Genomic DNA, 120,810 nt, shown 5'->3' with positions numbered 1-120,810 from the left:
AGAATATTTCTAAAAGCCCTCCCCGCACATAAACACCCTGTAATAGCAGAAGGCCTGCTGCACACACCAGGACACACAAACCAGAACTTTGTTCGCAGCACTCCAAAGCGTGACACACTGAGTGCAAAGCCATAGATGCCAGAAAAGCACAACGCGAACCTGAGTGACAAACAGAAGCCACAGTAAGCTACCCTTCCTTCCTCTGCCTTACTGCCCATGCAGAGCCAGCTGTGTGGTCCCTGGTCCTAGTGTCACGTGTGTCCACAGTGAAGCTGGCACAGCCCACCATGTGTTCTGCCCGTGTACACTCGCCCTGTGTGGGAGAGCAGCCATTGGGTTCACGGCTGCTATGCCAACAGTCACAGGCAGGGACCATTCCCGGCTCTGGGCTCCTCACCAGCATGCTGCCTGGCACTGTGACTCCAGATGAGCAACCTGTCACTTCATGATCTGTGTTGCTCATTGCTGGCATCTCACAGCCAGGCTGCCCCACTTTCACAACAGCCCTGCTCCAGCTCCAACCACTCGGCTTCTGGCCCTCAGGTGGGTGACACCAGGGTCATCATCTTGTCACAATGGGAATGGTAAGGTACTGATGACTGACACCCATGGTTAAGGCATTCAAGTCCCCGTAAGTGACACATGGAATGAGTAACCAATACTACAGTAGCAGGTTGCATTTACTTAACATCAACTATGCACTACCCACTGTCTACAATTGCCCTTAAAACTCCCTCAAACTGTTCCCATTTCAGAGATGAAGAAACCAAGACTTCCAGAAGGGCCCAGTAACTTCCTGCAGTGCACATCTAGCAAACGCCAGGGTAAGGTGCAAACCAAGGATTGTCAGACCCTGAAGTCCAGGGTGGTTACACAGAACACTGAAGGCACAGCCAGACCTTGGTCAGCTGCACAGCCAGCAGAGATGCTGGGTGCTCAGTAAATGTCTGCTGAGTCAGTGAGTGAGCACCCTGCTGTGAATCCATATACCAGACTGGCTTTCAGTTACCTGGCAAGTATTCTGAGCAAGTGCAAGCCTGGGCAGGTGAGCTATGGCAAGAGAAGCGAGACGGAAGGCGTGACCCAAGCCTGAGGGCCCAACACAAGCCAGCCAGAGTGAGACATTATCCAGAGAATCCAGGGGAAGAAAATCAGAAAAACATCATCATGGTTGTCGCTCCCCATCTTCGTGGAGGAACGACACAGGACCCTGCGTTGTTCTTTCGTCTGCTCGGCCCTTCCCGGGTTTGCTGCTGGTTCTTCCCGGGTTGGCTACCGTCCCTCCACCTCCGTGGAGGGACGGGCCCCCTGCCACCTTCCCCACTTCCGCAGGGGAGCGGCACACCGCCGGCCGGCTCTCTCGGGGGCTGCTCAGATGTTCCTCAGGTGTTCCCCTTAGATGTTCCTGGTGCATGGTGTCTCTCTCCTCCTTTATAGTCCTTTTCCACCAATCCCAACTCTGCTACCCACACGCCGAGTACGCTGCTCTCCTCCAATCAAGAGCAGGTCCTACAGTTTATTGGTTGAACTGGAGGCAGCTGCGTAGAAGCTGTTTCTCCCTTCTCAGTGCCATATTGTGGGAGACCAGATGCATAGAATAAGTCTTAATTCCAGTAACTTAGTCTAGTCCGGGTTGCTCCCCACAATGGTGGGTGGGGGTGGTGGGGAAGAGACTAGGAAGAAACAATGCAGCAAAGAAGAGAAGTGGGTCACACAGCAGACTCATAGAATGACAAATGCCCTAAACAGCACTCTGACCTCAGAATCAGCCTTTAAGGAATTTGGATCTGGCTAAAAAGTCCATGAGAGCATTTCAGCCATGGAAAGCCAACATACTGTGGCAAAAAATGGCCTACATAAAAGATCTTTATGAGTGAGATCCCAGTGGAAAGAAGGGGCCATCAAAGAAGGAGGTACCTTTCTCTGAAGGGAGGAGAGAACTTCCACTTTGATTATGGCCTTGTCTAAATACTGATGGAGTTTGTGGACTCAAGAAGCTTCCATAGCCCTGCCAGCTCGTGACAAGAGCCTCGGGTGATCACTGACATCATAAATAAGAGTGTCAATTGTTAAATCAACAACAGGAGTCACTGTGCACTTGCTCCCCATGTAGGACCTCTGTCTTTAATGTGTTGTCCTATAAGAATTAATGGTAAAATGTGTCTTTAAACAGTACTTTGTACTTTATGTGTCTGTGTGGGTACAAACTGTTGAAATCCTTACTTAGTATAGAGTTGATATTCTGTATATAAAGATAATTAAAAATGAATCTCAATGAAGAATGGGATGGGAAAAGGAGTAGGAGGTGGGATGGTTGCAGGGTGGGAGGATGGGTATGGGGGAAGAATCGCTATAATCCAAAAGTTGTACTTATGAAATTTATATTTATTAAATAAATGCTTTCTATTAAAAAAAATAAGCCTCCAAGCAATCCCAGACCAACACTGCTGCTGGGGCCCCTTCTCCCCTCCTGACTCTCATCTCATGCTGCTCACCTAGGCAGTGTTGGGAGGGAACATGACCCCCTAGGAAACACTGACTCCTGCTGCACACTCAAACTTTAAATTCTAAAGAGCAATTTCAACTCACCCAGAGCTGTAATTTTCTCATGAATATTACCCATTATTTCAAATGTATTTCTGTTCTAGCCCTGTGCCATAAAACAGAAGGATACAGATCCTTCTGAACACTTTGTTCCATTCCCATCACAAAGATCTGAGCTGTGCTGTAACAAAAAACATACCTGAGAATCCACTGGGGCTCTCTCTCCCCTATTCCACTTAACTGGTAAGGAGCCAGGGAACTGATGAAAAGTTGTGGAATAAAAAGAGAAGCAGGCCGGCGCCGCGGCTCACTAGGCTAATCCTCCACCTAGCAGCACTGGCACACCGGGTTCTAGTCCCGGTCGGGGCGCCGGATTCTGTCCCGGTTGCCCCTCTTCCAAGCCAGCCCTCTGCTGTGGCCAGGGAGTGCAGTGGAGGATGGCCCAGGTGCTTGGGCCCTGCACCCCATGGGAGACCAGGAAAAGCACCTGGCTCCTGGCTCCTGCCATCGGATCAGCGTGGTGCGCCGGCCGCAGCGCGCCGGCCGTGGCGGCCATTGGAGGGTGAACCAACGGCAAAGGAAGACCTTTCTCTCTGTCTCTCTCTCTCTCACTGTCCACTCTAGCTGTCAAAAAAAAAAAAAAAAAAAAGGGCAGAGAAGAGGGGGAAGAAAAACAGTCTTTAAAAACAAAAACTCAGAATAGAGAACTTGAAGTTATCTGGATAGAGGCAGGGAAAGCAAACTCTGAGTTAAGTGAACCCGTGGTATTTATTCTGTGAGAAAAACAATAGCTAATGAGGAAGGGCCTTAAAGGGCTTCTTGGAGTAATGTAAGGACCCCTGACAAGACAGATGGACTGACAAGAGTCAGCTGTGCTGGCCAGGCCAAAGGGCCAGACTATGAAGAAATAAACTAGAATTGATCTCAGAGAAGGGTGGTGGGCACAGAGAGAGGATGCCCAGTGTCCCGGGAAGGCGGGGCACAGAGGTACCATGACAGCAACTGGGAGAGAGACCAGGTCAGAGAGTCTGTGGCTGAATCCTGTCGTTCCACTGTAACACCCAGCAGAGAAGTGGACTTGGGAGGCAGAGTTGCTGTCTCAGATGCTTCTGACCTTTATTCATTTGAGAGGGAGAGAGTGTGCAAGAGAGAGTGCCCATTTGACATTTGCTGATCACGCCTTAAATGCTTGCAGGAGTGGAGGGTGGGGGCAGGTTTCAAAACCAGAATCAGGGGACCAGGAATTCAGTCTAGGTCTCCCTCCTGGGTGACTCAGACCAACTAATGGAGTCATTGCTACTGCTTCCCAGAATCCACATTAGCAGGAAACTGGAGTCAGGAGCTGGGAGGCAAATACAGGCCCTGGGACGCGGTATTTGGTCATTGTAACTGCTAGGCTGAAGACCTGCCCCTTAGCTTTTTAATGAGAAAGTTCAGCCTACCCCTAAGAGTAAATGCAATTGTCTGAACAGGAGTGGACAGAATTGCCAAGTGAAAGAGCCACCAATGGATGAGGCGGCAGAACAAACAAGAAGTACCTGGGAGAATCTGGTTGACTTGTAAAATTTTGCTAACCTGATAACTGAATAGCACAAAAGAAGTTGACATTTCTCTCCATATGAATACAGTCTTCACTTTGCTCTCAGTGTAGAGTAAGCAAGGCATACTACTTCTCGATAGTGAGTGAAAAGAAGCAAGGGTGGGGCGTGCTCCAAGTTTCTGTGATGTCTCTGATCTCATCAGACTCAAGCCTCTCACAGGCTGGCTGCCCAGGACAACACGTCTGAAGCTAAAAGGAACCACCAGGGAGTATGGGTTCCCAGGGGCTTTGTCTCCCGGGAGCAGTCCCTGAGACTCCTGTAAGAGGGAGCAGATAATAGCACACACCCAGGCGGTAGGTAAACAAGATCAGAGTGCACACCAGGGCTGTGAGAGCACACCAGGAAGTCACCTCTAGCTGTGCTCAGCTGCTCCACAAACCAGTATCTTAAACACTTTTTAAGACGGTGAAGACTTTGTGAATGTTTATGTATCCCTAATATTAACAAGTCAATATTCAAGAAAATATTCAGATTCAGAAAAAGATACATATTTTATGCTTTTAACTACTTTATAAATAATTTAATTAAAGTTGAAAACTGATTATTACACAGAAAACTATGTACATGTTTTGAAAGATCTATTTCTAAATCTGATAAATACATTTATCTACTTTTGAGAAAGGACTATGTTCAGGCTCAGGTTGATTTGCTTCTCTATTTGACTAAGCTATAGGAAACAGTTGCCATTTGTATAGAGTCCTTACACAGGAACAGTTCAGGTGACATAAAATTCCTCACTTACAAAACACACTAGACTTCTAGCGACAGCAACAGGAAATAGGACAGAATTTTGTTGTTGTTGTTGTGATTTTTTTGGGGGGTATAAAACAAGGCTGCAGGTGGTTGTGCGGGTCTCGAAAGAGGGAGCCACAGTCAACAAGCGCCAGGTTCCTTTCCATTTTTTCTCTCCTCCCATCTTAATGCGTGGTTCTTATCACTGAGCTTGTCTCAGGTAGAACACAGTAGCTAGAACTCCACCTTCACATATTCATTAGGAAATCGTAAGTCAGACAGGGAATAAAACAAACAGGTCCTCAGGTGCATCCGGCTCCACTTTAGGGAGCCCTTCAAAAAAAAAATAAGACTCAGCCAACTGTTGATTCCCATTAGTCTGAAGTTAATCACATGACCACATATAGTTGCAAGGAAGAAGAGACAAACTTTCAGCTAAGCACCTTGTGCACCAAAAAATAAAAAATAAAATCAGAGTTTTGTTGTTAAATAAGAGTATTGCATAGTTAACTGTCTATCCCACCAAAACCTATTACTGAAGCATTAAAAATACATGTGTTCCAATAGAAGTATTTTAATGACTTCGGCACAGTCCTTTTCTGAGATTCACTCTCCTACTGTTGCCATTAGTGGCATCAAAAGTCTTCACTCTGAAGCAGTAGTGAGTCAAAGGTTAATCCAGGCTGGATCCCGATCATGGGGTTGCAGTTTTCAGGCAGTTCCAAAGAGGTTAAGGAACTACAACTCTCATATCCTCACCGAGAATCTTGCTCCCCTACTCCACCAATTACTTCTTATGAATGGTTTTTTTCACTTTTTTTAAAAAAGGTTTATGTATTTATTTGAAAGGCAAAGTAGGAGGGAGAGGGAGAGACAGAGAGAGAGAGAGAGAGAGAGAGAGAGAGAATTATCTTTCTTCTCCTGGTTGACTCTCCAAGTGGCTGCAAGGGCAGGTTTGGGGCCAGGAGCTTCTTCCTGGTCTCCCACTTGGGTTCAGGGGCACAAGCACTTGGACCATCTTCCACTACTTTCCCAGGTGCATTAGCAGAGATTTGGACCAGAAGTGGAGCAGCCTGGACTTGAACTGGCACACATGAGATGCTGGCATTGCAGGCCGAGGCCTAACCTACCATGCTACAATGCCAGCCCCACATCATTTTAAAAGCAACAAAGCAAACCAAACCCTGTCAGACAAAGCGTGGCTTCCCAGTTCTGCTTGCACCGTCTTCCAACCAAACTGCAGAGTCCAGCCCTGTGTCCTACTACCAAGGAAAGCTGCAGCTGTCTCTGCTTTGAAGACAAAATACTTAGAGGGTATGGAAATTTGCTTCCCTTCTGGACTCAGTATTGGGGAGCATCTTTTGCACATGCCACTTAAACATCAATGAGGCTTTTTAGGTGTTGGTGAACATCAGTGAAAAGATAGATAAATAATGAGAGAAAGCACAAAGTGTTCAAGCGGTTTGTGAATATGCCTGTTAGCCATTTAAATAACCCTCCCCTACATGAGATGTTTGACTAGAGAGTAAGAGAGAGCAGCAAGCATGCGTGCCACAGCTGAGGCACTTTTCCAACCCAGACTGAAAATCCCACCATAAATAACACATTAAAATGCTGGTTGCTTTGTGCTGGTTTGTACTGTGATTTCAATATGCATCCTTATCAATTCTTTTGAGCCAAAATGTTCCCTGTTTCTTTCATTAGAAAGTACCTATCATTTATTAAGATGACTTCAGTCTGGGATCCACCAGCGAGAATAATAAAGAGATATTATTTGATGGAATTGATCTTTAACCCAAACTCTTTGTTCTGTTCCTTTGGTGACTCACTCCTTCAAGCACCACAGTCTAATGAAAATGAATCAATCTTGTTATATATTTCATTTTGTTAAATTGTTAAAGCAGTCTTGCCAGTGTTTTATTGTGGATTGTTAGGAGTTGTAATTACCTGCATATAATAAAAGTTAATTCTAGTCATCTATGTTTCTTAATTGCTTGGTCTTTTTTATGATTTGGAGTTACTTTTGTCATTTGATACTTGATAAATCTAAGGACAGTACTTCAAAATACTCATGGGGAAATGGAAACGAAAATCTTTTGGGTAAAAAAAAAATCCATGTATATGAAGAGCCTTCAAAAAGTTTGTATAAAATGCTTATTATGAAAAACTACACCTGGATAAAAAAAAAACAAAACTATGCCTGTAGATCAAATTTGAAGTGTATGTACAGTTCTTTCTTGTTTTGACAAAACACCTTGACAGCAGGTACTCCATTTTAGAGCATCTGAGCCTCCATCTTGAGAAAGCCCTCCCACCGTAAGACTCTGGTCTGAAACTATGATCTAAAAACAAGAGCAGTTCACTACATCCCACTAAGAAGAGCATACCGACCCCCTAGCATGATTGTTCAAGCTTAAAAACAGATAGGTGGCACCTGGGTTAATGATAAGATTGTGATTTGTCTATTTCCCACATGTGATTTAGGCCAATACCTGGATTAATGTCAAGATTATCAATGGAACTGTTAAGACTGTAACTGGAATCATCATGACTGTAATTGATATTAATTTTGCATAGGCCTTAAATGGTTAGTTTGATCCCAGTAACCATTTCCCCCCTTCCTGTTTTTGCCTTTATAATTCCTATCACTTTGGGGTAGAGAGTTCTTTGGGGCATGAGCCTACTCTTGGCCACCAGCAATAAAGGACTCAAAAATGTATCAGTGCGTGGCGCTCCTCTGTCAGCACTCGCTAAGGAACAAGTTTAACACAATTTAGAGACTTCACATGAAATATCAATTTCTGATGGCACTTTAAAATCAGCAGATGAGTTACCGTGGGCTTGAGCCTGCATACTTGGTCAGCTGCAACTGACCTGCAGTGGAAATGAGTCTCTATCTGGGTACCGGTATCATTTCCTTCTATTATTTAACAGCCCTCGCATGAGTTTAAGTTTGTGACCCCCAACACAGGTTAGGGTTAGGGTTAGCTCCACCAAACTGTAGAGTGGGAATTCTAAGCCTGTTTTTCCAAACTCATGATCCACTTTCTTTCCTCTGTTAATTACTGCTGTTCTTTCACGGGCAGTAAGTATTGAAAAAACCAGCCAGCTTGGCCAAAGATGATTCGACAGTCAAGACAAGTAGTATAAACGGTTTTCTGCCAGTAATTTTGAATTCAGATTTAGAAAATCTATGTAACCTTTGCATATAGCTAGAACTTTGATTGCCCTTTTGGGAGGTGTAGGGTGGGCTTCTTTTGACCTCACAAGTAGATCTCGTTTGAGAAAGAGTGGGAGAGAAGCAGAGATAAAGCCAGGACCCAATACTGGGATCCGTAAGATTGTCCTGAGTCCTTACAATAAAGACACCTTAAAACAGTTTCTGTGCCTTTAACAATCGTCTGAGCCTTCAAAATCCACTGACTCCTCTTCTCTATGCCTCAGTTTCCAAATCTTTCTGAGTTAAAGAAAAAAAAAACCTGATATACTTCAGCTCGTCAGTCAGAACTGTTTATGCTCAAGTCTATGTATTTTTTGAAAGCTGTAAACCATTCAAATCTAAGGCATATGTCCAACGCCTGAGAACCCAACAGATGAGAGAGTGGGGACAAAATTGTGGCAAAAGGAGAGCAATGCGCCCCAGGCTCCTGCAGCTCTGAGGCCCGGGGGTGAGGAGCGCCTTGCAGGGGATGCCACCGTGGTTCCAGCTGAAGTGGACGTCGTTCTCCTCTGGGACGGATGGACGTAGGAGGGTCGTTTCCTCAGGGCCAGGGCTTTTGCCAGCTTTCTGAAACTTCACGTCAGTCGGGTAAAAAGCCGCAGGAGAGCTCCGCGAGGGGCTCCGCGCTCGGCGACGCCCCCTGCCCCGCGTCTCTGAGGCGCTGTGCGGGCAACAGCTCGCAGCGCTCCGGCCCCAGCGGCCAGGCCGCTGCGTGGTCACCAGCGAGTTCTGTTGCTCACCGCACCTGACGCTGCGGGCCCGAGCCAAGCGCTTCCTCCTCGCCGGGCTGTCTTCTCTGCCCGTCAGTCCCCGGCCCCAACGCGGGGCTTGCTGAGGAGAAACGGCAGAAAGCAACTCCCGGGGGCCGCTCCTGAGCGAACGCAGCTCCGGCACGGCGAAGCACCGTCCCTAAGCCTTGCCAATTCGCTCGGCCGCGCTGACTGAAAACAAAAGCCCGCAGCCCGCCTGACCCGAGCTGCCGGCCTCCGGGACACGGTGGGCAGCGGCCCCGCTCTCCAGGTGCACCCGCACGGACGGCAGCGGAGGAAGCCAGGGCGGAGGCCACGCGCGCCCCTCTCTGAGCCGCCATCGTGTGTTCGACGGATTGTCTTGCGGGCGTCTCATTCGCCACAGGCCGTGCGTGAGGCATGGCTGGCGCGCAGGCCCGAGGCCCACCGCGTGTCTGTGAGGCAGGGCGGGGCGGGGCGGCGTCGCCGGCGGATGACGCGTAGGGCCGCCGGGCTTCGCCGGGCAGGACGGCTGCCGGTCGCAGGCGGTGACGCGTAGGGCGGGGAGGCGGTGCGTCGTGGAGAGATGACGAACGGGGCAGGAACGCCGCGGGGCGCAGGAGGATGACGAGCAGGGCGAGGCGGGGCGGACGCCGCGGCCGCCACTTCCTGGGGCCGCCGGCCGGGGCGCTCGCCGCACTCGACGCCGGAGCTGGCAGTCCGCGGCCGTCGCCATGTCCCACCAGACCGGCATCCAAGGTAACGGCCTCCGGCTCCGCCGGCGGGGAAGGGGCTCCCGGGGGACGCTAGCGGGGCGGGCTGGCGGAGCCGGTGCCCGGGCGGGCCGGGCTTCGGCGGGCGGCGCTCGCGGCTCCCCGGCGCCCCCGGGGTGCGACCCGCGTCCCGGGCGCCGCCACGTAGCGGAGGGACCCGCGCCGGCAGGCGGAGCGGGCAAGCAGGTCCTGCGCGCGGGCCTCGCCCAGTGTCCGGCCGGCCGAAGTCGTGTCCGGATCGCGGGTCGCGCTGGACACCGCCCGGGGCGGCCCCCACACCCGCCCGGGGGCGGCGGCATCTGGCGGCGTCGGTGCCGGCCGCCGAGCAGTGGACGCGGCTCCCGAGGGCCGGCGACCCCCGCGCCGCGGCTCCGCACCTGACAGGGGTCCCGAGCGCGGGTCCTGAGGGCCGGCGACCCCCGCGCCGCGGCTCTTCACCTGACTGGGTTCCTGAGCGCGGCTCTGCACCTGACAGGGGTCTCGAGCGCGGGTCCGCACCGGACAGGGGTCCCGGGGGTCGGCGACCCCCGCGCCGGGGCTCCGCACCTGACAGGGGTCCCGAGCGCGGGTCCTGAGGGCCGGCGACCCCCGCGCCGCGGCTCCGCACCTGACAGGGGTCCCGAGCGCGGGTCCTGAGGGCCGGCGACCCCCGCGCCCCGGCTCCGCACCTGACAGGGGTCCCGAGCGCGGGTCCGCACCTGTCAGGTGTCCTGAGGCCGGGCGCGGCCGGGCCAGTGGCTCGCTGGGGGTGCGCGTGTGACGCCAGGGGAGCTTTCTGGCTGTGTCAGCCCAGTGCTGGCACTGTAGGTTTTTTGAGATAGAAAACTGTAACCAGGAGCATAAGACGGCTTGCATTTTATTGGCTTTGTCTTTGGAATTTACTGTTGTTTTTCATGGAAAAATACAGTCAGCTGTCGAGGGAAGTGTCTCTGTCCTAAGCTTGAACCTGAACCTGAAGAGAATCGAAGGAAGTTTGCAACATTGCAAACGAGCGTCCAGGGCGTTCTTCAGAGTTGTGATCCGGCCGATGCTGGGTGGGAGTCAGTGCAGTCCATCCACTCCGCTGTTACTTCTGCCGCAGAATTATCTAGCTCAAGCGGATTAGAATGAATATATTTTTAGAGTATACTGCTGCCTATGTGGTGACCACTGTCCTTTGTCTTTGTCATACCCCTAAGAGGATGCTACATAATCTAAATTTTTCTTTGTATTCAGTTTTCTCCCTTATATGTGTAGCAAAAGAAAGTATTCCCAGCTAAGTGTAAAACAATAGGGTTACTTTTCTTTATCTTTTCCCACAGCAAGTGAAGATGTTAAAGATATCTTTGCCAGAGCCAGAAATGGAAAGTACAGACTTCTGAAGATATCTATTGAAAATGGTTAGTTAAACATCCTAAAGTCCTGTTTGTCTCTGGGTTCTTGGGTGTTGTTTTCAAACTTTACGTGTCAGTGATTTGCAGTAGTAATTAGTGTGAAGCAAATTCAGAGTTTGTGAGAGGTAACTTGAATTCCTCATGTCTCCTGTGTTCTCAATTCTGAAGCTGACTGCCAGGAAACACAGATGTTTTTGGTGTGACACATGTCTTCCTCCTTGATTTTTTGTGTCTTGGTTTCTACACTACAATCCTTTTGTAATGTCCATGCCTACAGGACTGAAAAAAAGTAAATAGGTGATTACCAAAAGCAGCAAAACACACACATAAACTAATAGTTATTTGTGAATTATTTTTCAGTTAAAAAATTGTTTTGATGTAGAAATATAAAATTTCAGACTCTCCCATTTTGATCACCTGATTGTAGCTGTGCTCCAGAAATGATTACCTTGTTTGGGGAAGTGTTGAGAGCTTAAGGAGCTGTAATTTGATTCTTTGAGAACCAGTCTGTAAGCTGGGAAACCGGTTAAGTAGAAGAATGTTTTAAGTCAGGTAGATTTGAAGTTGAACAATTACATTATTACTACTTGATCACAAATGAATATGTGAAAATATTCCATTGGCCTCATTTCTTAAATACTGTGAAATATTTGCTTTGAGAAAGTGATTTGTTCTTTCAAAATCTAGAAGTAAATCTGTTTTCCTTTTTTTATTAAAAAAAATGCCAAAATAGTTTGTAAAACATGCAATTGTCCTTCTATACAATGTTTACTAAAAAGCAGCATATTTTAGAAATACTGAGCTAATATGTTGAATGCCATACTCCCCAAGTAACTAGTTAAGTAACTCAGGTGGAAAAGTTGAAGTTGCTATTGTACCTCTGAAGAAGGAAAATGCCACTTTTACTAAATATTTTCTGGCTTTACTTTTTGTTTTAAGGGAAAATTTTAAAATAAGGAAATTCTGAAGAACAGAATAATTTGGTCAATGCTTATACCTCCCCTTAATATCATTTTGTAACAGCTGCTTCCGACCTTTTCTTAAATTTAATGTTTTTCTGATACAGTTCCATTTCCTGACCTGTTCCCCCTGAGACAGCGGTGGGAGTTTTATATTTGTGCCATCTCCTTTTTACATAAATCCCTAACTAGCTGTTGTGCTGTTCGTGTTTCTAAGTTCACATAAACCACATTATCCTCTATCACTCTGAATTTTCCTTTTCCTGTAAATTTTGTAATTGGCTTTTATGGAGCACTCATTAGTTGCTGTGCACGTATTACATGTCCATGGTTTTCCTGATGAACAGTCATTCCCAGTTTTCACTGTTGTGGCATACTGCCGCAGTGAACACCTTTGTGCAAAAGTCCGACAGGTTTTCTGTGCAGGTTCAGTTACACTTTTACCTCATTCTGCCAAATATCACCACACAGTGATTGTACCAACTCAGGCTTCTGGGTAGATTTTAAAATCTATAGCATTGTGCTCAAACAGGAGCTAAACCGACTTTATGTAATACACCTTCGTATATGTAGTTAAGTGTTAATTTCAGAAATGGTGTTTTTGGGTGACAGTACAGTTTTGTTTATTAAATTTATTTGACAGGTAGAGTTATAAACAGAGAGAGACAGGTCTTCCTTCCATTGGTTCACCTCCCAAATGGCTGCTGTGGCCGCCACTGTGCCATTCCGAAGCCAGGAGCCAGGTGCTTCCTCCTGGACTCGCATGGGGTGCAGGGCCCAACACTTTGGCCATCCTCCACTGCACTCCCGGGCCCCAGCAGAGAGCTGGACTGGAAGAGGAGCAACCCGGACTAGAACCCGGCACCCACATGGGATGCCGGTGCCACAGGCGGAGGGCTAACCAAGTGTGCCATGGCGCTGGCCTCGGCAGTACAGTTATTTAAATATATCTTGTTGATAATTTATAGCCCAGACATTTTGGAAAGTAGAACTGTATTCACCCATTATTTAACCATTCAGCTTAACTGTTAGGATCGTTTTTATGTGTTCCTTTCTTGTGCTGTATATTAAACACTTCAATCATGCTGTTCGTAAAATCTTAATATCTGTTTTAATAGTACTTTATATTGTAATTATATTCTGTTACCACCTTTTTTTTTCAACTTTTGGTGTAACAGTAATTTGGAAATAACTACATATTAATTTATTCTCCTAGTGTTTATCAGACTACCACTTGGTATTTCAAACCATTTATATATCTTTAAATACTGCTTTTCACAGAGCAACTTGTGATTGGCTCCTCTCGTCAGCCTTTAGACTCTTGGGATAAGGATTATGATCCTTTTATTTTACCCCTGTTGGAGGACAAACAGCCATGCTACATATTATTCAGGTTAGATTCTCAGAATGCCCAGGGATATGAATGGATATTCATTGCCTGGTCTCCAGATCATTCTCATGTAAGTAATTTTTAAATTTGTTTATTAAATCATAGAAGGACATTTTTCTGAATGTTTCTAGGCCAAGTCAAGGTTAAGAAGCAGTAGTCATTTCCCATAGAAGGAAATGCGCATAGAGAAAATATTTGAATTGCTTATGTAAAATCAGGATAATGCACTTAGATTCGGAAGTCTTGCCCTTGAAATCAAAATAATTAGCATTTACCTAAAATTTTTAATTTTACTGTCTGGTATATTAAATGATATGGGCCTCTGAAGAATGAAGCTATTTTGTCCTGAGAGATAATTGTATTAAATCTGAGGACTAATTGAGTATTACATTTTGTTATTATTCCCCATACATTGTTAATGGACATGTGCACAGCAAGTATTTCTTTTAGGATTGTAGACTTGGTAAATAGAACAGAAGATAAGATGAGGATATGATCCCAGCACACAGAAGTGATACATGTCTTAGTGACAGCTCCACTCCTTACTGTGACCAGATCATTGCACATGTATCCCTGGGTTAAAATGCTGCCTGGTGGCTGGTGCCGCGGCTCAATAGGCTAATCCTCCACCTGCGCTACCGGCACCCTGGGTTCTACTCCCGGTCGAGCGCCGGATTCTGTCCCGGTTGCTCCTCTTCCAGGCCAGCTCTCTGCTGTGGCCCGGGAGTGCAGTGGAGGATGGCCCAAGTCCTTGAGTCCTGCACCGCATGGGAGCACCTGGCTCCTGGCTTTGGGTCGGCGTCTCAGCTGAAGCACACCAGCCGTAGCGGCTATTTGGGGGGTGAGCTAACGGAAGGAAGACCTTTCTCTCTTTAACTTTGCCTGCCCCCCCCCCCCAAAAAAAAAAAAAACCAAAAAACGCTGCCTGGTGGTACCCTCTGAATGGACAAGTATTCTGTGTCAGTTAAAGAAATACAAACACTACCCAGAAAGAAATACTGCATTTGACCCTGCAGGATTATGAAATTATTTCTATTAATTGGTAGCTTTTGTTAGCAACTTGCCATAGATCTCTCCAGACTCTGTTTTATTGGTGTGTAGTGTATTTCCCTTTATCCCACATCCCTGATAGAATGGTATATGCCATAAGTGAGCCCTGGATAGTTGATGCTTGACAGCCTGATTAGTAATATCTGATCTAGCTTTGAGTAAAATGTTGCCAGCAAGGTTACTTCATTTCAGTGTTTTCTCTTTAAGACGCTATTTTAAGTAGGTTGTTACTCTTGAGCTCATTTTATGCTTTGACAAATGAGGAGTTTTTAAGAATTTATATTTTTTCCATTTTAACAAAGTTACATAGATTGAAATCTACCTTAATAGTCATCGATAATGTGGAGGCTCATGTTTTTATGGTTGTTTGTACACGTTTAGCATGTTATGGTCAGTGGGCTTCAGTTTTAGCACAGTTTATTTTCAGTGTACTTGTAGATTTTTTTTTACATTCAGAATATTCCTTTTTTAATGATGTCTTTTCATGTCTAATTGTGAATTTTCTCAACTGAATAGGTTCGTCAAAAAATGTTGTATGCAGCAACAAGAGCAACTCTGAAAAAAGAGTTTGGAGGTGGCCACATTAAAGATGAAGTATTTGGAACAGTGAAGGTACAAACCTAGGTTTTCAATGATACAATTAGAATGACTGATGAAGAACTCCTAGGTAATGCATAATTGATATGAAGCTGCATGGATGAATCTATAAACCTAAGACTAAAAGAAAATGGTGGTTTTTTTATATATCAGACAAGTTAATGCTAATATATCACTAATTTTGAATTCATTCATTTGTACCTTTGACATTGAGGATAAAAGGTATTGAAATACACTTATCCTAAAATACTTACATGGTAATGACATGTGTTTAGGTATACATACAAAAATTAAGAAAATTGAAATATTTTTGAACAGTTTGTGTGTGTTTAGAGCTTTTCTGATTCAGAATATAATGTAATCTAGTGGGTAGGACACAATTCAAAATGGGAATGTGTTTACGATTGATTGTAAGGTGGTCTTAATTTAATTTTATAAGCCTCAGTCTCAAACTGTGAAGGTTTTTTTTTTTTTTTTTTTTTTTTTTTTTAATAGGCAGAGTGGACAGTGAGAGAGACAGAGAGAAAGGTCTTTCTTTTGCCGTTGGTTCACCCTCCAGTGGCCGCCGTGGCCGGCGCGCTGCGACCAGCGCACCACGCTGATCCGAAGGCAGGAGCCAGGTGCTTCTCCTGGTCTCCCATGGGGTGCAGGGCCCAAGCACTTGGGCCATCCTCCACTGCACTCCCGGGCCACAGCAGAGAGCTGGCCTGGAAGGGGGGCAACCAGGACAGAATCCGGTGCCCCGACCGGGACTAGAACCTGGTGTGCCGGCGCCGCTAGTTGGAGGATTAGCCTATTGAGCCGCGGCGCCAGCCAACTGTGAAGTTTTGATAGGTAGACCACTTTTGAGTTTTTTTCTCTTTATATAAAAAGTGTGGTAATTTCCTCTGAATAATTACAGAAAAATTACTTAAATAATCATATAACTCAGAATATAAAGGTTGATTATTGATAATTATAGGGCCATTCCCCCTAAAGGCTAATTATAGTTGTTTTGTAGACTTGAGCATGACCAGGTTCATTGGCTAGCATCACCACCAACAAACTTCATACAAAAGATTTTCTGATAAAAACTTCAGCAAATGAAGAGTAGGTACTCTTCTCCCTTAAAAAGTTTTTTTTTTTTTTTTAAAGATTTTATTTATTTATTTGAGAGGTAGAGTTACAGACAGTGAGAGGGAGAGACAGAGAGAGAGAAAGGTCTTCTTTTAGTTGTTACCCCCCCCAAATGGCCGCTATGGCCGGAGCTACGCCAATCCAAAGCCAGGAGCCAGGAGCTTCTTCCCTGTCTCCCATGTGGGTGCAGGGGCCCAAGGACTTGGGCCATCTTCTATTGCTTTCCCAGGCTATAGCAGAGAGCTGGATTGGAAATGGAGCAGCTGGGACTAGAACCGGCGCCCATATGGGATGCTGGCACGGCAGGTGGAGGTTAACCTGCGCCATGGCCCCGGCTCCCTTAAAAAATTTTGAAACTTTTAAGATAAATGATTAAAGAAAAGTAAGAAGAGATGGTAAATGATTTGTTTTATTTCTAGATAATAACTTATCCAATTCTGTGCTCACAGGAAGATGTATGCTTACATGGGTATAAAAAATACTTGCTGTCACAGTCTTCGCCTGCCCCACTGACTGCAGCTGAGGAGGAGTTACGGCAGATAAAAATCAATGAGGTAAATTAGAACTTTGAAGCTCTTGTAATATTTAAATGTTTGAAGATACCATATTTATATACATATGGGGTTAATAACTACAGGAATGAAATTATATAGCTTAGCTTTATTCAGTTTAGTTTAGAGACTGTTTAATATTTTCCAGAGAAAGCTGAAAAATGAACAACAAACTACGTACCAATTTCCAGAGTTCTAGTAATGTCTTATCAGGATAGTAAATCTTCCTACTGGAAGTATAACTGTTAACTTTATATTTTGAATAGTTTGTGAATGGGAAAAGTGTGTGTTACATATTTAGTGCAAAGAGTATATTAAATAAGTTTACCTGAAGCAGGTTGTTTTGTTATTTCAGAAGCAGTGATGATTTAAACACAATGAAATACAAATTATATAGAGTGTTCACGTTTTCTTGAAGCTCTGTGAACACTGCTTTGATGGAGACATGTATGGAAGATAATTATTTGAGTCCAGCGTATTAGAATCAGTAACTTTCAGCCATATTATTATTACCGTATCTGTAATGTGCTTTTGGTAGCCATTCTAATTGTGCATTGGAATAACTACTATTTTTTTACTGAAATTTTGTAGAAAAGTCGCCAAAACTAACCAGGCTAATAGGAGTCAGTCTGGGAAATGGTTGACTATCATCTAATAATAAATTGGTAGCAAAGATCTGTCATTATATTATTGTAGCTCAAGTCATTTGAGTAGAGCTTTATGTGATTTTTTTTACACATTTGATAGTTTGTTTTATTCCTTGCAATCAGAGCCCAGAGGATCGTATTGGGGTATGCATTTGCATATGTTCTATGATGTTCTCATTATCCAGTATCATTTATGCTGTAGAATTTCCATTCATTTTTTTTAAAGTAAAATTTCAATTTGACTTTCTGTTGCAACACTGCAAATGACACCCTATGCCGACTATCATTTATCAAATATAAAACCTCAGACATGTGCCTTGAAAGCTTTCTTAAAGTCTCCCTCTCCTAAACCTGCACAACTATGTTCTTAGTAAAGAAAGCTCTAAGTCTGGACCTTCTGCAGTAGTATACCTTGTTAAGTTGTGTTGTGTCTTTGTATACTGTTTGTACTCCTTGCAATTCAGTGCATGTTGTTTGTGTTGCATTTTATGTCCTACAGAACAAAGTAAAAATCTATACATACTGTTTGTATATCGTAAAACTAAAGGTATAATCTAATGACACCTTGAAGAGCTTATGTAGCTCATTGAAATGTGCCAGATCAAACACACAAACCCTCAGAGCCCCACTAACCCTGCACACTAATTCAGACATTTACTCCCACATTTTCCTAAAGATGTTATCATGCACTCTGCATGCTTACACATTGCTAGCAGGACCATGAACAAATGTGAAAAATGATTTGCTTTTTAAGTTCGTAGTGTTGTAGTATTCATTTTAACGGTAGGCTGGGCAAGGGTTGAAGGATGCTCTTTTGCAGAGATCGAGTTTTCATATTTTTGCAGTTTGATGCTGCCAAATGCTAAAACTTTGCCAGTCAATTAAATCTGTTATACCCAGGTGCAGACTGATGTGAGTGTGGACACTAAGCATCAAACACTACAAGGAGTGGCATTTCCTATTTCTCGAGAAGCTTTACAGGCTCTGGAAAAGTTGAATAACAGACAGCTGAACTATGTGCAGTTGGTAAGCAGTGTGCATGACTGTTAACTTACCTTGCATAAGGTTTATTTGTAATGGGATGTAAAAAATTAAATTTGCTTCCTGATTTAATTACAAAAGCAACAAGTGTTCATTATGGAAAAGTCATACATCCCGTGTCTGTTTTTTTTTATTGTGAAATTTTAACTTAATTTCTACCTGTGTCTTAATGTATTTTGTTTCTTATTGTCAGGAAATAGATATAAAAAATGAAATAATAATTTTGGCCAATACAACAAATACAGAATTAAAAGATTTGCCAAAGAGGATTCCTAAGGATTCAGCACGCTACCATTTCTTTCTGTATAAACATTCCCATGAAGGAGACTATTTAGAGTCCATAGGTAAAAGATACATGTTTAACAAGTTGTCCTCGGTTTACTTGTTGATATTTCTGCAGTATATTTGTATTTTGTTCCCAGAAGGCTTAATTGTACTTTTATGAGATTTATGAACTTGCTTTAGTTGATATGCTAATCATATGTTGGTATTTTAACTTGCAGTTTTTATTTACTCGATGCCTGGATACACATGCAGTATAAGAGAACGGATGCTGTATTCCAGCTGCAAGAGCCCTCTGCTGGAAATTGTAGAAAGACAACTACAAATGGATGTGATAAGAAAGGTAGACTTGCCTGTTTTAAATTTGTCAGTTTTTGCTAGATTTTTCTTGCCACTTACATGTAGTAGATGATGTATAATTGTGATTCATAAAAATGACAGCAAACCCTTCAGCACTCCTCGCCATGACTAAGGCTGACCTGGGAGGCTGCCACCTCTGTAGCTCTGGCCTCACTGATTCAGTAGCTACAAGCTTCTTATACTGTTTAAATTTAAATGTAAATTCACATCAAGTGTGGACTTCAGTTTCTCAGTTCTGCTAGCCACATTTCAGTGCTCCTTTAGATACGTGGCTTGTGATTGCTGTGTTGGGTCGTGCAGAGTCCTGTCCATTGCTGCTGGACCTGTTAGTAACAAGGAAGTGCAGTCTCCATTTGTAAACCTGAGTCACGGGTGGTAAGGGATCTTTCCAGTTGTTAGGGAGGAAGGGAACAAGCATAAGAACTTGAATTTGGGGAACTAAGAAACCAGTTTCCTTAAATTTAGTTTCTTAAATTCAAATAACACATGGGAGAGATGGTTTATTCTCGATCCCCTAACTCTGAAGAACTACCATGATTTTAGGTAATGAATCCTGCAAGCCTTTGATCTTAAGAATCACTGTAGCATGGATAGAAACTTCTACAGTGGGGCACCTGACCTTTTTCTATAAAGAACAAAAGATAAATACTCTAGGCTCTGCCTAGCCACAAATGGTTGGTCATGTGTTCTTTTAGGGTCTTTTTTCTCCCCCAATCTTTAAAAACATGAAGCACTCTTAACTTGCACTTCAGTTAACCTGTAGGCCATAGTTTGCCGACTTCTGGAGTTTTTTCAGGGACACAAGTGATGAAGTGGACCATGAATAATGCTTCTGGGATACTCACATGTAGTATATCAGAATAACTGGAGAGTGAAGTGGTGCCTTCTCTTTTTAAACACTGCTTAAATTGGAACAGGAAGAAGGAGCCAAGTTGGAAGTGATAATAGCTGGGCATGTATGAAAGCAACTCAGCCTTCTCCCTCAACCCCTAGAAAAGATGCAGTATGTAAGATCATTGACCTCAGTTGTTGGAATGAGAGTTGTGTCTTGGTCAACATTCATACCTGAGAACTGGCTTATTATGTGTGATGGGTTTAGAGTACCATGCTTGTTTATATTGTATCTCACTGCTAATCTCATCCTTACAGATGGAGATAGACAATGGGGATGAGCTGACTGCAGACTTCCTTTATGAAGAAGTGCACCCCAAGCAGCACGCACACAAGCAGAGTTTCGCAAAACCAAAAGGTCCTGCAGGAAAAAGAGGAATCCGAAGACTAATTAGGGGTCCAGCTGAAACAGAAGCCACTGCTGATTAAAATTGTTGCATTAAACATTGCAATACTAGTTTTTTAAAAGTCCAGCATTTAGTACAGGAGAACTGAAATCATTCCATGTTGCTATAGAGGAGGGAAAAATTGTACTTTTTGAAAAACGGCACTTTTCACTTCAGTGTGTTTTTAAAATTAATGTTATAGAAGACTCATGATTTCTATTTTTGAGTTCAAATTAGAAAAGCGTTCAACATAGTAATATTTAATTTTGTCACATTGTTTTCATAGAGTGTTGATTCCACACTTTCACATAATTCTTAAAGTTTGTATAGTTGAGCCAATTCCAGAAAAGTCTAATGTCTTAAAATAGAGTATACTTCTTGTTACTCTTCAGTGAGTCAGTGAGTCACTTTTTAATGGAGGAAAGACCTTAAATTGTTCACACTGCGTGATGAATGTGTTAGGGGCCAGGTTCGATGACTTTGTAACCTGGAATGTTGGTGTGCCTGTGAAGGCGGGAAGTTGCTCCCTTGAGGAGTGGTGTGGACAGGCTGGGATCACGGCTGCAGCTGTGGGGAGAGTGCTTGGTTGCAGCAGTCTTTTTCTACTTGACTTTTTTTTTTTTTTTAATGGCATTAACACTTCAGATCAGCTCACTCTGAAATTTGAAGGGTACCAGGTTTTTTCTATGCTGCAGGATTTCTGATGACAGTGAAAGACTTTGAACACAGCCTTAGGAAATTCTAGTGCTTTAAAAAAATGTCCATTTTCTAAGTCATTTTAAGTACTGTGAGGCCAAATATGTACGTTCAGATTGAAGTGTAAATTAATAGCTTTCAAAAGGAAGCAAAGAGTCTTGGACATCAAGATTGATGGTTTTCTTCATGGAAAATACATTTTTTGAAAAGCTTCCTGAAGCCCCCTTGTATTTAGAGGCAGTAGTGCTCTGTTTTGAGAAAATACTGAGATTTTAAAATGTTTTAAAGTCCCACTGTTTATCAGCCTGATATGGATAAACACTTAAGAATGTTATTTCAGTTAAAATCTTTTCAAAACACATTTAATTGTTTTCTAAAGCTCCATTTTCGGTTACAACCTAGAAAGATGTTGAGCCTCATCTTTACTTTGATACTTGAAATTGAGGGAGCAAGGGCAGTTCACAGTGAACCTGTTGAGCCTGCTGCGGGGCCATGCCTGTGTGGAGTGTGCAGAAGGAACTCTGGGCATCTGCGATTTGGACTTTCTTGATCTAAACTTTATGCTGCGTAAAACAGATCTCAAATGCACATTTCATAGTATGAAATATGAAGCACTCATTTCCAAACCTTATCATCTAAGGTAATATATGCACCTTTCAGAAATTCAGTGTGTGTTGAAGTAAAGCATATTAGAATAATTATGGGTTGACAGATTTTTTTATTAGAATTAAGAGTGTGTGGGGCTTTTTGTTTACAAGTAATCAGCCTAATATTTACATGTGCAAAATAACTGACAATGTTGCACTTGTTTACTACAGATAGTTGTTCCATGAGTGCAAACATGAGCGCTCTCAACACACAATCATATTAGGAAAGGAGGAGCTGTGTTGCAGACGGCAGCTGCAGCTTGTCACTTCTGCCAGGAAGCCTGACTGATGAGACGGAAACAATAGTGTTTCCTGTACCATCCATGTGCAATTGTACTTTAGATCCCACTACACTACATCAAAGTAATGGACATTCCAGGATATAGATGTGATTATATAATCTTAAGTGTTACGACACCAATGATTGCTAAAATCAGTGAGTATAACTCATTGTTTACAGTATGTTTTAGCTGGCACTAGGTGGTGAATAACATATTCCCAGTACCTTTATAGCAGTGAAGAGTTAACATGCCTTCTGTGGATGTTTTATAAGTGCATTTTATATCACAATAAAAATTTTTCTCTTTAAGTTGTATATGTTTTGTTCTGCTTTTCTTCTATAACTTTAAAAAATATTTTGGATAATTTTGCATAGTTGAATATGTTGTTATAGGTTACAAATCCCTTTCATTAATTAGCCTGCTTAAGTTCAGAAAAGATTTCAATTGGGTTAAAACCTAGGTAAGAACAGTTGTGACTATAGAATGCTTAAACTGGGATTTTCCCAGCATGGTGGCAGTAATAGAAATGTCATGAATTAATTCATACTGTGATAGAAGCACCCCAGTAAGTTAGGGTGACCAGCTTACTTGACAGTAAATTCAGGTGACTTGCTGTTCTTTTGAAAAATGTTGATTGCTCTCGTGTGTGTGCAGCTGAGTACCACATCATTTTTATTAGGGACACACTACAGAATAGATGTCTTTTGTAACAGTGTAGGAAGACAATATGGCTGTTGGATGAGCTGTAACAAGTGCAGGGGTTACTCACCATCTAGGGCTTGGACATCTCCACTGCAGGGTACCTGGCAATGATCAATCTTTGAAGAATTTGTGCTTATGCTGTCAGGAGACTTTGGAATAAATTAGAGTGTGATTTATGAGCTGTACAGAGACTGCAATAGAAAGAGCTATAGAAAGAGTTATGTAAGTGGCAACAGACGTGTCTTCTACATGGCCAATCAGGCAGAAATCAATGAAAAGAGAAGCAGAGATAGTGAAGGTGAACAGGTCAGATAACCTTACAAGCATCTTCACCCCAGTAAAAAGTGCCTGATGCCTGGATGGCCAGTAGAGAAAAATGTCTGTCATACACCCTTGGATGTAATACTGGGTCACCAAGACAGACGTAGAAACCCAGGAAGAACGTCTCATCCTCGGTCTATTGCTGTTTCAGAGTTAAACACAAAACATAATTTCAGTTTGTAATTTTTTTTTCTAAGTCACAGTACATGATAATTGTCACTGTACACTCGCACCCTTTCTCTGTAAGTTTGGATGTTGTCAAAACCTTTTAGCCACAAACATAATTCAGTGTGTAATACCACCACCTAGCACTGCCTTACTCATTTGTACATTTCCATCTACATTTGAACACTTTGTCCTGCAGTTTCTAGAGAACAGAGACATTGTCTCCTATTCATTGTATTGTATTGCATTTGCTTTTATAAATGCTGAGCCCATAGAGAACAATCTATAAATACTTGCTCAATGAGTATTTTAGGCAAGAGTATTTCCTAAGATGAAATTCCTGATTTCCTCAGAGGAATGAAATCTCAGCATTAACTTCGGAGATTGTTGCTATTGTCTCTACCTTGACCATCTCTGAGGTGAGAATCTGAAGGATCAAAAGCCATTTCTCCATGTTCATCCTTGTAGTAGAATAGTAACCTAGCAGGTCCATATGGATCTGCGGCCATTTAAGGCCATGGAACCAAAAAGTGGGAGGAATAACCGCTTAGAAAGTCTTACACTTCTCCCAATGATGATGTCAGAAAAGCAAAACATTCACTAAATACTCCTTCTAACACCTGCTTGTTCCCCACAGACTATATTGAGGGCAACTCAGAACTGTAAAGCTTTATTTGGCCAGCTAGTTAGTAATCAGTGGGTCAGAAACAGGAAGAAAAGACAGTTGTTCCCCTAGGAATGGGCTATGCCAGTGGTTCTCAACCCTGCTGTTGCTGCACAGTGTCTTGAAGGCATCAACAAGTCTTCAAGTATGCAAACCTCTATCAAAAAAGTCTTTCAAAAATCATGCTCATTTTTTTTGTTTCTATAATAGACTTTAGTAAGCATATTCCAAATGAACTTATCAATTCGATACCACCAGAGGCCCTTAATTTCTGCCTTGAGAGGAACAGTGCAAATCACACCCAGTGCAGGCTGAGGACAGCTGCTGTGCTGTTTCTTCCCACAGTGGAGAAACTATCATAGGCTTAGGGGTCTGTGACGGAGCCGACACACCTGGTGGAGGGAAGGTGTGACAGCAAACCACAGCAGCGTCACAGTGAGTCACCCTTGGCCCACTTTGCTCACCGTAACGTTCAGGGGCTACCAGAATAACAAGTCGAGTTCTGAGCCCCAGGTCCCCTGTGATTTGCACGACTGTACAACTGTGCTGCTGCTGATCTTCTGTGCGCAGAAGCCTTGCTGCCACGTTCACGTACTCCAACTGCCCATCTGTCGTGGTCTGCAATCCCACATCTCAGTCGTCTGAACACACTCATATTCTGCTATATTGCTTTCTGCTTCATTCGTGGGTCTAAAGTTCTCAGTTATGGGTGCAACTAGCCAAGAAGCCATGGTTAATGCCTGCTTGGGATTACTGACTTAAAAAGAGGTAAAGTTCAGTTGTACCTGAGAGTGTTGCTGAACCTAGTTTTCATAAATCTGATGTTAATTTCATTCGATGAAATGGAAACATCTACCAGATTATATATGTGCAATTTTCAAGATAGTAAAAGTTTACCTTCCTAATTTTAATATGGCTTGGTCATATACCACAAGCAGAGTTACATATATGGAACTTTACATATAGGCTTTTTTTTTTTTTTTTTTAGATTTTTTTTTTTTTTTTTTTTGGACAGGCAGAGTGGATAGTGAGAGAGAGAGACAGAGAGAAAGGTCTTCCTTTGCCGTTGGTTCACCCTCCAATGGCCGCCACAGCTGGCGTGCTGCGGCCAGCGCACCGTGCTGATCCGAAGGCAGGAGCCAGGTGCTTCTCCTGGTCTCCCGTGGGGTGCAGGACCCAAGCACTTGGGCCATCCTCCACTGCACTCCCTGGCCAAGCAGAGAGCTGGCCTGGAAGAGGGGCAACTGGGAAAGAATCCGGTGACCTGACCGGGACTAGAACACGGTGTGCCAGCGCCGCTAGGCGGAGGCTTAGCCTAGTGAGCCGCGGTGCAGGCCTACATATAAGCTTTTAAGAAATAGTTAAGGGGGCCATCACTGTGGTACAGCCCGTTAACGCCCTAGCCTAAAGTGCCGGCATCCCATGTGGAAGCCTCAGCTTGAGACTTGGCTGCCCCATTTCCGGCCCAGCTCTCTGCTATGGCCTGGGAAAGCAGTAGAAGATGCCCCAAGTCCTTGGGCCCCTGCACTCATGTGGGAGACCTGGAGGAAGCTCCTGGCTTCAGATCAGCGCAGCTCTGGCCGTTGCAGCCAATTGGGGAGTGAACCATTGGGTGGAGGACCCCCCCCCCCCCCGCCTCTCCTCTAACTCTTTCAAACAAAAATAAATAAATCTTTAAAAAAGGAAATAGTTATCACTTTTTAAAAGACATTTATTTGAAAGAGTTACAGAGAAGGAAAGACAGAGACATAGATAAAGAAGTCTTCCATCCACTGGTTCACTCCCCAAATGGCCAGGGCTGGGCCAGACTCAAGCCAGAAGCAAGGCGTTTCATCTGAGTTTCCATGTGTGTGCCGGGGCCCAAGCAGTTGGGCCATCTTCCACTGATTTCCCAGGTGCATTAGCTGGGAGCTGGATTGGAAGTGGAGCAGCCAGGACTTGAACTGGTGCTGATATGGGATGCTGGTGCTGCAAACAGCAGTTTAACCCACTATGCCACAGTGCCGGCCCCAAATCATCATTTTAAAATAAATACTTATGTAAGCATTATCAGTGTCATAAACCATGCTGTATCCCAAATTCTGTGGGTTCCTGTTGAGATTAATTTTAATTAAGTCACTTACTTTATTTTCAATTAGCAAATGTTTCTTTTAACACTTAATTGTGATCTAGTACTCCATTTTCTAGGAAGGCATTTTGGGAAGATCTACATGGACACTGAAGACAGTTGGCATCTACAGCCATGGCTCACCTTATCAACTTTTTTTTCCTTAAGATTTATTTATTTGAAAGGCTGAGCTATGGATAAAGAGACAGAATAACAGATCTTGAACCTGTTGGTTCCCACCCCAGCCAAGTCTGGGCCAGTCTAAAGCCAGAAGCTAGGAACTCTGAGTCTCCCACAAGAGTGGCAGGAGCCATACTTGGGCCATCATCTGCCTTCCCAGGCACATTAGCAGGAAACCAGATGGGAAGCAAGGCAGCTGGCTCTCAAACTGGCATTCTAATATGAGATGCTAGCATTGCAAGCAGCTGCTTAACTGACTATGCCACAACCTCAGCCCTTTTGTGGAACACGAAAGCCATCGTGTGGGGTCCAACGCTGTGGGTCAGCAGGTAAAGCTGCTGTCTGCAGTAATGACATCCTGTATGAGCATGGGTTCAAGTCCCGACTGCTCCACTTCCAATCCAGCTCCCTTCTAATGCACCTGGGAAAGCAGGGGAAGATGGCCCTGGCTCCTGGCTTTGGCCTGGCCCAGCCCTGGACATTGCAGCCATTTGGGGAGTGACCAGTGGATGGAAGATCTTTCTGTCTCTGCCTGTAACTCTGCCTTTCAAATAAATAAGTAAATCTAAAAAAACAAAAACAAAAACAAAAAAACCACCATGTGAATGAACAATGGCAGAGCCTAGGTTTTCCTTCTATGTATAATTTTTCTATCAATGTTCATGCTTACATAAATCCCTTCTTTCTGTTCAAAGCTATAAAGTGAATTTTCAAAGAATATAAATGAATTACAAATTTTAAGCTTAGAACAAATAGTTGAAAATCATTTAAAAAATCAACATCACTACTTTCAAAAATTTTCTCCCTGTTTATTGTAAAATGAACTACTAGGGACTGGTGGAGTGTTCAGTGGAGACCAGTACTCTGCAACCCCCTGCCACATGAGCTCTTTAATGCCACACACTCCTTAAGCAGGGGCACAACCTGGAATGTGATGGGATTATCAAAGGAGAATAAGTACGGGCGTATCTGTACTCATTTTCTATTGCTGTATAATAAATACGGCACACTCAGTGTTTAACGTAATTCGTTTATTCTCTCACAGCTGGGTATGTCAGATGTGGGCACAGCTGAGCCAAGTTCTCATGCTGAGTCTCTCAGAGCTGAGATCCAGGTATCACCCCAAGCTCGGAGGACCCTGCTGTGCTCACTCCGGCTGTCAGCAGCCTCAGCACCTTGCTGCTGTTCAGCTGGGGTCCATTCTTCCCTCCTGGGGGCAGCTGGAGAGTGCTCAGCTTCAGAGGCCACTCAGGTTTCAGCCAGCATGGCCCTCTCACAACACGGTTCTTCCTTCTGCAAGGCCCATGAGAGAGCCCGACCCTATGTAGGGGTTCACCTGACCAGGTCAGGCCCCTCCCATAGAGTCTCACTTTGATAGTCCAGGTCAGCTGGGGCCTCACCTACACCTGCGAAGTTCCTTCAACTTGCCTTAGCAAAGGGAAGCCTGGTTTGTGGTGAGTGACTGCTAAAATAGCACGCTGTGCACGTGATGCTATAAACATACGTCTGTAACAGCTTACATCATTGCTCCCATAAACTTTAAATTATCACTGCAGCATTCAATTTTCATGAGTGCCTGTTCGAGAGGCACAGCAGACCAAAGTCCGACATTACAGGTAAAAACAAACAAAACCAAGGCTCAAAGCAGCTGAGTTTGTCTAAAGGTTTACAGCCTCTAGTAGTGGAATCAACCAGGCTTCTGACCAACGTCTTTGAATCCCAGAGCTCAGTGCTCTCCTGCTAATCCTGTACCCACTGCAGGAGTTGAAGTGACACTACCCACTGAGCCCTAAGTGCTGATGACGTGGCTCTCCTCTTGTTTATTCTCAATGTTGCAGGCTCAACTCTATTTTGCACTGCACTCTGCTACCATGTTAAAGGAATCCATTTGGAAAAAAATTGGTTCAAAAACAGTTAAGGAAGCTGTATAAAAAGAAGCCAAGCATCCATTCAAGTAAAGATTTAGGAAGGTATCATCTCTTGCAGCAACTGTTGAACCTTATTAAAAAAAAAATGAAAAGAAAAACAGAAAACAAATGGCACCACATTATACAGCAGTCTGAAATATCCATAATCAAAAATGACAAATCCCACCCTTCTCACTTCTTAAACAAGTGTAAAAAATTAGTACCTTCTTAATATCTGGTCTCTTATTTTTCTTTTCATGCAGACACTGACAAGCAACAGAGTACATACTTTCAACTGAAGAGGGCTCAGCATCACTCATCTTCGTATCCACATAATCTTCAATTGTCTTTTCTTCATCTTCAATTTCTTCTTTAATGTCTAGCTTTAAAATGAGTGTTTTTTGTTAAGGGCATAAAATAAAAGTGAAAGAAGTTAGAAGACAATTTTAAATCATTTGTTTTCAACACGTACTCACATTTTCCTGCTTTTTAACAGCACTGAGAATTGAAAACACACAGGACAAACTAAATGATACTTGCACATGTTTGCATTCGCATTTCTGTGTCCTTTGTGTGTCGTGTCGTGTGCTTACTTCTGGTGCTGCTGTTCATGGGAGGAGGAGTCTGTCTCCATGCTCCCTGTGTCTACTAGGCTGGCAGCACAGGTGCCTGTTTGGGATATACCTGAGAGTGCAGCTCCAGGGTCTTTACCCACAACCCCTCTCTGCTCCTGACAAACTTCTCTAAGTTTGCAGATGTTTAACCAGAGAGAAAAAAGGAAGGGGAAAGGGCAAAGGGCCATGCTGACAAAGCAATGAATAGAGGCAGGTATAGGAGGATGGGGCAGTGGGTTGAAAAGCAGATGCCAAAGCATGTCCTTCACTACTGGACCCACTAATCCAATCCACACCCAAGGTTTCAACAATATCCACACACTGACTTGTACAGACCACCTCTCTGCCCAGGCTTCTCTCCTGACCTCCAACAACCAATAGAACAGGGAATTTTATTTTGATTAAGATGAAATTTTACATTTTAATGTATCACTGTATAAATCTAAATATTTAAATAATAACTCATCCCAATATGTATCTTCTGTAAGTATACTCTAAAGTGTTTTACGACATTGCAAATGATATTGCATGATTATTTTCCCACTACATCATGGAAAATTTTATAATGCAGTTAGCTTTATGACACATACTTGTAACAGTATTCTAACATGCTGCATAAGAGTATGGCATTAGACCCTTAAGCAAATAATTATATATTTTGGCTTTTTAATCCTCATTCCAGGGAAATAATCTGGTATAAAGAAATTGTCTGAATTTGTCACAGATTTGTTTCACTAGAAAATATAAATTAGAATAAATTCAGAGTTGTTATTTAACTAATTTTAATAAAAACTGTTATACATGCTGGTATATATACCATAAATCTTCATTTATTTCCATAAATTTTAATTTTATAAAAATATTCTGTTTTTAAAATTTTTTATACAGGGGAAAAATAGGTATATTTTTATTTGTCATTCATTTCATCTATTTTATATGATTGTCAAGGAATGCCTAATACAACCAATTAAATAATGATTTCTATAATAACCTTATAAATAAAATATTCCATAACAGAAACAGATAGAGAAGGCTTATTAGGAATTACGCTCTGAGCTCTGATGCAAATTTGAATGGAAGTCAGATGGTTCCTTTCTGGACTAAAAATGCTGTTAGCAACCACCTAGAAAATAATAAACTCAAGAGGCCTACAAGAATCCTTTAGTCCATTCTCACTTTACCCACAAAGGGATCAAAAAAGACACAGTGACTCTCTGAAGTCCACTAGTCCCCACGGCAGAGCTGACATCAGAAAGGCTTACTGCTCTTTCAAGATGCCACTGTGGGACTTCCAGCAGAAACTGCTACCTCTAGATGCCAACGTCACCTGTATACACTGAGACTGCACACGCGAAGAGAAAATGAATTTCAATTACTAGTAACTGAGGTTCACGGTGTTCATCCACAGCTGGAAGTCCAGTTATTATTTCCAGTAACACCTGTGAAGACAGAAATGATCCATTAATAAAACACCCGAGAAAACAGAGCAATTGGAAGGAATATGGATCTTCATTAGAAACTGATGAGCTATTTGTGTACAAATCACATCTTTTAGGTATTAAAGCAGAAAGAACATGAGCTGTGGGACTGCTTCACCATCTTTCCTCAGATACCCTGCACTCCACCACGCCCACAACAGTCCTGTTCTTATTTTTTTTTTTTTTAAGATTTATTTTATTTATTTGAAAGACAGAGTTAAAGAGAGAGGTAGAGAAAGAGACAGAGAGAGAGAGGTCTTTTATCCGCTGGTTCACTCCCCAGATGGCCACAATAGCTGGGCGGAGCTGCGCTGATCTAAAGCCAGGAGTCAGGAGCTTCTTCCAGGTCTCCCATGTGGGTGTAGGGGACCAAGCACTTGTGCCATCTTCTACTGTTTTCTCAGGCCATAGCAGAGAGCTGGATCAAAAGATGAGCAGCTGGGACTAAAACTGGCGCCCATAGGGGATGCTGGCACTTCAGGCCAGGGCATTAACCCGCTGCACCACAACACCGGCCCCAATAGTCCTGTTCTATTAAGAGTCAGCTATGGGGGCAGCATTGTGGTGCAGAGGGTAAAGCCACGGCCTGCAACACTGGCATCCCATATGAGAGCTAGTTCAACTCCCAGATCTCTACTTCTGACCCAGTTCCTTGCTCATGTGCCTGGGAAAGCAGTGGAAGACAGACCAAGTCCTTGGACCCTGCCACCCACATGGGCAACCAAGATGGAGTTCCAGGCTCCTGGCTTTGGCTTGGCCCAGCTCCTGTCTTTGCAGCCATTTGGGGAGTGAACCAGCAGATAGAAGATCTCTTTCTGTCTCTCACTCTCTAATTTTGCTTTTCAAATATATGTGTGGGGCTGGCGCTGTGGCACAGTGGGTTAAAGCCCTGGCCTGAAGTGCCGGCAGCCCATATGGCTGCCAGTTCTAGTCCTGGCTGCTCCTCTTCAGATCCAGCTCTCTGCTATGGCGTGGGAAAGCAAATGATGCCCCAAGTCTTTGGGCCCCTGTGCCTACGTGGGAGACCTGGAAGAAACTCCTGGCTCCTGGCTTCAGATTTGTGCAGCTCCAGCCGTTGCGGCCATCTGGGGAGTGAACCATCAGATGGAAGACCTGTCTCTCTCTCTCTCTCTCTCTCTCTCTCTCTCTCGGTCTCTATCTCTCTCTGTAACTCTGTCTTTTAAATAATAAAATAAATCTTTAAAAAAATGTGTGTGTGTATATGTATATGTAGATACATATACATATATAGTCAGCTCCATCACACAGGTGTTTTTTTTTTTTTTTTTTTTGACAGGCAGAGTAGACAGTGAGAGAGAGAGATGAGAGACAGAGAGAAAGGTCTTCCTTTGCCGTTGGTTCACCCTCCAACGGCCGTCACGGCCGCCACACTGCGGCCAGTGCACAGTGCTGATCCGATGGCAGAAGCCAGGTGCTTCTCCTGGTCTCCCATGGGGTGCAGGGCACAAGCACTTGGGCCATCCTCCACTGCACTCCTGGGCCACAGCAGAGAGCTGGCCTGGAAGAGGGGCAACCAGGACAGAATCCGGCGCCCCGACCGGGACTAGAACCCGGTATGCCGGCGCCGCAAGGCGGAGGATTAGCTTAGTGAGCCGCGGCCGGCCTACACAGGTGTTCTAACCACTTCCTGTCCTGCAGGAGATTCTTCACAAGAATAACTTCCCCAAGCTCTTAGGAGGACATCCATTTCTAAACACAGCATATTCTACAAACCTGTGCCTCAGCTCCACAGAGCTAAATTTCCATTTGTGAAACACAGGAACAAGTAAGACAAAGAAAAAGTTCCCCTTCTCCAGCCACTCTCACTTACCCTTAATTCTCTTATTATATGACATGATTCACTTTACTTATTTAATTTAAATTTCATTCTAATTCATGAAGACAGGTGACAAACTCTTGCAGTAATTTCAAAAGGCAACTCAACGGTTTCATACAGTGGGGGATGTTGTATACACTCACAAATAACTAGAGGTTAATGTGAACAGTTTATATCTTTTTCAGAAGATAGCTGAGCAATATAGTATCTTATAGAATCCTGGAGTTTCACAACTAGAGCAGAATGAATACTATTATTAATTACATATGAGGTGGAACTCACCACTCCAAAGCTGTAGATGTCAGATTTGGGTGTTATTTCTCCTCGCAACGCTTCAGGCGCCATGTAAGCTGTTGTTCCCACAATTCTGCTGGTCATCACTGTCTGGGCAAACTTCTCAGATGCACGTGCAAGCCCAAAGTCAGAGATTTTGGCAGTGAAGGCTTTGTCTAGTAAGATATTTGCACTGAAAAAGTTGAAGGTTTGGAGAAAAAGTGTTTTTCTTACCAGGGAAGTTAAATGGTTCCTTACACTGAAGTATGCCTGCCTACACATGTATACTGACTGAGTGTGCCATTTTGTAGAATATTTCAAGTAAGCCTGAATTTATGTAAATAAATCCAGAATTCAGATTACAAAACAGGGAGACAATTATCTTTTGTTTCTTTAGGATAAATTTTTAAGAGAATAAAAATGGAATAAAACCACCCACATTAGAGGCAAACATTTGTCTTATTCTACAAATAATTTAGGTTCCTATGGTCTTTCAAAGAACCCTTTAAAATTACTTTCTTGACATTTCTGAATTCATTTTTTAAAATATTTATTTATTTATTTGAAAGTCAGAGTTACACATAGAGAGAGAGGTGTTTCATCCCCTGGTTCACTCCTCAAATGACCACAATAGCCAGGGCTGGGCCAGGCCGAAGTCAGGAGCCAGGAGCTTTATCTAGGTCTCCTATGTGGGTGCAGGAGCCCAAGCACTTGAACCATCCTCCACTGCTTTCCCAGGTGAATTACTAGGGAGCTCCATTGGAAGTGGGGCAGCCAGGACTAGAACTGGCACTCAACTGGGATGCTGGCTTTGTAGATGGCAGTTTTATCTGCTACACCCAACGCCAGCTCCTGACATTTCTCAATTCATTTAAAAAATGAGTTTCCAGGGGGCCTGCACTGTGGCATAAAAAGGCCTGATCCAGCTCCCTCCCCATGTGCCTGCAAAATAGTGGAAAATGGCCCAAGTGCTTGGGTCTCTGTGTCCATGTGAGAGAAGCTCCTGGCTCCTGGTTGCGGCTTGGCTCACCAGCTGCTGCGGCCATTTGGGATGTAAACCAGAAGATGGAAGACCTCTCTCTTTTTCTCCCTCTCTCATTCTGTATAACTCTGCTTTCAAAAAAATCTTAAAAAAAGTTTCCAATCAAAGCATCTCAATTATTCATTTGTTTAAACTACTTTGTCTGTCCCATATGTACTCTTTTGAAGCTGAAGATTAGGGCCAAACGCTCTTCATTCTATATATTCATAGTCTCACTAAATAAAGTCTTACTGAAAACTTCTCATCTTTCATAGTATTTAGGCTCAATGCCTGGCATGGAGCAGGCAGGAATCATAGAATCTTGTCTGTGTCAAAGGCATTTGAGTAATATTTTTAAAATCAATAAATGTTATATAATTGTAGCAGTAGGTATGAAATGCTGAGAGAACCATGTGTCAGCAAGAATTGGGGAAAATTCCAAAGAGAAGGTGAAAGCTTAGTTTGGAGGAATTCCCTGAAGCTGATGGTTGTGCAGAAAACAGAGCAGTGCATTGCAGAGTCTTGTAAAGAACGATGACATCATGAAAGCATGTGGTGTACAGGACCAACATCAAGAAACCAGTGTCCACGGCCATGCTGGGCATTTGAACTTCATTCTGTAAGCAACAGGAACCAGCTGAAGATCTCACAGTACACATCAGACTTAACTCTTAGGAGGACACTCTGGCAAGGCTGCAGTGAACAGATGAGAACTGGTATAGACTGGCTTCAGGTTCACAAGGAAGTTTTATAGTAAAGCGAATGGAAGATAATGAGGTTCTGAACAGAGGCAGAAGACTGGGCTGGCAACCTGGAAGTGCAAAATTCGAGGCAGCTGCAGGACTGTGTAATCTGTATGACACAGGCAGTCAATCTTTAGCTTGGGGGACAGCGCCTTAGGGACTTGACTGATCAGAAAGGAAACAGGAAGGTTTTGACTGAGGGTTGCTGAAGACAATGAGTTTGATTACTGACGAGTTGATGGGAAGGCTCCGGTGGGACAACCAAGTGAGGTACTACAGACATGGGGTCCCTGAAAACACAGGACTGGAGGCTGTGTACAGACTTGAGTCTCTTTGCCTACAGAGAGAGAGTTAGAGTTAAGATAATATCATGCAGCAAGAACACGGGATAACAAGGTAAGGACATGAGGAAAAACCAGTTCCTAAGGATGAGAGATCAGACCCTCTGCTTGGGCTCCTTCCTACATTCTTAGGAACCTTACTCTGCAAGCTGTCTCATCTCTGTCTTCCACAGAATCTTTTCCTGCTTTTCTGGACCTTGAGTATAAGCATGCTTTTATCTCTGCTATCTTAAAGCATTTCCTGGGTGGTGTGTCTACTTGCACCTAACACCCATCAGCAGCCAAAGGTCTGGGAGACTTGTCTGTCCTCCCTCCTGGGCTCTCGCCTCCCACTTCCTCTGCAACCCCCAGCGGCTCTTCTGAATGCTCCCTCTTGGGACACCCCTCTGTGTTTCCAGGGACCCACTCTAGTCCTGTTATCATCTCACCTTTGTGTGCAGGTACCTTCTGAGATTACTTTTGGGGATCTCTTCCTCTTAGCCACTAACTCTTAGGGTTCCTTGGGACTTAATCCTAGGCTGTTTTCTTAATTTCTCTCTCCCTCCAGGTGAACACAATCATACAGCAACTCTTAACTAGTATCTCTACACAAGTAATAGACATATTTATGCCTTCGGCTCAGCTGTCTTTCAGCTCCACACCTGCATAGCCCACTGTCTAGTTAACACCACCACTTCCACACCTTAAGAAAACAGCAAACACAACACGCATAAAGAACTCATATTTTCCTTCCACTCCTAACTTTCTCCTCTTTCATTCCTTTCTGCACAAGTCAATCAGGCCACGTGCATTCCAGACTGCAGGTCTGGAAGCTGTTATTCCAGGAGTCATTCTTAAAACACTTCTCTCATACAACCCTCCCTTCCCACAGCCAAGCTATCAGCAAGCACTGCCATCTCTCTCTCGATCTATGCACTTCTCTTCCTAGGACCTGCCCCCACCAAGACTGCTGATCGCCTACTGCCTGGCCATCTTACACACTGTTCCCCTCTCTCTAGGGCTTGTGTGGCAGCACAGCCAGCTAAGCCAACACCTGCAATACCGGCGTCCTATATTGGAGCACCTGTTTGAGTCCTAGCTGCTCTGCTTCTGATTCAGCTTCCTGCTCATGCTCCTGAGAAGGCAGCAGGTGCTGGCCCCTGCCGCCCCCGTGGGAGACCAGGATGGAGTTCCTGGCTTCTGCCTACCCCAGCCCCAGCCCCTACTTCATTGAGAAATGAAGTAGTAGATGGAAAATCTTTCTCTTCCTCTCTCCCTTTCTGTCGTTTTGCCTTTCAAATATATAAATCTTTAAAAAAGAAAAGAAGTGATCTCTGCAAAGCTTGGACATGACACCACATCCCAACATAGTCTTGGGTGGTGTCTCATTACACTTCTGAGTCCCACAGCTTGCAGCTCGTGCCCACTCCCATCATCTCTCCTCACATCTCCTGCATTTTCCACATGCTAATCATGCTGATTCACTTCATGGCTTAACCCAGTATATTCCAGGATTCCCTTCACTGCTAAAATCACAAATACAGTTCCTTCAGCCTAGAATGTTCTTTTCTTCTTCTTTCATAGCTGCCCTCATGTTATGAAGACTTATTTCCTGCTAATTTTTTAAAACTCAGCTTAAATATCACTTCCTTGGGAGCCCTCCTTTATACTAACACTATTTCAATACAATAAAATTCTATAATCTTGTGAAGATCTGATGGAAGCCAATTCTGTACATGATGCTTTTGCTATCTGTTCCATGTACATTCCCTACTGTAGGGAAATACTTAACCAGAGAAAAACATCAGCAGGAGAGCTGAAAGCACTCACAGAGGATGACAGTGATTCAGAAAAGAATATTGACCCACAAACCAAGAAAGGATCAAATCTACACAAGGTGAAATGGTCAAGGACAGAGTAACACGCTCTTTTTTTTTTTTTTTAACTTACAGATACTTTATTGCTCACCTTTCACACACAGCACACCTCTAACCATTTTCTTTCACAGCTTGACAATGTTTACGTACACAAAAACCCAGCAAGAAGCATCATGTCACGGAGATGTCAGTAAGAGAGAATGTAAAACATCAACTCAGCCAGGCTTTTGTTTTCTGCAGCAATAATAAAGGCCGCCTGCACTAAGCAAAAATGTTTTACTTCGTAGTGCATTTCTTCCATTACAAAAAGTCTCCTGCCTAGAGCAAACTAACTTGTATTTGCTGAGCCAGTGGTATTAGTAACACGCTCTTAAAACATAGAGCCGGCTCGCGCCGTGGCTCACTAGGCTAATCCTCCGCCTAGCGGCGCCGGCACACTGGGTTCTAGTCTCGGTCGGGGCGCCGGATTCTGTCCCGGTTGCCCCTCTTCCAGGCCAGCTCTCTGCTGTGGCCCGGGAGTGCAGTGGAGGATGGCCCAAGTACTTGGGCCCTGCACCCCATGGGAGACCAGGATAAGTACCTGGCTCCTGCCATCGGATCAGCGCGGTGCGCCGGCCGCAGCGCGCTGGCCAGGGCGGCCATTGGAGGGTGAACCAACGGCAAAGGAAGATCTTTCTCTCTGTCTCTCTGTCTCACTGTCCACTCTGCCTGTCAAAAAAAACAAAACAAAACAAAAAAAAAAACCAAAGAGCCAGGCTAAGTGGGGCGAGTCCTAACAGTCGGTCACTGGGTTTGTGGGAGAGGAGACTACAGAAGTCCTTCGTGGAAAGTGCTCTCCCCGACTGATGAGGAGAAGGCCCAGGGGCTCTAGGTTGGGGCACACATGTCAGCAGGGAACAGAATGACCGAGAACATATTATTCTCTGAAGGTGACTGTCTCTAAGCTCTTCAATAGCAGCATTTACCTTTTAATATCTCTATGAATATGATGATTTTCGTGTAAAAAGCTGATGCCAGCTGCAGCACCCTGAGCGATGTTGCATCTTGTGTGCCATGAAAGTGGTGCTGTATCATCCTTACAAAGAAACAAACCAATTAAAAAGAGGAGGAAAAAAGAAAAAAAATTATGGAAAACATTTAACAGAGAACATAATGGCACTTTAACAGGTTCATGGAAATGGAATTATTTTTTGCACCAATGTAAATTTATGCCTTAATTCTGCTGTCCTACAAACCTGTTGACATATCCTCATATTATTTTGGCAACAATGAAAAATGATATTATTAATAAGAATTTATGATGAAAATTTTTTGAAGTTCTTAAATATCCAATGTGGTTTAGCATTTCTCATTTGAAGATCAAAATATGAAACAGAATCTTTTGAGACTGGTGCTGTGGTGCAGCGGGTTAAAGCTCCAGTCTGCAGCGCTGGCATCCAATATGGTCAATGGTTGGAGTCCTGGCTGCTCCATTTCCGATCTAGCTCTCTGCTATGGCCTGGGAAGGCAGTGAAAGACAGCTCAAGTCCTTGGGCCCCTGCACCCAAGCAGGAGACCCAGAGTAAACTCTTGGCTCCAGGCTTCAGATTGGCCCAGCTCCAGCCGTTGTGGCCATTTGGAGAGTGGGCAAGCAGATGGAAGACCTTTCTCTCTCTCTCTGCCTCTGCCTCTCTGTAACTCTGCCTTTCAAATAAATAAATAACTCTTAAAAAAAAAAAAAAGAACAGAACCTTTAAAGTCTAGCCTCGGTGGATAATTTCACATTTTAGACCATCACCTACAGAAATGGCAACTCAGTCGTTTACATATCACTTGTACAATTTCCTACAGGAGGAGAAACACCAATTTAAATGTGGTTTAAATACCCTAGCACAGAAACAGAAATCCTCATGGCCTGATGAACAGGGATCTTACCAGGCACAACAATCTGTCCAGCAATGAGCCATTGGGCATGTAGACATACACGAGGCAGAGATCATCTCCATCCTTTGAGAAACCAAGCAGTTGTACCAAGTTTTCATGCTGGCACCTGTGACAAAGAGTTTGCAGAGAAAAATTTCTACATTATATACTTATACACTCAGCTGTAGATCAGAAGTTATTTAATTTAGAGCTTTAACAGAAGAACAGGAAAACAGTGTTCTATATCATTAACAATATGTTTATAGTATCTGTATATTTATTTTAGCTGTTCTAATTTTCTGTAGTTATTTTTTCCAGTCAATACTGATCAACAATAGAAGCAAAACCTTTCAATTTTGTAACAAAAGCTCAGTGATTCAGACCACTGGAACTTGCCACAGTTTGGCTAAGGGCTAGGTGATGGTTACCTTTGAATAGCAAAATTTTCAATGATGGCACAAACAAAAATTTCAGTTCTGTTCAAAGTTTTATGATAACACTTTCAAGAATTCACCAATGCTCTAAAAGAACGGATGTATAGATGCAGTCTTTAATTTATATATTTCTGATCTCCAATCATACCTGATTATTTAGGCCCTAGTTTGAGTTTCTTTATATAGTTGACAGTAGAGAAAAAAGAGTGTTATGGTATGACAGCACAGATCTGGATCCAGAAGGAAGCAGACTAGGCTCAGAATGCAAAGTCCCCAAAGAGAGTCAAGCTCACGACATCCTGGATCAATCACCCTCACTGAGCCTCTTCCTTTACCTACTCTATGTAGAAAATACTATCTGTGAGAATTAGATGAGCAAATAGACATAAATGACCATTACTTATCTATACAGTCATCTGGGTATATATTTGGAAAGTCCTTTAAAAATTGTATGTATTCTGAACTACTGATTCTTCTTCTAGGAATTCATTCTCACAAAATAAACAGAATTGTGTTTAAAGACTTACATACTGGCTGGCGCCATGGCTCAACAGGCTAATCCTCTGCCTTGCAGCACCAGCACACAGGGTTCTAGTCCCGGTCGGGGCACCGGATTTTGTCCCGGTTGCCCCTCTTCCAGGCCAGCTCTCTGCTGTGGCCAGGGAGTGCAGTGGAGGATGGCCCAAGTGCTTGGGCCCTGCACCCCATGGGAGACCAGGAGAAGCACCTGGCTCCTGCCTTCGGATCAGCGCGGTACGCAAAAAAAAAAAAAAAAAAAAAGACTTACATACCAAGAGCTTTAAAGGAGCTTTAATTTATAATACTGAAAATTAAAAACAAATAGAGTAGGGTGATGGTTACTCAAACATGACCCTCATGCTTGCTATAATACTATATGATACTTCTAAAAGTTTTCAAATTTTTATGACTAGGGAAATACAACATCATAAATAATTCATCATAAACCAAAACACTGAAATATTTGCAATGGTTCTCAATGATAAACTCAAGATGGCTTCCATTGTTGTAAAAATATTTTCCTGCCTGTATTTCCAAGATTACCTACTTTGTACAAGTTAGTTTTAGGATGGGAGAGTGAGGGTAAGGGTGAGAAGAATAAAGTCTTGGAAGAAAAAAGAGTTTTGATGGTTCCATTGTATAATATTTTACTGTGCATGAACCAACTCCATTCTATTAATTCTTCTTGCAGTTAAAGAAGCAAAACTGGTGACTTACAGACAGGACAATTATGGGTGAAATTTGGCAAATTCCATTAAGATTCAGATTAGAAACAAAGAACTGGGTGGATCTGGATTTGAATCCCATCTAGTGGCTTTGTGACCTTGGCAAGTTACTTTGCAGTCTCAATTTAAAACACAGAAAGATGGCTGGAAGAGTTTTTGTGAGGATTAAGTAAGACTATGCATATGAAGTACACAGCACAGTGTCTCAGGAACTGGATGCACTCAATTATCAACCATGTTAATTATGAGAGTAATCATCCAGATCTGTCCCTCCTCCCTTCCTGATGGTGCCAATGATATCCCACTCTACGGGGTGGACGCTTTCTCAGCAACCCTGCACCTAACCCTTCCCTAGCTCCTTTATGGCCATCAGCTTCTATCAAAGGGCCTACTCTGTAAATGGGTCTTTTAAAATTCTCCCTACAATTAGTATCTCATGAATTCTGGAAGCAGACAATATGATAATGGAAGACAGTTTGAATTCCACATAAATTCATTATGCTTTAAAACACTGCTATGTAATCTACAAGCATGGGAGCTGAGTAGTCAGAGAAATATACAGATAGAACTACTTTCCATTCTTTTCATCTCAATGCTATACTTCAATCTCATGTTCTTGCAAGATCACTAGTTCATGGCACACTCTGGGTAAGAAAGCATGTTCCTTATACATGGTCTTGTCTTCTATGACTCCCCACTACCAAATGAACACTTACTTTGCCATTACTTTTATTTCTTGTTCAAACTGTTGTTTCAGTTCTTCAGTACTAATATCAACCATCTGAAGAAAGAAACAAATGTATGATATAATACAACACAATTATTCTTGGCTCATGGGCCTCAGCTGATTAGCTCTCATTTCATAAAAAAAAAGTAGGGTTTTATTCTGCTAATTGTGTAGAACAAATGAGATAGATAAATAAATATTAGTGATTTGCCCAAGGTCTCATGGCTATGAAAAGAAAAGTAAAAATTAAAAAAAAAGGACCTCACTGAGATGAAAAACAAAATGAGATTTAACCACATCAAAAATATGAGGAAACATTATGTTACAGAAAAAGTGCACAAGCAAATTTGAATGCAAAAGAAAACAAAACCTCCCAAAGTATTTGCCACATACGTGACAAAGAGTAGCTATCTTCATCATCTACCTTTGGATTCCACTGATATTTTTAAGATCTAACTGCAGATTTAGAATAGAACAAGTCAATAAATAACAGCAAACATTCAGTAGAAATAAGTAGAAAAGTCACAGACAAGAAACGTTTCAATCTGTTTTCCTTAATTTGTATTTTCTAAATTATTTTTAAAAGAGAAAAGTAATGCAAGCCAAGTTTTATAAATTTTTCTTTGGATCTTACCATTTTAACTTTGATTATACATGAAGAATCATTGAAAGCAGGGCTTCTCTACTAAAATTAGAAGTATGATCATATCTGAGCCATACCCACATTTTTTCAAATATTAAGTGTTAGGAAACTGGCGCAGTTGGCCGCATGGCCCAGCTACCTGAGCCAGGCTCCACCCCCACCCTAATGGGATTCGCTGTTCCAGCTTCCCTTCCTGCCCTCAGGCAAAGTTTTAAAAGGGCCTGTTCCTGAACACATGCTCTCTCTTGGCCCTTCTCTCCTGCTCTCTTGGTTCCTCTCTCCAGCCTCCTCCTCTGGGCTCTTGGCTCTGCACTCCTCTCTCCTCTTCTCTGCTTTATCTTCTCTCCTTGCTAGCTCTTCTCCTCTCTGTCTCTCTCTCTTACAGTCTCCCTCCCTTTTTTCCTCCGCTGCCCCTTCACTCCGGTCTGTAGGTTGTTCCCCAATAAACCCTTTCCCTTACTCTGGTGTCCCGTGCGCTTTGCGACGGCTAACATGAAGATATAACATTAAGAACTATGAGAGATCAGAGTTGTGGCTCAGGGGCTTAAGCTGCTGCTTATGACACTGGCATCCTGTACTGCAGTACTGGTTCAAGTACCAGCTACTCTGCTTCCAATCCAGCTCCCTGCTAATGTGGAAAGCAGTGGATGATGGTACTTGAGGTCCAGTTCCTCATATGAAGTTCCTGGTCCTGGTTTCAGTCTGGTCCAGACCAGGCCACTGCAGCCATTTGGGGAATGAGTCAGAGAAGGGAGGCTCTCCCTCTCTCCCTGTCTCTTCCTCTCTCCCTGTCTCTTCTCTCTACTGCTCTGTCTCTTAAATTAATATTTTTCTTTAAAAAAACAAACAAGAAACTATGAGCTTAGAATGACATTATTTATAAAAAATACACACTGAAATGCTGTATTTCTTAAGATCAGGTTTAAACTTGTGACACAGAGCTAGCAGAGACCCTCCTGATATTCCTGAGGATGCACTTACTGCTGCGAGCTTCTTCACTGCCACGGGAGTGTTGCGCAGGCAGCCTTTGTACACCACGCCAAAGCCCCCCTCACCCATCTTGTTACCACCACGAGCAATGGGTCGTTCGTCAAAGTCATTAGTGATGCTCCTCAATTCATAAAAGGAGAAGCTGTGAAAACCTGTAATGTCAACAGGAGAAATGTGCTTCAGTAAAAAAGAACTTGCTTTCAATAATTCCAGTATTTTCTCTACTTGCAGATTCCCCATCTTTTTGCAAATATTTTACACTTTTAGACTAGGCAAGATAGGAGAGGGTAAGCCATCATTAAAATATGAATAATGTACTCTAGCTTGAGAATTCTGTTTGCTGATCCCACTCACCAAATAACTTAGTCATGCACTGAGAATTCTAGTTCCGGGTTAGGGTGGTGTTGTTAAGAAACAACTCTTTCAAGTTATAGATAGAAACATGTACTTACATTTTTGATATGTTCTATAGTTGTTTGCCTGCCATATTGCCCACAATCACTGATCATAGAGTGATTATAATATAATGAAGAAAGTACTTAATAAACGAGGAGGGAAAACACCCACAACAGAGCTATTGCTCCTGCCAGAATAGGAGAGACTGATTTTGAGTGATGATACTCTTTTAAAAGTATTATTTACTTACTTACTTTATTTATTTATTACTTATTTATTTTCATTTTTGTTTGAAAAGCAGAAGAGAGAAAGAGAAATGCAGAGAGAGATCTTCTGTCTACTAGTTCATTTCCCAACTACAACACACAGAACTGGGCCAGGCCAAACTCAAGAGCCTAGAACTCAGTCTGGGTCTCCCACATGGGTGGCATGGATCCAAGTACTTGAGCCATCACCTGCTGCCTCCCAGGGAGCACACTAGCAAGATGCTAGAATCAGGAGATGAGTGCGGACCCAAACCTATGTACAATGATATGCAATGTAGATATCCCAAGCATGGTCTTAACCATTGTCCCAAATTCCCCCTCTGCACCCCAGCCCCAAGAATGACAGCCTTTCAAATCCTCAAGTGGAAAGCACTACAAACATTACTTACGTGTATCACTAACTCCTAGACTTTTATTTTCTGGACTTGAGGAGTCAGGAAGTACACAGTTTTTTTCAAGATTCTGTACAGGTATCACTGATGTCTTGCCTTTGTCATGAAAAGGAATCAGTTTCTGCTGAACTGTTACAGCCTCCTTAGCAGGTAATGTGTTGACAGTTTTGGGGAGAGCGTCTGCCAGAAAAAAACAAGGTACAAGTTGTTCTTCCAACAGAAAAAATCATTTGTGAAAAAGTTAAACCAGTAACTCAAGTCATTTAAAATCACTCCAGTTCTCCTGGGTGGGCGCTATACTGTTACAGCACACACCAGGAACTATCTAGGAAGGGCCTGTAAGTTATGACAAAGATGGGTAGAGAGAGTAAGGCAGCATTTTCACCAAGCGGTCCATGAATCACTTGCATCAGAGGCCCTGAAGTACCTGTTTAAGAACACAGGCCTTAAACCAATCCCAAAATCCTGACTAAGTATATCTAGAATGGCACCTAGAAATAACATGTTTAACAAGAACCCCCAGTGAGTGTTACACACCACAAAGGTTGAGAACCACTAGTATAAACAGCATCCAAAAGGAAAAAGTGAGGTTCTGGTGGAAAGCAACAAGATACTAAGTTACCAGAGACACAGTAGGGAGGTAACCATCACAGAGTCCCCTCAGAGGAGAAGCCAAAGACAATAAAATGCAAGAGCTCAAAAGGAGAACTACCTTCCTACACCCTTAACTAGGTATCTGGGGACTACATCCTCCTGAACTTTCCACAGGCACAACACTACTTCATTGGTGCGACACAACTCAGTCTTGAAGCTCTCCCACCTCAACGGGAAAGTCTGCAGGGGCCGGGGTCTGCTGTGGTTCCCAGAGGTGAGGAGAGTGCCAAAAATGAAGAGAATCTGGAATGTAAGGCTTTTCTACTAGAGAAGCAGAAACGTTTCTGTTGCTGCCATTCATCTTGCCACCTGAATTGTTGACATCCTGGTCACACTCAATTTACCTGGTAGCAAAAGACTTGCAGGAGCGAAAAACTCATTTTGGATCAAAAGATCCACAAGATCACCAACTGTGCAATTCGTCGTGCCCCAATCAAACAGTAATTCGCATGTGGGACTTTTTCCAGTTTGAAGTAATGCTTCAAATCTCCTTAAAAGCAAGTAACAAAGAAGCAAAATGAGTAAGTGAATTGAGTCCATATGAAAATGGGAGTTATGTCCCCATGCCCCTGTCTCACTCATAGCACCTGCTATGATACTCAAGGAAAGAGAGAATTAGGCAGAAATACCCAGAGACAGAATAGGCAGAGGGAAAAGGTGCGACAAAGTCAATGACGCAGTTAACACAAACTGAGCACTCACTGAGCATTCACACAGCAGCTCCAGGATGCACACGTAGCTTTATTGGAAGCTAGCATGATCATCATGCTGACCAATGAGAAAGCCAGGCTCAGTGAGGTCAAGTAACCAGCCCATAGCCACACAGCTAAAAAGATGCAGCCAAGCTGAGATAAAGATTTGGATCTCGCTTGACATAGGATGCTCATTACTTAGCTACATTACTCCCTACTTGACTAACTCTGCAGAAAAATTTTAAATAAATCAGCCTATATACTTGAAGAAACAGACTATGCATAAACTTAAAATATCCCTTTGATCTTAACTATATTCCTACTGAATTGATCTTTCATTGCATTTTAAAAAGTTAACAATTAGTTTTGAAATGCTTTAAAAACCAGCACTGTTTTTCTGTTTTTGAAGTTCACAGGAAAGCTAATAACATCATGAAAAACCATTTACCTTTCACCCAGATTCGCCACTGACTGAGTTGGAAACAGTTTGCAATTTCAACGCTCTTGGAGTTCTCTCTTTCGGTCAGTGTGCGTGTGTGTATGTGTGTGAGGAGAGTAGGCCAGATGTCCTGTGCAGCATAGGCCTGATGGCTGAGACGTATCTGAATACTTTCTCACGGTTACATTCAGGTTAAAATTCTGGCAGAGACACTGTGCAGGTGATCCATGTCCTCTCCACCTCACCATCTCCAGAGGCATTTTGTACAGTTAAGTGTGATGCTGTCCAATCACTTTTTAGGGAGAGTACCTCATACTTTGTCTTTACAAAAGTCCCTTTTCTCTCTGTAATTTATAGCCTTGGAATATTCTGCCTGTCTCATTCGCTAACAACCAAAGAAAGTTTTTGACATAGGTTTTAACTGCAATGACTAAGTAAACTCTGCATTTATATCTTACACTACAGCAAGCAGAGAGGAGTGGAGAAGAAAAAATGGAAATCATCTGAAGACAGAGTCAGATACCCAGCTAAGATCTAAGGATTCTGTTCTTGGGTATGTTCTCTTTCCAAGCAACAACTTTCAAATTCAATTAGAACAACTCCCCAAACATGTTGTCAAAACACATTAGCAATTCACAGACTTGGAAATGCAGGCTCCAGAACTTAATAGTTCCTGTAGCAATCTTCTGTTCCCTCTATCTGGAAATGAGAAGTGTGAGGCACAGTGAACTGTTCTGGGCTTACCAGCCCAAGCCAATGAGCAAAGGTGGGAATCTTGATTCTAAAACAAAACACTCATTTGCAAGATCACATTACCAGCTTAGCTGATATAGGAGAATAAGGCAGTAACTGCACACAAAAAGAGGTTTCCCATCACCACGATCTCCTCTACTGTAGAGTTTACTTTCTTCAGTACATCATCAAAAAGTATCAATATCTACAAACCTCTCTAGATCGTGATGTAAGAATTTGAAAAGAAAAAGAATCTGTCACCTGATGTGTAATTGATTGTATCTGTCATCCCCAGATGGTTTCTTAATAGCTGCGGCTAATTTCTTCCATCCTTCCTGAGGATCAATAAAATCTGACAGCTTCCGAATCAATCCAACATTGAGGCAGCGCACATACGTTGATGGTGATATGGGTTTGTTCATCTTTTATGCCTAAAACATGGAAAGTACTCACTAGGATTTCACAGTTTTAGAGACAACATTCATAAACGTACACCTCACACTGTGTTGCATCATATGAAATGCTGGCAACAGACTATACCAATGTCAACTAGCTGACATCCTAAGAAGAAATTAGAATTGTAGTTTATTTGTCTAATTGAAGGACTTTTTTCTGACACTGAGATTTTCCAATTGGATCTTAGACAAAGGAGCAAAAACTTAGATTTATCAGAAAAATTCCTATGAGCATACTCAGAAATCTATTTTTAAAAGATTTTTATTTATTTATTTGACAGATAGAGTTAGACAGTGAGAGAGAGAGACAAAGTCTTCCTTCTGTTGGTTTACTCCCCAAATGGCTGCCACGGCCGGCGCTGCGCTGATCTGAAGCCAGGAGCCAGGTGCTTCCTCCTGGTCTCCCATGTGGGTGCAGGGCCCAAGCACTTGGGCCACCCTCCACTGCACTCCCTGGCCACAGTGGAGAGCTGGACTGGAAGAGGAGCAACCGGGACTAGAACCCGGCGCCCATATGGGATGCTGGTGCCGCAGGCAGAGAATTAACCAAGTGAGCCACGGCGCCGGCCCCTCAAATCTATTTAAAAAAGAGATTTGCATTTCAACTTAAAATATTTCTCTCAATCAGTACTTATTAACTACTAACAATTTATACAACATTCCTTGGTACAAGTAAACAAAAAATGTACTAGCATCCAAAGATAAGGCCTACCCACTTGCTTTTGACACAGCATGCACTCCCAGAGCCCTGAAGCTATTGCTGAGTCTGGGAAATCTGCCTGACCACCAAGTTTTTCCTTATCACGCCCAAATCTGTGGTTCACCATGAGCTTTTCTCTCAATTTCCTTAATCCGTTTTTTTGCTATTCCACTCTGGAGAGCTGCAGCCAGGGTAAGTCTGACAACGTGACTTGTACATCAGAGCTGCTGAAAACAGCTGTAAAAGAACTTACTGTCTGAACAGACTGGGTGAATACAAATTCATGGGGATCCCTTTCCAGGGGGCCTTCCACGTGCTGTTCATACTTTCGTTCCTTCTCCCTGCCCTCAGTGACTGTGTCCTGCCTTTCCCTCTCTCTAAGTGGTCGCTACTTGTTCTCCATGTTCCTCAGTCTCAGTATGTGGTGATTATTTCCTTCCTATTAAAGTGGTCGCTACTTGTTCTCCATGTTCCTCAGTCTCAGTATGTGGTGATATTTTCTCCCTATTAAGACAGATTCAGACTTTTGCATTATTTCTGCCTCCTTATATGTTTTTATTTTCAAGAAAACGCTTTTTGGAGTAAATAATACATTCATATGGCACAAAATTCAAAAGCTAGAATAGCAGAGGCAGATCTCTGTATCCTAGGTTTCCAAGTTAGTAGGTTTTCAGTCTTCTCTTTGGTCTTCCTTCTTTGGTCAACGTCCCCTCCATCCAGAGACTTCTCATCACTACACACTGTACTGTAATCCTGTATTTGCTTGCTGACACTTTAACTATCTATCTGTCTCCTCCATTAGACTTTAAGCTCCATGAGCTCAGGGATCATGCCATTACTAACAGATACATCCTGACCTGCACACTGCAGACACTGGTGTTGTTAATTATTTACTTCAGGAATGAATAAACCATTGCCAAGTATCATACTAGGTGACATATATTTCACTATATATATTTATATAGTTTTTTCCCCATTTCTATGGACTTTCTGAAGACCCCTCACGCAGGCCCAGAAATTCTGAAGTAGAGAATCTAAAATTCTACTTTCAAAACACATTTCTATACCAGTCCCAACCACTTATCTGGAAAAACATAAACCAAAATATCAACAGTGGTTATCACTTAATGATTTTTATTATTTATTTATTTATTTATTTTTTGACAAGCAGAGTTAGACAGTAAGAGAGAGAGAGAGAGAGAGAGAGAGAGAGAGAGAGAGAGAAAGGTCTTCCTTTTTCCGTTGGTTCACCTCCCAAGTGGCCGCCACAGCTGGTGCATTGTGGCCAGCGCGCTACGCCGATCTGAAGCCAGGAGCCAGATGCTTCCTCCTGGTCTTCCATGAGGGTGTAGGGCCCAAGGACCTGGGCCATCCTCCACTGCACTCCCGGGCCACAGCAGAGAGCTGGAATGGAAGAGGAGCAACCGGGAGAGACTCCGGCTCCCCAACTGGGACTAGAACCTGGGGTACCGGCGCCACAGGCAGAGGATTAGTCTATTGAGCCGCAGCACCGGCCCACTTAATGATTTTTATGGTGGTTTTTTTCCCCTCACCTTGCTCATCCTTATTTTCAACGACAAAAATACAATGCTTGTGCAGAAAAAAAATAAAAAGTGTCATCTTTCAAACTGCTCCAGGTTTATTTAAGCACACTTAGGATTAATAGACATTGATTAGGACATACTGGGTACAAATACAGAGATAGCTATCTCTAGGACTGTTTTCTCACAGCATTAGCTCTTCCCACAGAAGGAAACCATACACAGTTTCAAATAAGACAACTAAGACCAGTAGGAAAGGTGGGGTGGCCTGAAACACACTAAAAGGAGTCTGCATTGGAACCCAGTGCCTTCCTCCTCATGCATGTCCTCAGACACACAACTACTGTGCCCCAAATAAGAGCTCCAACACTGCTTGTCAAACAAAACAAGGACATTTCCAGACTCCATTATCGGCTCTCCAGTCAGAGGGAGAGACAGGACAAGGAGGAGGGAAGATGTTCTTTGAGGCTGGGTCCAGGGCCATCCATGCTCTGGACCTTGGTTTCCTCATGTGGAAAGCAGAGACAGGCACACCCGAGGCACACTGTGAGAATTAAAACCAACAAATGCAACAGACTTGCTCTGTCACATCACGGTCATCAAAAAAGGTAGCAATCAATATTTTCTGGCAGAAGTTACTCTCACATCACAGTTAGAACTAAGAAACGCGCAGTTGTATTTAAGCCCGGCATTTAGAATGCTGGGGAGGAGCCACCTGGGGTGCAAGCAGCAGGTCTGAGAATACAGCTGGGCTTCTCAGAACCGTTAACCCATCTACAACCTCTCCAACGACAGGTCCGGGAACAGCTGGGCTTCTCAGAACCGTTAACCCACCTACAACCTCTCCAACGACAGGTCCGGGAACAGCTGGGCTTCTCAGAACCGTTAACCCACCTACCACCTCTCCAACGACAGGTCTGGGATACGGCTAGGCTTCTCAGAACTGTTAACCCATCTACAACCTCTCCAACGACAGGTCCGGGATACGGCTGGGCTTCTCAGAACCGTTAACCCATCTACAACCTCTCCAACGACAGGTCCGGGAACAGCTGGGCTTCTCAGAACCGTTAACCCATCTACAACCTCTCCAACGACAGGTCCGGGATACAGCTGGGCTTCTCAGAGCAGTTAACCCATCTACAACCTCTCCAACGACAGGTCCGGGATACAGCTGGGCTTGTCAGAACCGTTAACCCGTCTACAACCTCTCCAACGACAGTTCCGGGAACAGCTGGGCTTGTCAGAACCGTTAACCCACCTACAACCTCTCCAACGACAGGTTCGGGATACAGCTGGGCCTCTCAGAACCGTTAACCAGTCTACCACCTCTCCAACGACAGGTCCGGGATACAGCTGGGCTTGTCAGAACTGTTAACCCATCTACAACCTCTCCAACGACAGGTCCGGGATACAGCTGGGCTTGTCAGAACCGTTAACCCATCTACAACCTCTCCAACGACAGGTCCGGGATACAGCTGGGCTTCCCAGAACCGTTAACCCATCTACAACCTCTCCAACGACAGGTCCGGGAACAGCTGGGCTTCTCAGAGCAGTTAACCCATCTACAACCTCTCCAACGACAGGTCCGGGATACAGCTGGGCTTGTCAGAACTGTTAACCCATCTACAACCTCTCCAACGACAGGTCCGGGAACAGCTGGGCTTCTCAGAACCGTTAACCCATCTACAACCTCTCCAACGACAGGTCCGGGATACAGCTGGGCTTGTCAGAACTGTTAACCCATCTACAACCTCTCCAACGACAGGTCCGGGAACAGCTGGGCTTCTCAGAACCGTTAACCCATCTACAACCTCTCCAACGACAGGTCCGGGATACAGCTGGGCTTCTCAGAACTGTTAACCCATCTACAACCTCTCCAACGACAGGTCCGGGATACAGCTGGGCTTCTCAGAACCGTTAACCCGTCTACAACCTCTCCAATGACAGGTCCGTGACACAGTGGGCTTCTCAGAACCGTTAACCCATCTACAACCTCTCCAACGACAGGTTCGGGATACAGCTGGGCTTCTCAGAACCGTTAACCAGTCTACAACCTCTCCAACGACAGGTCCGGGATACAGCTGGGCTTGTCAGAACTGTTAACCCATCTACAACCTCTCCAACGACAGGTCCGGGATATGGCTGGGCTTCTCAGAACCGTTAGCCCGTCTACAACCTCTCCAACGACAGGTCCGGGATACGGCTGGGCTTCTCAGAACCGTTAACCCATCTACAACCTCTCCAACGACAGGTCCGGGATACAGCTGGGCTTCTCAGAACCGTTAACCCATCTACAACCTCTCCAACGACAGGTCCGGGAACAGCTGGGCTTCTCAGAACCGTTAATCCATCTACAACCTCTCCAACGACAGGTCCGGGATATGGCTGGGCCTCTCAGAACCGTTAACCCGTCTACAACCTCTCCAACGACAGGTCCGGGATACGGCTGGGCCTCTCAGAACCGTTAACCCGTCTACAACCTCTCCAACGACAGGTCCGGGAACAGCTGGGCTTCTCAGAACCGTTAGCCCGTCTACAACCTCTCCAACGACAGGTCCGGGATACAGCTGGGCTTCTCAGAACCGTTAACCCGTCTACAACCTCTCCAACGACAGGTCCGGGATACGGCTGGGCTTCTCAGAACCGTTAACCCGTCTACAACCTCTCCAACGACAGGTCCGGGACACAGTGGGCCTCTCAGAACCGTTAACCCGTCTACAACCTCTCCAACGACAGGTCCGGGACACAGTGGGCCTCTCAGAACCGTTAACCCGTCTACAACCTCTCCAACGACAGGTCCGGGACACAGTGGGCCTCTCAGAACCGTTAACCCACCTACAACCTCTCCAACGACGGACTCGCGTCCAGGCGCTCCTCAGAATACCGGGCAGGCGCGGGCCTCCGGGGCGCACACCACACGGTCACCGGGAACGAGAACTGATGACGCCCTGAACTGAGGCGGCAGCGGACGCACTTTGGTGCGCCGCAAACGCACACTGCAGGCAGCCTCGGCGAACACGGACGGAACTCAACGCTAAGTCATTTCAAAGGTTTGGAACGCGCTGCCGAAGGCAATATGGCATCACCAACTCCCTGCCGAGGGCTCCCCGCTGTGAACATGGACGGGGCCGCGCAGGTAAAGCCGGGAAGAGTTTTGTATCTGAGAGGAGGAGCGGCAGCGAGGTGAGGCACGAGCGCCCCGACCCCGCGAGGGGCCGGCCGCGTCGCCGGTGAGGAGGGGCGCGCGCGGCCCGCGGCCAGGGTGGGGTCCGCCGCGGTCCCGTCGGGACGTGCCCTGGGGCTGGCCCCCCGCTTCCCGGGCCTCCGGCCGGCCGCGCCCGCGCACTGCCCGCCCACTCCCGGGAGCCAGCCCGCGCAGCACCCGGCGGGAGCGCGCCGTCTCAGGCCCGGTCCCCGGCGGGCGGACGTCGGGCCCCCTGCGAGCCCGGAACCGCTTACCTGCCGGGCGCGGAGGTCCGGCGCCGGCAGCCGCCACCGCTGAGGAGGCGACTCCCTGGGCGCGTGGGGCGGGGCGAGCAGGAGGCCACGCCCCGGACGCCCCGCCCCCGCGCCGCCTGCGGCTGGCCGTCACGCGGGGCCGCGAGCGCTTTCCCGGGAACCCGCCCCTTGAAGTGGGGCTCCTCGGAGGCGGCCAACGGGCAACTTCCGGGCATGCGCGGTGCGTCGTTCTGAGGCGCGCCATTCCCGGACGGTGCGTGGGCCAGGCCGAGCGGCTTCGGTAGGACAGCTGGGCCCGCCCGGGGAGGGTGACGTGGGCGAGGGGGGGAGTGGCCGGTGTCGGCGCGGCTGGACGCGAAGCCGCGATTTCGCGCACTCGGACACTCCGTGCCCGTGCGGGAAGGGGAGGGAGACGCCCGGGCCAGGTCCGCCCGGCTCGGCGGCGTGTTTTCCTCAGCTCAGTACAGGCGTAAAAAGCCGGGGAGCGGTTGCGCGTGCCCGAGGGCGAGGCTTGTTTCGGGAACTGCACCGGTGGTGAAGGCCCTGCTGTTTTCTCTCGGGGTCCTCCTGCGGGGGCGCGGGGCCCCTGGTGCTGGCGGCCGAGGCGGGGGCTCCAGGAGCTCGCTCCCCCCGTTGGCGGCCTCAGCCCTGCCTGTGAGCTCTGAGCGCAGAAGTGCAGCTGACTGGAAGATGGGGCGCAGGTTGCGCGCCCTCGCGCGGAACGGGGTGTCGCTGCGGGGAGAGCCGCGCGCACGAGACTTGCTGCTCTGCTGGGGGCCCAGCCGGACCTTCAGGCGCCCTCTTCAGTCGAGAGCCTCCACCCCCCAGGTCCGGGCGCCCTCAGCCCACCCTGCAGCCTGGGCGAGGGGCGGGGGGCACCTGAGTGCGCGCGCAGCTGCCCGTGGCCTGCGAGGCTCCCCGCACGCCGTGGCGGGATCCGCCTCGGAGCCACGTTCCGCGGGATTTTCTGCCACCCGCCTGGCCGTCGCCCTCCACTCGCCGGAGCCAGAGCCGTGGTCGGTCAGGGCCGGGCCCGCAGCTGCGCCCGGAGCCCGCTGCTCTCCGCCTCCTGCTGCAGGTGCCCCCGAGCCGCTCTGAGCGCCCCTCCAGCGCCGCCCGCCGCCCCTCTCGGGCACGCCGCGGCTTGGTTCTCCAGAAGTGGGCTACAGCCCGTTCCCGCACTGCTCCCGAACTCGCCTTTCATTTCTTCCCCCCAGCTCGGTGCGTTCGGGTGGCTCTGCCTCACTCCTTTTACCCGTTTCGAGGACGGGCACAGCCCCCTCTTGCGTTGGCCCTTCTGTTAGTGGACAAAAATGAACCCTCTTTCTTCCTCTTCACTTTTACAGTTATTTCCCACTAATTGTTCCCTGTATTCAGCCATCAGTACTAATCGCACCCCTACTGTGTCCTTAGCATTATACATAATCATAAATTATTCAGGTCCCTTAAGGGAATTCAGATTAAGAGTTAAATCATGCTACCCTATTCCTTTCTTGTTCATTGCTTCTCTGTGGTAACTGCCTCTGTGTTGCTTTTGTAGGGATTGTTACTTAAGAATGGAAGAGGATGCAGATTATATCCGATTTAGTTCTGTGTATTTCCTTAATGATCACATTGGATTTCACGGCACTATAAAAAACTCACCAAAGGACTTTATTGTTACTGAGATTGATGAACAGGGACAGTTAGTCAGTAAGCCCTTTGATGAGCTTACTACTAAAAGCCACATTGCTAAGCCACATAATTTTGCCAAAAAGCCAAAACTGGATCTTAAAAAAAATTCATCTGTTGATGATGGAAGTGAAGAAGTTGATACTTCGGCTAGGTGCTCTGATGGTGACCCAGGTGACCAATGTGATTCAGACCAGGAAGACAGCCTCAGTGGTGACACTTCTGAGTGTAAAGGAGAAACAGCTGATGCACTAAGCGCGTTTTTAGATGACAAAACAAAAGAACTCTTAAGTCAGTTCGCCCTTGAAACCAAAGAGAAGTGGAACGCTGGCACTGAGCAAGTCAGACCACCTTCTGAATTGTTCTTAGGCGTGATTTCTGGCAAAAGGCGCAGGGCTGCTTTACATAGTGCCATTACACAGAAATTTCCTTTTTTACTGACTACAACAAAAACCTGTAAAGTTGTTGTAAGACCAAATCTTAGGTATAAAGAACTCTGTGACTTGGTGTCTGAAGAAGAAGCATCTGGGTTTTTTAAATATTTGGGTGCGAAGAAAGAAAATTCCAGGTTTGCTTTTAAGCCTGATACAAACAGAGAGCGCAGAAGAGCCGTCCACCATTTTGTAAATGAAAGGTTTGGGCGCTTGTTGGAAACCGAGTCTTCTGAATTGGGTTGCTGTGACGGAGATCAGAAATTGGTGGTGACAGTAAGGTTGCGTGAAGAAGCCCACAGCCACAGGAAGAGGTCTCGGGAGAAAGTTGCACATACAGGTAATTTACTACACCATCATCGTTTTCTTGGATAAGCTTAATTACATTGACGGTTGTGTGAAGGCTGAAGTAATTTCAAATGAATTGACTAGCCATGAGAGGAATTGGAAGATGAAGCCTCTCAACTTAGGCTAAAGGTGAAAATGATCAGCCGGCGCTGCGGCTCACTAGGCTAATCCTCCGCCTTGCGGTGCCGGCACACCGGGTTCTAGGTGCCGGATTCTGTCCCGGTTGCCCCTCTTCCAGGCCAGCTCTCTGCTGTGGCCAGGGAGTGCAGTGGAGGATGGCCCAAGTGCTTGGGCCCTGCACCCCATGGGAGACCAGGATAAGTACCTGGCTCCTGCCATCGATAGGCGCGGTGCGCTGGCTGCAGCGCGCCGGCCGCGGCGGCCATTGAAGGGTGAACCAACGGCAAAGGAAGACGTTTCTCTCTGTCTCCCTCTCTTTCCATTCTGCCTGCCAAAAAAAAAAAAAAAAAAAGTAAAAATGATCCTTGTTTATGAAAGAATGGGGAACACAGACACGGGTTAGCGTAGTCACAGAGGTGTAAAGTTGAAGTAGTTATTTTGTGTGAAATAAGTTTTGTTGACAGTGAATGCCTATTTCATATTTTGAAAACCACCCAAATTAACATGAAGTACTTGGAGAGAAGAAAGGTATGTTTGCATTAATACCTTGTAGTCTGGTCTCCCCAAGATAGGAAACCTGACAGCTTGCCTCTTTCAGTCTTCTGAAAGATGAGTTCAGAGTTCAGTTTGCATTGTAAGCACTAAAGGGTCTTTGGAAAGCTGGGGTTTCTGAGTACCATTTCCAGTTTCTGATTCAGGAGGATTGAGGTGGGGCTTTCACAGATATTCAGGCATTGCTTTCTGTACTGATCTGGGGACTGCGTTTTGAGAATCACTGGTTGTGGTGCTGTGGCTCACTTGGTTAATCCTCCGCCTGCACTGCTGGCATCCCATATGGATGCCGGGTTTTAGTCCTGCTTGCCCCTCTTCCAGTCCAGCTCTCTGCTGTGGCATGGGAGGGCAGTGGAGGATGGCCCAAGTGCTGGGGCCCTGCACCCACATGGGAGACCAGGAGGATGCACCTAGCTCCTGGCTTTGGATCGGTGTAGCTGCGGTCATAGTGGCCATTTGCGGGGTGAACCAACGGAAGGAAGACCTTTCTCTCTGTCTCTCTCTCTCTAACTCTAGATGCCAAATTAAAAAAAAAAATCACTGGTTTAGTAAATCCTAGCATGGAGGGAACCGATGAACTCATACCATGCAAGTCCAGGTTTAATCGGCCTGTATATGGTACTGGGAAGAATAGGAGGAGTTTCTTTAACTTTTTTTTTTTTTTTTTTTAACAATTATTGTGTTTATTTGAAAGGCAGAGTGACAGAGAAAAACTTCGATCTGCTAGCTAACACTTCAGATGGCTGCAGTGACCAGGTCAGGGCCAAGCCTAAGCCAGGATCTTGGAACCCCCATCTGGATCTCCCATATGGGTGTCAAGGGGCCATGGACTTGGGCCATCTTCTGCTGCATTCCCAAGCACTTTAGCAGGGTGCTAGATTGGACACAGAGCAGCCAGGACTCAAACTGGAGGTTTTATATGGTATGCCTATGTCTCAAGTGGCGGCTTAACCTGCTGCACCTCTGCACCGGCCTGGGATGGGAATAGTTTCAGATGGCTGCTTTTGTTTACTAAGTCAGGAGAAGACCAGCAGAACACTGCACGGGGCATGTGCCATTTAAGCAGGGTAGTGCTTGTAGGTTTCTGGTGCAAATGAAAAGATTCCTGACTTTGGAGCTGTGTGAATTTATTTTGCATTTATGACTTTAGTTCATAAAAAGGCTTATGAAATGTTTACTGTCTTTAAGACTTGATTTCCACAAATGCGAAAATAGGAAAAATAATACTATGGCGAATTACTTAACAATCAGTAAGCTTTTGTTGTGCTTTAAAAGTAGAGTAATAACAAAACCCAACTGATAATGAGTTCTAAAAGTTGAATGGACTAAAGAATTTTTTTAGTATATAACAATTACATTTAGCATCCTTTTCCTTCCTGGCAACTTTTGTCTCATTGTTTGACTTGCCTTTCTCCATGAGAAAGCTGTTGCTACAGGACTTGGCTCATTAGGCCTGCAATAAATGTGAGTGGAAGGCCGGTGCTGAGGCTCAATAGGCTAATCCTCCGCTTGAGGCACCGGCACACCAGGTTCTAGTCCCGGTCGGGGCGCCGGATTCTGTCCTGGTTGCCCCTCTTCCAGGCCAGCTCTCTGCTGTGGCCAGGGAGTGCAGTGGAGGATGGCCCAAGTGCTTAGGCCCTGCACCCCATGGGAGACCAGGAGAAGCACCTGGCTCCTGCCTTCGGATCAGCGCGGTGCGCCGGCCGTGATGGCCCTTGGAGGGTGAACCAACGGCAAAGGAAGACCTTTCTCTCTCACTGTCCACTCTGCCTATCAAAAAAATAAAAATAAATGTGAGTGGAGAAATGTATTAGCATTACATGCAAGGAAAAAAATCACTGCTAAGTGAGTTACGCAATTTTAGGAGGTCTTGTTATATATATATATAATTTTTTATACATAAATATATGTATTTTTCAAAGATTTATTTATTTATTTGAAAGGCAGGGTTACAGAGAGAGGGAGAGACAGAAAGATCTTTGATCTGCTGGTTGACTGCCCAAATGGCCACAATGGCTGGGGCTGGGGCAAGCCAAAACCAGGAGCTACCATGTGGGTACAGGGGCCCAAGCACTTGGGCCATCTTCTATTGCTTTCCCAGGCCGTTAACAGGGAGCTGGATTGGAAATACAGCATATGGGATGGGCAGCTAGACCATAGCATTGGTCCCAGAATTTCCTTTTTTAAAAAAGAAAAAAAAAACCTATTTCATAGACTTAATATAGGCGCATAGAAGTACGTGCAACACACATACACAGAGGGAGAGGGAGATATCTTTCATTTGCTGATTCACTTCCCAAATGCCTGCAACAACCAGAGCTGGCCTAACTCAGAAATCTTGATTTCTCTTCTTTTCTTTTCTTTTTCTTTTTTTTTTTTTAATTTGACAGGTAGAGTTACAGACAGAGAGAAAGGTCTTCATTCCCTTGGTTCACTCCCCAAGTGGCCGCCACGGCTGGCGCTACGCTGATCCAAAGCCAGGTGCTTCCTCCTTGTCTCCCATGCCGGTGTAGGGGCCCAAGCACTAGGGCCATCCTCCACTGCCCTCCCATGCCACAGCAGAGAGCTGGACTAGAAGAGGGGCAGCTGGGACTAGAACCGGAGCCCATATGGGATGCCGGTGCCACAGGCGGAGGATTAACCAAGTGAATCACGGGGCCGGCCCCAGAAACCTTAATTTCCATCCAAGTCTGCCACATGGGTGTCTGGAACCCAGGCACTTGAGCTGGCATTTGCTGCCTCCCAGAAATATTAATTGTAAGCTAGATTGGTAGTGGAGTGGCCAGGACTTGAACCAGGCATTCTGATAAGGGATGTGGGGTTTCAAGCAGCGGCTTAACCCTGCTGCACCACAATTTCCACCCCTCCTTCCTTTTTACAGCTGAATAACATCCCATTGTATTTGTTTATCACTCATCTGTAGTGGACATGAGTCGCTTTCACCTTTTGGGGAATTATTCTGCTGTGAACAGAGCATACAAATATTTATGCAAGTCCGTATGTTCTTTGGGGGTATACACCGAGATGTATAATTGCTGGGTCCCATGGTTATTCGTGATATTTTTTTTTTTTTGTAGAAATTGTAATAGCATTTTCCTAGTGTTCTTTTTGAAGAGGAGTTTTATTAAAGAATTGAAGCAATCCATGACATTATCATTTTATATATTGCATTCCTAGCACTAGAAGTTTCCTTTGGCTCTATCTTTGGTCTCCCAGTTTCATTTATTACATTCATGCTTTCTTTTACTCTCTAAGATTATTTTAGTAGGTCTTTAAAAACATTTGCCTGCTGATTTCATCTGTCATTTCTGAGTCTGTGTCTGTTGACTGACATTTATGTGTGCTCTTGGTCACATTTTCCTGATTCTAAGCATGCCTAGTAATCTTTTTATTGGAGGACAGAGTGTGCATGTTGCCTTGTGAGTGTGTCTGGATTTTTTTGTATACTTTTAAGGAGTGTTGAACGTTGCTCTTGCGGGGCCATTTGAGGCTTCATTCTAAGTTTTATTAAGGGGAGTTTGGAATCGGCTTTACTCTGGCGGTTATGTATAGCTCCACTACAGTTGCAATATCCTGTGGTCTCTGCTGAACATGTTGCTGTTGAATTAGATCTTTCCTCTCTGGCTATAACCTCTTGAATTTGCAAGTGCCTTGTATTTTGTCTAGCCTGCCTGAATTTTGTAGCTAGCATCCAGATGGCTCTCAAAGATTCTTGGCTCATGGTGGTCATGCCCTTGTGAGGTCCCTACCACATTGAATCCGGGCCAGCCTGTTTACCAATAGAATACAGCGGAAGTGACATGAGTCACAACATGTTACTCAGAGGGAAGCCAGTCTCCAGCCTTGAATACACCCCAGAAGTCCTGTCAAGAGAAACCAGGGCCTCCCACCAACAGCCTGTACCAGCTGACCACGATTTGGATGGGCTGCCCTGGAAGAAGATCTCCCAGCTTCAGCTGTCCAGCTGTGACTTTGCAGTGCACCTTGACATACGTGCCCTCTCCCCAGCACCTGGTCCATAGGAATTACGGGGTAGCAGTCAGTCTGCTTGGGCTGCCGGGCCGTCTGGTTAGGCTGAGTGTCTGTGGGTCCCTCGGGCTTTAGTGGAATCTCTCTGTGTGCAGACTGGAAGCTCTGATAGGGAGGTTTGCCCTAAGACTTACTCTTACCTCTCCCCACTGTAACATCCTGTTCAGTGTATGAGCCTGTGTTTTTTTTTTTTTTTTTAATTTTATTTGGTTATTTGAGAGGTAGAGTTATAGAGAGAGGGAGAGACAGAGAGAGAAGGCTTTTAATCTGCTGGTTCACTCTTTCCAGATGATTGCAATGGCTGGAGCTGAGCTGATCTAAAGTCAGAAGCCAGGAGCTTCTGGGTCTCCGACGCGGTGCAGGGGCCCAAGCACTTGGGCCATCTTCTGCTGCTTCCCCAGGCCATAGCAGAGAGCTGGGTCGAAAGAGGAGCAGCCAGGACACAAACTGGCGCTGCAGGCAGAAGCTTAGCCCACTGCTCCATGGGGCCAGCCCAAACCTGCAGCTTTGACTGCATCTCCAAGCTGGTTGCAGTTCTCCTCTCAGCAGAGAGGCAGAGGCCACCAAGTGAGGACACTGCCCCTTAGTGTTGGCAGAGACAGCCGGTGTTGGAAGCTGCCCCTTAGTGTTAGCAGAGACAGCTGGTGTTGGAAGCTGCCCCTTAGTGTTAGCAGAGACGGGTGCTGTAGGTTCTTGTGTTTGTGCAAGAATGAATTCAGACTGAGAGAGAACAGTGGTAAGAAAGGTAGCAGGGTTTATTGGGCATAATAAAGGGGCTTCCCTTAGAGCGGCTGTGAAGATTTTATTGCCCCGTGTTATCAGTGTTTGTTTTTTTTTTTTTTGACAGGCAGAGTGGACAGTGAGAGAGAGACAGAGAGAAAGGTCTTCCTTTGCCGTTGGTTCACCCTCCAATGGCCGCCGCGGCCGGCGCGCTGCGGCCGGCGCACCGCGCTGATCCGATGGCAGGAGCCGGGAGCTTTTCCTGGTCTCCCATGGTGTGCAGGGCCCAAGCACCTGGGCCATCCTCCACTGCACTCCCTGGCCACAGCAGAGGGCTGGCCTGGAAGAGGGGCAACCGGGACAGAATCCGGCACCCCAACTGGGACTAGAACCCCGTGTGCCGGCGCCGCTAGGCGGAGGATTAGCCTAGTGAGCCGCGGCGCCGGCCTTGTTATCAGTGTTATCAGGTCAGGTAACCCCTTTGGTCCTGAGGGGAGAGAATTCTCCTGGGAGCTTTCCTTGGGGGGATAGCTGGGACCACCTTGGCAGGTTCTCAGGGTCTGGGCAGGACTTCGAAATGCAGATGCTGGGCTGCTATGGATGTCAGTTTCCTTAGGCCCTTCTCTCTCACATAGGCTAATTTCTAACTTCCTGCCTCACAGTTCTATGTATGACCTCATTTAATCTTTTTTTTTTTTTTTTTTAAGATTTATTTATTTATTTGAAAGAGTTACGCAGAGAGAGGAGAGGCAGAGAGAGAGGTCTTACATCCGCTGGTTCACTTCCCAATTGGCTGCAGTGGCCAGAATTGCACCGATCTGAAGCCACAAGCTTCTTCCGGGTCCCCAACTCGGTTCGGGGGCCCAAGGACTTTGGCCATATTCTACCTCTTTCCCAGGCCATAGCAGGATTGGAAGTAGAGCAGCCATAACTCAAACTGGTGCCCATATGGGATGCTAGCACTGCAGGCGGAAGCCTTACCTTCTACACCACAGTACCAGCCCCATTTAATCTTTCTTACTTCTGGGGCCGGTGCTGTGGCATAGCAGGTGAAACTGCTACCTGAGGTGCTGGCATCCCACATGGCTTGAAGTGGAAGTCTCTGAAATTCAATTTTTAAATTTGGGATAGTTGATTTTCTTTTGAATGTTTTCGATTTTTCCAAGTTATTAGGGAAGTGTTAGAAACATAAATTAAACTCATAAATTAGTGATCTTGTAGTAAGTTTTTATAAATGTTCCCATATTGCTAACAACAATCAATGTGAAAAGATAAGTATAAATCAGTCGAATGTTTGTAATTGGAACAAGTGTCATTCTCTTTAAACATTCAAGAACATGACCTTCTGTGTAAATGCAAATTAATTAATGCAGCAGTGTCATGGATCTGATTCTCTTGAAATGTTTCTATTCTGAATTGTGCATTTTTGTGGGTAACAAGAAATACTTACGTACTCAGGCTAATCAGCTGCAGGCTGATATTGCAAACAAGTCTGGGATTGATTCTCTGTGTGCCGTATGTCCACAGTGTCATGCCCAAGATTATCTGGGACAGATTTGAAACACTGAGTGCTAGTTATTAACGTTAGCTGTGAGGAGACCTCTGTGTGTGAATATGGTGTAGTGTTCACATGCTGCGTTGCTGTCCTGGAACTCCCAGTCAGTGGGATGAGTGAACAGGGAGCTGAGTTGGCCTGGGTGCTGTTGGGTGTCGCGGTGCAGACTTTGATGACTTGTGGAGGTGTGTAGGTAAGTAATCAGCACCTGTCTGGGTCACCCATTTGTTCATTGCTTCAGCAGATATATGACTATTTGTTCAGATGTTCTAGAGTTAGAGGGAATAATGGTCAATAAAACAAGCATATTCCAAGTACTTGGCCTTGCAATCTGAAAATAATTTCAGGGCAAACTGCTGCTATTGTGGGTTCTTGAACACTGAGGAGAAGTATGATGGGTAATAGAACACATGCATTATTGGGACCAGATGTTCCGAAATGCAAATCTGCTGAGTGTTCTGGTTCATCTCTTCCACAGTATTGTGGGATGTATGAATGGAACTGGTACTTGGGAGACCAAAAATGCCAATTTGAGCTGGAAATAAATGTCAAATTAAGGAACTTGAATTTTAATCTTTTTTTGAAGAAAAAATTTATTTGTATATTGAAAGGCTGTGTGGAAGGGAGAGAGACATATTGCATCAGCTGATTCCTTCCCCAAATGCCTGCAGCAGCCAGGACTGGCTCAGGCTGAAGCTTGGAGCCAGGAACTCCATCTAGATCTCCCAAATGAGTGGCAGGGACCCTAACTACTATGGCTGTCATCTGCGGCCTTCCCAGGAGCATTAGCAGGAAGCTGGATTAGAAGCAGAGTAGCCAGGACCCAAACTGGCACTCTGATACAGGATGTGGGCATCTCCAGTGACAGCTTAACCCACTGTACCTAAACACCACCCTTGTGTGACTTGAATGAGTCAACTAGCATTTTTAATATAATAGCTGAGCTCTATAATGTTTGTTTTGAATTTTGACTTAAAATATATTCTTTGTGTAAATTAGTTATTTGTGTCATTATCCTGATCTGTTAGTCTGCTAAGAATGTGATATGTGGTAACTGTAACCAATGATTAATTTTGTTTCAGCTTTTACCCTACGAAAGGAAAATGTGGACATGTTTGAAGCAATTGATCATTTAGCTGCCAAACTTGGTGTGATTCCTCCGGATTTTAGTTACACAGGCCTTAAAGACAAGAAAGCCATAACCTACCAAGCCATGGTTGTTAGAAAAGTGACTCCTGAGAGGTAATATGGTGCTGCCTTGGAAGAGAACTTCACTTCCATGCTGTACCACATAAATAAATAAATATGAAATGAGAAACAGAATAATATTTGGAATATGTTACGCTCACGGATCACAGATTTAATATTACTAATTATCTTCTAAATAAGTTACATCTTTTTTTTTTTTTAGCTTTATTTTATTTGAAAGGCAAAGTTACAAAGAGAGGGGGAGACACAGAGGTTCTGTCACTGGCTTACCCTCCAAATAGTCACAATGGACAGAACTTGGGCATGCTGAAGCCAGAAGCCAAGAGCTTCATCCAGGCCTCCCATGTTAGAGCCGGGACCAAAGCACTTGGGCCAACTTCTGTGACTCTCCCAGGGAATTAGTGAGAAGCTGGATCCGATATGGAGCAGCCAGAGCATTGCAGGTGGTGGCTTAACTCCCTATGCCACAGTGCCAGCCCCAATCTTAAATGTAAATCTAAAAAGGAAGTTTAAGGGTTGAAATTTTGAGAAGTGACATATTTTAAATTGTATTGTTTCTAAACATCCTGTACTGTTCAAGTATGCAGTTTATATTAAGAAAAAATAGGAATAGTTATTTTCTTTTTTTTTTTTTTTTTTTTTTATTTTTTTTTTATTTATTTTTTTTTTTTTTGACAGGCAGAGTGGACAGTGAGAGAGAGAGACAGAGAGAGAAAGGTCTTCCTTTGCCGCTGGTTCACCCTCCAATGGCCGCCGCTGCAGCCGGCGCACCGCGCTGATCCTGGCAGGAGCCAGGAGCCAGGTGCTTTTCCTGGTCTCCCATGGGGTGCAGGGCCCAAGCACCTGGGCCATCCTCCACTGCACTCCCTGGCCATAGCAGAGAGCTGGCCTGGAAGAGGGGCAACCGGGACAGAATCCGGCGCCCCAACCGGGACTAGAACCCGGTGTGCCGGCGCCGCAAGGTGGAGGATTAGCCTATTGAGCCACGGCGCCGGCTTGGAATAGTTATTTTCTTAATTACTGTGAGACTTCTGTGCCTTTATCATGGCTCCATATATTTAAAACAAATCCTTGTTGGGAGTGGGCATTTAGTTAAGATGCCCACATCCTACATTGAAGCAGTTGGCTGTGGTTCTATCTCCAGCTTCCTGCTAGTACAGATGTTGTGAGGCAGTGAAGTGGCTCACTCAGAGTTCATTCCCCACCACAAGAGAGACCTAGATTGAGTTCCTGGTTCTTGAATCCAGCCCTGACCATTACTGGTGTTTGGGAAGTTAACTAGCGAATGGGAGCATTGTGTCTATCCCTGCTGTCTTTCAAATGAAAAATAGAAATTAAAACAGACAAACAAAAAACCCTTGTTAAATAGAATGTAAACCACTCAAATTTAGCCTCTCTCTAGCTTACTCAAATTTTAAATGCATTTTTTAATTTAAAAGAAATATATATGCATTGTAGTTGCTAAAAAGTATAAAAAAGAAATTAAAAGTCACTAATTCCACTTTTCAGAAATAACTACAATAAACATTTTGATTTATCCATTTCTTTGTCAACTTTTTTTTTGCTTTATGCCATATACATATATGGCAGAAAGACATTTATTAAATATGAAAGTCATGCAGTTTATATGTTCCTTTTTAGAATAAAATAACTGGGGCAGATGTTGTGGAGCTGCAGGTTAAGCAGGTGCGTGGGATGCCTGTGTTCTGTATTGCCGGGGATTGAGTCCCACCTCTGCTTGCTGTCCAGCTTTTGCTAATGTGTACCCTAGGAGGCAGCAGATGATGGCTCAAGTACTTAGGTCCTTGCCACTCATGGAAGACACAGATGGGAGTTCTGGGCTGCTGACTTTGGCTTGGTCCTGCTCTGGTTATTGCGAGCATTTGGGGAATGAACCAGCTGATGGAAGCGCTTCTTCTTTCTTTTTGTCTGTTTGCCTTTCAAATGAATAAACTTAAAGAATATTTAATATTGCTATGTGAAAGTTTATGTCGCAGAGTACTTCGAAGTCATGTCCATCTTGTAGACTGATATACTTCAGCCTTCTAGTTTTCTTGCTATAAATATAACTTATTAATAACCTGATATTAAAATTTGTTTCTTGTGGCTATTTCCTAAGATAAACATCAAAAAGTTGAATCATTGAACCAAAATTCAGCCTCATTTGAGGTAACCCTGGTGTACTGATTGTAAGTCATCAGGTGTTTATGTGTCCATTCTGTGTAGACTGTGTGAGCGCTGGGGATCTCTTCTAAGAAAGACAGCAGTGTGTGAGGCTTTGCCTTCATGATCAAGGACTGCAGAACAGTCAGAGAGGACATCAGCTGTTACAGGGTGTGTGTAAGACAGAAGCTATTTCTTAACTACCAAAGACATGTTAGTAGCCCTAGGAGAGATGCCTTTGATTTAGCTTATAAATAAGTAAAACAGAGTTTTACTTACCTTGTAAGTAGGAGTAGGATTTTATCAGATGCAGAAATATAGAGATCTGTAGGGGCGCTCAAGGAAAGTCTGCCCAATGGAGCAGATGATTCCTAAAACTGCAGAAAATGTGGGTGTGAAGGGGAGTTTCTGTCAGCTCTACAGGACCTTAAAAGTTATGCTTTGAAAAGTAGAATGTATCCTTCAGCTACTGGGAAAGGACTGAGGTCTGAGTGAGGAGCTGTTCAGAGCGGGATTTCAGGAACATTGTCAGGTACCAGTGATTTTCTTGGTAATGTTGCAAATACAGTCTTAGAAGGAAAGGGAAGGAGAAGGAGGTTTGCACGAGCTCCTGTCCTCTGCTGTGAGGCGACATCAGGCTCAGGGCACATGTGGAACCAGAGCACGTGCGAGGTACGTCTGAGTTCTTTGGGTAAACTGTTAATATCAGCTTATAATATTGAATAAATAGTATACACTGTTGAAATAACAAATGTATAAATAAAAATAGAAAATAAATTTTCTAGAAGTATTCTGATACAAGAGGTCACCCAGCAACTGTCTTTTAAAAGCTTAATATTAAAGAAAATTTTAAATGTAAGAGTTAACTGAATCTATGTGATATGTCACTTACAGATTGAAAAGTATTGAAAAAGAAATTGCAAAGAAGGGAATGAATGTGTTTAATGTCCGATCTGTGAATGCAGCTCTGAGACTTGGTCAACTAAAAGGAAATCACTTTGACATTGTCATCAGGAATGTAAGAAATTGGAACGGTGATCCTGTAAACCTGAGAGAGAGGATTTTGGAGGCCATAGAAAACGTGAAGGTAGGAAGAAGTTAAAGTCCCTGTGATGCAGTGCAGGCTCCCTCCTCACACAGAGGCCAGAGGGGAGCTTTTCCTTATGCCTGTCCATGTGCATGCATAATTACATTATATTACAGTCTGAAGTGATAATTAGGGTCATTTGGCTTATTTTCCTTTTTATTATTATTATTATTATTATTATTATTATTATTATTATTTGAAAGAGCCACACAGAGAGAAGGAGAGGCACAGAGAAAGAGGCGGGGGAGAGAGAGAGGTGTGTTCCTTCCACTGATTCACTCCCCAGTTGGCTGCAAGGGGCAGAGCTGCGCTGATCCAAAGCCAGGAGCCAGGAGCTTCTTCTGGCTGCCACAAGGGTGCAGGGGCCCAAGGACTTGGGCCATCTTCTGCTTTCCCAGGCCACAGCAGAGAGCTGGATCGGAAGTGGAGCAGCTGGGACTCAAACCGGCGCCCATATGGGATGCCGGCACTGCAGGTGGCAGCTACCTGCTACGCCACAGCACCGGCCCCTGTTGTCTTCTTTATATACTTTTGTTTAAAAAAACACATAATGTTTAAAAAAACACAGACATAGGCACCACATGCAATCAACATAAAGGGGAAGGCACCATTGGAGCGGCATACAAATGGTGCCATACCCCTGCCATGTAGGCTCCCAGTGTTACAGAGAACTGGTGAATTGAAAAACACTCTAGCCTCATTTCAGACAGCTTAATTTTTATAAGATCAAATGTGAAACTACTTGATACCTTTTTTGCCAAAATAGCAAGTGGTTTATTGTTTAAGAAATACACGTATGGAATTTCCTAGAAAAGCAAAGGAAACTCTTCACATAAGGATTTTTTTTTTCTTTAGCATCTGCCTAGATAGAGTAGGGTCTGTTTGTAAATTTTGTTCAGTAATACTTTTCAGAAATCTTTGGTAAATAGTTACATTTCAGAATTGTACACAATCTGTTTTTAACCTAATTTTAGATTTTCTTCAGTGACTATAAATTACAGAACATACATATTTTAGGATGTCTTATCAAAAAAAAAGTTTTTTTTCTGCCTGCCATTTAAATTTGCATGCAGCCATAGGCTTAGTCTGGTCGTTCCTACTGCAAAGGGCCCTGTGATAAATGTCTGGCTTTGTAAACCTGCGGTCCCTCTGCAATTAATCAGCTGCCACTGCATGGAGGCAGCCACAGATAGCACGCAAGTGGATGGGCACAGCTGTGTTTCAATAAAACTTTATTGACAAAAACAGGTGTGGGGCTGGGTTTGACCTGTCGGCTGTAGTAGTTTGCCAACCCCTAATCTACACTAGTAATTCTCAACTCTTTGTAAAGATGTCAGCAACTTCTGCTCCCAAGCCAGTAGAAGGAGAACATGTCGGGTAGCTGCTTGGGTATTGGTATTTTATAAAAACTCTCTAAGTGATTCTGCCCTGCAGCTGACATTGAGAAACACTGGTCCCAGCTTCTGGCCACAGAGACCTGCATTCCAGTTTGCTTCCCCTGCAGGAAAACATCAATGAAAAGCAGAAAGTGTCTCCCCTGAGGTCCTTTCCTTTGAAGCCCTCTCCCCTGCATATTGATGGGCCTTCTCTGATTGTATGCTCTGCACGTGGTTTTGACCTTTTCCATAATGGACTTACCTGCAGGTCCACCTTTTTTCCCTCTGAAAAACTGTTGCTAAAATGATGTTTCTTAAAAATAGAGGGTGTTTCTCTGGACTCTGATAGCATTTATTACATTTCATTGGTACTTAGAAATATACAACTAAGAATTAGAAAACTCCTATTAGAAATAATCAGCTCTGACTGATTTCCTTGATGAGAGGAGGGAGTTGAGAAACCTGAAAATAAAGTCTGAGTTTTCTGTTAGAGGGAGATAGTGCTTTCTGTCATAAGCCTTTTTTATGGAGAGGGAGTTAAAATTATTATTGCAGGGTTTTATCTGATGTTATCTTCTCTAAATTTGGCATCCTTAAAACCCCTCAACTCTGAGACTTAGTGCAGGGAGTCCTCCAGCTGTGTATAGTTGGTGTTCGTGAACTATAGGAGGAAGCAGTGCAGTTCCTTTTGTCCCATGCCTCTGACAGATTGTCCTGGCTGGCTGTCAGCAGCGCCTGTTGACTGAGTAGACTCATGTTCCCCTCACCAAGTAAGTGTGGACGACTCCTGTCTTTCAAGAAACTGGCTGGCGCTGCTGTTCTCTTGGTGAGTCTGTGTTTAGCCACTGCACAGTTTCTTTAAAGGGTGCAGTAATGAATCCCAGCTTGCTGGGAAAGGTGGCAGATTTGTCCCCATTGAGCTGTCAAGTTTGTGTCCCTTCCCTGGAAGCCAGGTGCTGCAGCAGCCTGGCCGGCAGAGCACACATGTTGCTGCCCAAGTGACACTGTGGCATTTTCTTAGCCCTAGGCTTTCAGAAACTGCAACTAACTGATGAATGTATAAAGGAGCCATGACTTGCAGGATTTGAGAATAAGTCTGTTTCTTGTTCCCATGATCTTTAGACAGCAGGAGAATCTGAAAGTAAGAAGGAACTTCAGGGCAGGGCTGAGACTTGGTGACAGTTGGTCCCAGTGTGCTCTGAACTTTCTTGGGTTGAGCATTCAAAGTCCTCACGTCCCAGGGAACCACTTAGGAACAGGGAGGCAATGCTGATACGTGTTTAGAGCTTTCTACACTGTGCTTGTGTGCCCACTTAACTCTGTGCTCTTTAACCATTTAGCATTTATCAGACTATATAGTCCCCGTGTGCCTACTGATGATTAAAGGATTGTTTTATTACAGTGGTATGGTTACATGTTTTGATTTAACAATTACATACATTTTTTAATTTATTATGTTGTCTTTGTAGAATAATGGCTTTGTGAATTACTATGGTCCTGAGCGGTTGGAGAAGGAAAGGAATGTTCATGCTGACCAGATTGGATTGGCTTTGCTGAAGGAGGAGATGGTATGAGTTTTAAAAAACATAATCCTGTCTGTTTTGTCATTTTTACGTATGATACACAGCAACACCTTGCTTCCTTAGCCCTAGCGCATGGACACATGTAAATACACAGACACACCATGTATCACGTCACCGCGTGTTTATTAAGCAGCTGCAAGATCTGGCCCAGCCAAGGCAGCAGCAGACACTACTTCAAATTCAGTAAATCTGTAGCAGGCTAATTTTTAAGTTGATCATTCTGTGTGTCCCGTGAATGATGTTGTAAACGTCCAGATGGCACTTGGCAGAGAAACTGCTCCCCAGCCCTGGCAGACAGACTGTTGAGTGTGCTGCTGTAGCAGGTTTCTTAGGTTCTCCAGGCCTTGGTTTCCTTGTCTGTAAAATAGGGGTCACCTGTTTATCACAAGATTTTTGTGAGAAGTGATTGAAAACAACTTCTGTGAGAGAAGCTAGTGTGGTGTTAGCCCTGTAGCAGCCAGATGCTCCCAAATTTTTGGTCACACCAGCTGTACTCTACTGCACAGGGGTAGAAATTCAAGGGCCAAGTTTTGGTCTGGTGTAAAAAGGACTTTTCTTGGACTGCTGCTGTGACATGATAGGTTAAGCCTCTACCTGTGTTGCCGGCATCCCAAAAGGATGCTGATTGGAGTCCTAGCTGCTCCTCTTCTGATCTAGCTCCCTGCTTAATGGGCTGGGAAAACTGGAAGACTGGCCCAATTGCTTGGGCCCCTGCACCTGTGTGGGAAACACAGCAGACGCTCCTGGCTCCTAGCTTTGGATCGGCCCAGCTGCTGCCATTGTGGCCATTTGAGGAATGAGCCAGTGGATGGGAGACCTCTGTAACTCTGCCTTTCAGATAAATAAATCTTAAAAAAAAAAAAAAAAAAAAAAAAAAAAAGATTTTACTAACTCTGGCCTGAAGGAATGGGATTCCTCCCCTAAAGGACTGGCATTTTCTGTTTCTCATAGCATTTAAGCAAAAGTTGGATGGCTACCCTGCTACCTCTTTCAGACTTCCTATTGCATGTTCCTGAGTTGTTCTACATTCTTCAGAGTATTTGTTATCTATTTTTTGCCGTATAACCTCAGAATTTCCTGGCTTTTAATGGGGATTGGGAAGGTTGGACTTGTGGACAGGAAAATCATTAGGTCTGGCCCTGCCAAGGCAACCACGGACAGGACTCTGAATTCAGTAAATCTGTAGCAGGCTAATTTTCAAATTGATCATTTTGTATGGCCCTTATGGCCTTGGAGGACAAAAACCACCCCACAGCCCTGGAAGATGGGCATTTACCATGGCGTCTTTTCTGAGAGTTGGGAGTCTGCGAGCAGCCTCGTGTGGTACATCAGGGTCTCCAAGAGGGCCAGGCTGCTTCTTCAAGACATGGTGGTGGAGAGGGTCTGCTGCTGGCACACCACTATGCATGTTGGCTTGAGGCTTTGATTCCATAGCAGAGCTCTTCATGTGGGTGTGGAGAGGGAGAGGGAATGGAAGCCACCGTGTCTTTTAAAACTGCGTTTTGAAAACTACTTCCTCCACTTCTGCTGTGCTCCACACACCGTGAGTATGAATACTCCACCAGGCCTGAGTTCCGGGTGGTGGGGCCCTTTGGGGCCCCTCTGAGTCAGGTTCCTGGAGCTAAGCTGCTGTGTCCTTGTTTTGCTGGGAAGCACCCCTGTACCAACCTTTGCATTCTTGGACTGTCATTTTCATCCCATTCCCCAAGGAGAAGTGGAGCCCCCTTGGCCTCAGATCTGCAGAATCCCATGCTTCTCATCTAAAGTGTTAGAGCATTTTATTGTTCATTGAGCCTTTTCCAGTAGACAGCGTGGTTGGATGGAAACCACGTCTCTGAGTGCGCTGTCCCTAACACCTCACACAGTGCCAGAGGCACATGACAGGTGCTCAGTAGTATTTGTTGGGCTATGTTAATTTCTCAGTGTTTGAATGAATGCATAATAAACAGGAGATTGCATGGGACACTGGGTTGAATGACCTCTTTGAAAGATCTTCCCTACTCTAACATAGATGTTTGGGAATAAATCACAGTGCTGGACACAGTAATAAAATAAAGAAACTGGGTAATGGTATCTTAAAGCACATCTGTTCATCTAGTTACGCTTTACCATAAAATGTTAAAGCTTACATCTTTTATTAAGATTTTGGCAGTTATTTTTAATTGGCAGTTATTTTTAAAAACAAAAAATTCAGGAAATTGTGAATACAAAGTTAACCTGTTACCTAATGCTTTCTTTTTGCCCTGTTTATACTTGTATGTTGAGTAAATCTGAGTGTTTAGATACTTACTTTACATTGTGTCCATAGCACGGTAATGGAGGTGAAGAATGGAAGGGATTTGGAGGACTAGTTGATGGACGTCTGGGTTGATTCCATATCTTAGTTGTTGAGAATTGTGCTGCAGTGAACATGGAGGTACAACTATTTCTTTTTTTTTTTTTTTTTTTTTTTTAATTTTTTTGACAGGCAGAGTGGACAGTGAGAGAGAGAGACAGAGAGAAAGGTCTTCCTTTGCTGTTGGTTCACCCTCCAATGGCCGCCGTGGCCAGCGCGCTGCGGCCGGCGCACCGCGCTGATCCGATGCCAGGAGCCAGGAGCCAGGTGCTTTTCCTGGTCTCCCATGGTGTGCAGGGCCCAAGCACCTGGGCCATCCTCCACTGCACTCCCTGGCCACAACAGAGAGCTGGCCTGGAAGAGGGGCAACCGGGACAGAATCCGGCGCCCCAACCGGGACTAGAACCCGGTGTGCTGGCGCCGCTAGGCGGAGGATTAGCCTAGTGAGCCGCGGCACCGGCCGAGGTACAACTATTTCTTTCATGTGCTGATCTCTTTTGGTTTGGAATGGCTGGATCATATCGTGGGTTTTTATTCAGGTTTCTGCAGTATCTCCATACTGTCTTCATAGTGGTTGCACCAGATTACATTCCTACCAGCAGTGGATCAGAATACCTTTTCCCCCACATCCTCCCCAGCATTTGTTGTTTACTGATTTCTGTATGCTGGCCATTTTAACTGGAATGAGGTAGAGCCTCTTGTGGTTTTGATTTGCATTTCCCTGATGGCTAGTGAACCTGTCTGTGGGCCATTTGAATTAACTCTTGAGAAATGCCTGTGTAAGTCCATTGCTCATTCCTTTACTGGATTGTTTTGTTGTTGAATTTCTTGAGCTCTCTATATATTTTGGATGTTAACCCTTTATCAGTTGCACACTTGGCAAATATTTTCTCCCATTCTGTTGGTTGCTTCTTCATTTTGCTGAGTCTTTCCTTTGCAGTGCAGAAGCTTCTCAGCTTGATGTAATCCCATTTGTTGATTTGGCTTTGATTGCCTGTGCTTCCAGGGTCTTTTCTAAGAAGTCTTTGCCTATGCCAATGTCTTGTAAGATTTCCTCCATGTTCTCTAATAATTTGATGGAATTGAGTTGTAGATTGAGGTCCTTGATTCATTTTGAGTGGATTTTTGTGCAGGGTGTAAGGTAGGGGGTCTAATTTCATAGTTCTCCACCTAGAGATCCAGTTTTTCTAGTACCACTTGTTAAAGAGACTATCTCTGCTCCACGGATTAATTTTAGCTCCTTTATCAAATATAAATTGGCTGTAGGTGCATGGATTGATTTCTGGAGTTTATGTTCTGTCCCATTGGTCTATGAGTGTTTTTGTGCCAGTACCAGGCTGTTTAGATTATAACTGTCCTGTAGTATGTCTTGAAATCAGGTATCCTGATGCTTCCAGCTTTGTTTTTGTTGTATATGGTTGCTTTAGCTATTTGGGGTCTCTTGTGTTTCCATATGAATTTCAGCTTTGTTTTCTCTAGATCTATGAAGAATGTCATTGGTATTTTGATTGGGATCTCATTGAATCTGTAAACTGCTTTTGGTAGTTTGGACATTTTGGTGTTGGTTCTTTCAGCCCATGAACGTGGAAGATTTTTTTCATCTTTTAATATCTTCTGTTTCTTTCTTTAGTGTTTTGTAATTTTCGTTGTAGAGATCTTTGAGTTCCTTGGTTAAATTTATTCCAAGGTGTTTATTTTTGCTGTTATTGTGAATGGTACTGATCTTACAAGTTCTTTCTCAGCCATGGCATTGTCTGTGTATACAAAGGCTATTGATTTTTCTGTGTTGAGTAATCCTATTATTAATTTTATAAATTCCATTTCTAGCATTTCCTCAGTCTGTTCATCTTCACATTCTAATATTGAAATTTTGTTGTTTTCCTCGGGGGGGGGGTGGTCATGGTGACTTCCTTATTATTTCTTGAATTTAGGCTCTTACTTTTGGCATTTATGGAGTTGATTTTTGATTTTTTCTTCTGTTGGTTTTTTTTTTTTTTTTTTTGACAGGCAGAGTGGACAGTGAGAGAGAGAGACAGAGAGAAAGGTCTTCCTTTTGCCGTTGGTTCACCCTCCAATGGCCGCCGCGGCCGGCGCACTGCCGCCGGCGCACCGCGCTGATCCGATGGCAGGAGCCAGGAGCCAGGTGCTTTTCCTGGTCTCCCATGGTGTGCAGGGCCCAAGCACCTGGGCCATCCTCCACTGCACTCCCTGGCCACAGCAGAGGGCTGGCCTGGAAGAGGGGCAACCGGGACAGAATCCGGCGCCCCAACCGGGACTAGAACCCGGTGTGCTGGCGCCGCTAGGCGGAGGATTAGCCTAGTGAGCCGCGGCGCCGGCTCTTCTGTTGGTTTTTATCTTTGGGATTATGGTTCTGTGGCTGCCCTTTCAGTGAATACCAGGAGGTATGTGATGGGAGTGGCCAGGGGACTCTGGTCAATGCTGTAGGGTGGGGCGAGGTTCCAGGCAACACTCAAGTTGGAAGTGGTAGAGCCCCGGTCCCAGCTACTCCCTACACCTTCTCATGTAGCCTCAGAGGCCTCAAGGTCTCACCATGGAGAGCTCCCACAGACGCCCAGACCAGAGGGCACTGTTGGCACGGGTGCCCCTTTCCACTTCCACTAGCTCCCCAGGCTGCAGTCTGGACCCATGCCATGCTGTCTCCAGCTCTGTCCCCACGGATTGGTGCAGACCAACCTCCCCCTACCTTCTCAAAAATGCCAGTGGCTCCAGTTCTCAGAGTTCTGTGGGTTCACATTAGCACTCAGCATGCAAGTTCCAGCCGTTTCCCTCCTCCTCTGCAGCTCCCCTGGAGGTTTTCTCTCCACGTCTTCTGCAAGCTTGTACCTCCTGCACTGTCCACTGCATTGTTTCTTCCTAGCCTTGCAAAGCGTGCCGTTCCTAATCTGCTCTTTTTTAGAAGGTTTATTTCTACCTTTAATGCTGTTTAGTTTTTGAAAGCCTATTGAGAAAATTACAGCATCAAATATTTATTTGATGACTATCGTTTTAAAATGTCAGAATTTACATCTTTTTTTTTTTTTTTAAATTGGTATCTTGCTTTATTTCTCAAGGTGAAGTCTGTAAAACTGTTTCTTACTCCAGAAGATGTGGATGATCCTGTAAACAGAGCAAAGAAATATTTTCTTCAAACCGGTATGTCGTCTAACTTCTTTAACCCATACATAATCTGGCAGACATATAATGTAAATGTTAAACCAGCAAGAGCCACGCACTGAGGCATAACTCTGAGAAGACACAGGTGTTGTGTGTTGTACGTTGAATCATTCCATCACCCTGGCACTTTGTTGTCATCAGATCTCTGGAATTTTGTCTCTTCTGACTGCTGTGTTGCCAGAAGTGAGAGGAGAAATAATTTCTTAGGGTTTCTTGGCCAACATCCCCTGGGAAGAAGGGAGTTGCAGATTCTAAACTGGCACTGATGGAGGTGTATACACAACTGGCACTGATGGCGATGTATAAGTCAGTACCAGTGGCAGTGTGATTCCTTACAGCTGGAGGAGACACCAGCCTTAGCGAACGGAGGATGTGCCTTACCCGTAGCGGGGGTTTTGGTCCTTTGACTATTCAGCCCTGACTGTGGATTTTGAAGACTTTGATCGAATGCAGTGTTAGGTGAGTGCTCAGCGGGAAGCCCTGAGGAGAGCAGGTGTCCGTGTGTATGCATGCGGACTGTGCGCGCTTGTCCTTGGCAGGCCCACCTGCACAGGTGTGTGACCTGATAGTTGGTTTCCTGGTGCATAAATTGAAGCTGGTGATTCTTCCTGCATGAGCAGCACCTGGTATGCGTAATCCAGTCCAATCCAAGGCCCTACTTGAGTGGGCTTCTGTGGCAAGTGCAGCGGGCTGCATTTTAGAAAGCATCCTGTTGGCAGGTGGCAGTGAGCTGCTGGATCCGGAGCACAACCTTTTCTTACTCTAGAGATTCTGTGTACCTGACCATATGATTCCTTACACGTCTTCAGCTCCTGGGATGAGCATTTGACTGCACTGTAATGAGAGCTTATGTCCCCCCTCATGATTCTAACTTCCTGCCAGTGGGCATCCTGGGAAATATCAAGTGTTGGCTCAAGTAGCTAGGTCCTTGCCACTCATGTAGGAGACCTGGATGGAATTCCTGGCTCTTAACTTCATCCTGGTCCAGCTTGGCTGGTGGTGTCATTTGGGTAGTAAAAATGTCTTTGTAATTTACCTACCTGCCTATCATCCATCTGCCCACCTGCCTATCTCTGAAATATATGTGTGTATATATACACTGCAATCTCCAGCCCCTATCAGCTCAGCAGTTTATTTAATTTGTGGCCATTTTGTTTGTAGCTTATTCTAAAGTGAGGAGCTCTGGCAAGGCATTCTTAATGTTTTTTTTTCTTTTCTTTTCTATGTTTTGTTTGCTTATTTGAAAGGCAGAGCGACAGAGAAAAGGGGATACAGAGAGATACCTCTCTTTGCTGGTTTACTCCTCAAATGCCAGCAATAGTCAGAGTTGGACTAGGCCAAAGCCAGGAGCCAGCAACTCTGTCCAGGTCTCTCCCATGGGAGGCAGAGACCCAAGTACTTGGGTGTGCCTTTCCGGGTGTGCATTGGCAGGGAGCTGGATCTGAAGCGGAACAGCCAGCATGCACTGACACATGGGATGCAGATGTGTGCCACAATACCTTCCCCACCTGCTTTTTTTTTTTTTAAAGCAGAGCGAGTGAACGGAGCGCCGTTGCACAAGTAACCTGTTGCGAGTGTAGCTGGCGTTAGCCTCATGCTGAGCATGGTGTTTGTGTTTGTGTTCACTGCCGCTTATTTGTAGAGCATGCAATACACGGGCCTTCAGTGCTGGCCTCTGAATTAAAGTGGCTGACTCTGATTTGCCCTTTCAGAGGATGCCAAGGGCACACTTGAGCTGATGCCTGAGTTCAGAGTTCGGGAGAGAGAGCTGTTGGAGTTGCTTCATCGCTTCAGCCTGACAGAGGAAGGCTGTACCAATGTGTGGTACTGTCTTCCCCACCACGTGCGCACGGTGTATGTCCACGCTTACCTCAGCCAAGTCTGGAACGAGGCCACGTCCTACAGGCTTGAGGCCTATGGAACCCGTGTGGTGGAGGGCGACCTGGTGTGTCTGGACGACGTCCTTGACCAGGAGCATTGCCCAAACAGTAAAGTACGTATGGGGAGATCTGGTGTCCCAGGGTGGATCCACACCAGCGACACTTTGCTTTAAACACACTTTTTGTTTTATTTTTACTTCTATTTTCTCATCACCCTCTTATCTGCTGTCAACCAAGGCTTAGCACCTACCAGTAAATGGAAAAGTAAGATAGTGGTGTGGAGTGAGAGGCAGTAAAGCTTTGAAGAAATTTCCACAAATAATGCACAAAACAGTCCCCTTAAAAGTAGGAGTCCATACACTACAAGTGGGCCCTTGTCCCTCCACACTAGGGGATTTTCTCCTCCTGCTCTGGAGAAGCAGCCTCTGTTGTTTGGCTGAGTTCTTCCAGAACTTGCGTGTGCTTTCGTGTCTGTGCAATCAGAAACTGTACCCTGTTAGGTAGCAGAGGAAAGAAAAGGCAGGACTCAGGCTTAAAACTCGGACTATGGAAAGCTGGGGAAAAGGTTTTCTACAGTGTGAAACTGCATGTAATGATGTATTTTCAGTGAGTGTGATTTTTTGGTAGATGGGATGTTTTCCTCTCAGTGTCTTGGAAGCATTTCCTTCAGTGAAGTTGTATAGCTTATCTGTCTTATGCAGAGGGTTTCTCCTCCTGTCCCACTGGTGTCTTCACCTCTGTGGGCCTAAACTAGGTGATGAAGTTGGAAATACATTCCATGACTGTAATGCAGAAAGAGCCAAGTGCTGTGTTCCAGCATGGTCACGTCTGTCTCAGTGGAAGGATTTGCGTAGTGCACTCATATATGTGACACCATGAAGTCACTGAATGTTAAAGCAGGACAGGGTATTAGAGACCCTTTTTCCTGTGTGTGTGTGTGTGTGTGTACATACATATGTATATGAAATTTGAAAGGTAGAGATAGAGATCTCCCATTTGCTGGTTCACTCCCTCACTGCCTATAATGGTGCTGGGTTTGGCCGGGAGCCAGGAACTCAGTCTTGATCTCCCACATGGGTGCCAGGGGCCCACATACTGGCATCATCACCTGCTGCCTTCCAGGGTGCACATCAGCAGGAAGCTGGAATGAGAAGCGGAGCCAAGACACGACCTCAGGTGTTCCTAAATGGATTGTTGGTGTCCCACACAAAGTCTTAATCCCTGGGCCAAATGCCCACCCCTAGAGACTCTCTTTTCTAACTGCCATTTTATAGAAGTGGGAATTAAAATTTAGATTGAAGAGGTGAGAGGTTCAGAGTCACATGGGCAGCAAGACTAGAGATACCCAGGGGCTGGCCCACACCCTGTATGATCTCCACAGAAAATCCCTGGTTCCTGGAGAAAGGTCCACATCTAGGACTAGGATGGAGCCCCATTTTCCCCAAAATACAGAACAAGGACACTGTGACTGCTGCCGTATCCAGGTGAATGAGAATGTTTTCTGTGTGTGAATTGAGGTGCTTGGTTTCAAGGAGTGGAACCCAGCTCAGAAATGTCAGAAAGGCATGTGCAGGCCCATGCTGGCTCAGGCACAGCTGTGTCCCGAGGCTGGGCAGTGTCCTCGAATAGCAAATGGTATCTCCTTTTTCATTTTTCAATTCTGCCTGTGTCTGTGAGATCCATTCCCACTGTGGCCCATACCTGGGAGACATGGTCTGTTGGTGGCCCCTAAGCCTTGTAAGAGCCATGAAATCATCTGGTGTGGCCCTGCAAGGCAGGACTGAAGTTCCATAACTCTACAGCTGGCTAGTTTTTAAGTTGATTGTTTTGTGTGGCCCATGGTTGGTGTTATAAATAGCCACATGGCCCTGAGCAGAGAAGAGGCTTCCACCCCTGCTACAGGGCAAAGGGCCCTTCTTCCTCAGTGATGTCAACAGGAGCTGTGGAGTTGGGTCTCAGTGGCCCAGAACCAAATCCATCTGTATGTACTGGAGTTTGTGACTGTCCGCTGTGAGAGTCTAGGGCCCTGCCTGGAGCCATCCACCTGACCCGCATCTGAAAGCTGGGAGGGTTTTCTGGGAAAGGCAAGTACTGCTCTTGGAAGAGGGGATGGTCACAGCCAGGACAGCAGCTGTCTGCTCTGTTGTTCGCATGTGGATGGCTTCTGGGTGGGCAGCAAAGTGACTCACAGGAAGCTGCGCTGAATGCCAGGAGCAGTTGCTGTTGCTGAGAAGGGACAGTCAGACTGTGTGAGAGGATCCAAGAGCACCCTAGGTTTGACCCCCAGCCCCACCCCCCGCGAGGCAGGGCCAGCACGGCACAGCTGGTGCTCCAGGAACATGTGGCTGCACGGCTTTGCAGGCGAGTCTTGACTGCTGTCATACCCGAGATTTCATGTATTTTTTGGAACAACAGTCTTCAGGCTTTATCACACACCTCCTTTTTGTCTTCCCACGTAGTCCTTTTTTTTTTTTTTTTTTTTTAAGATTTGTTATTTATTTGAGAGGGAAAGACAGAGAGAAATGTCTTCTGTCCGTTGGTTCACTCTCCAGTGACTGCAACAGCTGGAGGTGCGCCGATCTGAAGCCAGGAGCCAGGTGCTTCTTCCAGGTCTCCCATGTGGGTGCAGGGGCCCAAGGACTTGGGCCATCTTCTACTGCTTTCCTAGGCTATAGCAAAGAGCTGGATTGGAAGATGAGCAGCTGGGACTAGAACTAGCACCCATATGGGATGCCGACTCCACAGGCGGAGAATTAACCTACTGCCACAGCGCTGGCCCTGTCTTCCCACATACTCTGTGAAACAAGTGTGGGGAAACCCCTCTCCTGCCTGGAGCATGACAATGTGTGTTGGAGACGGTTGGGGTAAGGGGTTGGTTTTTCAGGTGCAGATTTTAAATTTTTAAATTTTGTTTATCTACAAGGCAGAGAGTCCAAGAGAGACCCATCCACTGGTTGGTTCGCTCCCAAAATTCCTATAAGGGTTAAGGCTGTGCTGGAGCCAGGAGCCGAAAACCCCATCCAGATCTCCCACATGAGTGGGAGAGACCCAAGTGCTTGAGCTATTACCTGCTGCCCCCCAGGGTCTGCATTAGCAGGAAGCTGGAGTCAAGAGTTGGAGTCAGGAGTCAGATCCAGGCACTCCAGTGTGGGATGTGGGCATCTTAATCACTAGGCGAAATCACCCTGCAAAAGCAGATATTTGAGCATAATGAAGAGAAACCGTCTCACTTGGAAGAGGATTGTGAGGGACTGAGGTGGAAGGAGTAGCTTGCTGTTCTCTGTGTTTCTCAACTTCAGGAAAAACCAGTCTCATGTCTGTGCAGGCCTGTGCTGCAGACACAGCTCTAGGAAGACCCTGTCTGGATGTGAGTGCTCTCAGCCCAGGAATCAGATCAGGCAGAATGGGGCTGGACACATTGAGGGAAGCGGGAACATTTGGGAGTTGCCTGTCTTTGCACCTTTTTGTTTGTTTCTTTGAAAATAGGTTCATCTGGTATCCAAGGAAGAGGAATTGGCTAACACATATACAATATATCAGGTAAATATGCCTAAAACTCAGTCATTTGGATTTGTTTGTGAACATTGTCCCTAAAAGAAAAATATTGTCCCTCCTTTTTTTAAAAATAGTTTTCTTAGAAAACATTTTTTTATGTATTTGAAAGGCATAGAAAGAGAATCTTCCTTCCACTGGTTCACCCCCCAAAATGTCCACAACAGCCAGAGCAGGGCCAGGCTGAAGCTGAAGGCAAGAGCTCCATCGCAGTCTTCCACATGGATAGCAGGGGCCCAAGTACTTGGGCCATCGTCCACTGATTTCCCAGGCTGTGAGCATGGAGCTGGATCAGAAGCAGAGCAATAGCAACTAAAACGTGTGCTTCGATGTGTGTGGAGCAGTAGCTTAACCTGCCGCACCTCAACTCCTGCCTGTAACCCTCATTTTTGAAAGATGAATATATATATATATATATATATTTACAGTGGTTCAAGCTTGGTAAACTCTGATTGACCACCACAAAAATCAATATCTGGAGCAGTTCTCTCTCTCCCAGATTTGTGGTGTTTCTTTGTAGTTAACCTCTGCCTTGTCCCCAGCCCTTGGCATCCACCAGTCTATTTTCCATGACTCTGGCTTTGCCGATGAAAGAGGTCATGTGACTACAATCATTCCGTGTGTGTTCTTTGTGCCTCGCTTTACCCACTTCATGTCATGACTGTGAGAGTCATCCGTGTATCCTCCTTTGCTGCCTTTTGGTGCTGTTCAAGAAAACTGTCGAAGTCGTCCAGTGAGGGAGTGAAGACCCACAGAAGACAGTGATCACTTACAAAATGATGCTTTCTCAGTACTCGTGTGCTTTCTAATTTTTTAGTAGCTAAGAGAATTGTAAAATTTGTCACCCTTTGAGCAGTAGAACTAATGTGTGTTAAAGAATGGCCTTTGGGGATTGTGAGATTTCATAGAATTTCACTCTCTTGGGTCATGAAATGTACCTGCACTTTGTGAATAATAGTGGTTTGTGTAATCTGAGTTGAGTTGGCCACCTTGATTATATTTCTTTATCTGATAGATGAAAAAAATATCACAGCATGGTGTTCAGAGGCTGCTTTGGGCTGATTGTGATGTTTATGTCATAAGAGCCATGACAGAGCTGGGTCCCAGGCGTAAAAGACTTAAAATGCAGAAAACTGTGATCGCCTCTCTTTGCAAAGGCTGTGTCATGTGTGTTTTATTCCTCCCTTTCACAGGTGGTTCTACCAGTGCTTGGCCACAGTACTCAGTATCCAGGGAACCTGGTGGGGCAATGGTACCAGGAACTGCTCAGCAGAGACGGGCTGCAGACATGCGGCTTCAGAGTGCCTGCTCTGAATCTGAATATGCCAGGGTGCTACCGGCAGATCCTGAAGCAGCCCCACAACCTCTGCCACCAGCTCCTGGAGGACCCCAGCTCTGGGGTCAGCAGGGAAGACCCTGCCGGCAGTGCAGTGCCTTTATGTCTGTGCATTTCTTTTGACCTTGACGCTTCCTGTTGTGCTACAGTCTTCCTGAAGGAAATGATGAAGCATGACATTTGAAACTGACACCCTGGATGCTGTCCTGTCTGTGTCCGCTCTGTTGCAACCTTGACCACATAGCATCTTCAGGGGCTGACCTTAGGCACCACAGCTTCCGGAGCCCTAGGAACCCATGAGTGTCCATGCCTGGATCTGAGAGTCATCTCTCACCACAACTTGTGCTCTCTGTTAAGTGGTGCTTCCATGGCCTTTATTTGCTGTTAGGAGAATTACACTCTTTAGAAATCCTTAGGAACATCCAAAACCACGAGATAACGTTTAAGGGGAAGTGAGAGAAAGTAAAGTTGGTGTCCTGTAGCTTGTTACTTAGAATCCTGGTGTACCTAGGTGGCGGTGCAAGCAAGCATCTTGCTAGGGAGAAGGAAGAGGCAGCAGTCTGCTCATTCCTGTGTCCTCACCTGGGTCTGTAGGGCAGGGCCATCCCAATATTTGCGATGGCCACCCCAAGATAGGTATCATCCCTTTGAGACAAAGACTGAAATAAAATTTTTCATATTGTTCTGCGTCTTGACATAGACTGGCTCTGTTTACTTCTGTTGTTTCTAGTTTGTAAGACAGACAGACTTTGCTTAAACAGGTCTGTGCTCAGACCCTGACTCATGACTTTAGGTGTGTTAGTTTCAGAAGCCAGAGGACTCTACCTTCATAAGCCACAAGTGGTAGGATTGTCTCCACCTGCGAAGTTGCTAAGGTAATAAAACATTCTGCTTATTTAACAGTTTGAGTGTTTGGTGATTTAACTATCATCCTTAACCATTTGGTGTCTGTTGAACTTGGGAGAGCAGTGACTGGTGTGCATGGTGGGAAGACTGAGTGTTCTTCCATTGCTGGTGGTATGATGCCATCATACAGAGTGGTACCCATCAGCAGTGTGGCACTTGCATAGGCTTAGGTCAGCCAAGCCAGTGGGGATATTCACATGAGGAAATAAAATTCAAAAGAAGAACCAAAAACTATCTTTAGTGCAAAATTGCCTATTGCAGCATTTTAATATATAATGAAAGAAATTAGAAATGGTTTCCAAGACCTTATAAAATAACCAGAGGAAGTGAAGTGAGATGCATCAGAGCGTGATAACAGACGTGTCATTTAAAGTGGTTGTTACGCTAGGCTAAGACACTGCTTCAATACCAACAGCATCCCATATTAGAGCTCCTGTTCAAGTCTTGGCTGCTCCCATCCAGTCCAGCTCCCTGCTGAGGTTCCTGGGAAGACAGCCTGTAATGGCCCAAGTACTTGGGCCCCTCCTACCTACAAAGGAGCCCAGGATGGAGTTCCTGGCTTCTGCCTTTAATGTGGCCACTTGGGGATTGAATCAGCAGATGGGAGATGCCTCCCTGTCTTTCTCTCTCCCTCTTTCTCTGCTTTATAAATAAATAAATGATTTTTTGAAATGATGACGAAGGATTTAATTACATGAGAAAATGTTGCCCTCCCAAAACAACACATGTGTTAAAAACAGCAACATACTGAATTCATCCTTGACACATGGGAGACACATTGGCAGAGTGATGGAATTAGAGACAAGCTACCCTGGCTTAAACCCTGGTCATGCTGTTGTTAGCACTATGGACTCAGGCAGGTTCCTCAAAGCTTCCATTACTGGGTCTTGAAAGCAGAGTGTTGCTCCATTCTGCCTAGGACCATCAGTGTGAGGCCTTACTGGGTGAATGCAAATCGGCTTTAAAAAGTGCCTGGCAGTTAGTCACTGTTAAATGCATTTTGGCAGATGCAAGTTTGGAAGGGAAAAGGAGAAAAAATGAAAACATGTTAAAATGATGGGGTAATTTAATTTTTTAGTATTAAAAGTACCTTGTGTGTCACTATATGTTTTACAAGCAAATCTCAACATAAATGAGAAGTGTGGGGCCAGTGCCATGGCATAGAAGATTAAGTCTCCACCTGCAGAGCTGGCCTTCCATATGGGCACTTGTTCAAGTCCTAGAAGCTCCATTTCCAATCCAGCTCCCTGCTAATGACCTGGGAAAGTAGTAGAGGGTAGCCCAAGTGCTTGGGGCCCTGCACCCACATGGGAGACCCAGAAAAAGCTCCTGGCTTTGGATCAGCCCAGTTCCAGCCATTGAAGTCATTGGGGGTGGGGGTGGGGGTGAACCAGTGAATAGAACATCTCTCTCTAACTCTGCCTTCAAGTAAAACTGAAAAAAATTGCAGAATATACTGTTGAGTTTTAATTTTTATTTATTTAATATATCTGAAAGAGAAACAGATCCTCCATCTGCTCGTTCACTCTCCACATGCTTGCAACAACCTAGGCTTGGTCACGCGGAAGTCAGGAACCTGGAATTCTATTCAGGTCTTCTACATGGACGTCAGGGACCCAAATCCTTGAGCTGTCACCTGCTGCCTCCCAGTGTGCGCATTAGCAGGAACCTGAAATCAGGAATGGAGCGAGGACTTGAGCCCAGCACTCTGTGTATGAAATGTGGGTATCCCTCCTGAGGTGTGTCTAAATGACTAGGCCAAGCACTCACCTCATTACCATTGATTTTTTTAAAAGTACCTTCACAAAAGTTTCAGTATGTATTGAGAATAAAGTGATGTTCTACATAGTAGGTAATACAGTTTTTAGGGAAGAAATTTAACTTCATTTCATGATATAAATTGTATCCTGTCCCAGTAATCAGAAAAATTTTAAGATTTACTTATTCATTTGGAAGTCAGAGAGGAGGAGACAGAGTTTCTATCTTCTGGCTCACTCTCCAGATGACAGCATAGCCAAGGCTGGCGCAGGCCGAAGCTGAGAGTTTTATCAGTCTCCCTAACTGGTGATGCAGACCCAAGCACTTGAGTTAGCTTCCACTACTTTCCTGGGCTGTTAGCAAGGAGCTGAATCCGAAGTGGAGTGTCCAGGAATGAACCGGCACCCGTATGGGATGGCGTTGGCTTTACCCACTATGCCACAATGCTGGCCCCAATTATATAAATTACTAAATCCCAGTTTTCAATTTTGAGTAGCACTTAGAAAATGTGAATGCTCCAAAGTGTGCTGTTACTGATGTTATTTTCTTTGCCAGTAGATGGCACTATAATTTTACATATTCATTTAGTGAATGTTGTGGCCACAAGTACAGAGTCACTACATTTCAAGTCTCCATAAGATGTATTTATGTATTGTTCATGTGAAAAATTATTTTATTCACCAATAATACTTGCCATGCTAATTGTTTTTCGATCTAAAAACTTAGTGGACTTTGGACCACCCAGTGGCCATTCACCTGTGTTCTGTAGCTTTCCTTGGACATTTCATACCTTCATTCCATCTCTGAATTAGTTTGTCAGGCGTGCATTTGACACTAAGCAAGAGTTCCTGAGGAACAGTAAGTGAAACAAATTGAGTTTTTAAGTTGTAATAAGCCAGAAATCTCCTAACTTTTGATTACACTAACATTTATTGAGTGTCTGCTGTGCTGGTGTGTTAGGTTTTAATGTGTGTGCCAATTCTGTGGGGAGGAGTGGGTTGAACTCGAGTGTGAACTGATGCCAGGTCAATGCTGTTTCCATCTACCTAATATTTGCCTTCTGAAAACAAGTTTTTTGGATAAAACATCCATTTCTTTCTTTTTAAAGATTTATTTATTTTGAAACTCTGGAGTTACAGAGAGAGAAGGGGTCTTCCTTCTGCTGGTTTACTACCCAGGTGGCCATAACACCCAGGGCTGGACCAGGATGAAGTCAGGAGCCAGGAGCTTCTTTTCAGTCTTCCACTTGGGTTCAAGGGCCCAAACACATCCACCATCATATGCTGCTTTTCCCAGGCCATCAGCAGCCAGGACATGGACCAGTGCCCATATAGGATGCTGGAATCCCAAGTGACAGCTTTAGCTAGTACGCCACAATGCAGACGCCGAAGACATCCATTTCTATCAACTTGTTCACCATTGATTAATATGCATATTGGGGCATGTCTTGAGAGAAACAGGATTCCTTTTGAAAACCCGAGTCCAAAAAAGAAGTAAAAGAACCTTCTGAGAGGGTTCTTACCGAAAAGACATGGTACTGCTGCTGTGTTGTGAGTGATTCTGTTTGAGAGAGGAGGCCTGGTTGCGGAAGATTGTGAGTGTCTCTGATGTTGGCTGACATGCCTTTTAGACAGAAGCAGTATAGATCTCAGGTTCAGAATATTAGGCAACAATATCCAGTTGGAACATACGAGGATGGCTTTTTTGTTGAATTTATTTTTCTAATTTTTATTTATGGAAAGCAATTTGTTTTCTTATTTATGTAATAATACAATATTTCCTATAAAACCAAATTTTTAATTTTAAAAAAGGGGAGTTAGTTTGAAGGCGTTAAGCAAGTACCAGTATAGGCAGAGAAATGATGGTGATGGCTGGCCCTTAGTGGCTGGAGTTTGGGGAATCTGGAGCCCTGGACAGTTCCTGGACCCAGAAGTGGCTCCACCACTGCCTGGCTTCATAACCCAAGGGATTTCTCTGAAGTCATCTCGGATTTGAAGTAGTGGTAGTTGTCACTTTCCAGGATGGGACTTACCAAACAGAATTGTGAGAAACTGCAGATTGAAGAGAAGAACAGGGCTGCTGCTGATCACATCACTGTCTTCCGGTTTGACTGCTAAGGACTTGATTTTAGAAAGTCTTAGAAATCATGAAGAGCAGTGTCAGGTGCTTGGTTAATTCCCGCTTCGTTCCGTCTAGTGTTAGAGTTCATAGTACTTTGCTGGGGAAACTTGGACAGTAAAATGGTGACTGACGTTCTGCTGGGGTCCTCCATCTGTCATGGCATAAAGTGATTGGAATTCACACTTTTGGAGGTTTTCTTTCCTTTTTGATAAGTGGAAATAACCATTGCTAAGCCTGGAAATTCAGCAATTGTACAAACTAGGATCTTGAACTATCTGGCTCAGTGTCCCTCAGCATTTTGTACCTGGAAACAACCATTAAGAAACCGAAGGGAAAATGAAGCCGCGTGTTAACTTAAGGCACACTTTTCTTGGATTCATACAGGAGTAAGAAAAGGGTTGTGGGGAGGCAGGAGAATGGGACATTGCTTCCTTTACTTCTGTTTTACTTTGTCAACAAGAATGTGCTTGTTAACATTGTAGTTCAGAGCTGGGAAGCCTCCTTAAGGTTCGGGGAGAGAGGCAGGAGGGCGGGTTGTGATGGCTTGCCCCTGCCAGCGCCTTGCAGAGAAGAGCTTGTGCCCTGTATGATTCTCCCAGCAGGGGGCGTAGCAGCTCATGCCAGGGCTGTGGTTTAAAGCAGTGCACTTGTGCTACACAGTTTGCTTTTAAATTTCCCAAGAATTCTGTCTTACAATTTCTGCTTGACAATTTTTGTTACTGTTTTAATGTTTTTCTAATATTTAATGTTTTCTTATAAAAGGGCATGAATGGAGATGAGATCCACTGCTAATTCACTGTACTATGTTGGAAATGGCTCTCTTTTTTTTTTTTTTTTTTTTTTTTTTAAAGATTTATTTTATTAGCCGGCGCCGCGGCTCACTAGACTAATCCTCCGCCTTGCGGCACCGGCACACCGGGCACCGGGTTCTAGTCCCAGTCGGGGCGCCGGATTCTGTCCCGGTTGCCCCTCTTCCAGGCCAGCTCTCTGCTGTAGCCAGGGAGTGTAGTGGAGGATGGCCCAAGTACTTGGGCTCTGCACCTCATGGGAGACCAGGATAAGCACCTGGCTCCTGCCATCGGATCCGCGTGGTGCACTGGCCGCAGCGCACCAGCCGTGGTGGCCATTGGAGGGTGAACCAACGGCAAAGGAAGACCTTTCTCTCTGTCTCTCTCTCTCACTGTCTCACTGTCCACTCTGCCTGTCAAAATAAAAAAAAAAAGATTTGTTTTATTTATTTGACAGGCAGAGTTACAGAGAGAAGTAGAGACAGAGAGAGGTCTTCCATCTGCTGGTTCACTCTCCAGATGGCCACAATGGCCAGAGCTGCACTGATCTGAAGCCAGGAGTCAGGAGCTTCTTCCGGGTCTCCCACATGGGTGCAAGGGCCCAAGGACTTGGGTCATCTTCCACTGCTTTCCCAGGCCTTAGCAGAGAGCTGGATCGGAAGTGGAGCAGCCAGGACTGGAACTGGCACTTCCGGCCAGGGCGTTAACCCACTGAGCCACAGCGCCGGCCCCAAATATTTAATGTTTTTTAAACCTTCATTTTTATGTGTTTTTGATAAGTAAGAAAGCAATGCCAAAGGTACAACACAATAATCAAAAAACACTGGAGTGGCCTATATGCTGTGCCTTGCATTTACAGGCACTCCGCCAGATGCTAAGGGAAAGGCAGAGATAGGTCAGCTAACCTTTGAGGGTTAGCAGTGTTACACCGTTTTTAAAGTTTTTGTTTGATTTGAAATGCCACTGCAGAAAGCACATGGCAGAGGGAGTGATCGTGAAAAGCAGGCAGCATCTTCCTGTTTCACTCGGGGCTCACCCTAGGATTGGAATCCAGTGCTTGACCCCTTAGCGGCTGCCTCGGTCCTCCATGATTCTTGTACCAGAAGCGCTAAGCATGCTCAGATCTCTTGAATATGCGTTGACAAACCTAGTGGTTTAAAGGATGGGAAACAGAGTCAGTCTGTGTAATCTCAGTAAAGAAAGGGACTCTAGTCTCCTTAAGCAACTCATGTTGAGGCCGGGGTTAACTCATTCCACTCCTAGATGCCGGCCCTGTCTTACTGAAGAAATCTATGTTTAGGGGAGAAATCGGGATGGTAGTGAAAGTTTTCGAGTGCAGGCTCTGGAAGATGTTACTGAATGTCAGATACGTCAGTTTTTTCTGACGTGTTTCCTAAGTAAACACTGAGCTATAGGTATAAAAAAGAAAATCCCTGCTAGAGGAAGCAGTTCAGCTGTGGACCTGAAACTCCACGTGATTGGTTGATTTACAGAGCAGGGACCAGAGCGCTCTTCCCTGGGGGGTGGGGGGTGGGGGTGACGCGTGGACACCAGGAAGGGCAGAGGGGAGGGCGCAGGGGTGTGGTTCTCTGTACTTCGATACAGAGGTGGCCTTGCTGGTGTCTTCTCAGGTGGGCTGAGTCAGCTCTGAGTGTCAGGCTCCAGTGAGGTCTCAGACTTAGCTGATTTTTGTCTGTACCCCCTATCGCGAAGGACTAGACAGAAGAGGTGAAGATTCTCCCAGGAAAGCCTTCTTACTCTCGTTCCCTTAGGTTTTAATTTAAAATGCAGGGTAGGAATGCTGATTGTATTTTCTATGAGGCATCTTGAGAGAATCCAGTCATTTTGTGTTACGTGAATAATATTACAATACCTACGTTTAGAAGCCCATGCAAATCTGCGAAGCAGTTCCAAAGGCATTTTCCACGCATGGAGAGGGGAAGCTTTGACTTCGCAGGGGCACTGCTGCCTGTGTGCCCCAAGCTCCCGGCTCCACGGCCGTCGTTTGTCACTGGGTAGCTTCTGTTCCTCTCTCCAGCCAGCCAATCCCGCACACTTACGTAGTTCTGCTGAACCTGGAACCCCAGTCCTGTCCTTGTTTTTAGGCCATAGAACATTCCAGTGGTGTCCTTGTGCTGAAGGAGTGAACGTACAGAGCCTTCACAGTCAATCTTCTGGCATCGTCTGTCTTTTCTCCCCTATCTCTCTGTGCCAGCTCTGTCTGCTGTTTCCCAAACACAGCTCATCTGCCTCATGCACCTCGAGCTCCCATTTTTTTTTAAGATATATTTATTTATTTATTTGAAAGGCAGAGAACAGAGAGAGTCTTCCATCCACTGGTTCACTCCCCAAATGACTGTATCAGCCAGAGCTGCACTGATCTGAAGCCAGGAGCCAGGAGCTTCCTCTACGTCTCCCATGTGGGTGCATGGGCCATCTTCTGCTTTCCCAGGCCATAGCAGAGAGATGGATTGGAAGTGGAGCAGCCAGATCTCAAACTAGCATCCATATGGGATGCCAGCACTGCAGGCAGTGGCTCTACCCTCTACGGCACTGTGCTGGCCCCTTGAGCTCCCATTACTATCCCTCTGCTTATGTTGTGTCTTGTCTGAAAACTGTGCTCGCACGGCATTTTGTGTATGTCCCGCTCTGACTGCTCATGTTCCAGTATATTGACTAAATGTCTGGACCTTCTCCGATGTGTACTCGAGAGCCCTTGCTTTTATGTCAGGCACCCACTGGAGCCTGACGTGTGATAGGCTTACAAACAGTGAGTGCATGCCACAGACATGCCTTACCAAATGTTAAAAGAATTTTTATGTATTTTAGACACAGACCGACACACGTATACACACACACATACAAACATACAACTACCAACTACTCATTCACTGGCCAAATGCCTGTAACAACCAGGGCTGGCCCAGGCTAAACCAAGGAACAGGAAACTCAGTTGAGGTCTCCCATGTGGGTAGCAAGAACCTAACTACTTGAACCATCACCTGTTAGCTCCCAGCATGTGCTTTGGCCAGAGTTGGATTTGAGTCCAAATAGTACAGTAAGGGATGCAGGGATTCAGCGCCCACTCCTGTGCCTTAGTATCTCCATTTGGTGAATAGACGTGATGAGAAACCCGGAATAATCCTCTACCCTCCCAGACAGCGTATGGAGCACTAGAGTGAGTGCCATGGCTGCGCTCTTTCCCTGGGACAGGGGTTGCCAGAACACTTTTAGTAGTTTCATCCTGCCTTCGGTTGAAATAGTAAATGCGCTGTAGAATTTCCACGTAGACTGGGAGCAATCAGATGAGTAACTTCCCGTTTTACAGCCAAGGGCTCTGGTCCTGGAAGCAGTGATGTGGCTGACTCCTGGTGTGAGGAGAGTGCCTGACCAGACTCTGCTTGACGTCATGGCCAGTGTGAAACTCACTTTGCTTGCTGATTGCTAATGAAAGTGGCTCACTTTCCTACTATCTTACCCAGTGATGTTGCCCATCTGGATGTGTCTGAATATTCCTACTACATTGTGTCAGGAAGGCGCCCTGAGGGAAGGCTGACTGGGAGTGCTGAAGTGACAGTGGCAGTCTTTCCCTGAGCACTGTGCTGAGAGCTTTCTGTGTCACCCACGAGGACTCTCCCAGAGAGGAAGTACCGCTCCTGCTCTTATGGGAGGACACGGAATTATCCCCGACTAGTGAGACTACAACATACAGTTACATAGTCCAGTAAATCCCAAGTAATACAAGTGAAAAAGCATGCTGCAATAACATCACAGTTAACATACAGAGCAACAGTAATAAAAGAGAAGAATCTTACAGGCAGCCGGAGAAAAAGATTTATCAAGGAGTGACCATAGTGATTGCTGATTAACTGAAGAGCAACTTGGAATTAATTAAAATAACCAGGAAGTATGCGACTCACCACTGACTCCTTGGAGACTAAGCAGAAAAGGCAGAGGCTGGCCAGAGGGTCTGGGTCCTAGGGCAAAAGCCTGAGGCAGAGAAGTGGGGGCAGGAGAGCGCAAAGACCAAATGGAAACATCGATGTTTATCGGATGGTGCTGTCTGCAGTGTCTTCTGGATTAAAGAAAGGGAAGGAAATCAAAATACAGGGGTTGGGAAGAGGACCAATAGGAACTAATGATCTACTGTTAGTTTATCTGTAAAAAGTGAATGTATTGGTTAACTTTGGTCTTTGGTAAGTTAGAGATGTGTGTTGTAGAATCTGTCATTGAAAGTGAGACAGGTATAACATCCAGACTAGTAGAAGGAAATAATAATACAAAAAAAATCCAGCAAAAGGAATAAATGAAAGAGACAAAACATTGTAAGGCAGAGAACGATGCAACAGAGAAATTGGTAGATTTAAATCCAAACTTGTGATGACTTGAATTATTACAGGATCAGCGGAGCCAAGTGAGAAAAACAGAACTGTCATCTTTAAACCCTTTATTAATGGAGGTTAACAACAGATACATTTCTGCCCTAGACAATATAAAGGTTGACAGTAAAAGAAGGAAAGATTCACCGTCAAATACTGTTGGGGAAAATGCCGGCATAGCCATCTGAAGAAGATAGAAAAACAACGAGGACAGGAAGCAGCTAGGAACGAAGAGAGCCACTTGCTCATGGTTAGCATTTCCGGTCACAAGGAGCATAGAACAGCAATGTCCCTTTAAAACATCAAAGCAGAAATGGAAAGACCTGTCAGAACTAGAGATCTGTAAAGACGCGAATCTCCTAGGAACCACAGAAGACTGGTCAGTGAGATTCCGCGAGACATGAGCACAGAAGTAATAAATTGGCCCAGTAGGCATCTGTGGAGCAGCCCAAGTGCGCTGGACGTGCACAACCTAGATTCTTCTAGAAAGTGTGCAGATGATTGACAGAAGCCAACCGCACGCTGGGCCGTGAGTGTACAGTGAGTTCCCACAGGAGCGGAACCACATGGGGTATGTTCTGTTGGCATCAGTCAGTTCTGCTAGAAATGAAGAACAGAGATAAATAGAAGATCCCTGTCATTGGAAATTAAGAGGTACACTCCTACAGAACCCATGGGTCCTACAGAACCCAAGTAAAGCATGGTGAGGTAATAATGTATTTTGAGCCGAATGTCGCTAAACCATTCTACAAACCAGAACTGTGTGCACTTGGAGCAGCTGCAGTAGAGCTTGCACTCCCAGCAGGAAAGAAGCAAGGCTGTGTCGTAGGTAAGTCGCTATGCATCCATCTGAAAGTGTTAGGAAAAGAACACTAAAATGCCAAATACAAGGGAAGGAAGGAAGGAAGAACTTAACACAGAAACTACTGACAAAAATATTAGAATACAAAGGTTCTATGAGTCACCACTTTGGTTTGTTGAAAACACTAATAGAATTCACATACCTTTGGTGAGATTGATGAAAATAGTACCATCACAGAAAGCCAAAACTGCAGACTAAAAAGGAAATTCACTACAGATGCTGTAACAGTTAAAAAGGTGATAGAATAAATTTGAGTAACCTTAAGCCAATAAAATTAAAGCTTTAGGTAAGTAGAAAATTCATTTTAAGAATGTAATTTAACAGTATTGTCACCTGAAGAATATATCCCCAAATAATTCTGTAGCCATTCAATGAATTGAACCAGTAACCTAAGATTTTCTCATATACAAGAAGTTGAGGCCCCAGTGACTTCGGCCATCCTGTTGCACATCTCTACCCCAAGGTCACCTTTGCTCCAAGTTTTGTAACAATTCCCTCGGTTTGCTTTACATCTGTACCACCTGTGTATCCATTCCAAATAACAGTTTGCCTGTTTTTGAGATGGATATAAATGCAATTTTATATGTCTGTATTTGTGTCTTGCCCCTTTCACTCAATACTGTTTTTGAGATAATATGTACTTGTTATTAATATTTTGTTTAGGACTTTGCAGTATATTTCCCTTCTTAGACTGTCTTGTGGATGGGTTTGGATGAAAGAGTAGAATATTCCCTAAAATTCTCATATTTTATGGACTTCCAAATTATATAAGATTAAAATTTTAAGGGGAATTTATAAAACATTTTGGGAATACTGATAAATATGTTAATAACCTTTTACTTCATGAGATAATTTATTTTTAAAAGCTACCTTATTTTTTCTTAGGAGAACAATAAGCACACAGACTTAGTTTGCATTATTTAGAAAAAAATTTGAGTAGAGCAGCAGAAACAGAGCTGTCATCTGCAGGTTCTGTCTCCAGATGTCCATAGTGGTCAGGCCAAACCCAGGAGCTGGGAACTCCATCCCGGTCTCCTGTGTGCCTAGCAGGAACACAACCACTTGAGCAGTCCCTGTTGCCTCCCAGGGTCTGTATTAGGAGGGAGCAGATATTGGATGACAGAGCAAGGGATCACACCCAGGCACCTGAAATGGCACGGCATCCTGTTAACTTAGCTGCTAGGCCCAATGCCTGACACTGACTTGCATTTTAAAGGGGAAGGAGAGTAGTTTATGAGAAAACCTATGAACATAACACAAGAAACAGCAACAGTGAAAAGACAGCTGATAAAATAGGAGAAAAAACCCTACGAACTATGTTTGAATATTTGGTTAAGTGTCAATATCTAGAATATGTAAGGAACTCAAACCTCCTGGTAGCAAGAAAATAATCTTTAAAATGGACAAAGGACATTAATAGACATTTCTTAAAAGAAGACAAATGACCAACAGGTATGTGAAAAGAAAGCTCATCATAACTGATCAGGGAAATGTGATATCACCTCACACCAGTTAGTGTGGCTGTTATCAGACAGACTGTGAGTGTTGCTGGGCATGAAGGGAAAAGGGAGGTCGTGCACACTGGTGGAGGGAATGCAGGCTCCTCAAAAGAGAAGAAAAACGGAATGATTGCATCACCCAGCAGGCCCATTACTGAGTATATATCCACAGGAGAGGAAAGAAGCGTGTTAAAGAGATTCCAATCTGCTGTGTTCATGGTGACGTTATTCACCATAACCAAAGTGAACAGTCACCCTCAGTGCCCATCAGCAGGTGAGAGGGTAAAGAAAGTACAATAATGGAATACTGTTCAACCTTCAAACATCATGGGATCCTGTCACTTCTGACAATTGGGTGATCCTGCAGGACATCATATTAAGTGAAATGAACCAGGCACGGAAAGACACATACCATGTGTTATTCCTCACATGTGGATTCTGAAAAAGTTGAACTCCTTGAAGCAGAGAATAGATTGATGGCTTCCTGAGGCCAAGTGATGGTGCCACTGGGGAGATACTGGTCAAAGCATTCAGAATCTCAGGGGTGGGGGTTGGGGGTGTCAGTGCAAGAGATCCATCGTATGATGTGATGCCTGTGGTTAATAACAATGTGTTGTATGCTTAGAAATTGCTCTACAAAAGAGAAGTGCCTATTTTAATTAGCTTGATTTAACCATTCCCCAGTTGAATACATATTTCAAAACATGTTGAACACCATTAATATATTCAATATTTATTCGTTAATTAAAAGAATAAAGAAAACCCATGAAAAATGTTTTGTAAATGGAATAGTAGTTTTTAACTTCAGTTTCTTGTTAACACTGAAATGTGTTGTCTTAAGAGGAGCCCCACATTGAGAAAGAATTTCTCTCTGATTCCACTGAATAAAATTCTGTTCAATTTGGTTCATTAACTCATCAGTCAATGCCTCTTGGAAGCATTTTGTTTAGATCTGTCTTGGCATGTTTGCTGTAAACCAAGCGTTCCTTATTGCAGACCCAGAGTGTGTACCGAAGACAGGGAACGGCTTTACTTGAAACACATTCACATTCTTCCAGAGGCACTGTCCAGAGACCCTATTAAACCCTCACTACAGGCCAGTCAGTGGTATCTGGGAATGCTGTCACCACTCTGGCCCCAACAGCCAGTGGTAAGCCAGGCAGTGGCAGGTCCTCACTCCTGGGAGGTGGATACCTGTTCTGCTGAGACGCTGCCAGGGAGTGCGTGAGGGCGAAGCTGCTTCCTATGCCACTCCTGCCCTCATTCCCCTGAGTCTGCAGACGTTGCCTGCGGTGTGTATTGGCCCTGAAGCTGAAGAAACTTACCAAAGTGCAGAACAAAGCCATTCTTTTCACTAGGTTTTTTTAATTAGAAAATTTTATTTTTCCTAAATATGTCATGTGTTTTAACACATGAAGGGTTGTTCATTGCTATTTCAGTCAATGAATTGGTGCTTGTAAGCATTTGTCAGTTTCCATTCTCTGGCAGTAAATTCTGATAGACACAGCTCACACGGAATCGTCCTTTGATGTCTGTGCTGATGCTTAAGAGGGTCACGGGTCATGGGATGAAAAGTGTGAGACACGCTGGTATAGAATGGGGTGCATTTCTTAATGTGTTGTGTATATTAAGAACTGTGGGTAGGGAGTTGTGGCACAAAAACGAGAACATTTGGTCTTTATGCCACTAAGATTTATAAGCACAACTGAGTCCTGATTTTGAAATTTGAGCTATGACTCCCTCCAGTTGTCTGCATTCTCTAGACCACTCCAGATTTTTCCCAGGATCACCAAAAGTATCCCTCTGTGTGGCTTCTGTTAGTTGCTGCTGTCATTACTCCTTCCATTGGGTAAGGAATTGAAAGTCTGGGTTGAACTGAAAACATAGTACCTGAAGGTCAGTACATTGTGTAAGAGCTTCCCAGCTAGTGTGCTAGAATACACTAGCAGCCGGAGCCTGCAGGACGGTCGCTGTCACCATGAGCATCCTCACTCAGGACTCATGGAAGTCACAGCCCAAGCAGTGTCTAATGGTAGTGTTTTGAAATCACCAAAGGTGACTTAACTGCACTGGGTGTATTTCCTTGGTGTGCTAAGCACGGACGTAGATTTGCTGTCCCCTGTGAATGTCTGTCTCAGTAGGAAATTGCTTGATGTGCCCCTGGGTCAGGGACCCATGCCATCCAGGAGAGACAGATGGAAGGGCTGTATCTCCAGGTGGAACCCCCCATCTCTGCAATTGTGTCCAATTAGAGCTTCATTTGACATAGCAAGATTTGATTAAATAGGAGAATAATTCTCTTTATAATGAGGAAGTTTTAACCTTACATTTTTCAAGAGTACGAACATTTGTTAGCTTCTCCAGACATAATCTCAACTGTTGTAAATGGAATGACTATAAAGAAAAGATTTTTTAAAACTTGCCCACAAAATATTACATTGAGTACCATTTACTGTGTGCTAAGCACTGTTGTGTACACTGCCTGTTACTGCAGGAAGTGTATGGCCATTTCACAGAGAACTCTGAAAGGGTGATGGTCAGAACAGCAGTCTCACACACACTAAAATATAAAAAAAAAAATTACATAAAGGGAATAAATGTCATGTACTTCCATATATATGGTTTTTTTTTTTATTTTTGACAGGCAGAGTGGACAGTGAGAGAGAGAGACAGACAGAAAGCTCTTCCTTTGCTGTTGGTTCACCCTCCAATGGCTGCCGCAGCTGGCTCGCTGTGGCCGGCGCACCGCGCTGATCTGAAGCCAGGAGCCAGGTGCTTCTCCTGATCTCCCATGCAGGTGCAGGGCCCAAGGACTTGGGCCATCCACTGCCCTCCCTGGCCACAGCAGAGAGCTGCCTGGAAGAGGAGCAACTAGGACAGAATTCGGTGCCCCGACCAGGACTAGAACTTGTGTGCTGGCACCGCAGGTGGAGGATTTGCCTATTGAGCCACGGCACCAGCCCCATATATATGGTTTTAAAACCATAATGACTCTTCCCATGCCACCCTCCCTCCCCCTTCCTTATTTTTCTTTTTCGTTTTTACAATGACATACTTTTAATTTGCTTTAAGCACAGCTTAGCTATCCACTAAATGAAGAATTCAATAAGTAGTAAGTAGGAAAGCCACTGTGCCTCCAGAGTGTAGAAAGGCTATATACCATAATGAAATCTCAAAATATCAAAGGTTAATAAAATTTTAAATGCTTTGAAGCCTACCAAAATCCAATCTTTAATAACTTCCCTGGTGGTTGTATTTTCCTTTATTGTAATCATACACATTCAATGAGACTCAAGTGGGTTTTTTTTTTTTTAAAGATTTTATTTATTTATTTGAGAGGTAGAGCTACAGACAGTGAGAGGGAGAAACAGAGAGAAAGGACTTCCGTCTGCTGGCTCATTCCCCAAATGGCTGCAACGGCTGGAGCTGCACCAATCCAAAGCCAGGAGCCAGGAGCTTCTTCCCAGTCTCCCACATGGTACATGGGCCCAAGGACTTCAGCCATCTTCTACTGTTTTCCCAGGCCACAGCAGAGAGCTGGATAGGAAGAGGAGCAGCCAGGACTAGAACCAGCACCCATATGGGATGCCAGCGCCGCAGGTGGAAGATTAACCTAATGCACCACAGCGCTGGCCCTGAGACTCTGTTTTATACCTGTGAGGAAAAGAAGTTGGGGAGCCACAAGGCATCGTGGGAAGAGGTAAAGATCGAACTCCTCATTATCCTTAGTTATTCTGCATTTTATAGTATATTAAAAGTGATACTTCTTATATGTATGTAAGCGTAACTGTTGGTATTGATTTCCTTGTGTATTTCTCCTGTTTTTTTTTTTTTTTTTTCTCTCCCTTTTTTTGGTTCATGACTGCGTGCTCTCCATCTTCATTGGCAGCTCAGTTGTTAGCCCCATGGCTTCAGAGAGTCCTCTGTGGTTAGTTTCCTAAGATGCTTCTCTGACCTTTGTACTGATGATGTCTTCATGTTCCCCAAAGAAGATCCACTTTGAGCCAGCCTCTGAATTCAGTGCCTGCTCTAATTTCACAATGAGACTTATCCTTGCCCTTATAACCCCTGCATATCTCATGTACTTCTATCCCCACCTTCATACCTCAGTGCTGTAAGGAAAGCCAAGGGTAACACGGAAATTCTCTGAGCCCATTGTTGGGGTTATAGGGTGCTTATTTTTGTTATGCCTTTGCTTTCAAAGTGATACAGCAAAGAAAATATTTTGATGGTCAGCTGAATTGCACAGGTAAGTATCGTTGAATAGTTTCTCCTAGCAGAGGCTGTTAAAAAATAGTCTGTACATGTTCTTTGGTAAGACACATTAGTGAACTTAACATTTCCAGTCCTCGATGGCCGCGTGTTATGTTTCATGTTATCCAGAGGGTGGATACAACAGTATGTGTATTTTGTAAGACGTGAGCTAGGACAGAGGTCTCTGCAAACATCTTCAAGTGACTTCTGATACATGCAAGTGGGCATCCCACCTTCTAGAAATCACACAAAAATAGTAAGGAAAAATGGCAATTTAAAAACCCTACAAACAATACCATGAGCAAACCTAGAGCCCATGTGAGAGCTACCAAGAGTAGCTGAGACCTGCAGCAAAAACAGTGGTTAGACTGTTCAGTAGCAGCAGGTCTGAGCACAGCATCAATTGCTGTCTCTAAAGTGGAAGTTGCCATTGCATGCTTTCACAGTGGTAAAACTGAGCGAGCAAGACCGGTGCCAAGAAACCCTGCGAGGTGTGACATGAGGCCACACAAAGCATCACCAACGATGTGCTGTATTTGTATCAAGAAGAGGAAAGGGGAATCTGTGGCTTACAAGGCTTGGGGCTCTTATCCAGGAATTCTCTGCAAAGATCCTGCCAAGGAAACCCATTCAGTCATGACAAGCAAGGGGCACTGGCACCGCCTCAGCATAAGACAGTGTAAGCAAAGCCCAAGGAGGAGAGGGGCCGAGTTTAGCAAGAGATCGCAAAAGGCTTCTCCAAAAAGACGGCAGTGCAGACCAGCACTGCTGATTTTGTTATTCTATGAAGGAAGACTATAAGAAATGGGGCCAGCAAGACAAGAACACAAAGGGCAGCAGGGGACCTGGGAGAACAGATCTGAGCAGTGACCCACATGGCCAAGGCAAACTCGTCAGAGAAATGACAGTGAACTGCGGGCAACAGAGGTGACAACAGGACAGAAGTGGGTGAAAGCAAACTCTGGCCAGTATCTGAAGTTTACACACACACACACAGGACAGTACACCAAAATCTTCACAAAAGACCTTCATGTTTGGGGTCACAGAATGTGAGGGACAAAGTGAAAATGCCGCCATCTGTGGAACCGGCAGCCTGATGGGTGCCGAGCTGGGCTGGGAGGAATTCTTGGGAGCTGCCTTTGAGGGGGGCAAACAGCCCAACCAGAGCAAAAAGCATTAGAATAAACAGCCCTTCCAGTCACAGCAGAATGAGGAAAGAGCTCCTGGTGCTTGGGAAACAGCACAACACAGCAGCACTGGTATTGCACACCTAATGTCAGGATCGGGATTTCTTTTTTTTTTTTTTTTTTTTTTTACAGGCAGAGTGGATAGTGAGAGAGACAGAGAGAAAGGTCTTCCTTTGCCGTTGGTTCACCCTCCAATGGCCGCCACGGCCGGTGCTCTGCGGCCGGCGCACCGCGCTGATCCGATGGCAGGAGCCAGGAGCCAGGTGCTTTTCCTGGTCTCCCATGGGGTGCAGGGCCCAAGCACATGGGCCATCCTCCACTGCACTCCCTGGCCACAGCAGAGAGCTGGCCTGGAAGAGGGGCAGCCGGGACAGAATCCGGTGCCCTAACCGGGACTAGAACCCGGTGTGCCGGCGCCGCTAGGCGGAGGATTAGCCTAGTGAGCCGCGGCGCCGGCCCAGGATCGGGATTTCTAAACCTAGCCTTTGATGAGTCAGGACGGTATGGTCTGAGTGGGAAACACTGGACAGTCTCTCCAAGATTAGAAACAAAGCCATGGAGTCTGCTCACATCCCTCCTGATACACGGGAAATCTGGGCTGGTGAGACAAACCAAGGGGAAGAAATTGAGTGCCTAAAGTTTGGAAAGGAAGAGTCTGAGCTTTTGTGTTTGAAAGACAACATGATGGTGTACACAGAAAAGAATCTACAGACATTTGGCACAGAAGATGCCAGTTGGGATGCCTGGGTTCACGTCCCAGCTCTGGCTCCTAATTCCAGCTTCCTGCTATTTCATACCCTAGGAGGCAGCAGGTACTTGAGCCCCTGCCACTGATGTGGGCACCTGGCCTAGCCCCAACTGTTGTGGGCATTTGGGAGCGAGACAGCAGATGGGAGGTTTCTCTTTCTCTCTCCCCAAATAATTTTAGACAATTCACAGATTATAAAGTCAGTATACAAAAGCTAGTTTTATTTTCATATAATAACAATGAATGAGCAACAAAAAAATTTAAAACAACATTTGCAGTAGTGTAAATCAGTGAAACATTTAGGGATGTCATTTAAACAAGCGTTAACATGTCCTGTACAGTGTTAACGAAACATTTCTAGGAGAAAATTCAAGACCTGAATAAATGGAGAGAGATGAGACGTTCACTGCAAGACTCTATGCTGTAATGCTGTCAGCTAACTCCAGATCTCAATAAAGGTTCAATTAAATAACAATCAAGTCATGGCTTGCTGTTTGAGTGAAAAGGGGCATACATGATTTAGGAAAATATTTGTCAGTTTCTTGTGAGTTTAATGTAGACTCAATGTATGACTCAGCAGTCCCACTCCTGGGCCTTTCCCAAAGACTCAAGAAATATCTAGCCACACAAATACTCATAGGAAAAACGTTCACATAAATCGTCTTTACCACAGTCAACTTAAACAGCCAAATGTCCATAAATGGATAAACAAGTGGTGAAAATATTCATACAATTGAATAAAACATTTAAATCTGATAACTGCAACAATAGCATGTATGAATATCAAAAATAAGATACTGTATGAGAAGCCAGAAACAAAACAGAGCATGTACTATGATTCTATGTCTATGAAGTTCAAAGCAGGCAAAACAAATGTTGGTAATGCCTCGGTGTGTGTGTGGGTGGGTGGGGAGGTGGGTGGGCAGCGGGTTGCATCCAAGGCCCGAGGCACCTTTTTTGTGTGAAGGAATATTTTATACCCTGTACGGGAGGGGTAAGTGGATTGATGAATCTGTCAAGACAGGTTACACTGTGTGCGCTGAGGGGCTGTGCAGTTCTGCATGTGGACTGTTTTTGGGTAAAAACACTATCAACTGTGTGTGGCAGACGTGGAGGTCCTTCACTGAGATGCTCCTTCAGTAGTGAGCCTTTGGGCAGTTGTGCAGTGAGGTGTTGCCTCACGGAGGAGCCGTGGTCTCTTAGGCAGACACGCCTTCCTGCAGCGCCCGGGAGGACTGCATGGGAGGGGTGTTTTTGCTTCATGTGAGGCTGCTGTAAAGCACCCTGTTTGACTGGACCTCCCTGTAGGATTGGCCATGGTCTCTTCCTTGGCTCTGCATCTGTGTTCTTGCTGCCCAGTTGTCCCCTCAGCCCCAGACCACAGTCTAAAGCCTTTTCCTTCCTTCTCTTCCTCCGACTTTACCTGCCACAGGCATTATTCCCAATAAATCTCTTCTGTGTCTGATTCCATCTTGGCTTCTGGCACAAGCCATCAGTTTAAAACAAAAGTGTGATGGAAAGGAGATGAAGTTGCTGTCATATTGATGCATTTATTTTCATTTTTTCCAGGAAGCAAGTCTTACATGATGTCCTATGCCAGACACTCAACTAAAGCAAACAGCTTCAACGCGATTGAATATAAGGTGGTGACCAAAGGCCTGTGCACACAGAAGAGATCGTGACCTTAATATCAGGTGAAGAAGAATGGATTCAAGCAAAAGCACACTGAGTGAGACTAGAGGATGCTTTATAAAGCTGAAGTTTTCAAATCATGGACTTATAATGGGTTTGAATTTGCACAGAACACAGTAGTTGCATCAATCAAAAAATAGATTCTGTGTAGATAGGAGACAGGAATATACCACTCATAGGTCACTTTACTCCCCTTCATCTCTGACAGATTAAGTGAAAGAAAAGCATTTGGATGTAGAAGAATTATGTCAGTTAATAAAGTGGATAATCTATTGACATAAAATGTCCGATATACGCGGAGAATAGATCAGACGCCCCAGCAACGTAGCATTCATTATACAGAACTGCGCTGTCATCTATTGAGTAACAAAAAGCCAGTAAATCTGTAAACATTAAAAGAATGAAATCATTCTAAGTTACAATTCAACAAGTACATGAAATGAGTAATGAGCAAATGAACACTGCAGAAATGTGCACTAGAAGTAAGGGAGAAGTAACCACAAAAGGAAAAATAATGACTTGTTCTTTTGCCCAACTCTCAGCATATGTATAAATTTGAAAACCTGGATGAAATGTGGTTTCCTAGGAAAATCTAAAAACTGACTCCAAAAGAAATAAAAAATCTAGTCAGGATTTCAAAAAATCAGAGTTTCCAGATATATGCACAAGTTCCAGGATCTGATGATTTTACAGCAAATTCTAACATTCCTTAAATTCTAACAAGCCTTCAAAATACTTAAAACCCTAATGCTGCTTAATTTTATTTCAGAACATAGAAAAGGAGGAATATGATCAGGGTGTTTTTCTGAAGCAGAGCTAACGATGAAACCTGCAACCAAGGCTGCCAATTGCCTTCCTGCGTCTTTTCTTCCATCCTTCATGGCGAAAGTCTTGCTCTGGGGCTCCTAGCTGCCCAGCCAGAGGTTCCTTGTTGAGGTAGGGCCATGGGGCTAGGCTCTTGCTAACAAAATATAAGGGAGGGAATGTGGCACCTGTGGCTCTGGGCCTCAGGCATTGAATGTCCTCCCAGTACTCTCCCCTGCTGTACAAGCTGGAGCTTGATGCCTCACATAGATTTTTTTTTTTTTTTTTTTTTTTTTTTTTGGACAGGCAGAGTTAGAAGGTGAGAGAGAGAGACGGAGAGAAAGGTCTTCCTTTTTCCGTTGGTTCACCCCCAAAATGGCTGACACGGCCAGCGTGCTGCGCTGAACCGAAGCCAGGAACCAGGTGCCTCCTCCTGGTCTCCTGTGCAGGTGCAGGGCCCAAGCACTTGGGCCATCCTCCACTGCCTTCTTGGGCCACAGCAGAGAGCTGGCCTGGAAGAGGGGCAACCGGGACACAATCCAGCGCCCCAACCGGGACTAGAACCCTGTGTGCCGGCGCCGCAGGCAGAGGATTAGCCAAGTGAGCCACAGCAGCAGCCCACCTCACACAGATTCTACCACAGTCAGAGTAACATCCAACAGGTTAGTTTTGTTTTTTCAATGTTTATTTATTTGAAAAGGAGAGAGACAAAGACAGAGACAGCTCGCATCTGGAGGTTCACTCCTCAAATGCCTACAACAGCTGATGCTGGGTCAGACTAAAACCAGGAGCCTAGACTTCAATCTGGGTCTCCCACATGGGTGGCAGGAACTCAGGTACTTGAGCCATCATCTGCTGTACCCCACAGTAAGCATTAGCAGGAAGCTAGAATAAGATGTAGAAGTAGTACTCAAACCGGGGCTGGCGCTGCGGCTCAGTAGGCTAATCCTCTGCCTTGCGGCGCCGGCACACCGGGTTCTAGTCCCGGTCGGGGCACCGGATTCTGTCCCGGTTGCCCCTCTTCCAGGCCAGCTCTCTGCTGTGGCCAGGGAGTGCGGTGGAGGATGGCCGAAGTCCTTGGGCCCTGCACCCCATGGGAGACCAGGAGAAGCACCTGGCTCCTGCCATCGGATCAGCGTGGTGTGCCGGCTGTAGGGCGCCGGCCGTGGCGGCCATTGGAGGGTGAACCAACGGCAAAGGAAGACCTTTCTCTCTGTCTCTCTGTCTCTCTCTCACTGTCCACTCTGCCTGTCAAAAAAAAAAAAAAAAAAAAAAGTAGTACTCAAACCTAGACATTCCTATATGGATGCAGGTGCCCCAAGTGGTGTCTTCACACTGTACCAAATGCCAGCCCCCAAGAGTTGAAGTAAATGGAATGAGCTTATGTTCATGCATAACCACATCAAACAGAGGCTGCCTGTGAACTGGACTGCTTGTCTTAGAATTGTGATATGAGAGACACATAAGCTTCCCATTGTATATTCAATGTTAGGAATGTCTTCCTTAAAAAAATACAGTACCAAAACTGGAAATGGGCTAAATATAAACAGTAAAAGTACAGATCAATTTTAGAATAATTACCTAAAAATGCTCCTGTATAGGTGCATGTGTCTGTCCATCATCTATCATCGTATTACCAAACGGAATCCAGAAGCACAGTGTGAAGTATGGGCATTTGATATTGTGGTGAAGACATCGCTTTGTTCACAATCCCGTATTGGAGTGTGTGGATTCAAGTCCCAGTTCTGCTCTTGATTCCAGCTTCCTGCTGGAATTCCTGCTGGATTCCAGCTTCCTGGAATGCTGTGGATCCTGGAAGGCAGCTGGTGATGGCTCAAGTGCTTGGGTCCCTGCCAGGATTGAGTTGCTGACTCTTGGCTTTGGCCTGGTCCTGACCATTATGGGCATTTGGGGGAGTGAATCACCATATGAGATCTCTCTCTCTGTGCCTTCCAAATAAAATAAAAATTTAAAACAAAATGGTTTTAGAACTCCCTTGACAAAAAATAATTAGCGCATTATGTCCACATTCTTAACTTTGAAGAGTAAAAAGATGGTTTTGGGTGTGTACACCAGCACAAGCCATTCTGCTAATCGGCTGTTGAGAATGGTGGTATATGGGCAACCACAGATCCTAAGAAGGAACCTGGCAAGACTCAATGCCTATTCTTGGTTTCACAACCAACAGAGGAAACACCAAGAGTAGATCAACACTTTCTTCCCACGACAAAGTATGCCTGATTCTAAAAGGCGGTGTCATGATCAGTGGGGACGCCTTAGACATGTTCTCAGGGTCCTGATGAAACAAGAGCTCTCTGTCAGCCCTGTCACCCAGTGCTGGACTGGGGATGTTGGCCAGCACCCTAAAATGAAGAGATGAAACTGTCAGTCTTTGAGAAGACTAGGCAAGGGATCTTCAAAAAGTTTATGTAAAATCTGTATTATAAAAAAAAGTGTGTTTCAAAAAATTTGAAAGACATCTGTTAATTCCATTTTTCCATGAACTTTTTGAGGTATCCTGGTGTACTTGGAAAACCCAACAGAATTAACTGAAAAACTGACTTGTTTCACAAGACAGTGGGGTCAACAATTGAAAAGTTTTATCTAATAAAGCTCTAGATGATAGTTTACACACACACACATGCACACACATACACAGTATATGTGTAGATGATAGTTTACACACACAGACGTGCACACACATGCACAATATATGCTCACAAATGGAGGAGTTTATAACTCTTGGCATAGCAGTGTGGGAGATACTCCAATTGTAGGAGTAAGCTGTAAACTATATAAAATAGCTTAGTGATTTACTTGTAACCCAGATCAAAGTCAGACTTTCTGTGGTTTCCATTCCCATATATTTTTTCAAGAACATGTAACATTTGCATAGTATACATTTTGCATTATCTACTTGTAATCAGGGCTTAACTTGCAGGAGGGGAAAAACACAAACTAATGCTCTTATATTAAACAGAAAGGGTACCATCAGGTTTATGTAACCATATCCACAATGGATGTGCTTTCTCAAAGGCTGGTCTGATTCAAGAATTTCTTGGGGGTTTTATAGATTTGGTGGAGATTATTGACTGAACATTCGAGACATAGAGATGAAAGTCAGCAGAAGTCACTATTTCCACAATAACATTGGAATCACCTGGACAAACTGCTAATGGACCAGGTAAGGAAACTATTTCCGTCTGTAAAAGCAACAGTACCTCTTGTAGGGTGATGTTTGAGTTCCTAAACCAGGTTGTTGACCAGTGTCTCTAGCATCAGAGGGTCAGTGAGAGCAGATAATTCCGAAGAGGCAGCACTGCTTGTGACAGCCTGAGAGACATTGCATGGAGAGGAGCCTGCAGGGCAGCTGATACCCTTAGAAAAGGAGGGAGTTGGAGGGAATTTCCCAAAAAACAAATATTTGAATGTATGAATTGCTCTGTGGTTAATATAATTTAGTAAACCTGTATGAATGAGCCAAAAGTACAAGTTTATTTTGTCTTTCTCTAGATCCAGCTATCTCTTTAGAATATTTTCTTTAATGACCGTAACATGTGTTTTATCCAAGAGACTTGGTAACATCTGGTTTAAATAGTTGTGCTCTATAATTTTCAAGTAATTCAGATCCTTTCCCTCACACTCATCTCTTCTGTAACTGTGTAAGTTTAATTCTATGATCATTTCCGTCTTGTCTTTTCAATATGCTATAATAGCCCGTGAGGGCAGGGACCTGGCTGGCTGCTTGATTGATTGGTTGGGTGGATGGGTGAGTGGCTAGTTTTCCTCATTATATCCTCACCATCCCACACCATGCCTGTCATACAGTAGGAACTCAGTAATTCTTAGGAATGAATAAATGAATACAAGATAATAAGGTTGATGGAGCTCTTTACTAAAGTCTGCAAGTGACTCTGTTCCTTCTACATGGAATTTTTCTGGAGGTAGAGAGATGGATGGATGGATTGATTGATTGATTGATAGAACAAGCATTTATTTACAAGGTAGACACTATTCTGAGCATTGTGATGAAAGGAATGGGCATAGTTTCTGCTCTTAAAGAGCTCACAGTCCTGGGGTAGATGCTCAGTAACTTGCCAACTGTGTATTTCCAGCATCTGAGGGAGAAGTGCAGTTCTGTACGTGTGCAGTGCTGCACCAGGGGTTCTTCTGGGCTGTTTGTTTCTAAGTATGGTTATCATATCTGTGTCTTAAAGAAATAGAGACATAAAAGTCATGATTTGTATTTCATCCTGTCTGCCAGGAGCTGGAGACTCAGAAACAAACCAGACAGAGACAGAGATGGTCCCTGCTAGCAGGGATGGCAAAGTAAACAGGCGAACAAGAGACATTTTTTTTTTTTTTATCTTTTATTTAATGAATATAAATTTCCAAAGTACGTCTCATGGGTTACAATGGCTTTCCCCCCCATACCGTCCCTCCCACCCACCACCCTCCCCTTTCCCACTCCCTCTCCCCTTCCATTCACATCAAGATTCATTTTCGATTATCTTAGTATACAGAAGATCAGCTTAGTATACCTTAAGTAAGGATTTCAACAGTTTGTGCCCACACAGAAACATAAAGTGAAAAATAATAGATGATTTTTTTTTAAATGATGATGAAATCAGATCAGACCTATTGTCATGTTTAATCCCAGTGAGAGTCAAGTTGGGAATTGATAGTTTCTTTTCTTTTTTTTTTTTTTTTAACAGAAGATCAGTTTAGTGTACATTAAGTAAAGATTTCAACAGTTTGCACCCCCATAGAAACACAAAGTGAAATATACTGTTTGAGTACTCGTTATAGCATTAAGCCTCAGTGTACAGCACATTAAGGACAGAGATCCACATGAAATCAGTGTAGGGGTGCAGCCAGGGAGGGAAGAGCCAAGAGAGACTCAGGGAGGGACTCCTTTCAGTTGGTGACACTGCACCGAGAAGGGAAGTAGGGGTTGGAACCAACGTGGTAAGTCTTCTGGGGAAGCGTCAGGGCCAGGCGTAGCTCAGGAAACAAGCTTGGCGGCATCAGGGAAGGCCGGCAGTGGATGTGACCTGGCCTTGGCTTCCATGGGGTGAGAAAAGATCCAGGAAACCCACAGCTACATTCAGCACCTGTGGGTTCTCGTCCGCATTGCAACCAGGAGTTAATGGTGAATTCACACAGCTCACAGGATGGCCACTCACAGATGAGGGCTGTGTGGCACAGAAGCAGCACAGTGTGTGTAGCTGGATTTCAGAGACAGGTCAATGAGACCCTGGGTGCAATTAGCTTGCCATCCTCTGGGGAGTTCCCTTCCGCCAGCGCGTCACCTTGGCCAGCCCAGCACTGGTGTCCTTCAGGGTGGGGTGTGTGTACCGGGGTCATGCCCAGGACACAGAGGGTTTGTTCCCTAGGAAGTGTTTGAGAAGCCCACCTGTCAGGAGGAAAAGGATTGGGTTTGCGGGGGGATTAAAAGCAAAACAATTTCAGATCTTTCGGGGTGTGGGGGGAAGAGTGATTCTGGTCTTCAGTCTGTAAAGTGAAGAAGAATGGGGAACAGTCCTGTGGCCTTAGGATGACCCGAGTGCGGTCATTACTCAGTGGGTGACCCTTTGCTGCCTATAGGCCCCAGGGCTGAGCCCCAGGGAAGCAAGGGCAGGGCAGGGTCTCTGCACAGGTGTTGAAGACAGGGCCGACCTCTTTTCCTGTGTGTCCGGCCAGGGATTAGGGGGAATCGAGGGAAGCATCCAGCTCAGAGGAAGAAGCTGAACCTAATGCTGAAGTGGCTGGTGTGGGTGGGGTAGAAGTGATTGGTTCAGCAGTGTGTGAGTTGTGTGAATAGGTCATAGGAGTGCTGGTCTGTCGTGGAATGAAAGTATTTGTGGCACACACAGTTACATGACTGGCACCAGTTGGTGCTCCGACCCTCTGCTGTTAGGGGTTTTTTTTTGTTTTTTTTTTGTTTTTTTTTTTGTTTGTTTTTTGGTATTTTTTAAATTCATATGAATTAGTAAATACCCCTGTCCTTATTTGGCATGTGGTTTTTCTTGACTTTTGGTTTCGGGGCAGTGGATTCCGCGTTCATGGTTTTCGTCCCTGCTCAAGCAGCAGCTAACGGCTCTCACAGCTTATGGTCTGTATCTTGGGTGAATTTGCAGGTGCATTCGTCCTCCTGCACTGTTGCCTCCTGGTGTCAGGGTGCTTCACTTGAGAACCTTCCAGAAGGACCCTCTACTGCAGTGGTTTGGGTTTTCCCTCTTGACTCTGCTTCATCGTGGGTAACCTTGGCCTTGATTTGCTCCCCAGAAAACAAAGAAGAGCTCTGTTTCTTTGCCAGCCCTGTCACTAGAAAGGGGAGCAACTCAAATGTAGCCCACCAGCTGCTCTCCAGGAAGACTGCAAAAACGCAGAGATAGGAGCAAGTGCGGCTCCTGACCGAGCAGAGTCGCCGTGTGCATGGGGCAGGCTTCCAGTGGCCTGGCTTCACCTTTCCCTTGCATGCTCATCCCTTCCTTGGGTCCTGTGAGCTGCCATATTGTGCTTGCTTTGACTTAAGGTAGCCAGGTTTGGTTTCTGCTGCTTGTTACCAAAGAATCCTAAATGACACCTGAGCCATGCCAGGTGCCTCTTTATTTCCCATGCCCATAAATAAGTCCTTGAGAGAAATAACTCCTACCAGGAAAATATGTAACTTAGCCAGCAAAGGGTATTAACCATGGATTCCGTGGTGGAATGTGCTGTTCCTGCCAGGTATTGTACACGTCTTCCTAAGGAATGCTTTAGGGGAGGACGTATTTTGGTCATGATACATTGCGGTCTTACCCAGAAGTTGTCCAGAGACTGGCCCGAGCAAAGCTGCTCACTCTCAAAGGACAACACCTGTGGCTTTCATAGCCTGCAGCTTTGTCAGGAACCCAAAGAGCAGAGCAGATGCAGGGAGCAGGAATTCATCCCCAATCTTTGCTCCCTGAAAGCATCCGAAAGCTTCGACAACTGAGTTTTACATGAAACACAGATTTTGTACTCTTATTTGTTAATCATTGTATTTCTGGTTTTAGTTTCAACTTTGTGTTTTCAAAATTCCCACAAAGTATAGATTATAGAATGCAGTTTTTGGCCGGCGTCCCGGCTCAATAGGCTAATCATCCGCCTGTGGTGCCAGCACACTGGGTTCTAGTCCCTGTCGGGGCGCCGGATTCTGTCCCAGTTGCCCCTCTTCCAGGTCAGCCCTCTGCTATGGCCCGGGAGTGCAGTGGAGGATGGCCCAAGTACTTGGGCCCTGCACCCCAAGGGAGACCAGGAGAAGTACCTGGCTCCTGCCATCGGATCAGCGCGGTGCGCCGGCTGCGGCGGCCATTGGAGGGTGAACCAATGGCAAAGGAAGACCTTTCTCTCTGTCTCTCTCTCTGTCCACTCTGCCTGTCAGAAAAAAAAAAAAAAAGAATGCAGTTTTTATGCTTTCAAAACCATGTTACAGTGAAATTTAACAAGGTTTTTTGTTAATACCATAAAAATGTTACAAGTATTAGTCATAACTCCTTTCAAGACTAATTGAAATCAGCATTTTTAAAACTGGATATAATTTTTAACAGATTTATTTATTTGAAAGGTTCAGTTATAGAGAAACAGGGAGAGAAAGAGAAATAAAGAGGAAGAGAGAGAGAGAAAAAGATCTTCCATCTGATGGTTCACTCCCCACATGGCTGCAATGGTCAGGGCTGGACCAGGCCAAAGCCAGGAGCCAGGAGCTTCATCCAGTTCTCCCACATGAGTGCAGGGCCCCAAGTATTGAGTCATCTTCCACTGCTCTCCCAGGCGCATTACTAGAGAGCAGGATTGAAGTAGAGCAGCCAGGACTTGAACTGGCGCCTGTATGGGATGCTAGTGACTCAGGCAGAGACCTTACCCACTACACCATAACAATGGCCCCAATTCTTTTAAACCTTGAATCTGAAAATAGGCATTAAAATTAGAAAGTAATATTTTAAAATAAGGTTCCTTTCTTGGTTTTTTTTGAAGAATTATTTTTATTTACTTGAAAGGCAGAGTTACAGAAAGAGAGAGGGAGAGACAGAGAGAGAAAGGTGTTCCATTCATTGGTTTACTCCCCAAATGGCTGTAACAGCTAGGGCTGGGCATTCCAAAGCCTGGAGCCAAGAGCTCCTTTCAGGTGTCCCATGTGGGTACAGGCCCTCAAGCACTTGGGCCATCCTCTGCTGCTTTCCCAGGCACATTAGCAGCGAGCTGGATTGGATGTGGAGCAGCTGGGTCTTGAACCCACACCCATATGGGATGCTGGTGTTGCCGGCAGGCAACGAATTTACCTGCTACACCACACCATCCATTCAAGTAAGGTTATTTTCTAGTGGTATTACTTTGTCTAAATAAAAGATATTTTTGAAAGTTTGTAGTTGTGTTTATTTTGGTTTAGATTTTCTTTTTTTTCTTTTTTTTTTTTTTTTTTTGGTTTCTGGTTGGTGTACCCCATAATCATTTATTTTAAAACATTTCTTAAATAGTAAATACAATGCGAGCTCTTAAAAGTTCATGGAAAATGTGTATCATGAAAAAAATCATGCATGAATTTAAACACTTTTTTGCCTGAAGATAATTCCATTTTCCGTATACTGCTTTGAAGTGCCATCGTAAATTGCTGAGGTCTGTACTCTGTGCTGGAATTGAATCATTGCTTGCAGCAAAAAGTACACGGGGTTCACGTTTGTGTTGCGTTTCATTTTTAGCTCTCTCTTGAAATGCAGCTAAGAGATCTCAATGTCTGCGCTTTACGTTGTTAGCCTCATTACTTTGTGCTTCCTTCTGCCCTCATTGCTCATCTTTGTTCACTGCGTCCAACTGTGTGCATAATCACAGTCCAGTCTTCCGTCTTCCAGGAGGTCTTCCACATTCACTTCCTTTAAACCTCCCTTCCCAAACGCCCATCTTACCTGAGGTTCCTTTGTGATATGCTTTTGGTTGCCTTATTATTCAGCATTCTACATAACTTGTACTCAATTGGATTCTGTATTTGCTGAAATCATGCATTGAGACGTATAGCCAAGAATTTTTTTTAACTAAAAAAAAAAAAAATGGAATAGTGATGTAAAGAAAATTGGACATATCTGTTGGGTACTATTTGATGCTTCAACACATGTATACGTTGGATGGTGTCCAGTGAGGGTAAATATAGCTGTCCATCCAAACATTTAACATTTCCTTATGGTGAGAACACCCAGAATCGTACATCCTAGTTCTATTTGTTTGTACCGAGAGTGACTGCAGATAAGCTCTAAGTGGTTTAGAATCCTGGCCTCTTGCTGGCTTGCACTAGGCAAATGTTTGTCGGTCCCCATTGTCCTCTGAGCGCACGACTCAACTTTTCTAGGTGGTTTCCTCTTCTGGTAAAAGCAAGTATCTGTCTGTATTTTTCAGTAATACCAAGTATCGTTTATGCAGGTAGTTAGCACAGTTCACTGGATATAGTCCTGATAATGATACAGTTAAACTTATGCTATTCTCCCCCTTTGCCCAAAGGAAGTAAGAACTTGTAGTAGATGATGTTGTAGGAGATGGAGCCAAGACTCAGACAGAAGACCACTCTCTGAGTGCTCTGCATCCTGCAGAAACTGAATGAGGGGACCAAGGAGTTGTCCCTTGCCTGAGATCTTTTCCTACTCAGGTTTCGTGGTGTGGTTCCCCGTTCACGTCTTTGAGTTCCTCCCCTGGTCATCTCTCTGCAGGTTCCTCTTTGCTCACCTCAAGAACATTAGAGTGGAGAGAGTGGGTTACAGATCAGCTTCCGTTTGCGGTGTGCAGGTGGGCTCTGACCTGAAGCCCCTGCTGGGCTTGCAGAGTCCCTCTGTGTGTGTCCAGGTTGTGTTCAGCCGCTGCTCTCCGCCTCGCTCCCTGACACCGCGTAGCTGGGTCGCTCTTGTCCTGTTCACTGCTCCTTTGCCTATTTCCCTTCTTCCCCTCAAGCTTTTACATCTGCCTTCCTCACCAAATATGTTTCTTGTTGGTCGAATGTGTTTTTAATTTGAGTCTTCAAATCGTCTCCCATTGCCTGGAGTACTGACAGCTCGTCTGAAACCCCATTTGTAATTGTATCCTGTTACATTAGATTTCATCTGCTTTTTTTTTTTTCTCCTCTCTCAGGAATCTTGTTCTCCTGATTTTCTTATGATATGATCTCTCTATCTGCTGCTTTGTTCAGACTTCACCATTTTTCTGTGCTGACAACAGCAGAACAAGTTGAAGTTGATCTGATAGTAATCACATATGTATCATTAGAGTCCATTCTATAGTTATATAATGGGATGAACTCTGCTTCTTTCTATCAATCTTAATAAACTAAGATTTTTCATATATATTTAAAGATTTATTTTATTTGAAAGACAGACTTACAGGGAGGGAGAGAAAGAGAGATCTATCTTCAACTGCTGGTTCACTCCCCAGATGGCTACAACACCCAAGTTTTGGTCAGGCCGAAGCCAGGAGCTGGGAACTCCATCCTGGTCTCCCACATGGGTGACAGGGTCCCAAGCACCTAGGCCTTTCTCTGCTGCCTCCCCAGGTACATTAGCAGGGAGCTGGGTTGGGAGTGGAGCAGCTAGGACTCAAACCAGTGTTCTGAGTACAAGTGGCAGCGTAACCCACTGTACCACAATACTGACCCCAAATTTTATGTTTTTAAATAATTATAGAATTTCAGGAGTCTGTAAAATTTGGATAAGAAAGGGGTCATTGTTACTGCACAGTGGGTTAAGCTGCTGCCTGCAACACCAGCATCCCGTGTCAGAGTGCCCGTTCAGCCTTGGCTGTACCACTTCAGATCCAGCTCCCTACTAAGCAGAAGAAGATGGCCCAATTACTTGGATCCCTGATAGCCATATGGGAGACTCAGGTGGAGTGCCAGGTTCTTGGCCTCAGCCTGGCCTAGCCCTGGCCGTTGCAGCAGTTTGGGGAGTAAACCAGCAGTTGGAAGATCGCTTTCACTCTATGCCTTTCTAATAAATAAAACAAACCTTTAAAAACATTTGGATAGTGCTCGTTTTGGCAGCACCTATACTAATAAAACTGGAGTGCTACGGAGATTGGCATGGCCTCTGCACAAGGATGAAATGCAAATTCCTGATAAATCAGTATATATGAGTTACTTGAAATTTGTTTACCTTAAATTAAAAAATCAAAAATAAAAACATTTGGATAAGATAGAAATCTCTATGAAAACTCTGGGAGATAAGTAAGCAGATTTTGGTGAAAGTGAGTGACTCAGTGTGTTAAAAGACTTGAGCATCTCTGTGTCAGTTTTGGGGGTTCAGCCCCTGTGTCCTGCCTGTCCCTGTGTTCTGACCACTTTTCTTCTGTTAGGACTCCACGTGACAACCTGTTGGTTAAGGAGTTTTCACTCAGACCTAGAGTCTACAGAGCAAAACTCCATACTCTCACATTTGAAACAAAATGTCTTATTTATAGTTTGCAGAAATAATTTAGGTTATTCCTTATCCTTTTGAAGACACAGACTAGTCAGCAGTACTTAGTTCTGTCCACTAGGTCTCAGAGTCTCCAGGAAACTGACCCACCTCCTGATTTTAAAGGATCCTAATTGGACAACTTCATCATTAGTTTGGTGTTGGATGAAACTCTTACCATGCCCATAAATTAGCTCAAGGAAGTCTAACATACCTACAGTTTGAATCCCTTTATCAAGAACTGCCCTGTTCTCCATTGTGTCACTCCTTCCCAGCCGAGGCTATGTGAAATCTAACTCTAGTCTCTTCTATCCCTGGGCTAAATGCATAGAGAGGCCCAGGTTGACTTAATATTTTTTTTAAGATTTATATATCTATTTGAAAGTCAGAGTTATACACAGAGAGAAGGAGAAGCAGAGAGAGAGGGAGAGGGGGGAGAGAGAGAGAGAGAGAGAGGTATTCCATCCGTTGGTTCACTCCCTAGTTGGCCGCAACAGCTGGAGCTGTGCCGATCTGAAGCCAGGAGCCAGGAGCTTCTTCTGGGTCTTCCACACGAGTGTAGGGGCCCAAGGAGTTGGGCCATCTTCTACTGCTCTCCCAGGCCATAGCAGAGAGCTGGATCGGAAGAGGAGTAGCCGGGATTCGAACCGGTGCCGATATGGGATGCTGGCACTGCAGGCAGCGACTTTACCCACTACGCCACAGCGCCAGCCCCGGACTCAATCTTCAATCCCAACAATAGCTCCGTTTCTGCTGCTCGGTTTTCTACTGGGGAATGAGCTCTTTGGCTTGAGTTTCTGACCTCGTGCAGCCAGAGCCCGACCACCCAGTGCTCCCCATCACTTCTCCTCCTTCCAGACGGTTAACCCCCAAGTGCCAGCCAGGTCCAGCCAATCCTGATTTCTCAGCTTGAATCTCTGCCTACAAAGGCCATCTTTAGTCATGGCCTTAGCATAGGCTCTCTCAGAACCAGAGTGTTTGATCTGCTCCTGTAGCCTCCATCTTTTCTGTTTTAATCAAAGTTGTGTGAAACACCCTTGTCGTTGTATAACGTAAGCGTTACGTGTCAGAGAAGGAGTATTGTGTTCTCAGGGCACGGCCCTGTAATCTAATCAGATGCAGCACTGAGTAGTGAACCGAGAGTCATGACTGCACACATGCCAGCACCCTTGTGAAATCCACCCTTTGCATTTAGCAATCTGAATAGTTGTGATAGCCTCAGCACACCCGTACTTCAGGTTTTCAACAGATTTTGACGAAGCTGGCTCACTTTAGTTATGAGTTATAAAGGGCAAGCTGCAGTAATTTCTGGTATGATAGTGGAGCAGTTATTTCTCTGTAGATATAAAAGTGAGATATTCTGACAGAATTGTCTTGTGTGCTGGTTTGTGTGAATAAGTCAGCAGAGGAAATAATGTGAGATCTAATAAATGTTCACTCAATGAATGAATGCGTTGACTAACCATTCTATTTATTTTTCAGAGCGTGTTTTTGAACCTGATTATTTTATTGATTCGTATATGTATGGTTTGTCTCCTTGAAGGTTATGATAGAGCTAAATCATTGGGCCAGTTGATAACTAAGTGATTTGGATGACAGATATAGAGTTTACATTCCCATGTGTCACATCCAAGGGAATTTTTCCATTGATTATGTTTGCTACTTTTTCTATACCTACCAGAAGTAACTAAAGATATGTATTATTTGATATCAGACATAAATATCCACTCCTTGCAGCTGTAAGCTTGTGTAGGTAGTGTGCACGAGGTCTCCTGCATTGGAACGTGGGGCAGGACATCTGCCTGGACAGTGTTAGCATGGGTGCTCACGGTCAGAGTAACATGTAGCAGTGTAGCATTACTTGTGCCCAGGCATGGACAGCTTAAGAGGGAGATCCATTCACTTACACGGATGGACGTGGAAGGGGAGCCATTCTGCAACCAGATTCCTCCAGCTGCTTTTTTTTTTTTTTTTTTTTTTTAAGAATTTATTTACTTGGAAGGCAGACAGAGATACAGAGAGAGAAGGAGAGTGGGAGAGAGGGAGAGAGAGAGAAATATCTTCCATTCACTGGTTCACTTCCCAAATGGCTGAAATGGCTGGGGCTGCGCCAGGTTGCAGCCAGGAACCAGGAGCTTCTTCCAGGCTGCCCACGTGGGTGCTGGGGCCCAAGTACTTGGACCATCTTCTGCGGCTTTGTGAGACACATTAGCAGAGAGCTGGGTCAGAAGTGGAGCAGCCAGGACTTGAAGTGATCCCCATATGGGATGCTGGCGCTGCAGGAGGACCCTTAACCTTCTGTACCACTAAGGCCTACTGCTGCTTGTCTTGCAGTGTGTAGGTTTTCCATTCCTGACACTTGCTCCATCCACATTCCGCCAGACAGGAGAGGAAAACAGACCAACTAAAGGGCAGAAAGTGTGGCCCACCTGTGTTTAAAGAGAGGCTTTGCGTGTTCTTGCAGAGCTGTCACATGCTACATGGAACTGCGTTGGAGGCGGGGAAGTCACTCCTGCTGCGGCAGTCCAGGAGGCCGTGAGTGTGACTGTGAGTCAGGGAGTTCTGTACTCACTGGAGAGGGAAGGGCTGCTGGTGACAGTGAGCACTCTGCCCCCACAGGTGAGTTAGTTCAGGCTGAAGATGCTCTGAAAGTAAGACTGGAAATAGTGTAGTCATTGGGGAACACCTCAGGGCAGTCACTGCAGTTTTTAAATATAAAAACTCACAATGTATTTACAATGTATCTTATCAACTACCAAATTAAGTATATCTAGAATGAGGCATAGAAATAAAATAACATCTACAAGCATATTTCTGGTATTTTTCTTGAAAAATTTTTGCACCAAAATAAACGTACTATTGATTGCATTTCCCATGAACCTTTCAAAGTACCCTCATGTTAAATCAACGATAGCATATGGTAGGTCCTGCTGTTAATCCTATTATACAGGTGAGAAATCTACAGCACAGTGACGCTGTTGATAAGCAGTGGTAATGAAAACAAAAGAAACAAAGCTAAATAGATAATTTATCATCAAAAGGTAAGGGGTTAAATGTGTCCATCAAAAAGCAAAGGCCTCTGGGCCTGTGGCATAGCAGGTAAAGCCACCACCTGCAGTGCCAGCATCCCTTATGGGCTCCCATTCAGGTCTGGGCTGCTCCACTTCCGATCCAGCTCTTTGCTATGGCCTGGGAAAGCAGTAGAAGATGGCCCTAGTCCTTGGGCCCTCTAGCCATGTGGGAGACCTGGAAGAAGTTGCTGGCTTTGGATTGTCCCAGCTCCGCCCGTTGCAGCCATTTGGCCAGCAAACCAGCAGATGGAAGACCTCTTTCTGTGAGTGTCTCTACCTCTCTCTGTAACTCAAATAAAATCTAAAAAAAAAAAAAAAAAAAATAAGACTTCAGCAATTAACATATCATAAGGACATGTACAATGTTGCACCAATGTCAGGCTGGGACAATGGGAAATCAGCCAAAAGTCTGCTGTGACTTAGTATATGGATAGAGTGGTCGGGTGTGTGAGTACTCACTGTGCGCCAGCTGCTGCTGTCATCACTTGCACACACTGAGTCATCCCAGTGTCCCTGTGAGGCTGTGTTGTTGCTGTGGCCGCTGAGACGCAGAGAGACCGTGAAGGCTGTGTTAATGCACCTTCTCCGCCCCAGCCGTGCTCTTTGCCACCAAGAGTCGTCACTGTTCACAGCGTCACTGGCCAATTTTGGATGCTGATTCTCTTGAAGCATTGTCAGTGTAATAGGCAGGATTTTTTTTTTAAGTTTTAACATTAAAAAAGTTGTGTTTGCGTCCAGCACTGTGCCGTGGTAGGTTAAGCCTCTGCCTGTGGTGCCTGCATCCTAGATGGCTGCCAGTTCATGTCCCAGCTGCTCCTCTTCTGATCTAGCTCTCTGCTATGGCCTGGGAAGGCAGTGGAAGATGGCCCAAGTGCTTGGGCCCCTGCACCCGCTTGGGAGACCTGGAGGAAGCTCCGGGCTCCTGGCTTCAGGTTGGCCCAGATCTGGCTATTGTGGCTATTTGAACAACAGTAAACCAACAGATGGAAGTCTCTCTCTCTCTCTCTCTCTCTCTCTCTCTCTCTCTCTCTATATATATATATATATATATATATATATATAACTCTACCTCTCAAATCAACAAATCTTTTTTTAAAAAATTGGGTTCTTTAATTACAAATGAGATCACAATTTTAAACTGTTACATATGTGTGTGTGTGTGAAATTTCCTTACTGAGCTGATAGACTAACTCTTTGTCTACACTCACATGTGACTCCCACCAAACCGAGACGCCTGTGTCCCTCCTGGCTCGCCTGCTGCACATGCGCTCTCTGCTGGAAGCCGTTTCCCTGTGTCACTGCTGCTCTTTAGGGGCTTTTTTTTTTTTTTTTTAAAGATTTATTTTATTTATTTGAAAGGCAGAGTTACAGAGAGGCAGAGACAGAGAAAGGTCTTCCATCCGCTGGTTCACTCCCACAGTGGCAGCAACAGTTGGAGCTGTGCTGATCTGAAGCCAGGAGCCTGGAGATTTCACTGGGTCTCCCTTACAGGGAAGGAGCCCAAAGACCTGGGCTTCTTCAACTGCTTTCCCAGGCCACAGCAGAGAGCTGGATAGGAAGTGGAGCAGCCAGGGCTTGAACCAGCACCCATATGGGATGCGGCACTGCAGACCAGGACTTTAACCGACTGTGCTACAGTGCTGGCCCCGCTATTTAGGATCTTAATCTCAGTATGTCTCAGCACAGCACTCCCTGAGCCCCTGCTCCAAGGGCTCTCTCTTCACCACCCAACCACCGTGTTTTTACCCTCACACAAACCCTTACTCATTATTCCCAACTCACCCCTCATGGTGGAAGGCCAATCACTGACCTGGTCAACCTCTAGGACAATGGTGGCCATAGCCCCCAGGACTGGGGCTAAGATACGTGGGCATCCAGCCTTTAACTGAGCAATTTTAGTTCCACAAACATTTGTGAAGGAAATGATTGGAGAAATGTAAAGAGTTGCCTATGAGGTGGCTTGTGGCATCATTATGGTAGTAGTAAAAGAATATCTCTACCATGCTAATTTCTCAAAACAAGGAAAAGACAGAATAAGTTGTGGTAAAACTATTGCTGCAATTTTATGCATATATCCATTAATATGTATACATTTTCATGACATAGTTTTAAGTGAAAAGATCAATTATAATAGTAGTAACAGCAAAAATTGCTTATACGTCAGTAACGTTGACTTAATATTGTATAATATATTATTATAAAATATATAATATGTAATGCATAATAATAATGATAATGTTTGTAAGCATGAACTTGGACAGGACAGTGAAAATGTATGCCAAATTATTCTGGACATAATTATTAAGATATTGGTTGATTTTCCTTTTTGCTTTTTCTTTCCCAAAATACATACAACCAGCAGGGCTTATACAATACCAGATGGATTTAATCTTTTCAAGGAACTGGAAATTCTCTGGGGCTAATTCTGTTGGGTGAGGTGAATAATCCTGTATTATGGGCAACTGTACAACAATAAGGCGGGTTTTCTTGGTGATTTACAGAGGATCTGGGGACATGGCCAACAGTAGGGTCCTAAAAGCACATTGGGCAAGAGCCATGCCATGGTAATGAGTGTATTGGCTCAGGAACACCACTGTAACAGAGAGCACTTCCTTGATTAAGTACATTTTGCTGTGTTTGATTGAAAAGATTCATTTTCACATAAGCAATGCCTGTACATATTCAATGGTTGTATTATATTATGCTCATATAGTAAAATGTGTCTCGTTGGCAAGGGACTTGAGGTAGGATGAATGAGAGCTTCCAGATATATCAACTACTAAACGCTGTAACATGGAAATGTTACCTGATTTGGAAAAAGTGTTTGTAGGTGTGATTAAGTTAAGGATCTTGGAGATGATCCTGGATTTTCTTGCTGCTCAGGAAATGCAGGTTTGACCCAGGAGGAGAGCAGGCCATGGGACCATGGAGGCGGAGACTGGAGCAGGGCAGCCACAGAGCTCCCGGAAGCTCCACTGGCATCTGCACTCTGGCCTCCAGAGCCGTATGAGACTAATGTGTGATTTGTTAAAGCCGCCATGAGAAACTAATACAGCCCAGCTAGATACCATGCTCATTGGAATCTGGTCTATTTTCATACTTTTGAATAGCATTGTAAAGAAAAATGAAACAGAGCTAATGCAGATTTGCAGTATCCTAATGTTGATAGTTCGGTAGTAGATATGCCTTAAATTGAGGTATAATTCACATTTCTTAAAATCTACCTTTTAAAAATGTAATTCAGAAGTTTTAGTAATTCACAAAGTTGTGCAGCCATCGCCACCAATTCCATATCCTTTTGATCATCCCCCAGAGAAGCCCTGAACCTCTGTACTCTTGTGTTCCGTTCCCACCTTATTCCTGCCCCTGGCATCTCCTCCGCTGTCTGAGTCTCAGGGTTTGCCCTTTCTGTACACTGAATGTGTATAAAATCACACACAAAGTGGCCTTTCTTCATGCAGCGTGATGAACCCAGGGTTCACTCAAGTCGTCAGATATGTCAGCTCCTTACTCCTTCTCATGGGTACAGTCCTCCTACAGCACCTCAGGAGGCTTGGTTCCAGCACCCCTAGGGATACCAAAATCCATAGATGCTCAGTTCCTTATATAAAATGGCACGGTATTTTCCTAGACCGTGTATTTTATATTACCTGCTGCACCTCACACAGTGTACCTGCTATGCACATAGTTATTACACTGTATTACTGATGGAATAATGATGAGAAAAAGATGTGCATATTCAGGGCAGACCCCCCTCTGTTTCTGAACATTCTCTGTGGTCAGTCTAATCGCTAGATGCAGAACTCAAATACAAAGGGCTGACTGTATGTGATACTCTGTTGTTCGGATTCTTGTTTATCCATTCATCAGCTGATGCACTTTTGGGTGGTTTCTACTTTGTGACTATTCTGAGTAATGCTGTTGTAACTATTTTCCTACATCTTTTTGGGAGGACATGAGCTCTACTGTCTCAGGGATATATTAAACTCTACATTTAACGTTTTGAGGAAATGCCCAACTGTTTTCCAGAGTGGTTGTACCATTTGATGTCCTCATCATCACTGTATTGGGCTTCCATTTCTCTGCAGCCTTGTCAGTACCTGTTGTGTCTGTCTCTTAGTTTGAGCTCTTCTGGCTGTGTGCAGTGACATTTCATCGTTGTGTTTGCATTTCACTTGTGATCAGTGACAAATGTTCCCAAGCTGCATTATCTTTTTTTCAACATTGATGGTCCTTGTTATATCTGCATGCCATTTAATATATTTTACAAAAAAGGATCGCCTTTTAAATTCAAATAAATTGATCCAGAAGGAAATACATTTAAGGAGATAATACACTACCATCTTTGACTAGGTAACTGTTACAGTTAAAAACGAAATTCTCTCACCACGTGACGTTGTTTTATGGCACTGAGGAGTTTACAGCCGTTC

General features: G+C 44.8%; 3 protein-coding genes and 1 non-coding gene across 32 annotated transcripts; 3 read left to right on the top strand and 1 right to left on the bottom strand.

The window, feature by feature from the left end:
* Positions 1–9,521: 9,521 nt before the first annotated feature.
* TWF1 (twinfilin actin binding protein 1) lies at positions 9,522–22,179 on the top strand. 2 transcript variants are annotated; one of them, XM_051839308.3, is made up of 10 exons: positions 9,522–9,584; positions 10,900–10,977; positions 13,212–13,390; positions 14,887–14,982; positions 16,533–16,637; positions 17,405–17,425; positions 18,182–18,307; positions 18,516–18,666; positions 18,826–18,947; positions 20,114–22,179. In XM_051839308.3, exons 1-10 carry the CDS (start codon positions 9,560–9,562, stop codon positions 20,282–20,284), a joined length of 1,074 nt encoding a protein of 357 aa, XP_051695268.1. In that variant the 5' UTR covers positions 9,522–9,559; the 3' UTR covers positions 20,285–22,179. The 2 variants fall into 2 exon arrangements, with proteins under 2 accessions (XP_051695268.1, XP_051695267.1); XM_051839307.3 differs by lacking the exon at positions 17,405–17,425.
* A 4,841-nt stretch (positions 22,180–27,020) lies between these two features.
* On the bottom strand, positions 27,021–51,876 carry IRAK4 (interleukin 1 receptor associated kinase 4). 13 transcript variants are annotated; one of them, XR_016213209.1, is made up of 12 exons: positions 51,741–51,876; positions 45,847–46,016; positions 44,067–44,212; positions 43,066–43,248; positions 42,006–42,166; positions 40,371–40,435; positions 37,989–38,103; positions 37,040–37,149; positions 32,123–34,214; positions 29,902–29,964; positions 28,136–28,294; positions 27,021–28,002 (listed from the first exon to the last, which is right to left on the bottom strand). XR_016213209.1 is itself a non-coding variant. In XM_070049704.2 (12 exons), exons 2-12 carry the CDS (start codon positions 46,005–46,007, stop codon positions 27,967–27,969), a joined length of 1,383 nt encoding a protein of 460 aa, XP_069905805.1. In that variant the 5' UTR covers positions 46,008–46,016; positions 51,741–51,876; the 3' UTR covers positions 27,021–27,966. The 13 variants fall into 13 exon arrangements, 4 of the variants coding, with proteins under 4 accessions (XP_069905805.1, XP_069905803.1, XP_069905806.1 ...); XR_016213210.1 differs by having other exon boundaries at positions 28,201–28,294; XR_016213211.1 differs by having other exon boundaries at positions 28,136–28,290.
* On the top strand, positions 51,384–120,391 carry PUS7L (pseudouridine synthase 7 like). 16 transcript variants are annotated; one of them, XR_016213197.1, is made up of 15 exons: positions 51,891–52,020; positions 53,281–54,182; positions 62,249–62,408; positions 65,433–65,625; positions 68,471–68,569; positions 73,991–74,072; positions 75,806–76,086; positions 79,460–79,513; positions 96,698–96,874; positions 100,933–101,057; positions 101,825–101,991; positions 102,166–102,521; positions 104,933–105,043; positions 115,774–115,928; positions 119,264–120,391. XR_016213197.1 is itself a non-coding variant. In XM_008259377.5 (9 exons), the coding sequence occupies exons 2-9, from the start codon at positions 53,297–53,299 to the stop codon at positions 81,043–81,045; spliced, it is 2,082 nt and encodes a 693-aa protein (XP_008257599.4). In that variant the 5' UTR covers positions 51,384–51,511; positions 53,281–53,296; the 3' UTR covers positions 81,046–81,761. The 16 variants fall into 16 exon arrangements, 5 of the variants coding, with proteins under 5 accessions (XP_008257599.4, XP_008257598.3, XP_089160185.1 ...); XR_016213204.1 differs by lacking the exon at positions 119,264–120,391 and adding an exon at positions 74,432–74,552 and having other exon boundaries at positions 104,896–105,043; positions 115,774–116,118; XR_016213199.1 differs by lacking the exon at positions 79,460–79,513.
* Positions 112,882–112,987, top strand: LOC127492204 (U6 spliceosomal RNA). The gene has a single exon (XR_007921364.2). It is a non-coding gene; the product is annotated as a U6 spliceosomal RNA (small nuclear RNA).
* Positions 120,392–120,810: the final 419 nt, after the last annotated feature.

This window comes from Oryctolagus cuniculus, chromosome 9 (genome assembly GCF_051225735.1).
Source record: "Oryctolagus cuniculus isolate XC-2025 breed Fujian yellow rabbit chromosome 9, ASM5122573v1, whole genome shotgun sequence".
NCBI classification, from domain to species: Eukaryota; Metazoa; Chordata; class Mammalia; order Lagomorpha; family Leporidae; genus Oryctolagus; species Oryctolagus cuniculus.
This window is presented reverse-complemented; position numbering and strand designations above follow the sequence as displayed.

Bases quoted from the DNA above. Each gene is read 5' to 3' on its own strand.
- TWF1 (XM_051839308.3), top strand. From the start codon at position 9,560: ATGTCCCACCAGACCGGCATCCAAG. The intron at 10,978-13,211 runs GTTAGTTAAACA...TGCTTTTCACAG, and splicing joins GAAGATATCTATTGAAAATG to AGCAACTTGTGATTGGCTCC. The intron at 14,983-16,532 runs GTACAAACCTAG...CTGTGCTCACAG, and splicing joins AAGTATTTGGAACAGTGAAG to GAAGATGTATGCTTACATGG.
- IRAK4 (XM_070049702.2), bottom strand. From the start codon at position 46,007: ATGAACAAACCCATATCACCATCAACGTATGTGCGCTGCCTCAATGTT. The intron at 28,295-29,901 runs GTAATTGAAATT...CTCATTTTAAAG, and splicing joins ACCGTGAACCTCAGTTACTA to CTAGACATTAAAGAAGAAAT. The intron at 28,003-28,200 runs GTATGTACTCTG...TTTTTTAATAAG, and splicing joins TGAGCCCTCTTCAGTTGAAA to GTTCAACAGTTGCTGCAAGA.
- PUS7L (XM_008259377.5), top strand. From the start codon at position 53,297: ATGGAAGAGGATGCAGATTATATCCGATTTAGTTCTGTGTATTTCCTT. The intron at 74,073-75,805 runs GTATGTCGTCTA...TTGCCCTTTCAG, and splicing joins GAAATATTTTCTTCAAACCG to AGGATGCCAAGGGCACACTT. The intron at 76,087-79,459 runs GTACGTATGGGG...CTTTGAAAATAG, and splicing joins AGCATTGCCCAAACAGTAAA to GTTCATCTGGTATCCAAGGA.